At 31.4% G+C, this 121,896-nt stretch overlaps 15 protein-coding genes and 1 pseudogene across 22 annotated transcripts; 12 read left to right on the forward strand and 4 right to left on the reverse strand.

The window, feature by feature from the left end:
* Positions 1-9,121: 9,121 nt before the first annotated feature.
* On the forward strand, positions 9,122-12,756 carry LOC114166739 (seed linoleate 9S-lipoxygenase-like). The gene is made up of 9 exons (XM_028051528.2): positions 9,122-9,375; positions 9,519-9,820; positions 9,908-10,154; positions 10,239-10,517; positions 10,624-10,709; positions 10,798-10,905; positions 11,013-11,323; positions 11,419-11,682; positions 11,769-12,756. Exons 1-9 carry the CDS (start codon positions 9,183-9,185, stop codon positions 12,514-12,516), a joined length of 2,538 nt encoding a protein of 845 aa, XP_027907329.2. The 5' UTR covers positions 9,122-9,182; the 3' UTR covers positions 12,517-12,756.
* Positions 12,757-21,202: 8,446 nt separating this feature from the next.
* On the forward strand, positions 21,203-22,274 carry LOC114165729 (seed linoleate 9S-lipoxygenase-3-like). The gene is made up of 3 exons (XM_085667613.1): positions 21,203-21,430; positions 21,649-21,956; positions 22,044-22,274. Exons 1-3 carry the CDS (start codon positions 21,238-21,240, stop codon positions 22,131-22,133), a joined length of 591 nt encoding a protein of 196 aa, XP_085523739.1. The 5' UTR covers positions 21,203-21,237; the 3' UTR covers positions 22,134-22,274.
* Positions 22,275-23,177: 903 nt separating this feature from the next.
* Positions 23,178-24,816, forward strand: LOC146883414 (seed linoleate 9S-lipoxygenase-like). Of its 2 annotated transcripts, XM_085667612.1 has the most exons (3): positions 23,178-23,423; positions 23,513-23,776; positions 23,850-24,816. In XM_085667612.1, exons 1-3 carry the CDS (start codon positions 23,287-23,289, stop codon positions 24,595-24,597), a joined length of 1,149 nt encoding a protein of 382 aa, XP_085523738.1. In that variant the 5' UTR covers positions 23,178-23,286; the 3' UTR covers positions 24,598-24,816. The 2 variants fall into 2 exon arrangements, with proteins under 2 accessions (XP_085523738.1, XP_085523737.1); XM_085667611.1 differs by lacking the exon at positions 23,178-23,423.
* An 8,963-nt stretch (positions 24,817-33,779) lies between these two features.
* Positions 33,780-37,765, forward strand: LOC114165728 (seed linoleate 9S-lipoxygenase-like). Its single transcript, XM_028050305.2, has 9 exons — positions 33,780-34,037; positions 34,217-34,617; positions 34,706-34,952; positions 35,071-35,349; positions 35,429-35,514; positions 35,607-35,714; positions 35,901-36,211; positions 36,376-36,639; positions 36,749-37,765. The coding sequence occupies exons 1-9, from the start codon at positions 33,824-33,826 to the stop codon at positions 37,494-37,496; spliced, it is 2,658 nt and encodes an 885-aa protein (XP_027906106.2). The 5' UTR covers positions 33,780-33,823; the 3' UTR covers positions 37,497-37,765.
* Positions 37,766-44,631: 6,866 nt separating this feature from the next.
* LOC114165656 (seed linoleate 9S-lipoxygenase-like) lies at positions 44,632-48,873 on the forward strand. Its single transcript, XM_028050229.2, has 9 exons — positions 44,632-44,923; positions 45,046-45,332; positions 45,441-45,681; positions 46,159-46,479; positions 46,593-46,678; positions 46,766-46,873; positions 47,173-47,480; positions 47,584-47,847; positions 47,964-48,873. Exons 1-9 carry the CDS (start codon positions 44,692-44,694, stop codon positions 48,715-48,717), a joined length of 2,601 nt encoding a protein of 866 aa, XP_027906030.2. The 5' UTR covers positions 44,632-44,691; the 3' UTR covers positions 48,718-48,873.
* A 4,072-nt stretch (positions 48,874-52,945) lies between these two features.
* On the forward strand, positions 52,946-57,830 carry LOC146883415 (seed linoleate 9S-lipoxygenase-like). Its single transcript, XM_085668272.1, has 9 exons — positions 52,946-53,266; positions 54,307-54,590; positions 54,696-54,930; positions 55,059-55,379; positions 55,468-55,553; positions 55,636-55,743; positions 55,965-56,272; positions 56,368-56,631; positions 56,942-57,830. Exons 1-9 carry the CDS (start codon positions 53,014-53,016, stop codon positions 57,693-57,695), a joined length of 2,613 nt encoding a protein of 870 aa, XP_085524398.1. The 5' UTR covers positions 52,946-53,013; the 3' UTR covers positions 57,696-57,830.
* Positions 57,831-58,695: 865 nt separating this feature from the next.
* Positions 58,696-63,106, forward strand: LOC114166734 (seed linoleate 9S-lipoxygenase-like). The gene is made up of 9 exons (XM_028051520.2): positions 58,696-59,025; positions 59,593-59,879; positions 59,985-60,219; positions 60,562-60,882; positions 60,974-61,059; positions 61,186-61,293; positions 61,409-61,716; positions 61,801-62,064; positions 62,207-63,106. Exons 1-9 carry the CDS (start codon positions 58,782-58,784, stop codon positions 62,958-62,960), a joined length of 2,607 nt encoding a protein of 868 aa, XP_027907321.1. The 5' UTR covers positions 58,696-58,781; the 3' UTR covers positions 62,961-63,106.
* Positions 63,107-77,535: 14,429 nt separating this feature from the next.
* Positions 77,536-81,564, forward strand: LOC114166735 (linoleate 9S-lipoxygenase-like). Its single transcript, XM_028051521.2, has 9 exons — positions 77,536-77,856; positions 78,126-78,412; positions 78,505-78,742; positions 79,000-79,320; positions 79,410-79,495; positions 79,591-79,698; positions 79,887-80,191; positions 80,278-80,541; positions 80,662-81,564. The coding sequence occupies exons 1-9, from the start codon at positions 77,619-77,621 to the stop codon at positions 81,416-81,418; spliced, it is 2,604 nt and encodes an 867-aa protein (XP_027907322.1). The 5' UTR covers positions 77,536-77,618; the 3' UTR covers positions 81,419-81,564.
* Positions 81,565-82,194: 630 nt separating this feature from the next.
* Positions 82,195-85,412, forward strand: LOC114165766 (telomere repeat-binding factor 4-like). Of its 3 annotated transcripts, XR_003599776.1 has the most exons (8): positions 82,195-82,464; positions 82,586-82,806; positions 83,033-83,117; positions 83,687-83,770; positions 84,068-84,133; positions 84,614-84,641; positions 84,759-85,068; positions 85,170-85,412. XR_003599776.1 is itself a non-coding variant. In XM_028050335.1 (6 exons), the coding sequence occupies exons 1-6, from the start codon at positions 82,315-82,317 to the stop codon at positions 85,199-85,201; spliced, it is 882 nt and encodes a 293-aa protein (XP_027906136.1). In that variant the 5' UTR covers positions 82,195-82,314; the 3' UTR covers positions 85,202-85,412. The 3 variants fall into 3 exon arrangements, 1 of the variants encoding a protein (XP_027906136.1); XR_003599777.1 differs by lacking the exon at positions 84,068-84,133; XM_028050335.1 differs by lacking the exons at positions 84,068-84,133; positions 84,614-84,641.
* Positions 85,413-87,338: 1,926 nt separating this feature from the next.
* LOC114166226 (putative fucosyltransferase 7) lies at positions 87,339-89,760 on the reverse strand. Of its 2 annotated transcripts, none has more exons than XM_028050923.2 (3): positions 89,412-89,760; positions 88,978-89,112; positions 87,339-88,887 (listed from the first exon to the last, which is right to left on the reverse strand). In XM_028050923.2, exons 1-3 carry the CDS (start codon positions 89,668-89,670, stop codon positions 87,428-87,430), a joined length of 1,854 nt encoding a protein of 617 aa, XP_027906724.1. In that variant the 5' UTR covers positions 89,671-89,760; the 3' UTR covers positions 87,339-87,427. The 2 variants fall into 2 exon arrangements, with proteins under 2 accessions (XP_027906724.1, XP_027906723.1); XM_028050922.2 differs by having other exon boundaries at positions 88,978-89,115.
* Positions 89,761-91,238: 1,478 nt separating this feature from the next.
* Positions 91,239-94,747, forward strand: LOC114165909 (telomere repeat-binding factor 4-like). Its single transcript, XM_028050536.2, has 6 exons — positions 91,239-91,480; positions 91,567-91,793; positions 92,023-92,107; positions 93,109-93,192; positions 94,019-94,322; positions 94,408-94,747. The coding sequence occupies exons 1-6, from the start codon at positions 91,331-91,333 to the stop codon at positions 94,437-94,439; spliced, it is 882 nt and encodes a 293-aa protein (XP_027906337.2). The 5' UTR covers positions 91,239-91,330; the 3' UTR covers positions 94,440-94,747.
* A 741-nt stretch (positions 94,748-95,488) lies between these two features.
* LOC114167140 (glycylpeptide N-tetradecanoyltransferase 1 pseudogene) lies at positions 95,489-98,722 on the reverse strand (annotated as a pseudogene). The gene is made up of 2 exons (XR_014985466.1): positions 98,610-98,722; positions 95,489-97,021 (listed from the first exon to the last, which is right to left on the reverse strand). The product of XR_014985466.1 is annotated as a glycylpeptide N-tetradecanoyltransferase 1 pseudogene (transcript).
* A 1,028-nt stretch (positions 98,723-99,750) lies between these two features.
* Positions 99,751-102,886, forward strand: LOC114166901 (eukaryotic initiation factor 4A-10). Its single transcript, XM_028051777.2, has 5 exons — positions 99,751-99,980; positions 100,708-100,777; positions 100,888-100,994; positions 101,198-101,628; positions 102,056-102,886. The coding sequence occupies exons 2-5, from the start codon at positions 100,710-100,712 to the stop codon at positions 102,689-102,691; spliced, it is 1,242 nt and encodes a 413-aa protein (XP_027907578.1). The 5' UTR covers positions 99,751-99,980; positions 100,708-100,709; the 3' UTR covers positions 102,692-102,886.
* A 1,804-nt stretch (positions 102,887-104,690) lies between these two features.
* On the forward strand, positions 104,691-106,393 carry LOC114166902 (uncharacterized). The gene is made up of 2 exons (XM_028051778.2): positions 104,691-105,219; positions 106,108-106,393. Exon 1 carries the CDS (start codon positions 104,706-104,708, stop codon positions 105,210-105,212), a length of 507 nt encoding a protein of 168 aa, XP_027907579.2. The 5' UTR covers positions 104,691-104,705; the 3' UTR covers positions 105,213-105,219; positions 106,108-106,393.
* Positions 106,394-107,620: 1,227 nt separating this feature from the next.
* On the reverse strand, positions 107,621-111,996 carry LOC114166900 (casein kinase 1-like protein 2). Of its 2 annotated transcripts, XM_028051776.2 has the most exons (14): positions 111,676-111,991; positions 111,536-111,576; positions 111,116-111,185; positions 110,860-111,008; positions 110,678-110,773; positions 110,527-110,597; positions 109,946-110,007; positions 109,786-109,849; positions 109,623-109,707; positions 109,400-109,526; positions 109,183-109,265; positions 109,039-109,099; positions 108,680-108,822; positions 107,621-108,299 (listed from the first exon to the last, which is right to left on the reverse strand). In XM_028051776.2, the coding sequence occupies exons 1-14, from the start codon at positions 111,749-111,751 to the stop codon at positions 107,994-107,996; spliced, it is 1,434 nt and encodes a 477-aa protein (XP_027907577.1). In that variant the 5' UTR covers positions 111,752-111,991; the 3' UTR covers positions 107,621-107,993. The 2 variants fall into 2 exon arrangements, with proteins under 2 accessions (XP_027907577.1, XP_085524033.1); XM_085667907.1 differs by having other exon boundaries at positions 109,623-109,849; positions 111,676-111,996.
* Positions 111,997-112,579: 583 nt separating this feature from the next.
* On the reverse strand, positions 112,580-120,022 carry LOC114166745 (putative phospholipid-transporting ATPase 4). 2 transcript variants are annotated; one of them, XM_028051537.2, is made up of 11 exons: positions 119,796-120,022; positions 117,206-119,145; positions 116,950-117,060; positions 116,359-116,635; positions 116,189-116,277; positions 115,979-116,066; positions 115,675-115,884; positions 115,274-115,399; positions 114,159-114,257; positions 113,828-114,019; positions 112,580-113,742 (listed from the first exon to the last, which is right to left on the reverse strand). In XM_028051537.2, the coding sequence occupies exons 2-11, from the start codon at positions 119,023-119,025 to the stop codon at positions 113,074-113,076; spliced, it is 3,681 nt and encodes a 1,226-aa protein (XP_027907338.1). In that variant the 5' UTR covers positions 119,026-119,145; positions 119,796-120,022; the 3' UTR covers positions 112,580-113,073. The 2 variants fall into 2 exon arrangements, with proteins under 2 accessions (XP_027907338.1, XP_027907335.1); XM_028051534.2 differs by having other exon boundaries at positions 115,675-115,905.
* Between the last annotated feature and the right edge of the window lie 1,874 nt (positions 120,023-121,896).

Genomic DNA, 121,896 nt, shown 5'->3' on the forward strand with positions numbered 1-121,896 from the left:
TTTGAAAATTTCCTTACTTTTTTATATCTCAGAACAACAAATGTACAATTAATATATAAGGATTTTCAATTCTAGACTTATGTTTCCCTGTTAATCTAGTAGGTTGTTTATGACTAATTTATAGAAAACATATTATTGACAAATCCTTACAATAGAAGAGATTTATATGATTGACAATCAATCAATAATAATTTAACATATAGGAATTATGTTGATGTCAGAACCAACTCAAAAAAATTTCCCCAACATTTATTGATTCACCAACATAAAAGTTAAGACCTTTTTCCCATTAGATGGGATCAACTACCTATATCATAAAATGAAATTATTGTATTCATCAAAATTCAAGTCTAAATTATTTCCTTATTTCTTTAAGGAAAGAAAATTGGGGCATCTTAAAAGCTTAATATTTATTATAACATTTTTATTACTATGCAAAAATTGGAGTGAAGTAACCACAAGAAAAGAAATTAATGTTATATACAAGGTAGTTCTTTTCCATACTCTTCCGTCACACCCATAACTATTTATGATATTAATTATACAACATTTGATAAGTAGATCTTCTCGTAAATCTATACACATTCGACAAAACTATGAAGTGTCACATATTCATAATTGATTACATCAAACCTGGACACGAGGGACTTCAGTTACACATAGAATATTACAATGAAATTCTAGCAGTATCTACACATAAAATCTACACTAAGAGCATTTCCCTTGTATCTCAAAAACCCTATTTTATCCTACTACTACATTTTTTAGCCTTCACTCAATGCTTCAAAGGAGGACCTAAGGTCTTTGGTTATAGAAATTTTTTGGTAGTGCTTAGCCCAACTTTTGGCGCTCAGTCATGCACAACCTTAAGTGCTGACCACATTCTCTTATGGCTCAACCATGCACCTCCTTAAGTGTTAGTGCACTCTCTCATTGTTTAGCCATGCACCACCTTAAGTGCTAAGCACATCTCTCGTGGCTCAAACACCCCGCCTTAAGTGTTGAGCACCATTTTCTTGTGGTTCAGCTCAAAAAGTCATATCCTGGATCCTTCCTTGATTGTCTTATTGGAGCTCAGTTGTGAATTTTGGGGCTCAACTACATCATTTTTAATTCTTAGAGAAATTGCTGCAAAATCATCAAAAAATCATCAATTTCTTAATTTTCCTTTTAGTACCTCATTACATAATTATAAGCTTAAATGGGTTGTTTACTTACAAAATATGATCAATTAAAGCATGATAAGTGTCAAGTTTATATAGAAATTTTACGTATCTTATACACTTATCATGTAATCTGATCTTTCACATTAGCAAAGATTAATTCCTTGTTGTTATAGAAGAACCCTTGGTTGATGAAGTTGCAATGAGAAATTTAATAGAAGGATCATTATCAGCGTCGTGTTGGCGTGGTGAATTTACAGCCGAGTTCTTGGATGTACGAAGATGATGAGTTGTGTTGAATCTATACTGGAGTTCGTGTGTGGTGAGATGCTCCTAGATCTACGGAGGAAGTCATAGTTGGTGCTTGCGTGGCCCACTTGTAGATCTGGGCTTGTGTGGTGTACGCTTGGAGTTGTGTTACAGATTTGATGTTGGGCGGTGGATCTTGTGGTATGACGAGAACTACGTTTATGGTTTCTAGTTTTTAGTTCATGGTTGCATGTAGAAGCTTCGTCTATAGCAAGGTAGGAGGTATGGTGATGTGCATATAGTGGAGGTTGAGTTGCAACAAGGTGTAAAAATATTCAGTGTATGCGTAGGGGTGGAGATCGTGGTTGTTAGAGCTGCAAGCACAATATAGATCTAGGTTGATAGTGCATCGTCTAACGAGATGCCTAGAACTCAAACAATGATGGTGAGAGCTCTAATAAGCGGTAATCTGCAATGATGATGAGCGATATGCTCCGACGAGATTCAATGATGGTGTTTGAGTGTTTTTCTAGTTCGATCTGCTCATATGTGGAGCAATCTAAGCTCGTAGTGGCTTGTAAGCATTTTTCGGCGATTGGTTTGTTTTTCTTGCAATGATGATGAGCGATATGCTTTGACGAGAGTCGAGGATGGTGTTTGAGTGTTTTTTCTAGTTCGATCTGCTCATAGGTGGAGCGATCTAAGCTTGTGGTGGCTCGTAAGCGTTTTCCAGCAACTAGTTTGTTTTTCTTGGGAGGTGCAACGTAGAGATTCGAGGTGGCTCACGGTGGAGGTTTACTCCAGCAAAGGTGTTTTGCGTTTCACATGGTGGAAGTTCGATGTTCAGTGGTGGAGTTTCGCACGATGCTTTTTTGGTGGTAGGAAGTCGTGGTGCCATAGTGGTTCTACATGGGCAGGTGTTGCATCGATGAGTGTTACGTCTCCAGCGAGGGAGTCAAACGACACAGTGGCTACGAAGTGCGAACGTTTGATTTGTGGCTTTTCGCAAGGTTCAATGATTTTGCGTAGTGGGTTGAGGCATGGTTCCAACGAAGGGTTTATGGTGTTTATACGCGACCATTGGCTAATATTTATGCAAGGTGTATGGTGATTATACACAGACATTGATTAGCATTGATGCAGGGAGTATGGAAATTCTTGGAATGGTTTAATTCGAAGTAGAAATTCTTGGGATGGTTTGATTCCCAATCAAAATTCTTGGGATGATTTGATTCCAAGTGAAAATTCTTGGGATGATTTGGTTCCAAGTAAAAATTCTTGGGATGATTTGGTTCCAAGTGAAAATTCTTTGGATGGTTTAATTCCAAGTGGAAATCCTTGAGATGGTTTGATTCTGAGTGGAAATTCTTGGGATGGTTTGATTCTAAGAGGAAATTCTTGGGACGATTTGATTCTAAATGGAAATTTTTGGGATGGTTTGATTTCAAGTGGAAATTTTTGGGATAGATTGATTTCAAGTGTAAATTCTTGGGACAATTTGATTCCTAGTGGAGTATGATTGGGATAGTTTTATTCTCGGGATAAGTGATACTCTTTATGGTGGAGTATGATTGCTCGTATAGGCAATGAAGACGTATTTATTTTAATCAAGATGGAGAATGTTGGACCGATGAAAATAATATGTCTTGAAAAGTCTCACATCGCTTAGGATAAACTAGAGAGTGGATGTTAGTGACTATATAATGGACTCTAAGTCCATGATGTTCCTTGCCCTAGTCAAACACACTTTTAGCATATGTTTGACTTTTCTTCTACTCTTTTAGTAGAGTGTTGTAGTTTAATTTTTGCTTTGGAGAGTGTGATGGGGTCAAGGGCATAGGCGGGTAGTCTATGTGTCTTACAAATTTTCACTTCGTTTTATTCTCTAGTTGTCTTTAGACAACGATTTTTCTTCGGATTTGGAGTTTTCACGTTATATTCTTGTATTCTTTGTGTTAATCTTGTTTTTCTATTAATAGGATGATTCTTAAGAGTAAAGACAATAATATTCTTAATTGATGATGTGTTTTTTTTTTCCAACAATATATTCACATATACTCAAAATTTAACCGCAATTTTTAGGGATAAAAACCATAATTTTTTTAGAAAAGTCTGAACCTTAATAATAAAATTCTAATCTCTTAGATATTTTAACCATATATTCGCAATGCACATTAAGTTTCGAATGTCTAAAATGACTAATAATTAAATCTCCATATCTAAAATTGAATCTATTAATTTTTTTTTTATCTTAATATAAGTTCTTAGGCTGACATTTTGACTTAACAAAATTGTTTGGTAGACAAATTTTTTTCCTATTATGTTGTGATCCCTGCGCTTGCCTAAATGTATAATATTTTTAAAATTTCTCTAATTCTGTAATTTCGAGTTAATTAACGGCGCAACAACGTTGGGACTAAAGGGTCATGCCCCCCAATTTTTTTTTACATTTATATAATTTAATATATGATTTTAAATAAATTTTTTTAAATTTAATATTTTAATAAATATTTACATATATATATATATATATATAAAATTTTTCTTTTTTACATTTATTTTTCAATTTAATTTTTTAAATAAAAATAATTATTTTATTAATATTATTTTTTAAATGGATATTTGATTAATTTAATATTTTTTATTTTTTAAAATTGAACCATTATAAATGAAAATTAATTATACTAAAATTATAAAAATTATTTATATCTAATTTTATAATTTTAATAATAATAATTGTAATTTTATTATTTTTTATTATCATAAAAAAAGTAGATACAATGTTTTGACTAGTTTATATAAAATTTTTAGGATTACTCTTTTGATTCTTATTTTCGTTCAAAAATATTAAGTTGGTCATCTAGTTTTTTTTTTAATCTCAAATTGGTCCGAAGTTTAAAAAATTATGTAATTTTGTCCTTTTTCGTTAAATTTATTGAATCAAATCAAGAATTTTTCATCAAATTTGCTTTGTTGGTGTAATTGACATAATCGTAATATCAATTTTGATGAAAAATTTAACGAAAAAGATAAAATTGCATTAATTTTTATAAAATCGAGACCAAATTAAAACTAAAAAACACTAAAGGACCAACATAATATTTTTAGATAAAAAAATGGACCAAAGAATAATTTAACCAAAATTTTAACACCCCAATATATTGCATGAAATTCCGCCACTCGAATTAACCCGAGTTAACCTCATGAGAATTATGAGAAAAAAAAAAAGAGTAAGGTGACCACGTAAGGGAACCAAAAATTTAGAGACCCTTGGGTAAGTGTTAACTACCCAAAAACATATAGACAGGTGACTGAGTTAGCCTTTTTGAAAGAAAAACAATTATTTTGGGATGCACGAAACTTACCAATGATGTAAAAATAATTGGGTGTAGATTTATATGGTTAAAAACTGATGTAAAAAAATGTGTATATTTTTTTAAAAATTCTTTAAAATGTTATATACTAAATTATTGATAAAAAACACCAATTCAAACCAGCTTTTATCAATGTTATATTTTTCATAATAATAATAATAATAATAATAATAATAATAATAATAATAATAATAATAATAATAATAATAATAATAATAATAATAATAATAATAATAATAATAATAATCTCTTAGCACCTTTAAAGATTATTTTATTGTAGTGCTTTAAAATGCACCTTTTTTTTCACTTGAAAATGTATTTTTACCACGTGAGAGTGTGTATGTGAATAGAATATATATATATATATATATATATATATATATATATATATATATATATATATATAGTTAACTTTCATTTCGAGATCTGAGGCATTTAATTTACTAAATAAAAGGTTAATTTAAAATAAATTACTTTTTACTCGTTTACTTTTTTTTTTATTTCAAGAATTCATTTTTATATAATTTTTATCTTTTCTTTCTCAATTCAATAAATATCAAAATAACTTAAATTCTGAAAGTATTTTTTTTCATTATAATCAGAATTACGTATCTTTAAATCATATATTACCTTCTAAAAAACATAAAATTTCAATTTATTAAATTAAATTACTTTTAAAATATACATTTTTATTTAGTATGTATTCTTTGTCATATATAAATTTGACACAGACTTCGGTATTGTGAGAGCGTGGTTTTTGCACGTTTTTCAGGATGCAGAAAATTAATTATTTCTTATCCTAAACACAAATTTAGGAACCCACGATGAAGCCACTTAGTAATAATAAATATATTCACGTATTTATCACCTCCCCAAAAATAAAATATTTTCTTTCGGTCAATGACCCGAAAATATTTTTAATCATAATGAAATTTTTTTACTACAATTGATGTGTTTCCACCAATACGGCCTCATACCACACTCTCAGATCGCGGTTACCTATGATTTTTTTCGATAATTAATTATTCTCTTGTTTCTTTTTTTCCCTTAAAATGTGAACCGCGTCAAATTTTTTTAAGGAGTAAATATAAAAACAGTGAAACTTGAGAGCTTTATTTAATATCGGTTTAATAAAGCTATAATTTTTATTTATGTATACTATAACTTGATTACATATTTAATTAATATTGGATATTTTATACTATATCACGTTGAGGACATTTTGGAAAGAAATAAAAGAAGTCTTGTAGGTACAAATTTGATGATAATAGATTTTAAATTATTTTGATAATATTTTTAAGAAGTTAAATATAAGCCTAATCCGACATCATTATTCACTAATATATTGTAATTTAATTATATCTTTAAATTATGTGAAATGTCTAATAAGTAATTCAAGAATCATGTGCAAGCTAAGACTATGATAATACTTACTAATTTCCTTTTAGTACATATTTTTCAAACTTCCTTTATTAAGAGATTGCACGAGAGAGGATATATATAGAATAATTTCAAAGCCTCAGTTACAATATTTTTTAAAGTATTTTTAATGATTTTTTTATATTTTTAGTGAAAATAATTTTTAAAAGAATTATATCCAAATATATCTTAAATACTTTCTTGTCAAATAAGGATGACAACATTGAGTAGAGCAAAATACAGCCCAAGAGATTGTATATTAATTAGTTATTTGTTCTAAATTTGTTGCATTTAGTTGTTCAACAAAATACACTCCTTTGAAGGTTTAATTAAGTTTTAAATTTTTAATAACTTTGAGTATTTTTTTTAGTTGGATCTTTATTAAATTAACTAATTTATCAATACTAATTTTTTTTTCATAAAATTTTTTGAATTGTATATATATTTATAAGAAGAAGCACCGATATCATCTTCTTTTAAAATCTAATTTTTTAATTCAATAAATCATGGTAAACTAAAGAACAAAAGTAGAATTACCCTTCAATTAAAACTTCTTAATGTCTTCCCTCCAAGCATACTTGGAAACATAAATAATTCCACAAACTCGTGTAGATAAAAATCTGCACCTTTAAACAAACTAAAAAACTATTACCTGTATACTTTCTCAGTACAAAGTTAAGTTTCATTTCGAAATCTGAAGCACCGAACATGGTTTGTTTCGAATCATTATCAGTCATATACGTTCTCAATATAGAATAAAAGATGACATATATTGTTTGTAAAAAAAATGTAAAGTGAAAAATTATTAGTGTATGAAATCAACTAAAAAGAAAGTAAATCCCTCCTCAGAGCAAGGAAAGTGAAAAGAAATATATCACTTGGTTCCTCATGTCAGTGAAATATGAAGAGAAAAGTGAAAACTATTAAATCAAAATTTGCTCTTCTCTTTTCAAAATAATAAATGTACGAGTTACATTTTATTGATACAATTCCTTAATTTTAATTAATTTATTATTTTAAAAATGACTTAATTTCTTCTCATTAAGGAATCCGTGATGAAACTACTATAACAAGTGGTAATGATAAATGCATTTAAGAGTTTTCTATTACGTGCCCAAATAAAATATTTTGTTTTGATGCATGACAAAAATGAATACATTTAAGAGTTTTCAAAACCGACATGAACGTGGCATGGGAAATAAAATATCAACGAAAATGAAGAAAAACACTATAGTTCATATGAATTTGCTGCAAGAGAAACTTCTATTCATATTAAATCACAATAATACAACAATAATAAAGTTTACATATTTTTTTTTTATAATTTTATTATTAATATTATAATAACAGTTTTATTATTGTGATGAGATAATTTTTTCTATAATTGAAAGAAAAAAGAATAAAGTCACAGTGTTTGTCACGACAGAGTAAACTATCTAAATATGATGGTTTTTTAAGATCTGGAATTCTGTTATAGTAAAACCTTAGTTTGTTATGTTTTTTAAGATGACTTGACTTTTGTACATGAGTTAAAGTCTTAGGTTATATAATATTTTTTGTTATCTATTGAAAAAAAAAAATAGTATTTATGTTTCCACTAGATACACTTTATGTTTAAGAAAACATGTTTGGACCTTAGATCCCGGTTGCCAACCAGAGATTCCTCTTCGATAATTTTTCTTTTTAAATTGTTTTTTCAAATTTCAAACAAGTGACTTCTTTTGTTTTTTTTTTGGGGGGAAGGGAATCTAAGAATCATGTCATAAAATAAGTAAATTGAAAATGTTCTAATGTCTAAAACGTAAAGTAGAAAATTAAATAACGGAACAAAAATTATAAAAGTAAGTTAAAGGAAAAAATATTTGTTAGAATGTGAAGAATTCACCTTCAAAATAAAAGAAAAAAATATCATAGATCGTGCAAGGTTTACGTATTAAAAAAAGGATTTTATCATCTAAATATTTTTAAATAAGAGATAAATTAACTTTTTGTTTTATATTTATTGAAATTAGGGTCTATGTGTTAATACAACAGCCCTTAATTTAATTTATCACAATTACATACAATTGGCTAGATGGAAAATAAAATTGAATTTATCAGTATTGTTTGAATTTATTTTGATATTAATGAAGAATATTTGAATTGATAGATAATATTTGACTTTTTAAATCCTATTATCACTCTCATTATGGGTTTTTCATTTTAAATTACAGAATATGTAAACGCAGAGAGAAAAGAGAAAGATTATAACAATACATTCGTTTTTACTTTTTCTAGCATAAAACAACTACGCTAATAAGAACATTCATCTAATTAGAGCTTCTTCATATATTTTGATAGTAAAACATCTCACTCTTACCCAATTCATCAGTGAGGTTTAAAATAAATAATTGGTTGGTTAAACGTGCCTTAATGAGAAGTACTTTCCCTACTAAATCCTCCAACAACACCTTATTTGAGTTTTACATATCCTTTATCTACACAAACAGAAACAAACTATAAATCATCTTTCTCCTCATACATAACTTATGAAATTATCATAAGTTATTTAAATGTTATAGTTAGTATTGAACACGTGTTATTTTGACATTAGATTAGTGATCATAATTTTGGTTCTAACTCTTAATAATGATAATAAGATGCAGCTATCCTATATAAATATATCTATTATACAGACATAGCATTAATTGGCTAAAAATGAACTAATTACGATTTTTTATTTTTAATTATGATAGAAGCAACTTGTTATAAAAAATAATGCTCAATTTCCTAAAACTCGGTGTTCACACCATTTACATTTATAAATAGAAAGAGATTTATTATATCTTATTATTAGATCTATCATCTTTGTTTTATTTACGAATAGGAGCATCACATGGTTTTGTGTATAAATAGGTGAGATCAGAGTTTGGGTTCCTCACAACTAACTCACTACTCTCAAATATCAAGCATTGGTGAGAGATTGTTTGCAGTAACAATGAGTTCAATAGTGGAAAGGAAGAAGTTGATTAAGGGGAAGGTGGTGTTGGTACAGAAGAGTGTGGCTCAAACCATTAACACTCCACAGGGTCTTCTCACTGTTGGTGCCAAGATAGTTAACAACATACCCACTCTTGATATCACTAAGTCTGTGTCTTTCAAGTTGATTAGTAGTACCGAGTCGGAGAATCGTTAGTCTTCTCTCTTTCTCATTCTCATCTTTTTCTTTTCAGTTCAATCTTTCAGAAATAGTTACGTACGTTTATTTGATAACTTGAAATCAAATGATACTTTGTCGTTATTTCTTGATTTTGATTTGTTTGCATTTTTGCAGCAACGACTTTGGCTGGAAAAGTTGGAAAGGATACCTATTTGGAGAATAATGTTTCTGTGGTACGAACTGTGCAAGAGATCAAAGAGGAATTTGATATTTATTTTGAATGGGATCGTAATGAGATGGGAAGTCCAGGAGCATTTTATGTCACAAACCAAATGGATGAGGAGTTCTTCCTTGTGAGTTTGACTCTTGAATATCCAAGTCAACACGACAACCATACTAATATTTACTTTGACTGTAACTCCTGGGTTCACAACCGTAGTTGTTACAAAACGGATCGCATATTCTTCGCCAACGTTGTAAGTGAAATCATGATCATTGTTGTTTCCATTCTTACTTTAGTTGAGAATTTTATACATATGCTTAGGAAAAAATACGTATTGCAGCCATATCTTCCTGGTACGACACCAGTGCAATTACAAACGTACAGAGAAGCAGAGTTGAGTAACTTAAGGGGAGATGGAACTGGACTGCGTCAGAAATGGGATAGGATTTATGATTATGATGTCTACAATGATCTTGGCTTTCTTGGCACCGATGGACCAACAGATCACCCAGTTCTTGGAGGCCTCAATTATCCCTACCCTCGTAGGGTTAGGACTGGGAGACAACTCATCCAGAATAACAAAAATGGTGAGTTTGAATTACATGGTCTAAAGAAATAAGAGTTTGAATTCTTGTCTTGATGATGCTTATAATAAAATTATTTGCTTACAGGTGAATATTACGAGGTACCAGCTGACACTTATTATGTTCCAAGAGATGAAAATTTCAGTGATCAGAAGATTCTGGAATTCGCGCAATTATCAAAGACAGCTTTAGGTGGAAGTCTGGGACCTTTGGTCCTATCTATGTATTTAAATACAACATCAAATGAATTTAATGGCATCGAAGAAGTGCTGAAAATGTATGAAGGTGGAGTTAATCTGCCTATATCCATCACTGGAAACACTCCTCCAAGTGCCCTTAACTTCCCAACTCCTGATGTAATCAAAGGTACGTACGTAGTAACTATTCTTCACTACGATGCATATATATAACTATACTCTCCAAACCTTAAACTCTTTGTGAATTTTATTTTTTCTGTTATGATTTCGTATAGAGAGCAAGTTTGCATGGATGACTGATGAAGAATTTGCAAGAGAGATGATTGCCGGTGTAAACCCTAATGTAATCCGGCTTCTTAAAGTAAGTGCAAATATTAATTTTACTGATGTTCAATTATTCTGTTGTCATGGCTTTCTTTCTGACAGCTGGACATCTTTATTAATGGCAGAATAAGGAAGAGCTTGTATTGCCATGGACATCCACTTGCAAGTGTGAACGCATTACAGTAACAGAAGAAGACTTGGAGATTAACATGGATGGGATCAAAGTAGATGAGGTGATAATAATATACGCCAAGTAAATAGAAAACAATATATGATATAATAGAAATACAGAGTAGTTCAATATATCTTGTTTAAATTCTTCCTTAAATTTGTGGAACAGGCAATCAAGAATAGGAAATTGTTCGTATTGGATTACTACGAAACATTCATGGCATATCTGGCGAAGATAAACGACCTTCCTTCAATAAAGGCTTACGCCACCAGGACATTCTTGATCTTAAAAAAAGACGGCACATTGAAACCACTTGCTATTGAATTAAGCAAGCCATATATATGTCCATGTGGTCTTCAGTTTGTCGAGACCACAGTGGTGCTGCCTGCAGACAAAGGTGTTGAAAGTACAATTTGGCAATTGGCCAAAGCTCATGTTAATGTAAATGACACAGGCTATCATGAGCTCATAAGTCACTGGTATATAACAACTTAGAAACATACATATGCAAACATGTTTGTTTATGTTGTACGAGATTTAACGTTGTAACTCTCCTGGTGTCTGTCTGTCACAGGTTACACACTCATGCAGTGACCGAGCCATTTGCCATATCAACACACAGGAATCTCAGCGTACTTCACCCGATTTACAAACTCCTTTATCCTCACTTCCGTGACACCTTCAACATAAACTCACTTGCCAGGAAGTCCCTGATCAGTGCAGGTGGCATTATAGAACAAACATTTTTGCCTGGACCATATTCTATGGAGATGACTGCCGCTGTATACAAGAATTGGGTTTTCGCTGACCAAGGATTACCCAAGGATCTCATCAAAAGGTAAATTAACATTTTTTAATTAAATTAGAAACAACAATTAATTAATGTGTCCAAAAAATAATAATTTGTTTTGATTGATGATTCAGAGGATTGGCGGTGAAGGACGTGAGTGCAGCTCATGGGCTGAGGCTTGCGATAGAGGACTATCCTTATGCTGTTGATGGACTAGAAATATGGAATGCTATTAAGCTATGGGTACAAGACTACGTGGATCTGTATTATTCAGACGATGGGGCAGTTGAAGACGATTGGGAATTGCAAACATGGTGGACGGAAGCTGTGGAGAAGGGTCACGGTGACTTAAGAGCACCATGGCCTGAACTTCATAGTTCTCAAGATCTGGTTGAGATTTGCACTACCATCATATGGGTTGCTTCAGCTCTTCATGCCGCTGTTAATTTTGGACAGTATTCTTATGGTGGTTATATCGTTAACCGTCCCACACAAAGCCGGAGATGGATCCCAAAAGCAGGAACTGAAGAGTATGAAGAGGCGAAGAACAATCCTCAAGAGGCTTTTCTGAAAACAATCACTGCAAAGTACGAAACCATTATTGATATTTCAGTGATGGAGCTGCTATCAACCCATTCTTCAGACGAGGTTTATCTCGGACAAAGGGACAGTCTCATTTGGACTGCTGATAAAGAAGCAAACGCTTTGTTCAAAAGATTTACAGATGACTTGGCAAGAATTGAGAAAGACATCTCTGATAGGAACAACAACAAAGAACTTAAAAATCGTACTGGACCGGTCCAATTGCCCTATACTGTTCTTCTTCCTACCAGTGAACCGGGTCTGACTTTCAGAGGAATCCCTAACAGTATCTCTATCTAAACCCTCGCAGAGGAAGTCGCTTACTTTTCTGTTCTCATTTCACCTTTCAATAAAAGCCGCATGTTATATACGTGCATGCCGCCTCGTCACTCTCTGTGTGTGTTCTTGTTGAACTCACTCGCATTCTCTTTCATGTTGCTTCTGTAACCTAATAAAGTTATCCCCGGCGGGAACATTTGTCATTTCAGTCTATTATTCAAGAATTATTATCATCAATGAATATTATGTTTTTTCCTTTCTTCTTTCTCTTTTAACTGTTTCAAGATTGTTCTTAATCTCTATTACCACGAAGTTTTTAAGAGGGAAGGTGGTTCATGCTCAAACCCCATTTTCATCTTCCTTTGCATGCTTAAAACGTAGTAGGAATCCTCACATTCTTCTCACGTATCATTCATATACGATTGTCATTTCCACGTTGGAAATACACTCTACATTCGTGACTTAGGGATTGATATTTTTAAATTCATATCAAAAATCACTTAGAAAGTGATATTTAAAATTATAAAAAAAATTGTTTTCTTATTTTTTCGTGCACAAAAGCTAAGTAAGTGACAACAACAAATATAATTTCAAATAATATATCATATCAAAAAAATTATTTAATTTTAGATTAATATTATTTCAATTAATTTTTAATCTAGTAGTTGAGATAAATAAATTTTGTCATAATCAACAAAACAACACCAGAATCTTTAATAATATTAACTCATTTGAATTCTTAAGGTGTTGAACTAAAGTTTTTTCTATCAATCTATTTCATTTTATTTTATATTAAAACTATTTCAATTAATTTTATGTAAAACCCTCTTTTTCTGTCCTAATTTTTAAAGGGTTGTTCCTAATTTAATGGGCCTAAGGCTGGCCCATAGGGTGTCCAAGACCCCTAAGGCAGCCAAACCTCTCTCACTTCTGTCATTCTTGCAAAAACAGTACTCTCACACTCTCTTTCTCCACTAGCCCCAATCTTGGTCAAGTAGCTCAACCCCATTTCTTGTTCCATTTAAGTTATTCTCCGGCTCATACTTCTCCTCTCTAGGCATATTTTCGTATTTTCCAGTTAGGGTTTTGTAGTAAACTCATTTTAAAATCTGTTGCGCTATCTTTTCATAAATCTGTTTCGTGAGCTGTCGAGCTCGGCTATTGGGTATCGAAGTCCTTGCTAGCTTATTTCCAAGTAAGGGAAGCTAGGTTTATGTATTTAAAGTTATTTTGCCGATTTTTGGACTGTTTGTATGGCTGTGATTCTTGAATGAGGCTATTGGTCGAATAAAAATGTATGGTGTGCGAGTATGTTTGATTGATGTAGCGCTACTATTTTTCTGCATTGCACACTTTTCGTAAAATGAGGATTCCTACTGTGTTAACCGTTGGATCGAGCTAAAATTTTAGCAGCCGATTCTTAACACAAAATTCTTGACTTTGACCGGTCGGATCTTTAATCGGAGATCCGTAGTGAGAGCAGTTTTTATCTATCACAAGGTCACTGAAGTTTGGTTGTTGACAACACTGCACACTTTTCGTAAAATGAACGTTACTACTTCGTTAACCGTTGGATCGAGCTGATATTTTAACAGTTGATTCTTAACACATAGTTTTTGACTTTGACTGGTACGATCTTGAATAGGAGCTCTGTAGTGAGAGTAGTTTTTATCGCAAGATCACTGTAGTTTAGTTGTTGACAACATTGACCTTGTTGCTTGTTTGGTTTACAACTTTCTTTATAGATATTCAATTAAGTTTGTTCTTGTCTCATTTGGTTCTTGATTCAATCATATTTAATTTGAATAGAAATACAAAAAATTTCTAAGCTTTACACAAGTTGCAGTTTTATTTCTAGAATCCCTAAATCGTTTGCATAATGTGATGTTAAGTTGAATTGCTATGTTGAAGCATGAGATGAGTGAATTGTTCGAAAAATGATTACTCAAAATAATACTAATAATAATATAAATATGAAATAATATAATAATAATTATTAAATCAATAATAATACTAAGACAATATATAAAACAATGAATTTTAATCAAAGATCAACAATTATAATAACAATAATAAATAAAATATAAAAGGTAAGGAGTAGAAATATCCTTGGGTTGAGGCACGCATAACGCTATCCTTAGAGAGAAAACGCCCCTACTGCACAGGGCTAAACAAATACACAATCATACACAATTATATGTGTTTCAAATCATAGCGTTTCTCTCCCAAGATACAACAACCCGTCAGATCGATCGAGTGCAGCGAAGGATCTCCGAACCTTATGAACACCAATGTCTTAAAGATAATATAAAGAAGAAAAGAATAACACTTCTAAAAATACTCTAGTGTTTGTTGTCTCTGTTCTTGTGTCTTTCCCCATGCACTTATGTGGTATTTATAGGTAAAAAAAGGAGACAAAGAAGTAAATAGTAATAAGAATATAGCTGTTAGCCATTAAAAACATTAACCCATAAATTAAAGGTTTATAAAACATGAGTAACAGTAGAATTTTTATTTTAATTATTTTACTTTTTAAATTATATTAAAATATTTCTAACATGAATATGCATGAGTAAGAGGGTGTATGAGTTGTGAATGATGAGCTTGGATAAATCTTGGCATGTGATTTCAATGAAATGGTTGGTATCAAAATGGCATGGTATTAGTATGAGGTGAAATTCTATATTCATGGATTGGGAATGATGAGTTGGAATGGATTGAACATCGAATATGAATGAAGATTTGGTTATAAAGGTTGGCATGAGAGTTATGTGCATGATAAATCTTTCTTGATTGATTGAGTATGATTGGTCTGTGTCAGTGCGTAATTCCTTGGAATCTCTAGGTGAGATTTCAGGGTCGTGCTTTCGTGGTCGGGATGTAATTCCATGGCCCCTATTAGTGGATGTCCATGGTGGTGCCCCGTCTATATAACTTGGTAAGGATTCAAGGTAAGGATTGCATCCTGACACTCTAAGGAGTCAGTTCGTCTCACTTAGAGCGGACTGACTCCTGTGGTGAGAGTAGCAGGAGACCTGAAACTCATTAAGGGCTAACCTTGTGTGTGGGGGAGTTGAGTCATTGTAACACATAGCTCGGGGGTGAGCAGAGGTATCCACCACAAGTCAGCGTTGATGTATATTGGACTGTGAAAGTATACCTGATTGCATGATGAAATTTTTTTTGACTCTAGCTTAGCCTTTGCTTGTTTGATTACTTGTATGTTGTTCTTCTACTTTTGCGATGATCATCAATTTATTGATGAGCAGATACGAGAGGAAATCATGGTCAACAGGGAAGAGATGAATCCGCTGCATAGTCTTCCTGGGCTAGACTTCTTGTGCTGATTGGGCTTTTCTTTTAGGACAATGGCCTATGTATTGTCTGGCCTTTGGGCTTCTTTTTTTGAAAACTTTGTCGTTATTTCTCTATGTTTTATTTTGACATCGTGGTATGCCTTGATTACTGTACGGGGTTGTGATAGTATTCTAGGACTGCTTAACTGAGGGGTAAAATAGGAAAGGAAAAGTTTGAAAGTGCAGAGAAAAAAAAAAGTAGGATGCAAGAAAATTTTCCTTAAAAGTTATGGAAATATCAAGTTATCAACTATTTGTTCAGTACAGGGGTGGCAAAGGACCGTTAGTCTATTTTGACTCGGACTACATAACTCTTCAAATTTGTGGGTTACATGCAGATTAGTATATTCTTGACTCTTTTTATTTTATTTTTTATTTTTTTAAATTAAAAATAGATTAATTAATTAAATTTTTTATATTGTATTTTTTAAAGATATAAATATATAATACTATTATAATTTAAATCATAAATGTTTAAAAATTAAGTTTCAAATATTAATTATAATAAAATAATATAACATGTAAATATAATAATTATTTTAATTTATTTAATTAAAAATATTAATTGATCAATTAAAATTTTAAAAATATTTATATAATTAAATTTATTTTAACTATTTATTTATAAGTATATATATACAAATTAAAAAAATATTGCGAACTAGTCCCGATAAATAATGAGACTAAGTTTGACACATCTAATTTTGCATTGGTTTTCTGTCTCTCACTCTTGTTAGTCTCACGCTTGTAGTAAAACAAGAATATGAGACTATTTGTTTATACGATTTTGAGATTAACAGCACCACCTCCTCTGCCCCGGGTTCTATTCTTTTGCCTAATATTTCACTAAAGACAAAATACATATACATTACAATTCAAAATAATTTTATTTTTTAATTTAAAATTCTATTATATATTATTATATTGAAAAGAACGTCAATTAGTTCATTTAAAATTCTAATATATGTTACTATATTATTACAAACAGTGTCAATTAGTTGTATTTTTTCAAAAAAGTTTCAAGTGGTTGTATTTTCTATTTTCTCTGGCATTGAATTATGCATTGCTTGGCACTAAACTAGTTAATAACCCACGTGTTGTATTGTTTTCCTCAACTTGGTTACTAACTTGGCCTGCATTTATAAGTTGATAAACGAGCTTCTTCTTTAATTTCAAAGATTTGTTTCAACATAAATAAAATATCTCTCTACTATCGGAACTTTCAGGACCTTTAAAAATATAAGAGATATGATATATACGAGAGATATATATGTGATATGTTATACGGAAGAACATGTTTTTATATGTTATTGATATATCCTATATAGAATAAAATATAACAAAATATCAAGTATAAAATAATTACAATATCTCACTCTTAATATAAAATAATAACTAATTTTCTAAAACTGAAATATATATCTAAAACTGAAATATTTTCTAAAAAATAATTTAAATTTAAAAAAATATTAAATAATATTCATGACACTTTCCCAGTACAAAGTTAAGTTTCATTTTGAAATCCGAAGAACTGAACATGATTTGTTTGGAATCATTACCGGTCATATACGTTCACAATATAGAGCAAAAAATGAAAAATAGTTTGTAAAAAGAATGTAAAGTGAAAAATTATTAGTGTAGAAAAATAACTAAAAAGAAAGTTTCAAGGAAAGTAAAAAGAATCATATCATTTGTTTCCTCGTGTTTACTTTCCAATGAAATATGAAGAGAAAAAAGTGAAAACTATACAAAAATATCGCATTTTTCAAAATTATTCTTCTCTTGGCACAATAATAAATCGCATTTTATCGATACAATTCCTTAATTTTAATTAGTTTATTAATTTAAAAACTTGCTTAATGTTTTCTCATCCTAATAAACATATATATCTAAAGGAACCCGTGATGAAGCTACTATACTATGCCAAGTGGTAATAATAAATATATTTATGTTTCTACTACGTACGTGCCCAAATAAAATATCAACGAAACACCGATGAAAAACTATGGGTTGCTTACCAGCAGATTTGCTGAAACAAGTATTCATATTAAATCAGAATAATAAAATAATAATAAAGATTATGTATTTTTTACATACATTTTTCTGTTATTAAAAATAAATAAATAGCCATACAGTCACAATAAAAGAAAAAAAATATATACTATAGATCGTGGAAAGTTTATATCATCTAAATATTTTATTATAAGAGATAAATTAACTTTTTGTTTTATATTTATTGAAATCAGGTGTATGTGTTATACAACTACCTTTAATTAATTTATTTATTGAATTATACAATTGGTTAGATGACAAATAAAATTCGATTTATCAGTATTGTATGAATTTATTTTGATGTTAACGAAGATATTTAAATTGATAGATAATATTTGAATTTGAATTTTTAAACAAATGAGTTTACATATATTTATCCTATTATCACTTTCATTATGAGTTTTCCATTTTAAATTACTGAATTGTGCACAAAGGAGAGGGAAAAGCAAAAGATTAATAATACATTTATTTTTAATTTTCTAGCCAAAACCAACTATCCTAATAAAAACGTTCATATAATAGAGCCTCTTTCATATATTTTAATAGTAAAACATCTCACTCTTACCCAATTCATCATTCAGGTTTATTATAAATAATTGGTTGGTTAAACGTGCTTTAATGAAAAATACATTCCTTACTGATTTAATCCTTCAACAACTATAGACCAATATTGATAAATAAATTTGTTCTTGTCGATATTATCTGAACTCTTCTTTGTTTTGACAAAGATTCCCATATTAACTAAGTATGGGATAAAAGAAATATATGATTTTTTTTAATTAGGTATGAGGATGAAGATATATATATTTGTCCCATTCTTATTAAAGATGACAAATAAATTTGTCATTGTGGGTATTGTCCGAATTAATCCTCGTTTTGATAGAAAATCCTTACATTGACTGGATATAAGTATGGAAATGGAGAATCCCCGACTTTCTTAATTGGCTATGGAGATGGCAATGTACATGTCTGTCCTCGTCCCTATACCTGCCATATATCCTTGTCCCCATTTAAATTATTAAAATATTCATAGTCAATTAATAGTAACCTTTATATATGTACACACACACGCACACACACACATATATATATATATATATATATAATATTCATATATAATATTCATGTCATATCATTTGCTTTCGTTGTGTGATTTCATTCAGTAGTCTCTCAAATTATTTCTAAGACTTACATTTTTTGACAATTTTTTTATATTTTTATTTATTGTTTATTTTTATCATATAGAATACTATTTTGATATATTTTATATAATTATTTTTTATTTTCTAACTCATTATCATACTGTAATTTTGTTACTATAATTGTATAAATAAAGTTTATTTACTATAATATAAAAGTTTAATGTAATTGCCATGAATTTTTTTATCATCATCTAATATATATTGAAATTCAAAAGATACGATATCTATGTTAAAATTATAATATTATTATTTTAATATTTCTTCTTTGGATGATTTTGATCAAATGATGTATTATAATTTTTATTGGTGTATAAAAAAGAGATTCATTAGAATTTAAAAAATTGAAGTAAGTAGACATTTAAAATATATTTAATTTGAATTTTTTTTTAATATTTTTTAAAAATACTCTTAAATTTTATCAACTAGGTTTCATTAATGTTTGCTAATTTAATAAATATTTTAATTCTCATTAAATTTTATTTGATATTCTAATTTGAAATGTATATAGTTATAATTACAATTTTGTTCTAAATATTTGGTATCGAAGAAATAACTCTCATCCTAATATTGGACATTTGATAATATTATATTTCACTACAATAATTTATTATTATTTTATAAAACTTAATTAATTAATATTGAAACAGTAAGAAAACAGATAGGGTTAGGGTACGAGTATATATCCGTTACCCGGTGGGAATGGATATGAGACAAAAGTTTGATACCGTTGGGTTTGGATATAAGGATGAGGATGATTTTTTCTATGGGATGGGTATGGATGGGATAATGAAACTCGTCCTGCCCCCTCGCCTCATTGTCATTTGTAGTGACCATACCCTCCGTAATACTCATCTCTATCGTATCCCCATTTCCGTTTGAATTATCAAAATACTCAAGTCTATTAATGTTTGAAAATTTAATAAATGTTTTAGTTTTTATGAAATTTTATTTGATATTTTAATTTCAAACATATACAATTATAATTCTTTTTTAAATATTTGATATTAAAGAAACAAGAATAATATCCTTTTAATATTGAATATTTAATAATATTATGTTTCTTTTACAGTAATTTTTTATTATTTTATAAAAATGTATTAATTGATATTTAAACATTAAGAAGCATGTATGGGTACGGTGGAGGATGTGAATGCGACAAAAATGTGATACCCGATACGTCGGTTGCCATTCTACCAACAATGTTAAGAAGTAGATTTTAAGCCTTACTCAACCTCACAAAATCAGCTTGTAAGGTGAGGCGTTGCACCGCTCTGATACCGTGTTAAGAAGTGAACTTTAAGTCTATACTCAACTCTATAAAACAAACTTATAAGGTGAGGTTTGCACACCACTTATCTATCATGAAATTGCCTTATCTCTAGTCGATGTGAGGCTTCCAACAAACAACTCTTTATTTGAGTTTTACATATCCTTTATTTACACAAACACATATAATAGATAAATAACAAATTACAAATCATCTTTCTCCTCGTACATAAGCCTTGCAAATTTATGAAATTATAACTTTTTCCAATGTTAGTTATTGAATACGTGTTATTTTGACATATAAAAGAAGGTATATATCATTTTAACACTAAATTAGTGATCATAAGTTTTGTTTTAAATCTTAATTTGTTGTAAGAAAAAAATATTTAAACGAGTATACCCATGACCTAATAATGACAATATACATGTATAAAATCCAAAATATAAATTTGGATTTCTGAGCACGAATCAAGTATATTTAAGGAAGAAGGGAAACATAGTACAATCGAACTATGCATGTTTTATGCCGGTTGCCATGGTGGTATCTCTTATACAGACATAGCATTATTTAACTGCCTAAATGAATTAATTACGATTTTTCTACTTTTAATTATGATAACATAAATAAAAAACTATATAGAAGCAACTTGTTATACAAATAATGTTCAACTTGTTATTATACTTTGATTTATGCAAATAGATTTATTATATTGGATGTATCCACTTGTTTATGTTTCTTTCTTTATGAGTGTACCGATACGAGGACCACGTACTTTTTGTGTATAAATAGGTGAGATTAGAGCTTGGCTTCCTCACAACTACTCTCAAATATCAAACATTAGTAAGAAATTGTGGTTGCTATAGCAATGAGTTCAATAGTGGAAAAGAAGAAGTTGGTGAAGGGTAGGGTGGTGTTGATACGGAAGAGTGTGGTTGAAAGCATAAACAATGTTAAGGGTCTTTTTGCCACCGGCATCAAGATAGTTGAACATTCACTCGAACTTGATATCACTAAGTCTGTGACTTTCAAGTTGATTAGTCGTACCAAGTCAGAGAATCGTTAGTTTTCTCTCTTTTTCATGTTTTTTCTTTTCAGTTCACACTATGCATTATCATTATAAAACTTTTCCTGTTATCAATCTTTCTAAAATAGTTACATTGATCATCAAAACCAGTAGTTTATATCATATATGATGATTTGTAATCAAATGTAAAAACGTCTCTGCATTCCTTGAACATGTATTATTTTTGGATTCTGATTTGTTTGCATTTTGCAGCAAGTGTTGTGGCAGGGAAAGTTGGAAAAGATACCTACTTGGCGAATAAGGTTTCTGTGTTACGAACCTCGGGAGCGAGAGCGGAGGAATTCGATATTTATTTTCAATGGGATGATAAAAGTATGGGAATCCCAGGAGCATTTTACGTAAAAAGTTTTATGAATGATGAGTTCTTCCTTGTTAGTGTGACTCTTGAATATCCATCTCAAACAAGTGAACACGACCTGAACAATATTCACTTTGACTGTAACTCCTGGGTTCATAACCATAAGGGTTACAAAACGGATCGCATTTTCTTTGCCAACACTGTAAGTGAAATAATGATTTTTGTTATTTTGGTTCTTAATTTAAATGATGAAATAATTTATATATTTATGAAAAAATATGCATTGCAGCCCTATCTTCCCGGTAAGACACCAGTGCAATTACAAACGTACAGAAAAGAAGAGTTGAAGAATCTGGGGAGATGGAACTGGAAAGCGTGAGAAATGGGATAGGATTTATGATTATGATGTTTATAATGATTTAGGGTTTCTTAACAGTGATGGAGCAGAAGATCACCCAGTTCTTGGAGGCCTCAAATATCCCTATCCTCGTAGGGTTAGGACTGGGAGAAACCTCATCCGCAACAACAAAAATGGTGAGTTACATTTAATCATGATTTAATTTCTTGATGATAAAAGTGTGAATATGCTTAATTTCTGTGTTGAAAGGTGATCAATACGAGAAATCGGACGAGGTTTATGTGCCAAGGGATGAAAATTTCAGTCACGAGAAGACTTCAGAATTCATTCAAATAGGAACGAAAACTCTAGCGGGAAGAGTTGAACCTTTGCTCCTTTCTATGTATTTAAATACAACATCAAATGAATTTAATAGCTTGGAAGAAGTGTTGAAAATGTATGAAGGTGGAGTTAATCTGCCTATATCTATCACTGGAAACGCTACTCCAAGTGCCCTTAATTTCCCAACTCCTGATGTAATCAAAGGTACGTAGTAACTATTCTTCACCTATACTCTCCAAACCTTACACTCTTTGTCAATTTTATTTTCTTTGTTATGATTTTTTATAGAGAGCAAGTTTGCATGGATGACTGATGAAGAATTTGCAAGAGAGATGATTGCCGGTGTAAACCCTCTCGTAATTCGGCTTCTTAAAGTAAGTGTAAATATTAATTTTATTGTTATAATATATACTGCGATCTATATATGAGGAATTTGCAAGAGAGATTATTGGACATCTTTATTAATGGCAGAAGGAGGAGCTTGAATCGCCATCGAAGCTAGTTTGCAACTGTACTCAACCCAGTACAGTGACAAAAGAAAAGTTGGAGGCTAACATGGATGGTGTCAAAGTAGATGAGGTAATAATACACACGATATCTTAGAAATATAATCTGGCATGTCTGATTCAGAGGCATATGAAATTATCAAAGTGATCACTGAAATTAAATTTCTGGAACAGGCATTTGCTGGTAGGAGATTGTTCATATTAGATTACTATGACGTATTCATTACGTATTTGATGAAGATAAACGAACTTCCTTCTGCAAAGGCTTATGCCACTAGGACATTCTTGTTCTTGAAAGATGATGGGACATTGAAACCACTTGCTATTGAACTGAGCAAGCCACATCGATGTGGAGATGTTATTCGGGTGCAGAGACCATAGTGGTGTTGCCTGCGGACCAAGGTGTCGAAAATACAATTTGGCAATTGGCCAAAGCTCATGTTACTGTAAATGACACCAACTATCATCAGCTCATAAGCCACTGGTATGTATACATAACAACATTCATATGCAAACATGTTTATGTAATACGAAATTTAATGTTGTAACTTCTCTGGTGTCTGTCTGTCACAGGTTACATACTCATGCAGTGATTGAGCCATTTGCCATAGCAACACACAGGAATCTCAGTGTACTTCACCCCATTTACAAACTCCTTCATCCTCACTTCCGTGACACCATTAATATCAATGCACTTGCGAGGAAATCCCTAATTAGTGCAGGTAGCATTATAGAGCAGACTTTTTTGCCTGGGCCCTATTCCATGGAGATGTCTTCTGCTGTATACAAGAATTGGGTTTTCACTGACCAAGCTTTACCAAAGGATCTCATCAAAAGGTAAGTTAACCATATTAAATTGGAAAAATATCATGTCGAATGCCAAAATAACTGTTTGTTTTGATTGATTTAGAGGAATGGCGGTTGAGGATAAAAGTTCCCCTTATGGCCTTAGCCTAGCAATAAAGGACTATCCTTATGCTGTTGATGGACTAGAAATATGGAATGCTACTAAGCTATGGGTAAAAGAGTATGTGGCTCTGTATTATTCAGACGATAAGGCAGTTCAAGGAGATAGTGAATTGCAAGCATGGTGGGATGAAGTTGTGAAGAAGGGTCACGGTGACTTAAAATCAAAATGGCCTAAAATGCAGAGTTCTCAAGATCTGATTGAAACTTGCACTACCATTATATGGATTGCTTCAGCTCTTCATGCCGCTGTTAATTTTGGACAGTATCCTTATGGAGGTTATATCATGAACCGTCCTACACAAAGCCGAAGATTGATCCCAGAACCAGGAACTCAAGAGTATGAAGAGATGACCAACAATCCTCATGAAGCTTTTCTGAAAACAGTTACTCCAAAGTACCAGACTGTTATTGATCTTACAGTAATGGAGTTACTATCAACCCATGCAAAAGATGAGGTGTATCTTGGACAAAGGAACAGTCTGAATTGGACCGCTCATGAAGAAGCAAAAGATCTGTTCAAAAGATTTAGAGATGAGTTAGGAAAAATTGAGAAAGAAATCTCTGACAGGAACAACAACAAAGGACTTAAAAATCGTACTGGACCGGTCAAAATGCCCTACACTGTGCTTCTTCCTAGCAGTGAACCGGGATTGACTTTCAGAGGAATCCCTAACAGTATCTCTATCTAAACGCTTCGTCACTTCCTTTTGTGTTCTGCATTTCCCTTTGAATAACACTCGCATGTTACGTGCATGTCTCATTGTGTGTGTTCTTGTTGAACTCACATTGTCTTTCATGCAGACATTAGCAGATTTCCTTTTATCACTGGAAATCTTTGTTATTTGGACTTTGATGTGTATTATTCAAGAGTTATCATCATGAATATCATCGTTTTACCTTTTATCTAACTCATTTTTGTTCCTTTCTTCTTTCTCTTTATTTGTCTCTTTATAATAATCCATAGTTAAATATATAACACTGTAAAAGGGTTTACACCGATATAATTGAATGATAGAAACAAATATCTTGACAATCCATCGTGGCATGCGTTGATTTAGGCGACGATGGAGACCAATGTCAAGCCTCGTCGTTATCCTTCTCACTGGTAGCCATCAGTTACCATTGAATGAACTCTTAACAGAGGCTAGTTCTATATTTCGATTGAAACAGACTCTACGTTCATCACTTAGCATTAAATTGATATTTCCATGCACAAGAGGTAAAATAGGTAAGATAGAACAAATATAATTTTAAATAATATATCACATCAAAATAATTTAAAAATACACTTTTCAATCAATATATATATTTCATATTATTTTATATTAATATTATTTCAATTAATTTTTAAGTGGTTAGTAGTTGAGATAAATTAGTTTATCTTGGTCAACAAAATAACACATGAATTTTAAAGGTTAACTCATTTGAATCCTAAGGCTTTGTTCACTTTGATAGATGGATTTAGGAGAGAGTGTGAAGATGGATTTGTGTAGATTTAAGTGAATGAATATGCGTGTTTTTTTAAGTGAATTTAGAGGGTAAAGTGAGTGGATTTGAAGATGAATTGTGTGAAAGTTGGTGAATGATTTGAGTGATGTGATAGATTAAAAAAATTGTTTTAATAGATAGAATTTGAAGATTATCCAAATACCCTTAATTTTGAATTTTTTGTTCGTAAATTAAAATATTAAAGATATTTATTAATTGAGAAAAATAAATATTATAATGTATATTTGAAGTGAAAAATAAAATATTTAAGTGCGGGAATCGAATACATAAAACACGGATCTGGGTAAAGAATAAGCACTTGAAATAGGATACATAAAAAATGGATCTGGGTAAGTGGAGAAAAAGAAAGAAATTGGAATCGAATACATATGTTTGCCCTCTGCTTTATCTTCTTTATCACCCACAAATAACCTTCACATAGGGACAATATTGTAAAATACCCTTTGTCACCCACAAATCTCCTTCAAAGTGGCAAGATGGTATCATAAGCTTCTTCCGCAAATCGTCACTCTTCTTCGCTTGCAAATTATTGGATACGAACGTCAAATTCACTCGTATATCCATCGTCACCAATTCCTGATAATAGTAAATCTGTGCATACGAACATAACCTAAATGTTATGCCTTGAAATAGAGCTCTTTTCAATCAATGTATGTGTGTGATTTTAAGAGTGATAGTGTTTTATAATAATGAAATTATGTTATTTTAATATTAAAAACGTTTAATTATAAATAAAAATTCTATAAAGGAATTTTCTTACTTTAAAATACTTCATCTCTTTATAAATCTCTTTTTTAGGGTTCTTTTTCTCTCTTTAAGATATTTAATTTTGTGATCATCTCTTTAAAGATCGGAGATTGTCTATGTGATCCTTACGAAAAGATCTTTGAGTTCATCAGATCAATTTTTCTATTTGAGTAAGTTGATTTTCACCTCTCCCTTTTTGTAATTTGATTCTCTATTGATCAAGGATCATGAGAGTATGATTTGATCATTTTGTGATATTTCAATGTGTAGATAGAATATCCTATGACTTAAGAAATGTTTTGGTATTTTTAGAGTCAATCAAGCTTTTAACTAGGTAAGAGAAACTAGATTTTTCTTAGCTGTGTGAGTGAGTTTGATAGAAATTGATAAAGACATGTTTGTGATTGATTGGGTTTGGTAATTATCATTTATTTGTGGATGATTTTGATATGTGTAGGGTTAGGCAAAATAAACTTGATTGCATTGAACTATAAATTATCTACTATGTCCTTGAATTAACAAAATCTTGATTAAGTTGGCTAATTCTCATTCAAATGAGAGGAGTATACTTAAATATAAAAAACAATCTTCTCATTGAAAAATAGATTTATCTTTTCTCAAGTGAGAATGTCACTAGAGAAAAAAAAAAACTTCTTTAAACAATTCTCATTTGAACTAGAATGATAGAAACTTATTTTTACATTTTTTTTTATTCTTGGTTAGTCTTTCCTTTCTTTCTCCTCGTTCATCCTTAATCACCTCAAATTTATATAAAAAACAAAATCAAATAACTTTATTCATTTCAATACTCATAAATATATAAACGTATATTTAAATTTAATAATTTTCAAATATTAAAGAAAAGTACTTATGTCAATATTACTTAACATTCACACTTATTCATAGATATTATGTTTGAACAGTCGATCATTCAATTTAAAAATAATGATATTTTGATTACTTTTATTTTACCTATTTTTAATTTATTATTTTAATTATTCTTTATCATTATATCATGTTATCCCGAAAATAAAATAGACCATCTAAAAATAATTAGAGTAATAGATTAAAATTAAATAAAAAAATTAATCAAAATTTCATTATCCTAATTATTGAAATTAATATTTATTCTTATGACCAAGTCAACGATTTTAAGTGTCTAATCTGTTAAATTTCATTTTCAGAGTACGACAGTGACCACATTGTCACTATCAGTCATATATTTTACGTGTATAAAATTAAATATTGTAATTTTGCCGACAAGTTTCGTCATATAACGACATAGGAACTGCTTCCAAATTAATCAATTCTATATATTAAATTTACACACTAAACATAAAAAATATTGCAAATATTGTACTTAAATATTATTTCATGAATATTTTTAGTGAGTATAATTTTACCTTAATTTAAATAACATAATTTAGATCCATTACTCGATGAATAAAGAAGAATAAATTTTATTGCCATAAAACTTATCATATACATCTAAAATATATTTATTGTGGACCCTTGTTAACATAAAAAGTATCAAATAATTTTTTAAAAATAAAAATATTATCTATTATAAATATATTAATTAGAATACATTAGAGAGTGAAGTTATTTCTTCTTATTGTCTTTAACATCATCTTACATTATCCATAACTTTTCTACTTGGAGGCCAACTTTCACTCACAAAACTGAAAGAGTAACACATAGATTAAATTTAATAATGTTAATTTTATATCGTCATTTGAGATACTAATTAAATTAATATATGAATATTTGAAAATAATATATTTAGAAAAAAAGAAACAATTAACCATATTAAAATAATTTAATAAAATAAGTAATTTTCATCCTAAATCAACAAAATGAAGTGAAACAAGTTGGTGAGACGTGGTATTCATACTCCAAACAAGAAAGGGCTTTTAAATTATGAAGGACAAAGGGTTTTAAATGTGGGAAAAGAAAACAGCCTGTGATCACACTGATACATAACAAATCATCAACACTCATGATTTCAATATTATATGATTTAAGAAAATAAATAACCAATTCATTTAAGAGGCTTTGAATTTAATTTTGGTTTTTAAGTTGCAAAACACAGCATGTGGTCAGTAGTACATAAGAAATAACCAAAAACAAATAACCAAAAACTCATGTTTTCGATAAGATTTAAAATAAATAACCAATTTATTTAAGAGGCTTTGAATTTAAGTTTAGAATATATATATATATATATATATATATATATATATATATATATATATATATATATATATATATATATATACACTCTAATGTTTAGTTATGTAAAAAAAAATATTTTTCCATGTAATTATTAAATTTTATATATTTATTTTCCTACTAAAATATATTTTTAAGAATAATTTTACAGCAAATAGAAAAATATTTTTTAAAGTCAATGGTATTATAAATTAGTTTACTTTTTTTATATTGCAGAAATATATAAGATTTTTTTATTGTTAAAAATCAAATCTGTAATATTTGATAATTTATAGATATAAAATTAAGGATTAAGTATATTTTTAATTTCTAAATTCGCACATATCAAAAATTTGATATATTTTGATCTTAAATCTTAATAAAAATAGTCTTTTTAGTTCAACACTTTATTTTATCTATTTTTAGTTTGGTAAGTAGTGTTTTAGATCAACTTTTGAATTGAAATCCGTCAAATGCTATAAAAAATTTAAATATCATCCCGAAAATGTGTTTACCTATTTAATCTTAGAAGAAATATATATATATATATATATATATATATATATATATATATATATATATATATTTAAAAATTTGAGATAAAAACAAATTTGAATTTTATATTAAAGTTTAAAAATAAAAAATATATTTAATTTTAAAATTAAAAATAAAATTTTTATTGTAAATATATTTTTATTTATTTTTAGTACTATTCTTTATTTTAAAATTTTTAATTTTTAGTTCGGAATATTTTTCTTACTTAATAATATATAATAGCATATTCTTTACTAGAAAATAATTATATAAATTTTTCATTTAAAAATAATTATTACATACAATTGTATTATTTATATGAATACAAATGATTTCAACAACCAACAAGAATGGATTGATTCGGCGTTCATGTGTTCACACCACCATCCAACAAGTTTTAGAAGACTATGTGACTTTGTTAGCGTAAAACCAATTAACATTAACTGAGATTGTCCAACAAATATAAAAGTTACACTCTAAGACACTTATAACAGGGGTTGTGAGATTTTGCAACATTCCTTACACACAATCATCTTAAATTTTAACAGTAGGTTAGGTTTCAACTTACATTGAATTCACATCTAGTGAAATTTGTCTAATAAATATATAAGTCGCACTTCAATCCTTAAACAGGTAATATGAGACTTCCTAACAATTCTTCAATATGTTGAATGTTAAATTAAGTGTACAATGATCTATAATGATATATAAAATATTTTTCTTTGTGTTTACGTTTCGTTCTTCTATTTTTTATTTTTAATTATTATTTTAAAAATTAATTATTTTATAAATAATTTATCTTTAATCTCTGTTTTACAAAAAATTGTCTTTAACATTTGTTTAAAAAAAAATTTGTATACATATTTTATTTTTTTAATTTATATTTAACAACTATTTTAAAATTAATTACATATTTTTTGTTGATCTTAATTCAAATTTATATGAAAATTAAAAAATGTGAATATATAAACACGATAACATATATAATTTCGTTAATATCCGATAAGATAATTACTCAATTGTCCAGTATTACCTTGATCTAATAATTTTAATGTAATAAAATTATAAATTAATAAGTGTAACCAATTTCCCCATTTACTTATTATATAATATTTATATATCATTATGTAAAAATTAATTTTTACAAAGAGAAATGAAATTGTTCAATTTTTAAAAAAATTAAAATTAAATTGAGACAAAATAAAAATACAGTAATCAAATTGAAACTGAAACAATGATATATGGCATGATATGTGATATTGTCATTGTCACATCACATTGTTGCAACTTGACACGATATCAGTTTAATATGTGACAAACTTTAATTTTTTTAAAATTTAAAAATAACAAACTGATACATTACACCTATCTATCGTTGCTAACAATATTAATGAAAATAACTTATAATTACATCAAAATTTTCAAAATATAAATTAAATTGAGACAAATAAAAAGAAAAAAAGAGATTAAATTGATATTTTTCAGAAAAAAAGGCAAAGACATAATTCAAACTAAAATATATATATATAACCATGTTTATTATAATATATAAAAGTTGTGTTTTAGGTATTGATATGTGGCATCTTATTTAAATTTGGTATGGTACAGTTGTTTTGTTGTTTGTCCATATGTGCACATGTTACATGTTTGAATTCATAGTTTGTCATCATGCATGCGTGTGCAACCACTCTCAATGTATAATTTCTGAAACAATTTATCCTCGAACACATTAATGATGATCACTGCAAACAAAAACCAACTATTAAAAAAATGGTTGGCATCTAGATAGCAGGAAATTAATGGCACAAGAAGAGTTATATCACATAAGTTTTAAGTGGAAACACCTCATATTCACTTACGAAAATGAGATAAAAAAATAAAAATTATTATATAAAAAATTATTAAAATAATATTCTATATTATAAAATAAATAACAAATAAAAACACTAAAAAAATATATCAAATATGTATACAAACATAATTTAATAGGTGAAATCGAAAAAAATTGTAATTAAAATTATAAAAAGATGAAAAATATTTAAAAAAATCTGGAATAACTTTTTATATATCAAATTAGTAACACAAAAATTCTTTAAATGAAAAATAATATAAGAACTTTGTTACAGCTTATATAATATCGAATTAGTCAAAGGTGACTTTGTTAGACCTCAGTGTAAAACCATTTAACATTAAATGAAATTGTCCAAGAAATGTAAAAGTTACACTCTAAGACACTCCTCACAACAACCTTTATAAATATCATCCCAACTAGATAATTACCAAAATCAATTATAAATTTTATTACCATTGCAACTGAAAACAAACATTGAATAAAACTGGCTACCAAATATAACTCGCACTCCGATAATTAAGGCACAACATTTTTTTTTTCAAAATTTTAGATAATAGCAAATTAAATATAAACTTTCTAAAATTTTAGATTTTAGAACGGACTATGTAAGTAGTTCATCTTAAAATCTATAATAAAATATTACTTGATCCAACAATTTTAATACAATAAAACTACAAATTAATAAATGTAAGCGATTTCCGTAATTACTGATTATATAATTGAATTTTTTAGAATATAATTAAATAAAACAATTACAAATAATAATTGTGAACATATTATATATATATATATATATATATAAATATATATAATGTGGTGATTTCAGTACAGGAGATTAAATAAATTTGAAAGAGGATATGATAATTTTTAGTCAGTATATGATTTAAGGTGCAATCTCTTGCAATATAAGAATGTATTAAGTTATAAAAAATATATAAAACCATGTTTTATTAAAATAAAAGTTCTGTTCTAATTGATGATAGTAACATATGTCCCATCGTATTTAAATCTGCTTTGTTTATTGTCGGGTGCACACGTTGTTTGGAGGGCCGGGCAAAACAATATGAATTTTACTTTACTGTTTAAAATTGTACCGAACTAAAATATAGATTAAATGAATTGAACTGAAGTGTAGAACTGTTTTTTTTTAATAAATTGAATTGAATTGCACTGTATTGTATTATAATATGAACTAAATTGAATTGTTATAAACTGAATTGTTTTTTGAACTGTATTATTTTTAAATTGAATTGCACCATTTTAAAACTGGATTGCACTAATTTTAAACCGAACTGCTCTATTTTTTTAACCAAACTGTACTATTTTTAAACCGAATTGCATTAATTTTGAACTAAATTGTACTAATTTTGAACCAAACTTCTTTATTTTTGAATTGGATTGCACTATTTTTTAATCGCTATACTGTTTTTAAATTGAACTACACTATTTTTGAATTAAACTACACTATTTTTGAACTCAACTATATTATTTTTAACAGAACTGATTGTGAACTGTTTTTGAATTTCTTAACTAAATTATTCTATTAAATATTGCATTCAATTAAAAAACTAGAAAAGGTAGTACTTACCCACTTCATTCATAATATATATTTCTTACAAACTAAAAAAAAAGACATAAAACTAAGTAGATAAGAAAATTTTGTCTCTACTCAAGAATACATCTTCAAATATAAAAAAAAAAAAAACTAAGAAAACATACAAATTAATACATCTTCAAATATAAGTTGCATTATAAAATACAACTTATTAACATATCTTCAATCATCAAAATTGATAACACTTGAAAGTTCCATTTTATCCTGAAAGGTTAACTTAACAAAATTTCATATTTTTTAATCATTTCATTTATACGACTATTTTCCTTATTTTAGTTTTTGAATAAATCAATACAAGTTGTTAATTACAAATATGACTTTGGTTTCAACATCTCGTTGTGAAGATAATAATAGAAAACTTCATGAAATAAGAAAGTAAATAATACTAATATTTTTTTTATACAAATAATGTTACTTTTTTTGCTATTTTTTATATTTGTATTTTCTAAAATTATTCTAATAGTGAGAGAAATACTTATAAAAAAATGAAAAATATTAAAAATGAAGTACATTGATATATTTCTCTAATCATCCATTATTTTTTTAATTGATGAAATTGAAAAATATTTACCAAAAAATGAAAAAATGGAATATGGTCTATGGAATTGAAAACTTGATGCTTAAAACTTAATGCTTATCTAGGCGTGTATGGGTTGGAGAGAAAAAGAAAGACATCTTAAAACCACCCATATTTTTTTTGAATTGGAAAAAAAAAACAGTTTCAGCTATACGTAGTTAACTGCAATCCCATTAGTTCAGTTTTTTAAAATTGATATGTAATATAGTTCAGTTTAATCTTCATTTTAAAGCAGTTTAATAAATTTATTTTAATTTAGTACAGCTAATTTAATAGATAGTTTGGTACAATTTAATTAATTTTGGCCACCCTAGTTGTTTGAATTCATTGTTTGTCATCATGCACACATGCAACTTCACACTCTCAGTGTGTTATTTGTGAAGCCAATTTACCCTCAAACACATTAATGGTGATCTGTGAAAACCAAAACTAATTAATGAGAAATAGGTTAGAAGGAAATGAATGGCACAAGAACATGACACCTGTAATGGCATATAGGACTCTAGCTTCAGGACTCTATTTTTAACTTTATTTCAATTGAATAGTTATCACATTAAGTTTTAAGTGGAAACACCTCATATTCACACAAATATTTTCAACGGATACAGATTTTTGGTGCTTTTCCATCTGACTTTCATGTTCTTGTTCACAGTAGCGGTTTAATGAAGCTTGTATTTGTTGTTGACATTTTTCGAATGGGTTGGTTTATTCATCAAATATTTGTGTGTATAGTGAAAAAATAACTAATAAACCATAAAGATCATCACATAATTTCGTGTATAAATACCCGAGATTACAGTCTTGGCTTCCTCACAACTCACTACTCTCAAATATCAAGCTCATAAGAAATTATATATCCTTCCTATAGCAATGAGTCTGATAGTGGAAAAGATGGATGCAATAGTGGAAAGGAGGAAGTTGGTGAAGGGGAAGGTGGTGTTGATCCGAAAGAGTGTGGTTCAAACCATGAGCACTGTGAACGGTCTCTTTGCCACTGGCAAAAACATCATTCACTCATCACTCCAATTTGATATCACTAAATCTGTGTCTTTCAAGTTGATTAGTCGTACCAAGTCATACAATCGTTAGTGTTTCTTCTTTCTTGTGTTTTTATATAATCAATCGTTCAAAAATAGTTATGTTTATCATAAAAACCAGTAGTTCATATCATAAATCATACTGCAAAAACAATCTCTGCATTAATTCTTTGAACTTGTACCATTTTCTCGTTATTGTTGGATTTTGATTTGTTTGCATTTGCAGTACTAAATGTGGCTGGGAAAGTTGGAAAGGAAACCTATCTGGAAAACAATGTTTCTGTGTTACGAACCTTGGGAGAGAGACCGGAGGAATTTGATATCTATTTTGAATGGGATGATAAAGATATGGGTATTCCAGGAGCATTTTACGTAAAAAACCTAATGGATGACGAGTTCCTCCTTGTTAGTGTGACTCTTGAATATCCACCTCAAACAAGTGTGACTCATGAGCACAACCAGAAAAATATTCACGACCAGAACCATATTCTCGACCAGAACCTTATCCTCGACCAGAACCTTATCCTCGACCATATTCACGACCAGAAACATATTCACTTTGACTGTAACTCCTGGGTTCACAACCATAAGTGTTACAAAACGGATCGCATTTTCTTTGCGAACATTGTAAGTCAAATCACGATCTTTGTTATTTCCATTCTTAATTTAAAGGAGAAAGCTATATATTTATGAAAAAAAAATATATGTATTGCAGCCATATCTTCCTGGTAAGTCACCAGTGCAATTACGAGTGTACAGAGAAGAAGAGTTGAAGAATTTAAGAGGAGATGGAACTGGAAAGCGTGAAAAATGGGACAGGATTTATGATTATGATGTCTATAATGATCTGGGCTTTCTTGACAGCGATGCACAACAAGACCATCCAATTCTTGGAGGCCTCAAATATCCCTACCCTCGTAGGGTTAGGACTGGGAGAAACCTCATCCACAATAAAAAAAATGGTGAGTTACATTTTATCATGTTTTAATCACATTGTCCCTGTCTACGAAACATGTGACAAATAAAAGTTTGAATTATTGATGATAAAAGGGTCCCTATGCGTAATTTATGTCTTGACAGATGGTAGCTACGAGGAACCAGGCGAGAGTTATTATGTGCCAAGAGATGAAAATTTCAGTCAGGAGAAGGTTAAGGAATTCCTTCAATTAGGAACGAAAACTATAGCTGGAAGAATCGAACCCTTGCTCCTTTCTTTATATTTGAAGAACACATCAAATGAATTTAATGGCATCGAAGAACTGCAGAAAATGTATGAAGGTGGAGTTGATCTGCCTCTATCTATCACTGCCAACGGTACTCCGAGTGTCATTGCCTTCCCACCACCCCATCTAATTAAAGGTAACTTCTTCACTTGCCACTCAGAGTTTCATATAAAGTAACTTGTAAAATTTATCTTCTTTGTTATAATTTTCTATAGAAAGCAAGTTTGCATGGATGACCGATGAAGAGTTTGCAAGAGAGATGATTGCCGGTGTAAACCCTGCTGTAATTCGCCTTCTTAAAGTAAGTGCAATTTTTTTTTTTTAATATACATAGATCTTTTATATGCTGAATTATTCTATTGTCATATTATTGGACATACTAATTAATGGCAGAAGGAGGAGCTCGCATGGCCAAGGAAGATAGTTTGCAGTTGTATCCAACCCAGTACAGTGACAAAAGAAACCTTGGAGATTAACATGGATGGGGTCAAATTAGATGAGGTAATAATATACACCTACTAAACACAAAACAGTTTGATATATATAACAGTAGTTCAACACTTTCTCTAAATACTTGGATTCAGAATTATTCTTTCCGGTATGGACACACCCGAAGTGATACATTGTTTGTGATTCAAAGTTTATGAAATTAACAAAGTGATCACTGAACTTAAATTTGTGCAACAGGCATTTGCTGATAGGAGATTGTTTATATTGGATTACTCTGAGGTATTCATGCCGTATCTGTCGAAGATAAACGACCTTCCTTGTGCAAAGGCTTATGCCACCAGGACATTCTTGTTCTTGAAAGATGATGGGACATTGAAACCCCTTGCGATTCAATTAAGCAAGCCACTTCGATGTGGATGTGGTTCTTCGAATACCGAGAGCACAGTGGTGCTGCCTGCAGACAAGGGTGTTGAAAGTACAATTTGGCAATTGGCCAAAGCTCATGTTACTGTAAATGACACCAATTATCATCAGCTCATAAGCCACTGGTATATATATATATATATATATATATATATATATATATATATAACAACTCTATATACCACAAACATACATATGCAAGATCCATAATGTTTTACATCCTACACACATACATATGCAAACATGTTTAGTCTATGTAGTATGAAATTTTATCTGGTGCCTGTCGCAGGTTAAATACTCATGCAGTGATTGAGCCATTTGCAATAGCAACACACAGGAATCTCAGTGTACTTCACCCCATTTATAAACTCCTGCATCCTCACTTCCGTGACACCATAAATATCAATTCACTTGCTAGGAAATCCCTAATTAATGCGGGTAGCATTATAGAGCAAACTTTTTTGGCAGGGCCCTATTCAATGGAGATGTCTTCTGCTGTATACAAGAATTGGGTTTTCACTGACCAAGCTTTACCAAAGGATCTCATCAAAAGGTAAATTAACCCTATTAAGTTAAAAAGATCAATGTGTATCCAGCCAACTATGGGAAAAATACCCTTGCTATCAAAATAACTCTTTTGTTTTTCCTTTTGATTGATTTAGAGGATTGGCGGTTGAGGATATCACTGCACCTCATGGCCTTAGCCTGGCGATAGAGGATTATCCTTATGCTGTTGATGGACTAGAAATATGGAGTGCTACTAAGAAGTGGGTGCAAGGGTATGTTTCTCTGTACTATTCAGAAGAGGGGGCAGTTGAAGGAGATAGGGAATTGCAAGCATGGTGGAAGGAAGTTGTGGAGAAGGGTCACGGTGACTTAAAAGGACAATGGCCTAAAATGCAGAGTCCTAAAGATGTGGTTGAAACTTGCACTACCATTATATGGATTGCTTCAGCTCTTCATGCCGCTGTTAATTTTGGACAGTATCCTTATGGAGGTTATATCATGAACCGTCCTACGCAAAGCCGAAGATGGATCCCAAAACCAGGAACTCAAGAGTATGAAGAGATGACCAACAATCCTCAAGAAGCTTTTCTGAAAACAATTACTCCAAAGTACCAGACTGTTATGGATCTTACAGTGATGGAGCTACTATCAACGCATGCTTCAGACGAGGTGTATCTTGGACAAAGGAACAGTCTGAATTGGACCGCTGATCAACATGCTAAACAATTGTTTGCAGAATTTACAGAAAACCTAGGAAAAATTGAGAAAGAAATCTCGGACAGGAACAACAACCAAGAACTTAGAAACCGAACTGGACCTATCAAATTGCCTTACACTCTGCTCCTTCCTACCAGTGAACCAGGGATGACTTTCAGAGGAATCCCTAACAGTGTTTCGATCTAAACAATGGTGGTTTCCTTTTGTGTTGTGCTTTTACCTTTCAATAAGAGATGCATGCTACATGCATGCCTCTCTCTGTGTGTGTGCTTTTACCTTTCAATAACAGATGCATGTCATGCATGCCTCTTGTCTGTGTTCTTGTTTAAGTCGCATTTGTTTCCTTGCAGCTTTTGTACCCTTTTATCACTGGAAACCTTGTTATTTGGCCTTTGAGTTGTATTATTCAAGAGTTATTATCATGGATATCATATTTTTACATTTTATGTAACTCATTCCTATTCCTTTCTTCTTTCTCCTTAATTATTTTATTAAATTGTGATTTAGTAATCGGATTTTAAAGATTAAAACTTTTATAACTTCTTAATATCTACGGTGAATTTGAAGATAAATTTTATGTTTCATTAGTGAAAGATTTGAACGATACGAGAGATAAAATAAATTATAAAAATAATAGAATTAGAAAGTTACCAAAATACTCTTAATGAAAAAAAAATGATTTTGTAATTTGATGTTATAAAAATAATTATAAATAATTAGTACAAATTAAAAAAAATATTAAAATTATATGAAATTTTAAAATAAAAAAAAATTAAATTTTTATGAATGAAAAAATTTTATACAATTAAATTTTAAAAAAAATTATACAATTAAATTTTAAACAAAAGTTATAAAAATAAAGTTTAAAAAAAAGTTAAAAAAAAAGGTTAAAATACTTTTTTGGTCCCAATTTTTGTCAAGTTTTGTCGAATAAATCCTAATTTTAGTTGTGTTCAAATAGGTCCCAATTTTCGTCAATTTTGTTCAATTGGATCCTTTTTTGTTAATACCGTTTAAATCATTAACAGTCATGAACAGTGACAGCCACGTGTCATTTCGTGGTTTTTTTTTTTATCCTTTTAAAAAAATTAAATTTTGTTAATTTTTTAAATTTTTTTTAAATGTCCACGTGTCAACCTAGCAACATGCCACGTGTCAAAGTCAATGTTCTATATTCAATTTAGTCCCTATATTTGTTATTTTTGTTTAATTTAGTCTCAATTTTTGTTAACATGAACCAATTTGGTCCCTCCCCAAATTGAAACCAATTTTAATTTTTATATTAAAATTCACATTTTTTATTAAATAATTTTATATAATATATTAAAATTCACATCATTATAACTTTGATATAAAAATTAAATTTGGTCACATCTTCGATAGGGACAAAATTTGTCAATTTTAAACAAAATTGAGACTAAATTGAACAATATCAAATATAGGGACCAAATTGGATATAGAACATTGATTTTGACATGTGACATGCTACTGGGTTGGCACATGAACATTTAAAAAAAATCAAAAAAATCACGCAGTGACACGTGGCAGTCACTATTCATGGTCGTTAATGATTTAAACGGTGTTAGCAAAAAAGGACCCAATTGAATAAAAGTGACGAAAATTGAACCTATTTGAACACAAAATCAAAATTAGAACTTATTTGACAAAACTTGACGAAAATTGGGACCAAAAAGGTATTTTAACAAAAAAAAAAACAACACACACACGACACTGGTGTCGTAATCGGTGTCAAACCCCTTTATGTCAAGGCACCGGTTACGTAACTAGTGTTATACACACACACTTGCATCGCACCGGTTAGCTACCCGGTGCGCATATCCTAGCACTACGGGACTTCATTCCCACCACACACCACCACCTCCTTCACCTAAGTCTGCCACCACAGCCCATCACCTTCATCCTCTTCCTCCCCCACCACACCCAAGCACCTCATGTTCTTCTCCATCCATGGATGCACTCAACATTCACACCACTATTATGAATTCTCACGCACCCACATCCACGTTGTGTCCCAAAGTAATACCATCACTTACCTTACAAGGATTTACGACCACCACGGTGGTGAAACCAAACACCATTCACAATGACACACTTCGGTATACCAATTTTAAATCGTCTTCGAAGGAATGCAAGTGGAGTGGAGGGAATCTCGTCAGGAATCCCTCCAGCTGAGTGTTTGAACTTTTCGAATGCAGCCTCAAGAGTCTCTGCATGTAACCTTAGGAATCTAGCATGCATAGATAAGAGAATCACGACATGTCAGAAACTTTGTATGGGAGACGAGAAAAGAGAAAGATATTTTCATAATCTCACTCAAATAATACGAATATCACCACACTTTTGCAAGGATAGATTAAATCATCCATCTCCCAAATTTGATCTCTCATTTCACTTGAAATCACACAAAAAAAAAAAATGCATTAAACCAATAAAATTCACACTCCCAAATTCCTTCACAGAGTTCTAACCCATCAAAGGAACACCGTCTAAGTTCCAAGCTGAAACTCGTGATAACATGAAAAAAACTCGTCATAATTCTTCTCACGTCATTGGTATCATTGTCATTTCCCACGTTGCACATGTGTTTTTTGTTTGAACGCAACTTTCCAAAAACTAAATATTAATTATATTTTAACACACCGTACTTGCACTTCAAATCATAAAGTAAATTAATTAAAAAAATAATATTGTCTCTTTATAATAATTCATAGTTGAATAACATTGTTAAAAGGTTTACACTTTAAATTATAACAAATATATATTATATTCACAATCCATGGTGGCATTGCTTATTATAATCAACTTGAAGTCTTTTCCCTTGAAAGATGTGAATATATTTAACAAGATAAATCCACGAGGTGATAAATTATTGCTCTAGATTTATTATTTATCCTTGGTAATGGTGCATGGGGTTGGTTTAGTTCACGATAGAGACCAATTTGGCAGAAACAAAAAATTCTCATCACGTGCTCTTTTACTCTGTTTCATGCGATAGATAATATATATATATATATATATATATATATATATATATATATATATATATATTTTTTTTTTTTTCTTATTTCTTTTACGTATTATTATCCGTTTTTTCTTTCTTTGTATAAATATTAATAACATGATATTAGTATAAATATTAATAACATGATATTAGTTTGATTGGAATTGAATTAAATAAACTAAAAATTTTAAGAAATTCTTAAAATACGTGATATGATGGAACTTACTAAAAGAAAATAGTTTTTAGCATTGAAAATGGTGTTATTATCGTTGTTAGCATTAAAAATAGTTTCTTACGACTAAATTACTCAATGAATAGTCATCCTTGCCTTGCGCGTGACCTCTAATATGTGGGTCCGAGTTTTTTAATCAGTGAGCTACCTCATTTAAAAATATTCCCTGTCTAGTTTTTTTAATTAATGATAGATTGTTATATCTTGTATAATTTAACAAAGAAATACTTTATCTATTCTAAAGTAAAGGGAAAATGTTAAAAATGGTATTTAATTGGAATTTTTTTAAGCATTTCCCAGATACTAAATTATATTGGATGATTTTGTCTGAAAACTTACGTAACTTTTTTTTTTTAACAAAGGGAGAAAGAGAATAAAATATTTTTCTTTTACTAGTTCATATAAAATATTATAAATATTCTTTCTCCAATCTTTGAATTTTTCCAACCATTCATTTAATAGTACTTCCACTGTGCTTGTCAATATGCCTTTAGACTCCAATCACAATCCCAATTTTAAAAGTAGTTTTTTTTTTTTTTTCATTTGACTATGTGTAATAATGCGCAATAGACTAATGTAATAAAGATTATTAGTCCAAGATTTCTCAGAAAAGATCTAAGATGAGTTATAATTAGGGATCAAGTTGCGGGTTTCGGTGTATTTGTGTCTTTGTTTTTAAAAATAAAGATTAACATTTATTTTTCTCTTCATCTTTGTTTTTCCTGTGTCATTTTCATATATTCGTGTAGTATATTTATTTATGTATGGTATTGTAATGTCTTAATTATTAATTAAATTATTTTCTTTCAGAAAAGCTAAAATTATTATTAAACATTTTCTTTTATTTAATTTAACGTGAATTTTAAAATCTGAAATCCGAAGTACTCTTAAAATCTGACAAATTTATGAAAATCGAATAAGTCAAATAATTGAGAGAAAATAAAAAAAATCAAATAAAACTAAACAAAGAATTAAAAAAAATTATAATTTACGTAATAAACTAAAAATATTGTAATAATTTAAAAGAGAAATAATGTGAACTTTTACTGTACTGGTGTGTGCAAACAAAAATTAGACTTAAATAATGATTTAGTTCTAGTTTTTGTTCGATTTTTTTTCAATTTACTCCTACTTATTCTTGTTTTCATTTTGGTTTAAATATTCGTAAATTTTATTTAATTTGGTCATTTTCACTAACACCGTTAAAATAGTTAACGGATTGTGAATACTAATTGTCATGTGTCATTTTACGATTTTTTAATATTTTAATTTTTTTTAATTTTTTTATTTAGAAAAAAAGTCTATGTGTCAAGCTCATATCGTGCCACTTGTCATTTTGTGATTTTTTTAATTTTTTTAAGTTTATTCTAAAATTAAAAAAATATTTAAAAAAGTTATATGAGTATAGATAACTTAAGTTTCCACTTTTTATTTTTCTTGTTTTTCATTCTCACATAATATTTCTTGATAAAAAACAAAAGTGAAATATTAGCTCATTAACGGTGTGTTCGTTTGGGGGGTTGGAACTGTGCGAGATAATTTGGGAGAGTAGATTTCGTAGATTGAACACGTTCCTTTTGTAGCATTTAAAGAGATATGAGACAGTGGATTTGGGGGATGGATGGTTTAATCCATCCCCGCAAAAGTGAGCTGATACTCGTATATAATGCGGGAGATTACGAAAATAACCTTCTGTGATGGATGGTGTTACTTTGGGACACAAAGTGGTGTGTCTGTGTGTGATTGTTGAAGAACATGAGGTGCTTGGGTGTGATGGGGCAAGAAGAGGATGCGGTGGTGGGTTGTGGTGGCGCGATGAAGGAGGTGGTGGTGTGTGTGGTGGGGATGAAGTCCCAAATAGTGCTAGATATGCGCATCGGTTAGCTAACCGGTGCAGTGTGTGTGTGGATGGCACCGGTTACGTAATTGGTGCCTTGACAATGAAGGAATGACACCGACACCGACATCGGTGTCGTGTGTGTTGTGTTTTTTTTAAATTTTTTTTTTTTACTTTTATTTTTACTTTTTTTAACTTTATATAAATTGTTTAACTTTTTTTTAATTTAATTGTATAGTTTTTTTTACATTCATAAAAATTTAATTTTTTTATTTTAAAATTCTATATAATTTTAATATTTTTTTTAATTTGTATTAATTAATTATAATTATTTTTATAACATCAAATTATAAAATCATTCTCTTTTTCTATCAAGGGGTATTTTGGTAACTTTCTAATTCTATATATTTTTACAATTTATTTTATCTATCACATCAATCAAATCTTTCACTAACTTCCATAAAACTTATCTCTAACTCCACTCACTTTATCTTCTAAATCTACTCAAAAAAACACAAAATTTCATCCACCCAAATCTACACAAATTTATCTTCACGCTCTTCTCCATATCCATCCTCCAAAGGAACACACCCTAATGCTCGAAATAAACTTAAAGTTATAGATATTGTTTCCTTAAGTAAAACATTTACTAGTTATGTTTAGATGAGAAAAAAAAATGAAAGATATAAAAAAAAGGTGAATAATAAAGTCAAAAATGAATGTTGTTAATAGAGGAGAAATAAAGAAAAAAATATTTTTACTATAATAATATTTTTTATTTTTTACGTATTTAATGTAAAAAATAATATTTTAAAAAAAATTAACCATCCCATATGATTATAGAAATGTTTTAAACGGAGAATCTGTTTGTTTGTTTTGTGTAATCTACGCCTAAATGATAAGAATATATTATTGCTTTCCTTAACGCATGGTATTATTTTTTTATCTTTCCTGTCGAAAACTTTTGTGATCTTCGAGATCAGTGTTTTTTTTAGGTAAAATGATGTTTTAAGTATTAAATTTTGATAATTTTTTTATAATGTGAGATGATATTTTTTAAGTAATTTTAAAATATTGAAAATGAAAAAATAAAAAAATAGAAATTATTTAAAAATGACATCTAAAATTATAAAATAAAATTATCAAAATTCAGTGATGAAAAAATATTTTTCTTTTTTTTAATGTTTTTGTCTTTTTCATTTGTCTGTCTGGAATTTATTATTGGCTAATACTTAATTTAGTAAGACGAGGACGGGGATAAAAAATAAAGTGAAACAGTAAAAAAGATAAATAGTTTAAGAAAATAATGAGACATAGTAGACAATTTCTCTCTTATTTTTATGTAATTTTCATTGAGATGGGTTAATGTCTTTCCTCCTTCGCCATAGTAGATTTGTTTGGATAGGTGTGATAGCTGCAAACACCAAATATTAATACACGTTAATATATATTTGAATTAGAGATCTTGCTTATGAAAATGGTATAGCTAATTTATTATTTATATCCATAGAATTAATTATTCTAATTTATGGAATTACTATTTTTTTTTCAAAGTCAAATAAGTCGCTAGAAATTTTCTGGTATGATTACAGCTAATGCTTCGTTACAAGATAAAAGATGAAGTTTTGACTGATTAGATAACAATATATATTTTTTTTAAAATAGTTGCAAAGTTTAATATATAGATTCAATTACAAAGCAATTTCCGTGACAAGTAAGAAAGACACTCTATAATTTAATAATTTGTTAACGTAATTGACATTTTAAAACACCCTGTTAGAAGCATTTTATAAAATAATTAATGGGTTTATATTCAAAAAAAAAAATATTATAGCGTAGTGACTTTTTCCAGATTAAACAATTAAGCAGCGTACGTAGGTGATTAATATATATATATATATATATATATATATATATATATATATATATATATATATATATATATATATATATATATATAAGATTGATTACGATATTGATTAATTGTTTCAAGAATTTTGTGATATCAGATGAATCCTTTGAGTGCAGAAAGACACAAATGAGATTCGACTAATTAATGACATGGATAACATCAATATATGATATAATAAAAAGCACATTAACAACGAGTTGATAACTACATCGTCCATGGATTTAGCAGCCAAACATATAATAATGAATCAAAGTTGGCAACTTGACAGTAAAAGAATGTTTCAAGGTTTCATCTCTCCATCTATAAATAACTCACTTTGCTTCCTTATAATTCACAACCTACAATAAAACTCATTAATATCAACAAGAACTTGCAAAGATGTTTGGTCTCTTCGACAAGAGCCAGAAGATAAAGGGCACTGTGGTGTTGATGCCAAAGAATGTGTTGGATGCTAACGATTTAACCTCAGTGCAGAACGGAGGTCTTGGTAGTGTTGTCTCTGGTTTCTTCGACGCCGTGGGCGACGTTGCAGGACAAGTAGTTGATTCTGCAACTGCCATCTTATCCCGTAATGTCTCCTTCAAGTTGATCAGTGCTACCTCCACTGATGGTTCGTTCTTCTTCCTTTTTTTCTTCCATTTTTTGTCATGATACTTTCTTTCTTCACTTCTTTCAATGCAACTATGATTTTTTTTGAGATAAAGAAACTCATGTTTTTGGTTTTATCTGTAGCAAACGGAAACGGGAAAGTTGGCAAGGAAACGTATCTAGAGAAGTATCTTCCAACGTTACCAACGTTCGGAGATAGACGAGATGCATTCGCTGTTCGTTTTGAATGGGATGCTAATTTCGGAATTCCAGGAGCATTTTACATCAGAAACTTTATGAATGATGAGTTCTTCCTCGTCAGTGTCACTCTTGAGGACATTCCAAATCACGGAAGCATTCACTTTGTCTGCAACTCCTGGATCTACAACTTCAAAACCTACAAAAAGGATCGTATTTTCTTTGCAAACAATGTAAGTCTGAAAGCGACCCAGTTTGAATGTTTTGTTAGTGATGCTTTTGCCAGATTAAGCTCAAAATTTTGCAGTCAAATTTTAAAGGATTCATGAAAAATGTTGCAGACATATGTTACAAGTGCAACACCAGCTCCACTAGTTAAGTACAGGAAAGAAGAGTTGGAGGTTTTAAGAGGAGATGGAACGGGAGAACGCAAGGAATGGGAAAGGGTTTATGATTATGATGTGTACAATGATTTGGGCAACCCAGATAGTGATACAAATCTTGCTCGTCCGGTTCTTGGAGGCTCCACCACCTATCCCTACCCTCGTAGGGTTAGAACTGGTAGAAAACCCACCAAGAAAGGTGAGACTTTTTGTCTTTTCTTTTATCATGTTTTCATTACTTTAATTAATAACAAAACTCACATAGGACCAAGTAGTTGGTGGGAATTTTTATATAGATAAAATAACAGTGGTTCTTCAATAGAAAACAGTATTAGCAACACGCTTGGTGAGAAGAGAGAGAGAGAAGACAGTATTCTAATGAGGAAGAGATTTGTTTGTGTAGTTTAGTAAGAGAAGAGATAAGGGATATTAGAGAAAATGAGGCATAGCTTTTTTGATTTGATTTATTAGAAATAGTAAAAGCAAAATGACAAGGAAGAAAGAAAATATAGATAACATTATTATACTTTTATAAAGTATGTTATAAGGAGCAATGATAGATTACAATAGGGATTTTTTTGTTGCAGTTTAAGAATGTTTTTGCTCTTTTGAACGTGCAATCTGTCAGTGTTCTGAATATGTTTTCTGATATTTCTACTGTTGGACTCTCTTACAGATCCTAAAACTGAGAAACTTGCAGCCGAGTTTTATATACCAAGAGATGAAAAATTCGGTCATTTGAAGTCCTCAGATTTCCTCACATATGCATTAAAATCCTTGTCTCAGATGCTCTTGCCTTCACTCGAAAACGTTTTTGACTCAGATTTGACATGGAACGAGTTTGATAGCTTTCAAGAAGTGCGTGATTTGTATGAAGGTGGAATTAAGCTACCAACAGGTGTACTTAGCGACATTAGTCCCTTACCAGTCTTCAAGGAAATTTTCAGATCTGATGGTGAAAATGTCCTTCAGCTTCCACCACCTCATGTTATCAGAGGTACCTTAGTTCAACATTCTAGTCAACACAAATTTATGTTAGTTTGAACTTAGTATTTTCCAAACTTTCATCTAAACATAATTAATCAATTCTATAATCTATGATTTGAGCAGTGAATAAATCTGCATGGATGAGTGACGAGGAATTTGCAAGGGAAATGATTGCTGGTGTAAACCCAAATGTCATTCGTTGTCTTCAAGTAAGTCTAGATATTTCCATGGTTAATCAGTGTTTTATTGCTCCACTATCTTGCTAATGGACAATTTCTTCATTTTAATAATTGCAGGAGTTCCCTCCAAAAAGCAAGCTAGATCCCACTCTATATGGTGATCAAACTAGTACTGTAACAAAAGAAAAGTTGGAGATTAACATGGGTGGGGTCACAGTGGAAGAGGTAATAATATATATACATGAGTCATAGTTCCACTATGATAATACATACCTATAGCTATATATAAAATGACCACTGCATTATTTCCAACAACTACTTACTCTTTCAAGGAAAATATAATATTGGTCAAGTGGAAACCGATAGGGTGCATCAACTGACACAACAATTTGAATCTATTTAATATGTCAGAAATATAAAACAACTAATTTTTCAAGTTCTTTACTTAGTTTAATTTGGAATTATAAAACAACTATTCCTTGTGATTCAAAGTGATTGTTGAAATTAAATTCTGTGAAACACAGGCACTTGCTGCTAAGAGATTGTTCATATTAGATTACCATGATGCATTCATTCCTTATTTGACGAGGATAAACCGTTTACAAACTGCAAAAGCTTATGCCACAAGAACGATCCTATTCTTGAAAGATGATGGCACTTTGAAGCCACTTGTTATCGAATTAAGCAAGCCACATCCAAGTGGAGATAATTTGGGTCCTGTGAGCAAGGTTGTGTTGCCTGCAACTGATGGTGTTGACAGCACAATTTGGCTATTGGCCAAGGCTTATGTAATTGTAAATGACTCTGGTTATCATCAGCTCGTAAGTCATTGGTAAGAACTTCTTTACCAATATTTAGCACATATATATATATATATAGTGTATGTGTGTGTATATGAATCTATCGATATATCTTTCTTCTTTTTGGTGTTGCAGGTTAAATACTCATGCAGTGATAGAGCCATTTGCAATAGCAACAAACAGGAATCTGAGTGTGATTCACCCTATTTATAAGCTTCTTTATCCTCACTACCGTGATACCATAAATATCAATGCACTTGCTAGACGAAACCTGATTAATGCAAATGGCATTATAGAACAATCATTTTTGCCAGGAAGGTATTCTCTGGAGATCTCTTCAGTTGTTTACAAGAATTGGGTTTTCACTGAACAATCCTTGCCAGCTGATCTCATCAAGAGGTATATATTCTTATTAAATAATGAACCTTGAAGTTACTAACTTTATAAATGTAACGTGGCTTAAGACAGAAAAATGAACTGGGTCTAAAAATTTATTCTCTTTTTGCTTGTTCTAGAGGATTGGCTACTGAAGATTCTTCTGCACCTCATGGCCTTCGTCTTCTGATAAAGGACTACCCTTATGCTGTTGATGGACTTGAAATATGGGATGCTATTAAGACATGGGTTAAAGAGTATGTGTCCTTGTATTACCCTACAGATGTGGCAGTTCAACAAGATACTGAACTTCAAGCATGGTGGAAGGAAGCTGTGGAGAAGGGTCATGCAGACCTAAAAGATAAACCATGGTGGCCTAAAATGAAAACCATTGAAGATCTCATCAAATCATGCTCTATTATTATATGGACTGCTTCAGCTCTTCATGCAGCAGTTAACTTTGGACAATACCCTTATGGAGGTTTTATTCTGAACCGTCCAACTCTGAGCAGAAGATTCATCCCTGAGCCAGGAACCAAAGAGTATGATGAGATGGTGAAGAGTCCTCAAACTGCGTATTTGAGAACGATCACACCGAAGCGTGAGGCCATTATTGATCTCACAGTGATAGAGATATTGTCAAGGCATGCTTCTGATGAGATCTACCTCGGAAAAAGAGATAATCCAAATTGGACATCTGATTCAAAGGCATTGGAAGCGTTCAAAAGGTTTGGAAGCAAGTTGACAGAGATTGAAGCGAAAATCACAGCAAGGAACACCGATTCAACCATGAAAAACCGATCTGGACCAGTTGAACTTCCCTACACATTGCTCATTCCTTCAAGTGAGCAAGGGTTGACTTTCAGAGGAATCCCTAACAGCATCTCTATCTAGAGTGTGTGTTTGAATGCCTTGATTATGGATCAACCCAGTTTGTTGTAACACAAATGATGAATCTTCTTTGTGTTTTTGATTATGCTTGTAATTCTCTGTTTGGAACTGTGTGCTTTGATTAACCAAGGAAATAACAGTGTTTTAGCTATTGCTTAATTTGTTATGCCTTCGTATTTTTTTACTTTAAACATTAATCACAAGATAATGTGATAGATTTGGTGCAATCATTTTGTATATAAAACAGATAATTCGATACAACAAGTCTTCTAGTTCTAGAAAAGTATACTAATGATCAACATTATAATATAAGATTTCACAGATGTCCTTATCGTCTCTCAATATTTTTATTTTATGTTGTCTACCAACATTGTGCACAGTGTCAATAATAATATAAAATAAAATTATTATAAATATATGTATCATATATATGAAAAAATATTTAGTGATTATTATTCAAATATATATATATATATATATATATATATATATTATCTTCTTTGCACAAACTATAAAATGCTAATTTATCATTAAATAAAAGATTGAGTAAAAATGTTTAAGAAATTCATATTAAAAAAACAAAGCCCGTTTTCCTTTTGGGCTATCCATTTTTCAATTTGGTCTTTTAAAGTTGGGTTGTAGAGTACATGCTTCTCTCGAGACCTTTTACTCTGATTTCTTCATCTTCCTTATAACATGGAATAACAGAATGATATCCGAAACTTAACTTTTCAATAATGTATTTTTCTTACATATATTTTGAAAAAAAAAGTGTACTTTACAATTTAATTTTAATTAGTTTAGATAATTTATTTCGGAACAGTCGGAATAAGATTTATACGAACAAAATAAGGTTTCCCAAACAATTTAAAAATATCTTTTAAAAATAAGAAAAATAATTTTTTTCAGAAATTTTCTGAATTTGGCTCCGGAACAATATGATTGAGATTGTAATTTTGGAGAAGATCTGCTACAGCGTACTCCACAATAGCTGATTTTGCAAACCCTTGATGGTCACCTATGATCCACAATGAGACTTAACTTAACATTGATTCTTCTTCTTCCCTAATCTTCTTCCATTCAACCAAACGTTATAAAAGAAAAAATAAATGTTATGTACTTATTGTTTTGAAGTAGGTATTTGGACTCGACTCAATTTAATGGGCTCGGCCCAATAGGTTATGAAGTCCATCATTCCACATTCCCCTTAATTAAATTCCTCGTATCTGAGTTTGGAGAGAATAATTAATATTAAATGATGGAGATATTGAGAAGCTATGGATGTGATTTCATTTTTAATTTTAAATATATAAAACAAATTCTGAACCCTTCAAAAAAAATCCCAAAATCAATCATTCAGTGATTTATTGCATCTCTTCCAATGGGGAATGGACAACCATATATAGTCCAATGATATAAAAACAAGCCACGAATTGGACCATTATGTGGCTAACATACATAGATATGGAATGATTAAAAAATATATATCTTTGTGTTATTCAAATAATTATTTTTTCATAAATTTTATATTATAATTTTTTGTTACTTTTAATTACATAGGTTGAAAATTTAATCTTTCTAAGTAATAGAAAGTTGTTGAATGATGTTTAATAGTTTGGATTAGCTTTTTGTGAAATTATATAAGTTGACACTTTTAACTACTGTATTTATAATAATATTTGGTAAAATGTTCAATGTTATAAAATAATGAATTGAGTTAGTTCACTTTAATTGTACTAGAATCAATATATAAAATAATTTAAAAAAACAAAACACATTAAAGTGATTCGATTTACTAATCTATCCATTTATCTTTTTCTTATGGATCAAGCCACGTTGCAAAATTGTTGGCTCATCAAAAAGTGAGCTAAATTACACTAATTCATTTTTAGTTCAATCCATGGTGAATAGGGATGGTAATGGGACGGATATGAGTTTTACTATCTCATATACTCAAATGTAACGGGTATCAAATTTTTATCTCATCCTCATACATACTAGATAACGGGTATATACTCGTACTCATACCCACTTTCTTATTTATTCAATATCAATTAATTAATTTTTATAAAATAATAACAAATTACAATAAATGAAACATAATATTTATCAAATATTTAATACTCAAAGGATTATTGTTTCTTCAATATTTTAAAAAGAAATTATAATTGTATACATTTCAAATTAGAATACCAAATAAAATTTTATGAGAACCAAAACATTTATTAAACTTGCAAACGTTGATGAAACTTGTATACATTTCATCTCGATCTCATGCCCATGTCAGCAAGTCTTGACCTTTTGACCATTGTCGACTCGACCGAATTCAATCGAGCTTCAGTGGAGGCTGACTTAGCTAAATTAGGCCAAATTTAGTTGGGACTGACTCAATTGAATTCAATTGAATTTTGGTTGAGTACGACTCAAACAAATTTGGCAAGGACCAACTCGGTCGAATTTGGTCGACTTTTGACCAAGGTCGGCTCTGCCAAATACGATCCACTTTTGGCTTGACCCTCTTAATCGAATTCGATCAAATTTCGGTTGGGGTCGGCTATGCCCAAGAAAGTCGAATTTCGATTAGGTCGAATCGCCCAAATTCGTCCGAATTTTGGCTGGAGCCAACGCGACCGAATTTGGTTGAATTTTAACTAGGGTCGACGCAGTCGAATTTCGACCAGGGTTGACTCCTTCGAATTTCGGTTAGAGCCAACTTGGTCAAATTCGATCAAGTTTTGACCTTTTGTCTGACCTAACTTGTCTTAACTTTCGTCCTGGCCTCGCCCGTCTCGTCCTTTAACCCTAGCCAGTCGGGTTCAACGTTGTGTCCAGGTTGGCCTAGCTCGACGTTCAACACAGTCCAACTTGTCTCGACATTTGGGTCGGGTCGGTCGAGCTCGATAATCAACTAGGAACAACTTGTCTCAACCTTCTTCCTTGATCAACCAAACTGGAACATTTGTTTGGACAGTTCATTTTGACCTTTGACATGGGTCGGTCTGACTCGACTTTTTGTCTAGGTCAGTTTGTCTCGACCTTTGATAGAGTTAACTCATCTCAACTTTCGACTCAGATTGACCTATAATTTTGACCATCTCATTTCGATTTTGAACCTAACCTAACCTAACCATAAATATAAATCGAATATTTCGATTGAATTAAAACAATGAATATTCAATTCAAACAAATTATAAAATATAAATTAGTAAAATAGATTTTAAATTATTTTGGATGGGAGCAAAAGTATGTGTCTTTTGCCCATCCCTACCCGTAGTCAAATTATTGTGTCCGTACCTGCACCAGCATCCCACCATAATAGTAAAAGAATAACGTACCTTTCTCATTATACCGTGTCACTCTTGTCGTGGTTCTTGCTGCTATTACTTCTAATTACACATTTGTTCCACATCCTCGCTATACTTTTCTTTGAGAGAAAAAAAGAAAGATTATTCTGAAAGACATTATATATATTTCTGAAAATTTGTTTGGAAAAACTCGTTTCCAAATATAATTTTTGAAAAAAAAATTGAAAAGTTTATTTTTGAAAATATCATATATATTGTGAAAAGTTAATTTAAAATTTTTTATTCCTAAATACTTGTTTCAAAAATTTTATTCTGAAAAGCTCATTCTAAATACATTTCATGCACTCCGAAATATTATATCCAAAAAACATAATCCAAAAATTCCATTTTAGAAAGCTGAAAATCACTTTAGAAAAAAATGATCAATCTAAAATTTATAAGGTTCGGGAAAAAATAAAAAAATCTGAACCCTTGTAAAAAAAATCCCAAAAATCAATCATTCAAAGATTTAATGCATCTCATCCAAGTGGAATGAACAAGCATAAACATGTAGTCCAATGATATAAAAACAAGGCATGAAAAAGAGAATTGGACCATTCTATGCCTAACATAGAGACATTATGAAATGTTAAAAAAAAAAACTGTTTGTGTCATAAAAACTTCTCTGAATTCTTTCTGGGGTGCTGGTTTTATCATCACAAATTTGTAATATTTTTTACGACCACTAATATAAGAAACGAGAACAATAATAGAAGAAACATGAGTGGATAATGTTGGTCCTAAGAAATTGACGAGACAATGAATAGTTTCTTCATGTAGTGTTATCGATGATAGTATCTATATGTCACGTTTTACATGTGCAGGTAGGTGAGCCATGAAATCTCCTTCTATATAAGTACCTTGTTCGCATTGTTTTCACCACACAAGCTTCTTCTTCTTCTTCTCCTTGGTCGGTGCGAATAGTGTTGAGTGAGTGTAAACAGAAGGAGCAAAAATGTTTGGAATCGGCAACAAGAAACACAAGATCAAGGGGACTGTGGTGTTGATGCCCAAGAATGTCTTGGACTTCAACGCCATCTCCTCCGCCGTTCCAAAGAGTGTTGGCGACGTCGTCGACGGCGCTGTTGGCGCTGTCGGCGGTATCTTAGGCGGCGTCGTCCATGTCGCCGGCGGAATAATCGACGCTGCCACCGCCTTCTTAGGGCGTAACGTTTCCATGCAGTTGATCAGTGCTACTCAGACTCATGGTTCGTTCCTTAACACTATTATAAATCTCTTTTCATTTCTTCAAATAATGAGAAAACAGAACTAGCATAAATAACTTCTTCAATTTTCACAACAATATTTATTACCAAGGTGTAATTATTTGACTTATATTTATTTTTTAATGCTCGTATAAAAGTTATTACCATCTTATCAAATATGTATACTAACATTCACCTTTAATGATATCAAAGTTTGTGGAAATATATATTCTTTCGTGAGCTTATATTCTAATTTTTGGATTAATTTTGAAACAATTTTTAAGAAAAATGCTTCAGTAATAAACAAAGTAATAAGTTAGCTTTACAAGGAGGAAAAAATAAATAAGAATTAACTTCACAGTATAAATGAATAAAATATATTACATTCTTTTACTCCAAAGAGTGTAGTGTACGGGCGCAAAGAATATGAAATCAGTGGGAAAAAAAGAAAAATTATAGAAAACAACTAATGTAATAAAAATAAGGACAAAAGAAGAAAAAAAAAAATGAATTCTTTATCGAATTTTCTGTGTTATTTATTCTTCTGGTATTACATATGGACACTAATTTTGATACAATTGCTAAAAGAATTTATAAAAGATCCGGACCAAAAAGTAAAATAATAAAATTATGGAGGAAAATTTGATACAATAATTTTGATTGTCAAGTATAATTTTGAAAATAATAAAATAAGATTATTATTGATTTTAATCTTATTTAATATTTATCAAAATTAAATAATATTATTGTTCATATAAAATTATTATTATCATTTATTTATTAACAATAGAAAATATACACTTTTAAATTATTATTCAAATGACTTTCTTTAATAGTTTAAATGCAAATTTATTATAAATAGATAATAAATAATATTAATTTGTAATATATATATATATATATATATATATATATATATATATATATTTATAAAATACTTAATATAAAATTGAGCATATAACATTTGAAATATGATTATTGGGTCACGTGCCCATGTTTTTTTTACTATTTATGGAATTTAACTTGCATGGAGGATTATGCAGGTGGAAAAGGGAAAGTTGGAGAGGAAAAATATCTGAACAGTCATCTTCCAACCTTACCAACATTGGGAGCAAGACAAGAGGCATTCAGTATTTTTTTTGAATGGGATTCTGACTTTGGAATTCCAGGAGCATTTTACATAAGAAACTTTAAGACTGATGAGTTTTTTCTTGTTAGTGTAACTCTCGACGACATTCCAAACCATGGAAGCATTCACTTTGTCTGTAACTCCTGGGTTTATAACTTCAGAAGTTACAAAAAAGATCGTATTTTCTTTGTCAACAATGTAAGTTCTGCTTTTCTAATGCTTACAAAAGTTCATCCAACTAATTTTTCAAACATAGTCCACTCGTTTTTCTTTGAATAACAAAATTGGTGAAATATATGACAGACATATCTTCCAAGTGCAACACCAGCTCCACTGGTCTGGTACAGACAAGAAGAATTGGAGACTCTTAGAGGAGATGGAACTGGTAGACGCAAGGAACAAGATAGAATCTATGACTATGACGTGTATAATGATATTGGAAACCCAGATGGTGGTGAACCTCGCCCAATCCTTGGAGGTTCTAGCAACTATCCATACCCTCGCAGGGTTAGATCTGGTAGAGACAAGACCAGAAAAGGTAAGATTTTTATTTATATGGTTTCATAGGTGGTGGATAAAGATGTAAACTTTATTAGTATGTTGATCTGGGTATATAAATTTCTGCTTTTGTTGATATGTATTTTGCTCTGGGTTGATTTGTAACAGACCCCAACAGTGAGAAACCGGGTGAGATTTATGTCCCAAGAGATGAAAATTTCGGTCACTTGAAGTCATCGGATTTTCTTACATATGGACTCAAAGCCCTGTCTCAGAATGTGTTTCCTTTGTTAAAATCTGCAATTTTTGACTTGAGGGTCACATCAAGTGAGTTTGATAGCTTCGATGATGTGCGTAGTCTCTATGAGGGTGGAATTAAGCTGCCAACAGATATAATCAGCCAAATTAGTCCCTTACCAGTCATCAAGGAAATCTTCCGCACTGACGGTGAAAATGTCCTTCAATTTCCCCCACCTCATGTAATCAGAGGTAACTTACATCTTGATCAAAACAACTTAAACAGGTTAGCACTTGTTGATTTGATAATCTGACAAGTACACTGCTATGCTTTGAACAGTTAGCAAGTCAGCATGGATGACTGATGAAGAATTTGCAAGAGAGACGATTGCTGGTGTAAATCCTAATGTCATTAGTCGTCTACAAGTAAGTCGAAATGTTTTGTTATGAAGTCCACTATATGAGTATATCTGTCATCCTTCCTCACATCATTCTTTAATAATGGCAGGAATTTCCACCAAAAAGCTCACTTGATCCCACAATCTATGGTGATCAAACTAGTACCATAACAAAAGAACAGTTAGAGATTAACACGGATGGGGTCCCAGTAGAAGAGGTAATGATATGCATGTTTTACTATAAAAAACATCATTCAACTTCTATCTGGCATGAATTTTGCTAAATTCTCTTATAATTCCTTTTAATAATCCTTCTGATGCAAATTAAAAACAAATAGACTCGACAAACATGTAAAAGAGTCGATATTTAATTGTTCTACTTGGATTTGTAATTTGAAGTTAAGAAATTGAGTCACTGAAATAAAAATTTCTGGAACAGGCACTTGCTACAAACAGATTATTCATACTAGATTACCATGATGCATTCATCCCTTTTTTGACGGGGATAAACAACCTACCAACATCAAAAGCGTATGCCACAAGGACAATCCTATTCCTGAAAGATGATGGATCTTTAAAGCCTATTGTTATCGAATTAAGCAAGCCACATCCTGGTGGCGACAATTTAGGTGTTGTGAGCAAAGTCGTGCTACCTGCAGCAGAAGGTGTTGAAAGTACGATTTGGCTGTTGGCCAAAGCTCATGTAATTGTGAATGACTGTGGCTATCATCAGCTCATAAGTCATTGGTGAGAACTTCCTTGGCAATATTTAGTCCATGTACACTGTATGGTGTATGTGTGTATGAATTTAATGCTGATGTTTTTTGTTCTTGGGTTAACAGGTTAAAAACTCATGCTGTGGTAGAGCCATTTGCCATAGCAACAAACAGGCATCTCAGTGTGCTTCACCCCATTTATAAACTTCTTTATCCTCACTACCGTGACACCATAAATATCAATGGCCTTGCTAGGCAATCCCTGATCAATGCAGGTGGCTTTATTGAGCAAGCATTTTTGCCTGGAAAGTACTCTATGGAGATTTCAGCAGCTGTTTACAAGAATTGGGTTTTCACTGATCAAGCATTACCAGCTGATCTGGTCAAGAGGTAACATTCATAAAATATACTTCACTCAAACAAAGATATATGGAGTTTTATTTACTAATTAGTCATTCAAGATAGGGTTTAATTTTTATGTATTGTTAATGTAAAAGAGAAATTGTACTGTCACTGGTGATTAGATGACTTTGTGATTGCATGAACTGTTAATTCTCTAAGACATATGTGTTTGTTAATAGAAACATGAATTATTTCAGTTATGGAACTACAAAATCAAAAAATTTCCCTTAATGATAATAGCAATGGAGAGAGGCTAGTTGAATTTGTCAATAAGATTTTATATTGTTGCTTGACTCAGGGGATTAGCAGTTGAGGATCCCTCTGCTCCTCATGGCCTTCGTCTTGTGATAAAGGACTACCCTTATGCTGTTGATGGACTTGAAATATGGGAGGCTATTAAGGCATGGGTCCAAGAATATGTGTCCTTGTATTACCCTACAGATGTGGCAGTTCAACAAGATACTGAACTACAAGCATGGTGGAAGGAAGTTGTGGAAAAGGGTCATGGTGACTTAAAAGATAAGCCTTGGTGGCCTAAAATGCATACTCCTGAAGATCTCATTAAATCATGCTCTATCATCATATGGTCAGCTTCTGCTCTTCATGCTGCTGTTAATTTTGGACAGTATCCTTATGGAGGTTACATAGTGAACCGTCCAACTCTGAGCAGAAGATTTATCCCTGAACCAGGAACCAAAGAATATGATGAGATGGTGAAGAATCCTCAAAAGGCATATTTGAATACAATCACACCTAAATTTGAGAGCCTTGTTGACATTTCAGTGTTGGAGATATTGTCAAGGCATGCTTCCGATGAGGTCTATCTTGGGGAGAGGGATAGTCCATATTGGACAACTGATACAAAGGCACTAGAAGCATTCAAAAAGTTTGGAAGCAAACTGACAGAAATTGAAGCAAAGATCACAGCAAGGAACAATGATCCAAGTCTGAGTAGCCGTCGTGGGCCAGTTGAGTTGCCATACACCTTACTTCTTCGTTCAAGTGAAGAAGGGATGACTTTCAGAGGAATTCCTAACAGTATCTCTATCTAAAACGGATGTGTTTTCTTTATCCATATTTTGCTTTTGAATAAGAGACAACATGAGTCTGTGAAATTGTTGTCTCAATGTATGCACTATGCTGCTCTCCTTCAATTTGAGTATATTATAAGTGTGTTTTCACTGTCACTTCCTATCTGGTTCATCTTTATGTTTATCAGTAATAATGTTGAAAAGTTTCAAATTGTTCTTTGTACTCAAATCAAAAGAAACTTTCTTTACCACTATCGTTGTTGAGAGCCAAGTCTTTCAATTATGTGACTTTTGGTTGAGACTCATTCTCAAAGAACCATGTTCTTGCAATCACTTATCACAAACAAAAGATAAAAAAGACAAAAAAATGTATAAAGTTTTCGAACAATATACCATATAAAAAACACAAACAGACATGTCCAACAACACACCTACAATAATAAATATGCTAACAAGTGCAATAATTAAGAACAAACACCACTACACATTCTAAATGGGTTTACTTGTATAACAAATATAATTTTCTAGATTAATTTATTTCTTCAATATGGAATTCTCACCTAAAAAGTATAAAAAAGTTCAGTAATTTTCACATATACAACATGGATTTCCAATCCCAAAAGAATCAATATTGTAATTGTAAAAATATTTGATTATATTAGAGGGCAAGTTTAAACAAGTATAAATAATGATTACACGATTTTCTTTCTTGTAATAAAAAATTCTTTTCTCAACTCTCTTGATTGTAATAGATCATTTGCATGTGCAAATAAAAAGAAAAGGACAACTGGAACGTCCAAAACTCAAACAAAAGGATTGTAATAAAAGAACTAATTGAATGTCATCAAAGAATATTAAATTTGTATACATAAGAAGGAAGACAAAAAAAAATACAATCAAATGTGGATAACGTGTTGCATGTGGAGTTGTTGGCCTTAGAAAAATTAACCCGCAAAGCTCATTATTATGGAGTCATGTTTCTCCCTTCTCACGTTCTCTCTATAAATAGCTTTTCTTGGCCTCTTCACAACACACAACTAAGCTTCATTCTTCTCTCCTTCTTCCTCTGCAGAAAGAATAACAAACACTATATAGTAGCAAATTAAGATGTCACGTCTCATAGGTGGCTTCTTTGACAATGGTACGAAGATAAAGGGCACTGTGGTGTTGATGCCCAAGAATGTGTTGGATTTCAACGCCTTAACTTCCATTGGTAAAGGTGGTGTTACTGAAACTGCCAAAAATATCTTTGGCCAGGTCCTTGACGCAGCTGGTAATTTGGTTGATGCTGCAACTGCCTTCGCAGGCAGAAATATTTCCTTGCACTTGATCAGTGCTACTCAAGCTGATGGTTTGTTCTCATCTTACCAACCACACTATTTTCTATCATAAATTATTTCACAGATTAGACTTGAACTGGTTGCTAATTAACTGTGATTATACTAAACTTGCAGTGCTTAAATTAAACTCTTATTAATTAATATCCTCTGATGTATGAACATATCTCATCCAGCTCTAACCACTCTTAAAATACTATATTCTTTTGTCAAACCTCAATAATGCAAGGACTCACTTGTCTAACTTCTGTTTACATTGAATATGAAGTTTGATTAAATAATTGCCGTACACTTATACTATTATTATAAGTTTGATCATGTAAGTTATCTTTTAGTAAACTTGAATGGTGAAGTTAACTTTACAAGGATGGAAAAAGATGAAAGAAGGACAAAATTCATTGTGACCAAGTGGGACATATCTTGAGTTATTTAACTATTACACATTTGTAAGAAGTGGCTAACGTAGTTTTTTATTTGTGTGAAAATATTCAAGCAAAGTATCACCCTTTTTCTAATATCAATGTAAAATACTCATCTTTTTAGCTTGTTATAATTATTTGTATGTGTATGTTTGTTTGCAGCTAGTGGAAAAGGAAAAGTTGGAGAAAAAACATATGTGGATAAAAATCTTCCGACCTTCCCAACGTTGGGAGATAAGCAGCTAGCATACAGTATTTCCTTTGATTGGGATGCTAAATTTGGAATTCCAGGAGCATTTTACATCAAAAACTATATGACTGATGAGTTTTTCCTCGTCAGTGTCATTCTTGAGGACATTCCAAACCATGGAACCATTCAGTTTGTTTGTAACTCCTGGATTTATAACTTCAACAAGTACGAGAAAGATCGTATTTTCTTTGCGAATGATGTAAGCTTCTATTTTTATGATACCCAGATTCTGTTTTCCAAGTCTTGATCATTTTTGTTTGCATTCTATTAGTGATCAGAAAACTAATTCATGAATATATTGCAGACATATCTTCCAAGTCAAACACCAGCTCCATTGCTGAAGTACAGACAAGAAGAATTGCAGACTCTTAGAGGAAATGGAACTGGTAAACGCCAGGAACAAGATAGAATCTATGACTATGACGTGTATAATGACTTGGGAAAACCAGATGAGGGTGATCCTCGCCCAGTCCTTGGAGGATCTATCGACCACCCTTACCCTCGCAGGGTTAGAACTGGTAGAGAACGAACCAGGACAGGTTAGACTCTGTTTCTTTAATTATATTCAATTATTTTGTTTCTGACATTGATCATGATATAATAATAATAATATATATGAGCATATAGTTCCAATGGTATAACTATGGTGAAGTTGTTTAACCCATGCAAGAAGTTTTCTTTCCAGATACACTATACTAAAAGAACTTAAAATGATCCTAAAAATACTTCCAGATTTGGTAATGTTTTGCACAGCAACAAACTATGTAGAGTGGTCTACGTGAATGTATAGGTTTTGTATAAGTGAAAAAAGTTGTAAAATTTGATAATATATATGATTAAAAAACAAGGATTTAATGTTGTATTTGGTTGCTTTATGACAGATCCCGACAGTGAGAAACCGGGCGCGATTTATGTTCCAAGAGATGAAAATTTTGGTCACTTGAAGTCATCAGATTTCATCATGTATGGAATAAAATCTTTGTCTCAGGACGTGTTGCCCCTGTTAAAATCTGCAATTTTTGACTTGAGGATCACATCAAGTGAGTTTAAGAACTTCGACGATGTGCGTAGTCTCTATGAGGGTGGAATTAAGTTGCCAACAGATTTTTTGAGCCAAATTAGCCCTGTACCTGCCCTCAAGGAACTCTTCCGCAGTGATGGTGAAAATGTCCTTCAATTTCCATTGCCCCATGTTATCCAAGGTACTTAATCGAAACAACTTCAATATATTAGCATTTGTTGGATTAAATTATTAACTTGGTTACTCAACTTTTTCCTTTTTTATTTGTGCAGTTAAAAGGTCTGAATGGATGACTGATGAAGAATTTGCAAGAGAAGTGATTGCTGGTGTCAATCCAAATGTAGTTCGTCTTCTTCAGGTAAGTTTATACACTTAATTTTGAGTCTCTAAAATGGTCAACTTTGATGACAAAGTTAAAATATTAATGCATTTCTTTTGTTATTTGTGTCATCTTTTCTCATGTATCATCTTTTAACCATGGCAGGAATTCCCACCAAAAAGTTCTCTTGATCCCTCTCTCTATGGTGATCAAACCAGTACCATAACAAGAGAACAGTTGGAGATTAACTTGGATGGTGTCACAGTAGATGAGGTAATTTTTACTTAGAGGCACTTGAAACATGAATAGAGGCACTTGAAGCCATATTAGATTTGTAATTTGAAGTTATGAAACAAAGTGATCACTGAAATTAAACTCTGGAACACAGGCACTTGCTGCTAAGAGATTGTTCATATTAGACTACCAAGATGCATTCTTTCCATATTTGAGGAAGATAAACAGTCTACCTATTGCAAGAGCTTATGCCACCAGAACAATCTTATTCTTGAAAGATGATAGCACTTTGAAGCCACTTGCTATCGAATTAAGCAAGCCACATCCAGGTGGAGATAATTTGGGTCCTGTGAGCAAAGTTGTGTTGCCTGCAAAGGATGGTGTTGAAAGCACAATTTGGCTATTGGCCAAGGCTCATGTAATTGTGAATGACTCTGGTTATCATCAGCTCATGAGTCATTGGTAAGAACTTCTTCTGCACCCATATATAGTGTATGTGTATATGAATCTATTACTGATATGTTTTTCTTCTTTTCGGTGTTGCAGGTTAAATACTCATGCAGTGATGGAGCCATTTGCCATAGCTACAAACAGACAACTCAGTGTGCTTCACCCCATTTATAAACTTCTCTATCCTCACTACCGTGACACCATTAATATCAATGGACTTGCTAGACAATCTTTGATTAATGCAGGAGGCATTATAGAGCAATCATTTTTGCCCGGAAAGTACTCCATTGAGATGTCTTCAACAGTTTACAAGAACTGGGTTTTCACTGACCAAGCTTTACCAGCAGATCTTATCAAGAGGTATTTATAGTAAAATCCAACCATTCTTTTAAACTATTTTCTTTAATGGAAACACGAAGTTTTCTAGATTTGAAACTACAAAAACAAATTTATCAAGAGGCTTATTGAATGTGTAATAACATTTTATTGTTACTTGATTCAGAGGATTGGCTACTGAAGATCCTTCTGCTCCTCATGGCCTTCGTCTTGTGATAGAGGACTACCCTTATGCTGTTGATGGACTAGAAATTTGGGATGCTATCAAGTCATGGGTCAAAGAGTATGTGTCCTTGTATTACCCTACAGATGTGGCAGTTCAACAAGATACTGAACTCCAAGCATGGTGGAAGGAAGCTGTGGAGAAGGGTCATGCAGACCTAAAAGATAAACCATGGTGGCCTAAAATGAAAACCATTGAAGATCTCATCAAATCATGCTCTATTATTATATGGACAGCTTCTGCTCTTCATGCAGCAGTTAACTTTGGACAGTACCCTTATGGAGGGTATATCCTGAACCGTCCAACTCTTAGCAGAAGGTTTATCCCTGAAGAAGGAACTCCAGAATATGATGAGTTGGTGAATAGTACTCAAACAGCTTATCTGCAAACAATCACACCCAAGTATGAAACCCTCGTTGATCTTTCAGTGATAGAGATATTATCAAGGCATGCTTCTGATGAGATCTACCTTGGACAAAGAGATACTCCAAACTGGACAACAGATAACAAGGCATTAGAAGCTTTCAAAAGGTTTGGAAGCAAACTGAGTGAAATTGAGAGCAAAATCAGTGCAAGGAACAGTGATCCTAGTCTGAGAAACCGAACTGGACCAGTTGAACTTCCATACACATTGCTCCATCGTTCAAGTGAGGAAGGGTTAACTTTCAAGGGCATTCCCAACAGTATCTCTATCTGAAAAGACTCTGTGGTTTCCTTCTTTTATCATTGTACTTCTGAATAAATTAGGTATATGCTTACCTGTGTGTAACTACAGCATCTATGTCTGCACTTTTGTATTTGCATTCTCTCAGTTTGCATATAATAAATAAGGAGTGTTTTCAATATCGTTTATTTTTTCTTTATGTGTACCACAACGTTGTAGAAGTTGTTACCGTTTCTAAGTTTTATGAGAACCAGAACTTATGCATGCGTAAAATTAACATCTTATATAATTGTGTTGGCTTTCAAATTTAACAATGCTAATTTGACTGTTATGAACGAAATCATTTTATGTGAAAGTATAGGGGATTTGAAGTGTCCATAGAGATTGAAAGATTATTAAAAAGTTGTAGACAATGAAAAACCTTAATTTCTTTTTAGTAATTTAAAAAATTATAAAAATTAATTACCCTTTTTATGAAGAAAAAAGGAGAATCCTGAAAAATCTCTACAGAAGGAAAGTGAGAAGATGAAACTTTCGATCAACAACAAATTTTAGAATAAATTTTATATGATTTTATATTATATTAAAAATATAGAGTTTAGAATTGATTTTTAATCATACAAAAAAATACTTTATAAAATAATAATTATATATTATAAATTTGTCGACCTTTATATGATGAAGTTTGTATTGTTTATATATTTTTAATAAAAGGGTTAAATAATTTTTGGTCCTTTAACTTGCAGTGAATTTTGAAATTAGTTAATTTCGAAATTTTAAACTAATAATCAAATTTTGTTAAATTTATTTGACATTTCAAGCGTATTTCATAATAGTATTTGACTTAACATTAAAGCAAAAATATGTCAAACAGTATAAACAACTCAAATATATTCTTGAAATGCATACGAAACATCAAATAAACCTAACAAAATTTGATTAAAATGACTAAATCCAAATATTTTGAAAGATGAAGAACTAAATTGATCTAAAATTTTTAAATAAACTAATTCTAAAATTAAAAATTAAGGAACAAAAACATATTTAACTCTTAATAAAATACTAAAGTGTTTTAATCTTTTGTTGAAGGGACAAGTTGATTACCTTTCCCAAATGTCTCAAACATGAGTTACCCTTCTTCTTCGTACTTTTCTCTCAGCAAATGAAAATGACATTAACGTTTAATCTTATTTAATGCATTCATAATGACAAAAATGTGTTACTTTTCATGGGTAAGTAAGGTTAAACCCAATAAGGAGGAAGAAGGTTCAAGTGTTTAACAACGACATTAAAAGAAAATCACTTCTCAAACCGTAAACTCCAAAGTTGTTTCATCAACTCGTGACTCGCGTGCAAATTATAATATATTTTGTATTCTTGTTTTGAAGATTTGACAACATTAATTTATTAATGACAGGTACAACTTCTATCTTCACTTTCTGTCATGCAAAACAATCATGAATTAAAAACATAAATTATTACCATTTCTTTAATATTTAATAATATTCAAACCAAACCCAAGTGCACACGAAGACGTGGTAGGGAAATAATAGTAAATTATTATTTTAATATGTTCTATTTGTCTTCTTCATTCTAAAGATGTAGATAATATAAATGATGGGAAACATTTTCGTTTATTCTTAAAAAATATATTTAATTTGACATGTTCATGCTGTGAGAACCTGTGACCGAAAGAAAACAAAAATAAAATGTCGTTTTACAGCTTTTATGAGATGATTTTTGTTGTCTCTCTCTGATCTTAGTGAATTATTCTTTACATGTTCGTATTAAAAAAGTAAAAAACTTAGAGATAATTATAGATTCCATTAGATATATATTAATCATTCTGCATTTTAAATAATAGAAATGGAAAGAAAAAGACTACATAGTTTCTTAAGTCTTGAAAAAAAAATTCATTTACTTTTCGTTTTTCCATTGGACAAGGAAAGGATGTGGATGTGTGTTTATTTATTACTTTCAACACGTCAACATTATAATCCATATTTTAAAAAATGTGATTTGAATCACATGTTTGAGGATATGATCTAATACCAAGGTATTATATATTGAGTTTGAAGTTAATTAATAATAAACAATGTAGCTACAATAAATATAAAATGAATGCTTCGATCATAATCGATTTTGCTTAATATTTTAGTAACGGACTCAATATTTGAAACTTTGTATTCTTTTTCAAGTCAAATGTCTAAGAAAACAATATATCAATTAAAATAAAAAATCAGGTAGGTTATTAAAAAATTTAGCACATATAAAAAATGAATTTAAAACTAATTCATATCATAAAAATATTAAGTAAAAGTGAGAGATTTGTTTTCATCTATATATATAATAAAGTAATTTTATTTCTAGATGATATCAAATTTTTAATATATTTATTCACATAAAAAATATTAAGTATGAAAATCGAGAGAGGTACGAAAAGAACAAACAATAATGATAAACTCTTAAAATCTCTTAATATTTATTTATGGTATCGAGAAGTGGAAAGAAATTATTCAAAACATCGAAGGTTTATGGAGTCAAGAGCTAATAGAAATGCACTTTTCGCACAATTAATTGAAAAGTTAAGTCTTTCAAAATACCGAAGATGTATGAAGTCAAGAGCTAATAGAAATGCATTTCACACAATTAATTGAAAAGTTAAATCTTTCAAAATATTGAAGATGTATGGAGTCAAGTACTAATAGAAATGCATTTCGCACAATTGATTGAATGTCAAGTATTGTAAAAAGAGTGAGAAGAGATGATGTCACTGAAGGATACATAAAATGAACATGTAATTCGTTAGAAGTCGACTATTTACCTTCTATTAGAATGTCGATCGAGGAGAGAAAAAATAATATAATTAACATCGATCAAGAAAAGACAATTGAAGCAAAGTATCAAAGCAAATAAGAAAGAAGAACAAAGCAACAACCGCAATGAAGACATGTATAATGGATCTTAACTACTCAAGACTCGTGACATTTAACTAGTGACCACGTTCTAGAACAATTATAGGACAATTTGGCATGTAACATATTTAAATCTTAAATTTACTTTGTGTAACGGTCAAAAGTGGGTTAAAAATACAAATAGGTTGAGTTTGTATTAGGAATGAGTGACAAATTGTCGAAACAATACATATATTATGAAAAACGTCGCGAACAACGAAAAGGAAAAAAAATTTAATCTAGTATTAGTTTTTTGCAATTTTGGTCACTGCTCTCATTAACTTATTTTTACACAAGTTCATTTACTTTCCTTAATTATTTAGTTTCTGCAATATTTGTGTTCATTTCATTGCAATTCGTGTAATTTATTTCTCGTTACCACATACGTATCATTTCTTCTTTCACTATCTTCAATTTCTATTTTCTCCATTGTACTTTTGTTCCTATGTCCATTGTTACTAAAAAAACGACAACAAAAAATCAAAGAAGGATTGTCTTAGTGGGACATGCATGAAATCCTAATTCAAATTTAAGTAAAAAAGAAATCAAATTCGTTGAATGTTTAAGTGAGATTAATTCACGAAATAAGCAATTTCTACACTAAATTCATCCTCTTTGTAGAAGTTTAGAACAAAACACTTTAGCTAGATCGAAAAAGTCAGTATTTGTTGACCCGATGAAAAAGTATTCATATCTACTTAATTTAGTTTTAAATAATAAACAAAAATATGATCGAAACTAAAGCATTGATAAACAATACTATATTAAAAAATTATTTTAATCTTAATTTATTTACAAAATCAATTCATTAAAATAAAGTTTATCTTTAATTATATAAGTATATTGTAAATTTGATTTTCTTTTCTACCTAAACTCATTTACAAGAATTCAAATATTAAGGTACCCATATCTCGTTATTAATAGATTAACACGTTGAAAAAGAAAAACAAACTCACATTTTTAGTATTCGATTTGAGAGAATAATTATCAGAAAAAAAAATCTTAAGCAACCTTATGAATGAGTTGTATGAGCACAAGATAAACTGTGTTTTCTGTTAGAAATTCAAGTGTGAGTCTAAGTCCCACCATATTAACTAAAAATGAGAAGTAGAGCACTATATAAGAATAAAGACCCATAAACCTATTGCCTTAAGGTTTTGGGTCGAGAGTATGTAAAACCTGACATTTTCTTCGACATTACTGTAATTATGATAATTGTCTCGTTTCATAATTAGTAGTAGTAGTTTTTGTTGCAATAAATTACCAATCAAATGAAGATTTGATTAATTTTTTATTTCATGCCACGTATACACCAGCTAGGTTAGATTTTGAAATTCTAAATAGTACCTTTTCTGGGTATTCACCAAAGGAAATAACTTTTTGAGATACGAAATAGATTATTATAGGAAATATCATTTTTTTTTTGTGTGTTCTTTGGATTTCCACGTATATCTCTTCTTAAAAAAATGTTCATAACACATATTTTGATACCATATTGTATTATTTGACTGTTTTATATACTATTACTTTTTTTTTTTAAATATAGTATGTACTCATTTCTTATGGATAAGATATGCAAATTATCTTCCTAACATATCGACAAATACAAGATGGACACGTGTGAAAAATGTCTATTTAGACAAACAGTACACGTGCCTCAGATTTCAAAAGACATTAACTAATGATTTAAATATATCGACAAAAGTTTCTTCTAGTTGAATCTTTTCTCAGAAAATTCATATTACGATCCATAATTTATATTGGTGGTCGATTTAAATAAGCTTAACATGAGTAAAAAATATTAGATTTGTATCGAATTTTTTTAATATTTCAAACTAGAAAAGATGTCAATTTTTATATACATCGAGCTGTATCTTATTAGTATTATTTAAAAAAATATATTTTTGAAAAGATCTATGAAATTTGACTATACTAAATATGTTTAATTTTTACATTTATTTTATACGTACACGAGGAGTGGATCTAAAAGTAACAAATAATACATTATTATTATACAAATATGAACTGTATTTTTTTAGATTAGTTTGCATGTTTATTTATTAATAGTAAAATTGATATATAAATTTAAAATATATAAGAAAATAAATGTTGATATATTTGATGATAAATTGGAAATGTCCACCTCATTTCATCTTGGGTGTGTGCCGCACACAGATTTTGCTGCTGAGTTTTTTTTTTTCTCACTTTAAATATCAATATAATTTAAAATGTCCTATCGAAAAAATAGAAAAAAAAAACTAGAATGCACTTTCTATATACTAAAATACGTGTATTCCTTTTTTAATTTAAAAATTAAATATAAATTAACTTTTTGAATTTTATTATAATTTTTTTTATTCATTTTATAAATAACTTTTTATCATAAATATTATTTTAGTTTAAAAATAATTAATTGAAAAAAATTAAATGCATGAAACAATTAAACAAAACTTAATTTAATGTAAAGAAAAATATTTATCAAAAAGTTGTGACTCATTTTTTAATATATCATGATGGATCCTTAATTATTGACTCAAATGTCCAATCTAAATCAATCTATCAGTCATGTGGGTAATGGGTCCAACACTTGTAATCGATGAGGTGGCATATAACTACTTTAATAATGATAATGTATTATTATTATAAAATGAAAATAGTGTGAAGAAATATGATTTTGATTCTATAAATTGTAATTATGCTCCTCATAATACTTTAATTTTACTGGAATATTTTCATTAATAAAATTATCTTTATCTTTTTAAATTAGAAATTATATCGCATCAATGACATGATTTTCTTACCAATAAATCCTCTTTCCAGATAGTATTTATTTATTTTAATATATATATATATATATATATATATATATATATATATTAAGTAATTCAAAAATAAAATTACACAATTTTTAATAAAAAAACATATGAATTCATTGACGGGTTTCTCTAGAAAAAAAAAAATATAAGATAAGATAAGAGTATCTTCAGTCTGCATTCAAACAAACAGAAGGTGTGTGTTTCAATCATTTATGGGTCTTACTTAAAACAAAGTTATGATTAACATTTTTCCTCCCTTTCAAAAACATTTATAATTACTTCTAACAATCATCAAGATAACAAAAACTAGTATATATTATAATATTTTAAATATTTGAAAACAGTTAACTTTGTATTTTTAGCAAAAGGAAATATTTTAACATTAGCAAATATATAATAATAATAATAATAACTTGAATAAGTTTTTTTTTTAATTTATACGATAATAACAAACTGATAATGGACTTTGAATTTAGAATTCCATACAAACTGTTAAAATTATCAATAACAATGGAGTTTTTTAATACTTTTGCATTATCAAAACAACTTCAATTTGTTATTTAACAGTTTCGGTATACAATTCAGTGAATAATATAATGATCATAATATGGCAATGTGAGTTTGCATAATACAATGTAAAATGAAGTAAAGTAAATTAAAATAAAATAAAAATGTATTTTATCTTATCATGTCTATGTACGAAGTGTTAAAATTTGATAATATATCAAAATAATATAATAATCAAAATTTTATTATATATAATCATTTTGTTAACAAAAAAAGTTTTATATCTTTTATTTTTATATTTTATTAAAGTTATTTTTCCTAATAAATAGTATTTTTCATACGATGAATAAAGTTTCATAATGAAATATATATATATATATATATATATAATCTGCTAAAAAAATGCTGGTCCTGAAAAGCAAGAAAAATCTCTACCGACCAACCTCAAATGTCGTTTTCAGGTCTGGTCCCTTTATCTTTGTGTGAAAAAAAAAATGCTAACAGGACAAATTCAAGGAAAATGAATTTTAAAATTAGTAACATATATATTATCTCAAAATTTAAAAAGAAGGAAATTTTAGATTCTTTTATATACAATTTATTTTACTCATTTTATTGATACACGACTTTGAATTCCTGCTTAACCTAGTAAATAGATTTATATCTAATTTAATCTAATAAAATTGATTTATTATATGTAATTTATTAGATGAATAGTTTTTCTGTAATTTTTTATAAATATAAATGTTTCGACATCCATAGCAATTCAAATATATTTTTTCTTAATAACTTTTTGAGAAACTTTAAAAAAATAAAAGTATGACACAATTTCAAATTTTAAAATGGAGAATAGCATAGGGTAACTTGAAATGGAAACAATATAATTGATTTAGTGATTAAGTTTAGAGAACCCGTTTATTTGGTGGCATTTAGATAAGAATATAAAAATTGTGATGATATTTGGAGAAGTTTGAAGAACAGAGGCTTTAAATATAGGGTTAAATATGTTTTTGGTCCCTCAAGTTTCAGCGAAATTTGGAATTAGTCCCTCATCAAAACTTTTGACCAATTTAGTCATTCATCTTTCATGCATGAATTTAGTCCTTTTAACCAAATTTTGTTAAGTTTATCTGATGTTTTAAGTGCATTTCATGATAGTATTTAAATTATTTATACTGTTTGACACATTTTTGCTTCAGTATTAACTTAAATACTATCATGAAATGTGCTTGAAACGTTAGATAAACTTAACAAAATTTGATTAAAAGGACTAAATTCATGCATTTTGAAAGATGAAGGACTAAATTAATATAAAGTTTTGATGAAGAACTAATTTCAAATTTCGTTGAAACTTGAGGGACCAAAAACATATTTAACCCTTAAATATATTATCTTGATACAGTAAAATATTAGGTAAATAAGTGACATCCATAACCATTGACATGGACCACCAAAGACGTGGCGCATAAAAAATGGTGTTTTTGACTTCTGGATTCAGACATCATATCATAGATTATTATATTATATTATTCTATGATTCAGACCTTATTGTCTTATTATATTATATTCACCTCGTGCACCACGATCCCCCATTTTTTATTCTTTAAAATGCATCATATTATTGTGGACGAGTTTCTTTTTAGTAATCACATGCTATACAAGTTACACTATGTTATGCTTAATAAGTTTATTACTTTTATAAACTTATATTCTCTTTCTAAAATACACTTAGAGAACTATAATCTGTAAAGATTTCTCCAAATCACCATATATATACTAACTATAATTTTTTGTCGTTCTGCCATATATAATAATAGTTAATATTTTAATTCTTTCTCAAATCACATTAGAAGAATTTGTCGATATTTTATAAAAGATAAACATAATTTAATCCAATTTTTTTATTCACTTTTAACTTATTATTTCAATAATTCTTAGATCATTTATTTTAATTCTTTCAAGTGATGTGATGTAATGATTTAATGGTGATTGAAGTGGTGGATTAAAAGTAGATAAAAAAAGTGAATTAAATTTTCATTATCCTTTTATAAAACAGTCTTATTTGAGAAATAATTGAAAAACATCCCATAGTTTATAAACACTAAAAACATAATTTAAAACTAGTTAAAGAAAATTAAAACAAAAGAAACAGAAAATACTATACAAATTTTAATTTATGTATAATAGACATTACATCCATTTCTGCAATGAATTACTTAAGTTCCCCCTATGGTTTAAATGGTTTAAAGTTACTCTTTCATACAAGATAAATATCGCTTTTAATAATTTCTCTGAGTTATTTGTTTTTTTTTTTTCAATCAGCACACATTAGATAAAATATACAAATAAGGTCTACGTTGCATTTGAATGAGATAATATAGAAATGTATAATTCATTTATTTGAATAATTTAAAATTCTTCACACTAAAATGATTTATTAAGATAAAGTAATTAGAAAGAATTTAAATTTATGAAATTTTGGAAAGTATTTCAAATGAATAAAATAAAAGAATTTTAAATATTCATATTGAGGAGAAGATTGTTGAGAACTTAAGTGTGAGTCTATAAATTTTATATTGAGGAGGAAGTTTCACATTTTCACTGCACTCACGAAGGTCGAGTCGAGTCTGTTCTGATCAAAGATCGAGCAACATTGGTCCAAAGGTCGAGTGGTGTCATCTGGTCGAAGGTCAAGTTGAATTGACCTAAACTGAGGTTGAAATCAATCAACCCAAGTTAAAAGTCAAAACGAGTCTAGCTAGACTAAAAGGTCGAGCCTAGTTAGCTGAAGTTGAATCTTTAGGAGTCGATTGAGACCGAAAATCAAGACAAATCATCCCTAATCGAAGGTCGAACTAAGTAAATTCAGACTTAAAAATAAGGTTAAGTTTGTCCTGAAATATAAATTAATCTAAATAATAAAATTGAAATCTAAAATAATTCAATTATTTTATCAAAACAACCTATTTAAAAAAAAAGAAAATTTTAGTGATTCAAATACGCACAAATCCTTGCTTAAACACAAGTTAAGAAATCACATTTTTCAACTAAAGGACAGAATATAAACTGCTGCATGAAAATACTTACCACAGATTTGTGACGAAAAAAAAAATTCAACCAAATACTACACTATATTGCCTAGAACAATCTAAATAACATTTAGCAGGTATATGTCAGGTGGGTATATAACATACCAAGATAAATACAAATTAATGCAAAATAATTATGCAGAAGAGTGCACTGTGTACAAACCCTAATGCTTCCAAAATATATGGTTCAAACAGTAGTTCTTACTGTTCCTGCACTGCAAAATCTGAAGTTGAAAGTAACCCTCCATAGGTTCACATCCTTAGGCACATTAAGCCAAACAAAGCTCCAACCCCACACTAATAACACACTTCTGCACTGAATTTCAATCATAGGTTAATCTTATCACAACAAATAAATTTAAACAATATTTTTTTATTAAAATTCATAAATAACATATCATATTAGTATATAATCAACCTGCATAAAGATGAAGACAAAATGACATGCATTTCCGTCGTTATCACATATAGAGAAAAGTGTGAAGAACATAAACCGTAGATTAAGATATACATCGAAAACAAATAAAGTTACTTAAATGGAAACAGGTGAAACAAAAAATGAGTTTGAACAACTAGCTTAACTTGAGTTATTTAATAATGAGTTTAAAGTGTGAAAAATAAGCCTTTTATTTTTTCAATCTACAGTTTAAAGTGTTTGAACTCAAGCTTTTTTAGGTGCTATGTTTTAAAGGGACAGAACCTGGACTTTTTTTTTATGCAAGATATAAGTGAGTGATCTTGCAATAATAGAGAAAAAATAAAGTTGAGAAAGACAGAGAGAGATTGATCTTCAATTTCCGATCATGTATCATCATTGATGATTGATGACTTGAATAACAAAATTTAAAGTTTTCATTAATGACAAAATTTAAATTATGCATTATATAATTGGTTGATTTTTCGTTGTTAATTAACATTTTTACGTTAGAGTAATTTTAAATTGAATTCATATATTAACTTCCTTCATATTATTTGTTTCTTTCTACAAAACTGTCAGTTGTTTGTTCAGTCCACGTTTATTTTTTATTTTATGTCATTTTCTTTTTCCAATTTTAGTTATATATATATATATATATATATATATATATATATATATATATATATATATATATATATATATATATATATATATATATATATATATTGTTTAATTTTAGTTCACTACTTATCATGCTATGATATTAAAATATGGAGATAATATGACATGTCATAATAATATCATCTTAACAATTTTTTATAATACTTTGGCAGTAGAAATAAAAAATAAAACGATTGAAATACCAAAGGCTAATTAAACTTGTATTTGCAGATACGAAAATTAAAATCTAGATATATATGATCAAGAAAAAAAATAAAATAAATAAATAAATAAATATATATATATATATATAATAATAATAATAATAATAATAATAATAATAATAATAATAATAATAATAATAATAAAACCGTTTTATATTATATGTGTTTGGTTGATAGATGTTTTGAGGAGAATTCATGGAAGACATAACGACAATAGGATCTTGGCCAAATTTACATAAGAGGTGATTTTAATGATGTTTAACATCAAAGCTTAAGGATTTATTTCCTTATATGAAACTCAATTTTTTTTGTTTATGTAAAATATGTTGTAGACATCAAAGCCCAAGGATATGGCTTGAGGCATCAAAACCAAGACCACATTCGAGACTTAGAGCCCAAGGATATGGCTTGAGGCATCAAAACCAAGACCACATTCGAGACTTAGGTGGACCTATGATGAAAGGAAGACTTAGAAAGGTCCAAGAGAAATTATAACACAATATTATTAAAATTTCTTATATTATATGTGATTTTTTTTACAAATTTATTAAAAAAAATTGCAAGTAAAAACTTTTTCATGCTATTTTTTCTAAAAATCTTAATTAGCAAGTCATTTCTTCGTGGGTAATTATTTTTTACAAAATTATAAAATTCAGAAGTATTTCCTACAAAATTTGTTGTAAAAAGTATTTTATATAAAATATTTAGTAAAAAAATTGACAGCAATTTTTTGCAATTTTTTTTCATGACAAATTTTATAAGTATTTCCTACAAAAAATAATTCAAAGTAAAGTTAACATGAAATATAAGTTCTTTTAGTAATGAAAAGGTGATTCATCTTTTTGAGTCCAAGATGTTGAAGATCCCAAGACTATTTAAAAGGTATAATTATAAACTTATCTACCACAACAAATTACCTCTTCTTAGAGTATAAATATTATAATTCTCTTTTATTTACTTATAAATGAGGCAATATCTATAATTTAATTTGAATTTATAACCTTTTTGAATTCAAAAGGATAGAAAAATATTTATCAAAATAACAAAGGTTATCCTTGCTAGAGTATTTTAATACATCTTTCTTGTAATCTTATAAAAAATTCCTTAATTCTTATAACGATCATCCTTAGACTTACTAAATTTGGATTGTAATACCTTCCTTTATCTATATTTTATTTATCATGTTTTCAATTTCTAATTTCCTATTTTTAATTGATTTGAATTTCTTAATCTTTATGTCAATTCTTAAAACTTATATACTTGGAGTGCCAATAATTTCCAACCATGAGTATTTTGGTGACCTTCTTATATTGTTCTTATATCATAACGGAACAAATTTGTCTAAATTTTCATTAGAAAAACTTTTGATACAAGGATCACACAATACTCATTTGAGTTGGTCACTGAAATGATCATTCAACAAAAATATTTATGGGAAATTCACTAAGAAGATTTAACAAAAATATGAAACCTGAATAAAATCTTCATAAAAGACTTGATATTACCTTCAATTCATTGTCTTAAGATTTTATGTTGAAAGTTGTGCCAATTTCACATATGGATTGGACTCATATTTCATTGTATTTGTATATTTCTGATGAATCTCTATCGAAAGATTCAAAAAAATATAATACGCTTCTTGTATCTAATGGAGGTTTAGGCAAAGGTATCCCAGTAATGAATGAGAGAGTAAAAGTAAATATTACTTGTGGTTAAAAATATTTTCGGAAATGAAAAAGAAACTTACCTTAAAAAAGTTTTTCCATTAAAAATATTAGCGTCTTATATTTTTTTTATTACTACTAGTATTTTTTTTTGTTATTGTTCCTCACATATTATTGTACATTTAAAAGAATTATTTTTACATATTTTAATATTTTCTTTTATCGTTGCGTTGTTGATTTTTTCATCCCCTGTTACGTATCTAACAAACACACTTTGATGATGACAATAAGAATCATTAGAGTATTGCAAAATAATAGTAGAATATAATCTTTTAGGAGAAATAGTCATTGACAAAAGAATACCCGAGTAGGAAAGATACACATGCTTAACATATATTGTTCAAGTAGTATTAAAGCCAAAAGAACTTCATTCGAAAATAAAAAAAAAAAATCAATTTTGAAGAATCTCAATTTTAATTTAAACGTGCAGTGTGTATAATGCATAACAGTAAATATTATATTAAAGAAATAATTGGGCTAGAGATTGAAAGATTGCTCCAATGAGATTGTAATCCAGCCCATACTCTCTGACAGATATTCTGAACACTCCATTTGGACCATATAAATGCATATATCAATATAATCACAAGAGTATGAATGATTACTCTATCCTTTGCTTCGTAGTGATTGGCCGGTGTATACTGAATTATATTTTTGTGTACATCATATTATTTTAGAATTAAATATGTTTTTGCTATTCAATTTTTAATAAAAATTATAATTAATTCTTCTTAAAAATTTTAAACTAATTTAGTCTTAGATTTAATTTTTTAAACCAATTTTTTCTAAGTTTATTTGACGTTTCAAACGCGTTTTTCAACTAATATTGAACTGAAAATGTATCAAACGATGGAAATAAACTAAAATATTACAATAAAATATGTTTGAAACTGTCAAATAAACTTAATAAAATTTTGTTAAAAGTTAAATCCACGCATTTGCATATTTGAAAAACTAAATTAGTTCAAGATTTTAAAAAATGACTAATTCCAATTTTTACTAAAAATTGAAAGACCAAAAATATATTTAACTCTATTATTTTACTTTCTTTGTAACACATATCACATTATTTATGACTTCATATAAAAGTAATTTAAATAATTTTTTTTCCCAATTTCTTAAAACACATTTAAAGATAAAAACTCACTTGATATAAAAAAAATTTAACAAATATAATAGTCATTTATTTCAGTATAATTTAACTATAACCAGCTAAACAGACATAAGTTACTAATATTTGTATGTGTACCTATTTCATCTTATTATTTTATTTTAATAATAAATAAAGATGTAATGTTCATATTTATATTATTTTAAGTAAAATATGTGTATAGCCTCCTTAAAAAGTAGAGTGTTCAATTTCTTTGTAGTAAATATAACAGTTTTTCTTCCTACTTTGCCTTATCATTATTATGTATTCCATATTTTCTTGTTTTCAGTTTTTTTCTTCATAGGTGTTTATCTTTTATCTTAAGCTTTGTGTGATATATGCTTTACAATATTAGAATAGTAAAATATATAGTAGATGATCCTCCATTGCATATATGGTTACAAATGCTAATAAATAATAAATGAAACTAGTAAAAACAAATAAAATTATTCCATTTTCTAATATTTTGATCATTTTATAGTGAATGCAAACCATATAACTTGATAATCAATTTTCATACTCTTTTTTTTTTCATTTTACATTCTCTTCCTTTCTAGCTTATCCAAATAAATAAATACTTAAGCTAAGTACATTTGTTAATATATTTTACAGTTTTTTAATTTGAATTTGAACCCTTTTGTCCCGTTTAACATTAAAAAAGCAAAAGGCAATCCAAAAGAAGGATTAAATTATTGAAGGAGAATGTCAGCTTAGAAACATGTCGTCAATATAATGTTATAAAAACTAAGTTTATAAACTGTACTTAAACATAATCTTGTGTTTTTATTACTATGTTTACGCAAAACAGCAAGAAGAATAATGAAAGAGTATATAATAATAGAAGACAAGTAACAGAAAGTGAACTACGTAGGCTTAACAGTGAACTACGTAGGCTTAACAGTGAACTACGTAGCAAACAAATACATAATAATATTATTTTATAGAAGAAGAGTATGGAAGATCATGTTATGTTTGACACATGCTAATAAAAAATGACAAGGAGTTAAGAACTCTTTCTTTCTCACCAACTTGTTTGGCCTTATAAATTCTCGCCACCTTCTTCGTCTTTCTCCCAACCCAGTTTCTCTACTGGAGAAAAAACAAAGTGTTTAACGTTGTTGTTGTTGTTGTTGTTTAAGATTTCCAAAGATGTTTTCCGGTGTGACGGGTCTCATCAACAGGGGGCACAAGCTGAAGGGAACAGTGGTGTTGATGCGTAAGAATGTGTTGGACATCAATGCTCTCACTTCTGCTCAAAGTCCCACCGGAATCATCGGTGGCGCAATCGGTGCTGTCGGTGGTGTCATCGGCTCCACCGTTGACACTCTCACTTCCTTTCTCGGACGATCTGTGGCTCTCAGGTTGATCAGTGCCACCGCTGCTGATGGTAACTTAACCAACTTCGTTTATTGTTATTAAAATGTTGAACTGATTAAGGAACACTCACTTTCACTTGTCTTGTTACTCATGAAACATATACAAAAGAATTATTTGATGATCGAAGGATCATATCAAACAGTTTAAAACTAAACCAACCAAGAAGATGAAACGAAGAGAATCATGATAAATGGTGAAAGTGTTAGTTCTTTTGTATGTGAGAATTTGACAGAAGAAAGTTGAATACATGAGAAATTGACACTTGAAAATTTTGTTCAGCATCTGGAAAAGGAAAGGTGGGAAAGCAAACATATTTGGAAGGTATTATTACTTCCATACCAACCTTGGGAGCTGGCCAATCTGCATTCAATATTCATTTTGAATGGGACAGTGACATGGGAATTCCTGGAGCATTTTACATTGAGAATTTCATGCAAGTTGAATTCTTCCTTGTGAGTTTGACTCTTGAAGACGTTCCTAACCAAGGAACCATTCACTTTGTTTGCAACTCATGGATTTACAACGCCAAAAAGTACAAATCTGATCGCATTTTCTTTGCCAACAAGGTAAACCCCTCACCAAATACAACTTGTTAAATTGTTCACACCGAATCATCCATCAATAAGAAAATCAATCTGTTAAATATAAACAAATGTAGGCCTACCTTCCAAGTGAAACACCGGGTCCACTGGTGAAGTATAGAGAAGAAGAATTGAAGACTTTGAGAGGAGATGGAACAGGAGAGCGCAAAGAACATGAAAGGATCTATGACTATGATGTCTACAATGATTTGGGTGATCCTGACTCCAATGCCAGATTGGCTCGTCCAGTTCTTGGAGGATCCGCATTGCCTTATCCTCGCAGGGGAAGAACTGGAAGAAAACCATCGAAGAAAGGTGAGATTTTCTTCTAAGATTCAATGCAGTTTTTCAGCCCTCTTCTTTTCAAATTTATTGTATGCAATTTTAGCAAAACTGATACAACAACACCTGTAGTAGTGTTCTACTTCGATGGAGAAAGTTTTGGAAGTTTTTACAATATCAATTTGCTTTACGAGCTGAGAGTTGGGAAACACAACACAAACATACAACGCTTATTATTGTACTAGTTCTAAAATTACTGTTGTTAATTCTGGTATTACGTTTCTGAACAGATCCTAAAAGTGAGAGTCGCAGTGACTCTGTATATCTTCCAAGGGATGAATCATTTGGTCACTTGAAGTCATCAGATTTCCTTGTTTATATTCTTAAATCTGCATCTCAAAATGTGATACCTCAGTTACAATCTGCACTTAGACTACAATTCAACCAACCTGAGTTTACTAGCTTTGATGATGTGCGAGGACTCTATGATGGTGGAATTAAGTTGCCTACTGATGCACTTAGCAAGATTAGTCCTATACCATTGTTCAGTGAACTATTTCGTACTGATGGAGAACAGGTTCTTAAGTTTCCACCACCTAAAGTAATTCAAGGTATTACACTACAAACAAATACATCATACCTATTCATAAACATATCATATAAGTTGATACATCATTTACAAAGTTTTTATTTGGAGTAGTGGACCAGTCTGCATGGATGACTGATGAAGAGTTTGCAAGAGAGATGATTGCTGGTGTGAATCCTCATATCATTACAAGACTTCAGGTAAATTTACTACTTTACTGTTAAGACAGTACAAAAATTAAACATTTTATCAGAGTTGATTACCTTAACTCAATGCAAATTAATTTTTTTTGTAGGAATTTCCGCCTAAGAGCAAGCTAGATAGCCAGCTCTATGGTGATAATACCAGTACAATTACCAGAGAACACTTGGAGCCTAACTTGGGTGGGCTCACTGTAGAACAGGTAAATACACATTCTTTTTTCTTTCCTCAGAGAGTAACAATAGAGAATTTTCCCCTCCTATTCATCTCAATCTCTCTAACTTAACAAAAGAAGCATAAAAGAATTTTGCTATTACTTTTGTGTGAAATGAACTTGTGTTTACATGATTGAAATGAGTTACAAGGACTAAAATACTTTTGGTTGAACAGGCTATCCAAAACAACAGACTCTTCATTCTAGATCACCATGACACACTTATTCCATATTTGAGACGAATCAATGCAACAGAGACAAAGGCCTATGCTACCAGGACCATCATTTTCTTACAAGATAATGGAACATTAAAGCCACTGGCCATTGAGCTAAGCAAACCACATCCTCAGGGTGATAACTTTGGTCCTATTAGCAATGTTTATCTTCCGGCAAACCAAGGAGTTGAAGCTTATATTTGGCTACTTGCAAAGGCTTATGTGATCGTAAATGACTCTTGTTATCACCAACTTGTCAGCCATTGGTATAAATTTTGCAAATGACATTTATATACTCATAGTTTTTCTATTTATGAACTATTCTCTAATAGAAGCTTTACATGTACGACAGGTTAAACACTCATGCAGTTGTTGAGCCATTCGTGATAGCAACAAACAGGCATCTCAGTGTGGTTCACCCTATTCACAAACTTCTTCTTCCACATTATCGTGACACAATGAACATCAATGCACTTGCAAGGAATGTCTTGGTGAATGCAGAGGGTATTATAGAATCAACTTTCTTGTGGGGACCCTATTCATTAGAAATGTCTGCAGTTGTATACAAGGATTGGGTTTTCCCTGAGCAAGCACTACCTGCAGATCTTATTAAGAGGTAACACTTACAAGTTACAAGCTATTAGCACATCTCCTTCAGTTTCTATGTATTCATTCATTACTTAAAGATAAAATGATCTAAAAAAAGAATATATATTTTCTTGTTTTTGTTATCTAGAGGTGTGGCTGTTGAAGATTCATCTGCTCCACACGGCCTTCGTCTTCTGATAGAGGACTATCCTTATGCTGCTGATGGACTAGAGATATGGGCCACCATCAAGTCATGGGTGCAAGAATATGTGTCTTTCTACTACAAATCCGATGCTGCTATCACACAAGATACTGAACTCCAAGCCTTTTGGAAAGAACTTGTGCAAGTTGGTCATGGTGACAAGAAAAACGAGCCATGGTGGGTGAAAATGCATACTCGTGAAGAGTTGGTTGAATCATGCACCACACTGATATGGACTGCTTCAGCCCTTCATGCAGCTGTGAATTTCGGACAGTATCCATATGGGGGCTACATCCTTAACCGACCAACTCTCAGCAGACAATTCATGCCTGAGATTGGATCTGCTGAGTATGGTGAGCTTGCAAAGAACCCTGAAAAGGTGTACTTGAAAACAATCACAGGGAAGAGTGATGCCCTTAAAGACCTCACCATTATAGAGGTGTTGTCAAGGCATGCTTCTGATGAGTTGTATCTTGGAGAAAGAGATGGTGGTGAGTTTTGGACTTCTGATAAAGAGCCATTGGAGGCCTTCAAGAGGTTTGGAAAAAGGTTGGCAGAGATTGAGAAAAAGCTGATCCAAAGAAACAGTGATGAGAGTCTGAGGAACCGATATGGTCCAGTGAAGATGCCATACACATTGCTCTATCCTTCAAGTGAGGAAGGCTTGACTTGCAGAGGTATTCCTAACAGTATCTCCATCTAAAGAGGTGTTAAGTGTATCAGTGTGTTGCAGTCTAAATAAAAACACAAGGAGAAGTTTAATTCCTTCGTGTTCCTGAGTATGAGAGTGTGTATCGTGTATGTTTGATGTTCTGAATTATTAATAAAATCCTGTGTTTCTACTGTGTATACCATGCTAGATTTACATTATGATGTTTCATTATTATGCTATATAAATATATTTAAAAAATAATTTTAATGTAATTTAATGTTTAAAATAAATTTTTAAAAATTAAGTTAAGGTCAAAGTAAATTTTGAAGACTAAATAAAAAATAAAATATATTTTAAATTAAACAAATTATTTTAAAGTTTTTGTATGTGAAAAAGTTATAATTATATATTGAAATAAGTTATTTTACTTAATATCATAATTTGAATTAATTAAATATATTTATTTATTACTTCAGTATTAATTTTAAATATTTATTAAAAAAAATATTTATTAATAAAAATTAATTATATTAAATACATTTAATAAGTTAAGCATAATTGATTGTGAATATTTATGCTGACACTTAATTATGTCAATTTTTTAAAGTACTATATTTATCAGTTATGTACGTTGCATAATTATTTTATGTTTTTATTTCTTTACCAAATGTTAGAATTTTCTTTTTTTTCTCTTTTTCTTTTTAATGTGCCATATTAATAGAAAAATTACTTTTTTTTATAGAAAAATGTGACATGTATAGAAATATGAAGAATACTTTAATACTTTAATAAATACAAAGTTTATTGGAAGCGAAAATATAATTTTATTTGTTGACGTGTTACCATTTGGCAACAAGGAGACGACAAGGAAAGGAAAAAGCAGTTACCTGAAAGCGAAGAAGCTGTGGAGAAGGAAAGGCAAAGGGAGAATGTGAGTGTGAATTTGAATGGGGAATCAGAAGCAGAAGTGGACGCAGGACGAAGAAGACGCGCTCATCGCCGGAGTTGAAAAGCACGGTCCCGGAAAGTGGAAGAATATTCTCAAAGATCCCCAATTCGCCCCTTTTCTCACTTCCCGTTCCAACATCGACCTCAAGGTAAACCCATTAACCCCTAACCCATACCACCTTTTCTTTTCTTTTCTTTAATCTTATTACAATTGGGTTAGGGTTAGGGTTAGGGTTAGGGTTAGGGGTCTTACAGTTCTTCCTCTTTCAGGACAAATGGCGGAATTTGAGCGTCAGTAACGGTTCTCAAGGTTCCAAAGACAAACCTAGGGCTCCCAAGCTCAAGGCTCTTCCTGCTCCTCCTTCTGCTACCACCTCTGCCGCCACCACCGCTACACCTCAGAACGCGGCTTCTGCTCCACAAAACGCACCGTCAGATGCAGCTGTCCCGGATTCTTCTCTGAATGACCAAGATGTCAAAAACCCTCCGAGGTAGGACAGTAGAAGTGTATATGTATTTGTGCTCTTTATTAATTTGCACCAATTAACAGGTGTTTGATGCTGTATTAGCAGTCTTGCAGTCATTGTTGTCGACATTTATTGATTCAATTAGAAATTCAAATTCTTTTGTTATAAATATGAAAACGTGACAAAGTATTTGTTCTGCCAATTAAGATCATAATCTGAGGGGCTTTTGGTACTTTTGTTCTTTTATCAGGTATAATGCAATGGTTTTTGAAGCTCTATCAGCACTAAAAGATAATAATGGATCTGACCTAAATGCCATTGTTAGTTTCATCGAGGTCAGATGAAGATCTTTATTGCTGATGTTTCCATAATATTAGTCAATGATAATACTATGTGTGTAAAGTGTAAAGTGGTTAGAATATTTGTTTCTGAGATTATATGTTGAGGGTTTTACACATTTCAAAACCTAGGATGGGAATGCATATCACTTTCCATATGTAATTTTATAGATCTGGGATTTGACTCTCAGCTGTTCTTGTTGGAGAGTAATGAGCAATTTTTTGTCTGTCAAAGTATAAATAGTTCCGGTGGTAACAAGGGACTTGTTTGCAACTTTGTAACTCATCCCTTTGCTCTCTTTGCTTGCATTTACATATTTTCGATCAATTTTTCAACTCTGAGACCCTCTTAGTGTTTTATACTTTTACATGATAATGGTTCTGTTATTATCTTTTATAAGTAGTATGTCAAGACTTTGAACCTTTTTTTTCTTTATCGGAGTGAGAGGTGTTAGAAAATTAATTTAATATGGATTGTCTATTGTGCATATTCTTCTTTACTTTTAAGTATTATAATTTTTGTTTGAAAATTTTCGATGTAACCACAACTACATGTAATACTGCAGCAAAAACATCAGGTTCCTCAAAATTTTAGAAGGGCATTAAGTACAAGGTTGAGAAGGCTTGTTAGTCAAGGAAAACTTGAAAAGGTAATTTAGTTTGTACATGATGAATTGTATATTTTACTGATGTATTGCATATTATATCAAATTCTGGAAACAACCTCTCTGCTCGGTAGAGTAAAACCTCACTTCTCCTCGAACCTAACAGGGTGGGAATCTCATGCATTGGACTTTCGTTTTTGTATATTTTATTAATTTATTCATTTCTATCATTTCAACTTGTAGATATCTGTTCAGTTTTATCATTGAAGCATGTTACTTGGTTGGGATGGCTTTAATGTCTTTGTAATTTGTTACTGAATCATTGTTCTTTTTTTCCTGTAGAGCAAGCATCTGCCTCCTCCTATGCTCCTTCAATTTTGTTCTCTTATTTCGAAGTTGCTAAACTTGGTTAATATATTATTATTCTTTATTACACATTTGTATTCAATGATTTAATGGGAGTTTTCTCAAAGGGAAATTATAGATTTTGTTACATGTTCATAGTCCGAGAAAAACATTCTAATATGGGTGGGGGAAAGATACGTTATTGTGCTTATTTGTTAGGACTACAACCTATTTTTTCCGTAAATTTGGATCATCTTAGACTTTTGACATGTATATGCAGTACTGAACCATTAATATTTTTTTCTATTCACATTTACAAATTTTGTGCATTTATGTTTTTTTTTTCATACATACAAATATTGCACGCATGCATGGACACAAACATATAAGTGAACACTTTTGAAATTGTAATAATCATTTATTGAGTATTGATAATGTATTATAAAGTAATTACTAATGTGATCTAAGTATATGCACATTTTATGGAGTCTTGCAAAATCATCCCATCCGTGTTGTAAAATATATACGCGATTCCATTTTCAGGACTCTATCTGTTCCTCTTCTTCCAATAGTAGGCCCACCTTCCTACGACAACTTTCCACACAAGCAGAAATTTGTATATTTAAGTTGAATGATCTTGAAGCTTGTTTTCATTCTTGAAGATTTATTTACTCTTTACCATCTGCAGGTACAAAATTGTTACAAAATAAAAAAAGATGCCCCCTCAGGAACAAAATCACCTTCACCAAAACCAAAGGATGTCCGGCCAGCACCGTCACAACCTGCACCACAACCGCAGTGGCACTCCTCAGTTTCTGTCTTTACAGCATCTAATGAGACAATAAAAGATGCTGCTGATACTGCAGCCTACAGAATTGCTGATGCTGAAAGTAAGTCATATCTGGCTGCGGAAGCAGTAAAGGAGGCAGAGAAAATATCATTGCTGGTTGAGCATAGTGATTCAATGTTGCAGCTAGCAAAAGACATATATGAACAATGTACTGTAGATAAGCTATATTTCCTGCCTAAAATTTGTGATTATTTTGATTCTTATTGATTATTTATGACTATCATTGATCTTGTCCGTCTATTCATGCAGGTTCTCGTGGTGAAATTATCCTTTTGGCTTAAGATGGTCAACGGAAGGTCTATAAATAGATTTATCCTGATGTTGGTTTCTAAATGTAAAATTGTCTATCCGATGAGATACTATTTTATAACATTTTTGGGCGTATTTTATCAGCACTCCGAAAGCATGTTACATATATTAAACAGCACTGTCTTCTGCGGATGTGGGGGTTGATTTAGAGAATCCGAAGAGAGTGAGGTTTTCAACTTTGAAGACGCATATGGTCATAATTCAGACAATATATAATAATCCTCATAGCGAAATGTAAAAATTTAGAGAGAAGTGGTGATGGGAGATGCATAATCATCCATTAGCCCTAAACATTTTCTTGACAAACAGAATTTGAATACTTCCAAAGGTTATAGTGACCACTAGATGCTTAAAAAAATTATATGTACGTGTTATAAAATTGATTTCAGAAAATGATGTGGGTGCTACAACTCTTAATTATTTGCGATATTTAATGATTTCAGAAAATGATATTTTATCATAGTAAAATGTTTTTTCGCTCAGTAAAATTATATTTTCACTATCTTTACAAAAACAATTTCGTAAAACATAGTTGTTTCGGGTGTTGGGGCCTAACATCTTATGAAACTACTTGGCAATCTTCTCGTATCAACTATAGTCGTTTGTTTGGCACTTTCTTCCTTCGTTTGGTGCTCCTACTGATTAGTTGTATTTACTAAAGAAGTTTTGATGCTTAAGTCAACAAAAGGTTTGATTGATGTGTGAAAAAAATTTCAAAAACGTTATATTTGGTCTTTATTTATAGCTTTATATTTGGGCCTAGGGTTGATCTAATCAAGGTCCAAATATTTTAAAAAATTGATTAATGACTTGTTTATGTTTAATTACTTAATTAGCTATTCTCATTTATTTAATTATTGTTTGGCCTATCGGTTGGATGAGGCTATTTGACTCACATAAATATGTTGACACATTTATAGGAAACTTGTTTACCTCTTTGGTTGGATGCGACAAACCACTTGTTGACACATATCTTCATATGATTAACAATTGGAGCTTCACGAATGAGTCTATTGTGATTATTTTCAAACTAAAGATTTTGGAAAACTCATATATTTTTTGGGTATTGAGGTGACACAGTATGACAAAGATGGTATTGTTATTTCTCAACGAAAGTATGCATTAGATATTTTGGAAGAAATTAGGTTGATGAATTCAAAATTTGTTAACACACCATGGATCCCAATACTAAACTTCTACCAAATCAGGGGAAGCCTATGTCAAATCCCGAACAGTATAGAAGATTAGTTGAGAAATTAAATTATCTTACAGTTATTGGTCCTGACATTTCCTTTGCAGTTAGTGTGGTAATCCAATTTCTTAATTCTTCGTGCGAAGATCATTAGAATGCAGTCATTCGTATACTGAAGTATATTAAAGGACCTCCTGGTAAAGGGTTGTTATATGGTTCTAATAACCATACAAGAATTGTGTTATTCAGATGTTGATTGGGCAGGATCTCCTTCTGATAAAAAATCTACATCCGGATATGGTGTCTTCATTGGAGGTAACTTGATCTCTTGGAAAAGCTAGAAACAAAGTGTTGTGGCAAGGTCTAATGCAGAAGCAGAATATAGAGTTATGGCTTCAACCACTTGTGAGCTTGTTTGGCTTAAGCAGTTGCTCAAAGAGTTAAAGTTTGAAGACGTTAATCAAATGACACTTATATGTGACAATCAAGTTGCTCTTCATATCAGTTCTAATCCCGTCTTTCATGAGAGGACTAAACATATTGAGATTGACTGTCATTTCATCCGAGAAAAGATTATGTTTGGAGTCATCAAGACATAGTTTGTTAACTCAAGTAATTAGTTAACAAATATTTTCACTAAGTCTTTACAGGAATCGATAATTAGTTATATTTGTAACAAGCTTAGTACATACGATTTGTATGCACAAGCTTGAGTGAAAGTGTTAAGATATCTTTAATATCTTATTTTCTGTTTTTATTGTTATTATTCTTTATATGTATTTTGGGCTTAGCCCATATGTTCTTTATTATAAATACAACCCCTATGTATATTCTCTACACACGGGAGATTAATCTCATACCTTATTTTCTCCATATAATTTAAGACTTTTGCACTATGAAAAGGCAAAATAAATGTATACAGAAAACTTGCTACACAAGAAAAATAAAATAGTACTAAAGAGTGCCATAATTTGTTCTTTGCACCATGAAGTGTTAAATGTTTTCATTATTTGTGAAAGAATGTTGTAGTGTCGTTAACCAGCTTTACACCAAAACTAAAATCTTTGCACTTTTTCAAACTGGAAAAGGAAGAGACAAAATCTTTCAATGGCTTTCCATCACAGTAATGCTTGGGAGGATCGTGATAACAAGGCTCCAATGAGAAATCTTGTTCACAGGGTGGGAAATGGGTCTCATTTTTCACCAGCCTGTAAAGAAACCATGGCTTTAAATTTCCCAATCCTTGAGCAACATACCCAAAAGTAGAGAGAGAGGTAGTCACCAACACGTCACATAAACTCAGCAGATACATCTCCATCCAAGCTTTTACATTATGCTTCTTATCATTAAACATTTGCTTCCCTTCATGACTTGGCTGATAAACTTCTATGAATTCCCCACTAGCCGTTGCTTTCTTTTCATACATCCTCCTTAAATTATCTCCAAACTCCTTATATAAAGATGCCACAAGAACTGCCTTTACAGTTTCATTTTTTCCAACAGAAGACATCGAAGTTTGCAAATCCACTTTTGGTAGTATCTTATGATTCAATGTGCAGCTTAAAACTAGATCCATTATTGCCTGTTTTGGAGTGGAAATAGCATTAAATACTCTTATTTGTATGCCTATGCGCTCATCTGCCTTGGCCAGGTGTGCCTGATAGTACCTACTGATTAGTTCCCATGCCTCATTTGAAGGGTGAAAAAGGTAGCGACCCAAATGGTGGAAAATTGTATCTTTCTCTGGGAACATTTTACTAATCTCCATGTTGAAAAGTTGGTTCATGAATAGAGAAGGGACAAAGTACTGATCAGACATCAAGATCAGCAAAGGAATATTGCGGATAAGATCTTGAGTTTGATCACAGTGAAAAATTTTCTCATGGCTGCTATGGGTGTATTGTAGATTGATAAACAAAACTGATGTTGAATTGTTGACCTTATCCTTCTGGAGCTGTGTTTGAATATGATTTTCTTTCCAGAAAGGAGACTTCTGAGGTAATATCCAAGTTGAATTGAGAAACGGCTCGCAAAACAGGTCGTGCTTGTCTTCCCCAAATTTTACAAGTAGCACTCGATCAGTGAGGATGGCATAAAGAAATGTTGCAACAATGCTAATCATTTGGTTTCCCAAACCATTAACTGGTGTCCAAATAAGGTACTTACACATTGTAGCAGTACCATTGTCCTTGGAGCGTGCAATCTTTCTCATGCTTCCGTCATAAGCTCTTGTGTTAGGTCCACACCTTCTATGAATTTCTTCGTAGTTACGTAGTTTAGATATCAAAAACGGAGAAGCTTTGTGAGGAGAAACCTTGCGGAACAAGTGGGATTGCACCCTGCTTATGCATGATGCTTCATCAAATCCCCCAGTTAAAAGTCCACCAAGTAGCTCCTCTTTGTTATCGAGACTAACCCGTGGAAATGATTCATTTGTTGAACCTGTCAATGAAGCATTCTTCAAACCTGCGAATATACGACACATATCACAGATTAGATTGCAAGTATTGTGCAAATATTACAAAACTTGAAGTTGTTAACACCATAGTTACTTACCGCTAACACTGTTATTATTGTTCCCTTCTAAGATGTGATGTGTTACGTTTTGGACTGTACCATTAGTTGTAACGTTTGGCTCACTAGTCAACAACTCTGAAGTAACGTTCGGAGCTGTTCCTCTTTTTACCTTGCCTTCTGAGTAAAAATAGTTAGAAAACTCATGCATACAAGAATAGCAAGCTATTATGCGCATAGTACATATATCATCAAAAAACATATCATGTTGCAGCTCTGTCTTATGCAGCTGTACCATTTTCAAAAACAGAACAAAAGAATAACAATGTCAAGAAGTGAACCATAAACTTAACTCAATTTCATAAAACCAGTAAGATGAAGTTTGCATTCAGATATATCCATCAATACGAACTTCTAACAGATAAAAATAAACAGTCTTAGAAACGAAAACGTTGTATGCTAACATTGTTGCCTACCTCCGACAGGTCTTAAGTTGTCATCTGATATATTGTGAACTCTTTCTCCCAACTGAGAACCAGTGGTTGTAATGTTCTGAAAGGATTTTCCTGCTTCCCTGGCTTGGAAAAACCCCTCAAAAACAAAGAAAGATGAGTTTCGGTACATTGAAGAAACTATAACAGCAACAGGAAATGATATGAAAAGTACAACAAAGAATGTTGTATATCTGTTGGAACTGATCCTCGTGTTGTCGACTTTGGCTTGAAAGATTTCCATGATTTTTAACAGCAGTAGCAGGATTTGTTGAGGTGCTAGAGTTGCCAACAAAATGAAGGGAAAAAGAAAGAGTGTTTACGATATAAGAAACGAGAGTGAAGTGAAAATACATAGATTCTTAATAAAAAAATAATGATATTTTGATAAATTTTTGTGATTTTAATTTATGTGATTTTTTATTTTTAATATTTTAAAATTATTTAAAAGATTACACCTTATATTGTTGTAAGAGAAAATTATCAAATATCACAGTTAAAATATCATTGTAATGAAAAAACTACCTTCAAACCCATGTGGAAAGAGTTTGTTAATGAATAACAAAAGATGTAAAATATTATTTTCTTAATACCAATAGGGGATTGGGGCGTGGATGCGTGACGGATTGGTCACGCTGAATTATTAAATTACCTTACTAAATATATAAATATTTAATCCCACACGTTATCTTATTATAGTAAAATAATTAAGTGATTCGTAAATGTATTCAGCACATGTAACTAATAAATTCAACTTTGAAATTGACTTTTTGTTTTAAAGAATGAAAATAGCTACATGGAATGAGAAAACCCTATTGGAGACGAAAGGTAAAAAAAAGGTAGAATCTTTCTATTGCTATTTCTAATAACTCTTATCAAAAATTGGGAAACTAATTCGATGACTTTTTCCCGAAAAAATTACGTCATTTTAGTTCATTTTGCTTAATTTTTAATTGTTTTTTATATTCTTTTTAGAAAATAGAAATTAGTCATTCAACATCTAAAACTAAATTAAATTTACGTAACTTTTCTAAAGAAAAAAAATCATGAATCTGTCCCTCAAAAATTAACCTTACACATATTTTCTGTGCCGCATTCCACCATCCAAATAACTACCAATTAAAATTAGCAATAATCTTTTTTTCCAAAATTCCATTAATGATTTGATATTTTTATGTGAATATTACATTATTACTTTTCCTGTTAAAAAAATATTAAAGCAAAACAAAATATTATTAAAAAAATAATATAAAAACTAATTTTAATATCTGTGTTTTGAATTTCCAACAATATTATACAAGTGTATTTATAAGAGTTTCGTTAGTTTATAAAAGGTAAATCTTTGAGATTGTATTTATGTCACAACCTACCTTTGCTCCTTCTTTTTAATTTTTTATAAAAATATAGACACCCTTCTATCTTTATATTTTATTTTAGTTTCTTTTTTGACAGAAAACAAAAAAGAAATTTTTTGTTTGTAAAGAAGAAAATGAAATTATTTACCATCATATAAAAAATAAGTTCGGAACCATACAATGTCAAAACCTCTTTTATTTTTCATTATTATTTTCTTTTACTAAAATAAAGTTTGAAAATAAAAAAAAAACTTATTTTACTCTTTTTTATTTGCTATTAGAAACATTTTTTGAAATAAATTTATTCATCGGGTGGTCGTTGACTATTCTTTAACTTCAAAAAAACACATTTTTATACTGTAAATATTAGTACATAAGCTCGATGTTATTTTTTTGTCATCAGCTAATTTGAAATCATTTCAAACTTATGATATCTAAAAGAATATTACAAAAAATTATATTTAGAATAGAAAAAATAGAAGTGAAACATGAAATTGAGGATGAGCTGAAGCAGTGAAGAAGGAAAGAGAATTGTGAATGTGAATGTGAATGGGGAATCAGAAGCAGAAGTGGACGCAAGACGAAGAAGACGCGCTCATCGCCGGAGTTGAAAAGCACGGTCCCGGAAAGTGGAAGAACATTCTCAAAGATCCCCAATTCGCCCCTTTTCTCACTTCTCGTTCCAACATCGACCTCAAGGTAAATCCTTTAACAACCAACACTTTTTTCTTTTCTTCAATCCTATTACAATTGGGTTAGGGTTCTTAAAACTCCCCCTCTTTCAGGACAAATGGCGGAATTTGAGCGTCAGTAACGGTTCTCAAGGCTCCAAAGACAAACCTAGGGTTCCCAAGCTCAAGGCTCTTCCTCCTCCTCCACCTCCTACTTCTGCCACCTCCTCCACCACCACCACCGCTCCTCAAAACGCCCCTCCTGCTCCTCTAAACGTACAGGCTGAGGTCGCTGCCCTTGATTCTTCTCTGAATGACCAAGATGTCAAAAACCCCCCGAGGTATGAAAGTAACACTATGTATGTATTGTGTTCTTTATTAATTTGCGCCGGTTAGCAGATGTTTGATGCTGTATTAGCAGTCTTGCAATCATTGTTGTTCACATTCATTGACCCCCCAATTACAAATTCGAATTCTTTGTTATGAATATGAAAAATGAGTGGCTATTTATTCTGCCAATTAAGATCATAATCTGAGGAGCTGTCTGTCATACTTTTGTTCTTTTATCAGGTATAATGCAATGGTTTTTGAAGCTCTATCAGCACTAAAAGATAATAATGGATCTGATCTAAATGCCATTGTTAGTTTCATCGAGGTCAGATGAAGATCTTTGTTACAAATGTTTCGATAATATTTGTCAATGATATTACTCTATATATATTTCGTAAAGTGGTCAGAAGAATACTTGTTTTTGAGATTATATATGATAAGGGTTTTACATTTCAAAACCTAGAATGGCAATGCATGTCACTTTCCATATGCAATTCTGTTATCGTTATCATGCTTTGTAGATCTTGAGATTTTAGTTCCAGCTGCTTTCTATGTTTTCTGACTTACCAGAGCAGTCTTATTGGGGAGAGTAATCAACAATTTTTTGTCTGTCAAAGTATAAATATTTTGGGTGGTAACAACCGACTTGTTTGCATTGTTTTAAATTATCCTTTTGTGATCTTCACTATTTAAGATCAATTCTTGAACTCCAAGACCCTGATAATGGTTTTGTTATGATCTTTTCGAAGTAGTATGTTTAGGCCCTGCTCCTTTTTTGTGGCGGAGAGGGGAATTGGAAAATTACTTTAGGCTTAAATACCTTTTTGATCCTCATTTTCGTAGTGTTTGTTGCGGATCGTCCTCATTTTGACAGAATGTTTAAAATGGTCCTCATTTTTACCGAATGTTTAAAATGGTCCTCATTTTCGCAATTCGTGTTTTATTTGGTCTTTTTATGTAACGCCGTTTAAATCATTAACAGAGCATTGTACAGGTGGCACGATTTGTATTAGGATGTGTTACGTGTACTGTATAGGTGTGGTACAATGTTTCGTTAATGATTTAAACGGCATTACAGAAAAGGACCAAATAAAACACGAATTGCGAAAATGAGAACCATTTTAAACATTCTGTAAAAAATGAGGACCATTTTAAACATTCTGTCAAAATGAGGACCATCCGCAACAAACATTACGAAAATGAGGACCAAAAAGGTATTTAAACCATTACTTTAATATGGTTTCTTTATTGCCTATATTATTTTTAAGCATTATCATTTTTATTTGAGAATTTTAGTTGTAACAATCACTACACATAATACTGCAGCAAAAACATCAGGTTCCTCAAAATTTTAGAAGGGCACTAAGTACAAGGTTGAGGAGGCTTGTTAGTCAAGGGAAACTTGAAAAGGTAATTTAGTTTCAATATGGTGAATTGGTGATTTTACTGTATTGCATATTATAGTTGAGTGTGAGCCTTGGTACAATGGGTGGGGCTTTTTTCTTACTGTTTCAACTTCTGGAAACAACCGCTATGCTTGGTAGAGTAAAACTATGTATATCTATTCTCACCACTCCTCAATCCTAACAAGGTGGGAATCTCATACATTGGACTTTCTTTTTCATATATTTTATTGGTTCTTCTAATACATTCAAGGATCTAATCAGAGTTCCTTAAAGAAAAGTTATAGATTTGTTACATGTTTGTAGTAGGAGAAATACATTCTTATATGGGTGGGTGAAAAATATGAAATTTTGCTTATCTGTTATGACTACAACGTTTTTTTTTCATAAATTGTGATAATCATTTATGGACTTTTGATATGTATATGCAGTGTTGAACCATTAATTTTTTTTTTACACATTTACCAGTATTTTGTATTTATGTTTTTCTTCATGCACCAAAATTGCACACACTCATGGACACACACATATGTGAACACTTTTGAAAATGTAATAAATCATATATTGACTATTGATATATTTATGTAATTATAAAGCAATTAGTAATGTGATCTAAATCTTTGCACCTTTATTTATTTTTACACAATCGTCATACCTGTGTTGTACTATGTATCTTGGTTTCCATTTTAGGGATCTTTCTGTTCTTCTTCCAATAGGCTATAGCCCCCCATTCCCACGGGGACTTTCACGCATGCAGAAATGTCATATTGAAGTTTATGTCTTGAAGCTTGTTTTCAGTCTTGTAGGAGTAATCTACTCTTTACCATCTACAGGTACAAAATTGTTACAAAATAAAAAAGGATGTCTCCTCCGGGGCAAAATCACCTCCACCGAAACCAAAGGATGTCCGGCCACTGCAGCTACAACCACAACCAGAACGACAATCCCCAGCTTCTGTCATTACGGCATCTAATGAGACAATAAAGGAAGCTGCGGATACTGCAGCCTACAGAGTTGCTGATGCTGAAAGTAAATCATATCTGGCTGCGGAAGCCGTAAAGGAGGCAGAAAAAATATCATTGTTGGTTGAACATAGTGATTCAATGTTGCAGCTAGCAAAGGACATATATGAACAATGTACTATAGATGCACTAATTTGTGATTTTTTTAATCCTTTTGATTGTTTTTTGCTACCATTGATCTTGTGGGTCTTCTCTTGCAGGTTCCCGTGGTGAAATCATCCTCTTGGCTTAAAATGGTAAACGAAATAGGTCTATGAATAGATTCATCTTGATGTTGATTTCTAAATGTAAAATTTTGTTTATTCACTGAGATAGAATATTAACATTTTTTTGGGTGTATTGTATCAGATTCATTTAACAATTTTTATTCTTAAAATTTGTATGGAAAGTGATATTTATAGGCAGGCCGTGCATATTTTCTATTCTCTAGAAGTATTATAGGTCCACCAAATCTGCCCGGATTTGAAGCCGAAGTGTATACAATACAACACTCATTTATGTTCTTTTGGCGTTGTAATATAAATCATTCTTGTGTCTTGACTCTAGTTGTCCCGAATTTGACTATGTGGTGTAATTATTTAATTGAAAGTGAAATTGAAACATGAGATAGCTAAGGGTGATGCTAAAGATTATTCAATCATAACATTTTTCTATGGTTTATTTTAGACCATTGAAGTAATTGAATTATACTCCCTATAAAGTATTAGTTTGATTAAGATTTTATATTAAAATTAAATACAACAGAATTGCATCTGACTTGATGTTTGTTTGAAGTGATTTCTTAATGAAAAATTAAACAAAATCAAATTGCTAATATTTTTAATATTGACTAATATTTCAATTGGATGTGACAATAGGTATTTATAATTATAAATTATCTTTGTTATTTATCTTAAATTTAGAAATTTGGCAAAGGTTTTCGTAATCGAATATCAAATAAGTTTGCCAGTGCTAACTTTTAATAAAGATTATTACTTTTATCAATTCAATGAAATTGCAATAATTTCATTCGCCTTTATCTTATAAATGATAATTGATGTGCTAAACATTACATGGTGATGCTTCTTTAAGAAGTCCTTCGAAATATCATTAAAGTGACGTGTTCTATCATTAAAATTTCAAGATATTGACAAATATGAGGAAATTGACACTGTTCAAATGCACGTTGAGATGGCTAACATGCAGTAGAATAAGCTATTACTCTGCTTTCAGTCCAGGAAAAAAATCCCATGCTCTGCAGAAAAAAAATGTTACAAGACAAACATACAAGTCATCACAAAAGACAAAAAAAAAGGAACTAGATACCAGTCTGTGGCATCATCACAGGGTTGCCTCCAAGGAATTTGTAAAACTTGTTTGTTCAAAAGTAAAAACAAAATTTAAGGTCTAACTTGATCATCACATAATTCGCAACCATACAATGTCTAAACAAAACCATCATGAATCCCAATTCATCCATAACATGACAAATTTAAAAAATTTAGACTACAGAAGCACAAGCCCAAGCTCTGACGGCTTCAATGCATGCCTTATTCGGTAGTTGTAAAGATAATAATGAAGTTTTCCATCACCTGGTCCAAACTTGAGTTCCCTCAAGAAGGTCTCATTCTGCATGACATCCAATGCATTGAAAACATCATAATCCTTCTGTTTTGCGACAATGAGAGCATCATTCATCAGCTGAAGCAAAGGAGTGACAGTGGAAATATTATAGAATGAATAGGCTGCTTTCAGAAGTGAATAACTAGGGTGGCCAAGGATAGTAGAAGGAAGTGTGTAAAAACTACAGAAGTCAGTGACCTCATGAGTTTCAGGACTTTCAACCAGAAAACTATCAATAACATCGTCCTTTGGCAGAAGCCAATGCTCCACATCATTTTCATCAAAATCGGGTGCAACAACAAAACGGCTTAAATAAGTCCTAATTAGCCTTGTAACTGCAGGAACATCATGAATTTCCATTTTTCTAAACCCTGGGGTGACTGTTGATTCTGGCAGCTTGTAAAGCTTGATGGTTCGACTCATTGTCATTCGTGCACCAAGCCGAGAGAAACCAACATCAATTAGCTTCTTGGGATTCAAAGATCTGTGCCAGTATTGACAAGTTGCTATTGGTGTAGGAAGAATCACTCCAGCAGTGTAAGCTGCCTGCCACATATTTTCCAGGTGCACCCTCCTAGTCACCTCTTTGATCATGACAGGAGCAAGCCTCTTTGTTCTAAGTTTCTTATGGACACACAGGAAATTGATCTCTGCCATATGAACAACCTCATCACGAACTCGGATTCTAGCAGGAACACCTGTTATGAAAGCAACCATCTTCTTGGTACTTTTAACTCGAACACCAATATGCCAACTCCTAAAATATCCAGGAGGTTGCAGAGCCCAGCGCAGAAATTCCTTTGAGTACTTAAATCGAAACATGTTCTCATCATCCTCAACATAATTATGAGCAAGAAGGTTGTATACTTCCTCACACACGTCCTCGGAGTTGATGTCACAAGTAATCCATTCATATTGGTCAGGAAGGTTGTAAGGTTCTTGTTTGACCTCAGATAAAGGGGTCGGAAGTTCAATAGGGCCTTCTGGCAAACTGGAGTCTCCTATATCCTTGAACTGCCCAACGGGTTGGGTTTCCCAAAATTTATGTTTTTTTTCCAGGGAGAGAGATTCTTGAACCTTTTGTACTAAATTATCCAATGCAAGATCACTTTCAGCAGGTGCATTCCCATCCGGGTTTGGATTTTGTGTTTCTTCTGGTGACCCAGAGGAAGGATTGCTGTCAACCATTTAAAATGCTTCAAAAAATGCAGTCTGAAAGACAAAATAAAGATTTTTCAGTAAACAAATTTAGTAGAACAAAGCCTAATTTCTCTTAATTCCCGCAACTTCAGTATTCCTTGATCAATGCCTTGTGCCAGCTATTTTCTACTTATATTCCAATCAGTGAGCAGACACCAATATTATATATATCATGTAAAAAATCCAAACTAATATTTAGATTTAAATACTGGCCACTTGATCTTTATGATACAATTACAAGCCAAGATCCAGTGTGGGCCAAATAAAAGAAATACAAATGTCTACAGGCTATCTCCCATTCTCATTTCAAAGGGACAAAACATACAACTTAACTCTTAAAGAAACTCTAGTTATTGCTGAAAGTATTCTTTGAAATGCAAGATACCATGTTTAAGTGTAACAAGTCGTCATACTATGAAATGCATATTTGATGGGATCAGAGTTGCACTAATAGATAATGATAGGTATTTATTTTAACATTACAAGTTAACAACTTCTGCACAAGTTAATCAGCATTGGCCATTATGAGTTTACTTTGCATAGCCACTATATAAGATCCTAGAAGCAATGCTTGAAAGTTTAAAAAGTGACTTGTTCCAGTTGGAAACTGCTACTTCAGTGAAACAAGTAAACTTAGCTTTGGCTTTGGTATGCAGAGGATAAAATAGCCAAATTGAAATTCACTACACTTCACAAATAGAATTATGTATGATAACAGAATAGTAAAAAGGAAAATTTCCAATAATCAACATTCAATACAATTATATTTCCAACATTCATCTTCAAAAAAGGATTGCTTTGCAACATTCAACACCAAACAACAAGATCCATTGTTTTATTTTTGGTTTGCACCAAGAATATCCCCCCAACCAATAGTCGGAGATCCATTATAGTCCAAGGCAAACTTAACACTAAACCCATTACTATAGGAAACATATACCAGAAGATGCATTCCCATCTCGGTTTCTTCAGTTGATCCAGAGACAACCGTCTGAAATTTTCTTAGAACAACAATCTGAATGACAAATGACTATGTTTCAAACAACTTGATAAAAGAAGAAATTTTTTTCCATAGCACTGATTGGCTGCAAAAGTTCAAGAAGAGATATCCCTCAATATTTCATCGGTAGGCAGAACACCTGACCGAAACTTTACCTGACTCAACTAATTTAATCGTTCCAAACAAGTTCAGTCCAATTTTAACAAACAATTTTATATTTTTATTTCTTAGAATTTGAATTTGGGCTTAATTCAACTCCAAAAACTAGTTTATACGACAAGGGTTATCCCCTTCCTATATTCACTATTTTAGTCATACAATAACAACATTAGTCAATATGAGTCTCCAACACACAACAGTTCAATAACCCAACAATCTATTTTCACTTCTTTGGCACAAAAACAAGAAAGCATGTTCAGAACACATGACCAAACAGCAAAGCTTGAATATACATATATGTTCATCTGATTATATCTAAAGCAATTTTGAGAAAGGAAAATGAAGTGAAAACGAAGAAGGCTCAGAGCATCTGAATGGTAGCAAGTTCAGATGAGCTTCATCAGGGTTTTGAGTAAAGTAATTAGTAATGAGTGAATTTACCTGAGAGTGTGAATGAATGAAGATGAAGAAGAACAGAAGAATGGAATCAACCAAAACTGTGGGCGATTTCTTGAGATCCGATGCTCACATAGACAAAGGGGTTGGGTTCCTTACTTCAGGCCTTTGTTAAAACTATCCAATGGGCCAGGCCCAAAACAGTTTTCCCGAACGTGCCTCTTCTTCGTGAAAAATTACTTCCTTCACCTCCATACCTGCTTCTTGCACCTAGAATATATAAAAAAATCTGATTCAAATATATTTTTTATCTTTAAACTATTATAAAAAATTGTTTCATTCCTAAATTAAATTATAAAGTATCTAATAAAATATTTTTTTGATAAATCTATAACAATATATAAAGAGAATTTTCTCTTTTGTGTCTACATTTTAAAATATCAAATTTATCCTTTAAATTAAATTTTGAAAATTGATTGTTATTTTTACAAGTTTTTTATAGAATTGCCTATCTTTGTTTCTTTTCTTATTTTTCTTATTTATCAACCATTATTCTCTAATCTTTTCTGATATGTTTCATTTTATTTTTAATAAATATAATTTTATTTTATATATTAATTTAATAACATTATAATATTATAATCTATTAATATAATATCATGTAAATAATTTTACAAACAAATGCGATAGTCACTGTATTTATATTAGTGATATATAAAGTGGTTTTTATATGACAAATAAATTCTATAATAAATTAAATATAATCTCTACGTATTATTTGCGGAAAAAAATGTTTTACATTGAATTTTATAAATACAGAATTTGGTTTAACAATTAAACACAATTTTTTGATAATAATTTGAAAGTATAAAACATATTTAACCGAATATTAAAAGTTACTACAATCTAAACGAATAAAATTATATATATATATATATATATATGAATCTTGTACAATTTATTTTAGAGATATTACAATATTTTGTTTATTTTTAATGTTGTATTATAAGTGACATTGTTTATTTTCATAGAAATTAAAATATGTTTTTGAAGTATTTTTATTGGTCGTTTTTAGAATAAATAAATAAAATCTTCCTTATAATATCTTATCACATCATGTTATTATTTCATTATCTATATCTATATCAATATCAAATGAAAAATCAAAATAAAAGAAGAAAATAAGAATAAGAAAGGATGTTATATATGATTATTGATTGATCCCAGAAGGCATCTGAAAGGGTAAACGTGGAAAGCTATATTTACTGTTTTGCCCCTTCTTTCCTCGTTCCTATAACACTCCCTTCTCCCTCTCCTTCGCCTCCCTTTAACTCCACGGTGCAGATCCGAGGAGTTACCCCTTTGCTCTTTTTTCTCTTTCCTTATTCCAATATCAACCCTTCAAGCTTCCACCAGGTATCTATTTTTCTTTTCTTTTTTTCTTTTCTATTTGATTAATTATTCATTGTTCATTCTATTTCTCTGCTATGAATCTGGGCGTGATCTATGTGTTTTTTCTCATTTTAATTCTACCCAGAAGTTTGAGATTCGTTATCTATTTGTGCGTTAAGCTCCTGGACAAAAAGATCGTGTTTTTAGATTTAAGGGATTGCGGGGGTAGTGCATGTCTGATAGGTTTTTCTTTTTATCAGCAGAATTAAATGTTGATTCGTTTTCTGATGCTATGAAATGTTATACTCTAAGCGAGCTTAAGTTTCCAATGATCACTTCGTTTTTGTTGTTTAGTTTAAGTTTGATTTTGGCACTGTTAAACTGAATCATGGAGGAGTGAGCAAAGTGGGTATTCGACACTGAAAGATCTGTTTTTGGGTATGATATGTATCCTTTTTGCCCTGTGAATCTCGTGAGATCAGAGACAAACAGAAGTTTAATGCTTGCAGTTCTTCCTGTATGTATTTCAAGTTTGTTTCTTCTGTTAAATATGCCCAGTGGAGGATGTCTTTTTTTTTTTTTTTATACATATCCAGTAGAAACTCCTAGTGGAGGTATTGGTGGTTTAGTTATTTGTATGATATCTGGTTCTTGTGTTGTTTTGCAACTATTCCTTTGTTATCTGTTTCAGTTTCGCCTTATTATTTGAGTGTATGGTCTTCCTTTTTGACAGAGGTTTCGCTTTTTCCAGTTATGGCAGGTTTGGCTCCAGAAGGAACACAATTTGATGGTCGCCAATATGATGCTAAGATGACTGAATTGTAAGTTCCTTTACTGTACTCTTCACATGTAGTATTGTAATATTTTTGTTATTTATTAATTAATTATTAATGTACTATTTCTGTTATTGTCTTGCAAATTAAATACACAGGCTGTCCACTGATGGGCAAGAATTCTTTACCTCTTATGATGAAGTCTACGACAGCTTTGATGCAATGGGATTACAAGAAAATCTTCTGCGAGGCATATATGCTTATGGTACCTACTGGCAGACTGACCCTCTTAGTTTAAGTGCTTATTCATATTTGTTATTTTGCCAATTGCTCTTTGAGAATCTTTAGCATTCAATTAAATGCATAAATAAATTAATTTGTGGCAGATTGATTGAAGTTATATGCAGTTTCGTTAAAATTCTTTTAAGTTTATTGTTGTGTTTATGGTGTTTTATTGCTGTTCTTAAGGTTTTGAGAGGCCTTCTGCAATCCAGCAAAGAGGAATTGTTCCTTTCTGCAAGGGTCTGGATGTGATTCAACAGGCTCAATCTGGAACAGGAAAGACAGCAACATTCTGTTCTGGAATTTTGCAGCAGCTTGATTATGGATTGGTTCAGTGCCAGGCTTTGGTTTTGGCACCAACAAGGGAGCTAGCACAGCAGATTGAGAAAGTTATGCGAGCTCTTGGTGATTACCTTGGTGTTAAGGTTCATGCATGTGTTGGTGGAACTAGTGTCCGTGAGGATCAGCGCATTCTCCAAGCTGGTGTCCACACTGTTGTTGGCACTCCTGGCCGTGTGTTTGACATGCTGCGGAGGCAGTCTCTCCGCCCAGATTACATAAAGATGTTTGTTTTGGATGAGGCTGATGAAATGCTTTCACGAGGTTTCAAGGATCAGGTTTTTGTTCTGATTAGTTTCCCCTTTCCACAATTTAATTAGTGCACCAATCTTGATTCTCATGTACTTGTTGATTATCTTATTTCTTTTGTTGGTAAATATCCTGGAAGTTTGAGGTGTGAATTCCCTTATGTTTATAAAGCACAAATAGATTAATTACTGTCCAAAACCTTTATGCAGTGAAGGCCTATGCTCATTATCTTCTATAGGAGTCTATAATATGGTATATTGCACTTATTACCTCCAATCTAGCTTAATTTGAATGCATGACATAGATGGGGAGGGTTATGAGACAAAATACAATATTTGTTCATCTGGACTGGATACAGGAATTTTCTGTTCTTCAATCAATATGCTTATCCGTGAGAAAGGTAAAAGTTTTGTATTTTCATTCATGACATTGAGAATATGTTGGTTGGTGTTGCAGATCTATGACATCTTCCAGCTGCTGCCATCCAAAATTCAGGTTGGGGTTTTCTCTGCTACAATGCCACCAGAAGCCCTTGAGATTACAAGGAAGTTCATGAATAAGCCAGTGAGAATCTTGGTAAAGCGCGATGAACTGACCCTGGAGGGTATCAAACAGTTTTATGTCAATGTTGACAAGGAAGAGTGGAAGCTAGAGACACTATGCGACCTTTATGAGACTCTGGCTATCACCCAGAGTGTCATTTTTGTGAATACCAGGCGCAAGGTCGACTGGCTCACTGATAAGATGCGAAGCAATGACCACACAGTCTCTGCCACCCATGGTGACATGGACCAAAACACACGTGACATCATCATGCGTGAATTCCGGTCCGGCTCGTCTCGAGTTCTCATTACCACCGACCTTCTGGCCCGTGGCATTGATGTGCAACAAGTGTCCCTGGTCATAAACTATGATCTGCCAACCCAGCCTGAAAACTATCTCCACCGCATAGGCCGTAGTGGCCGGTTTGGAAGAAAAGGAGTTGCTATAAACTTTGTCACAGCTGATGATTCCAGAATGCTGTCTGATATTCAGAAGTTCTACAATGTGACTGTAGAGGAGCTGCCATCAAATGTTGCTGATTTGCTCTGATGAGTTAATTTTTGTTCTCTGTTAAGTCATCAGGCCCTTTTCTATTGTTATCTTGTGCTCATTCTCTCTCTCTTTATATATTTTATCCACATTAGAGATCAAAGACATATGATCTGATGCTATTTGTATTGGATTCTATAAATTTTGTTTAATCAATCAATTAATTAGCAGGTTGTTGTTTGAAGCCTGCATTTACTTTATTGTCTTATCTGTATTTCTTTTTTTGCAGCACAGTCTGTTTCCATTGCAATTTACAATGATATGAACACACCCCACAGGCTGCAGTTGCGAATCTTTTGAGCATGCTAGTTTTAAACCAGATTTCAGTTAACTATTTTTAATAGAACCGTCTTGAAAATTAAACAAATTTCTAATAGTATGGCAGAGTTCGATTTGCTGGCTTTTAAATCTATTGATGTGCAACGTATTAATATTAATTTGATCCATGGGAAAAACGATTTCAGATGTTCTTGACTCAGATAAGAGTCAAATTTGAAAGGGATGCATAAAATCTTTTAGATTTCTGTGAACCATATAATCTGATTGGAAAGTTTAATCACAGATTTATTTGCTACAAGTGCTTTACAACTTTAGTGGCTAACCATATCAGTTTAATTTAGTCTTAATTCAATATAAAATTTGAATTACATCAAATCGATAGTTGAAAGTTTTTATCATAAATAGATTTGTAAATCAACTTCTATAAATAGTTAAAATACTTTATAGGGAAAAATCGTAAAATAAAGAAATGTATTGTGAATTTATTTTTCTTAAAGAGTTGGTTTTTCCTTTTTTATTATTTTACACTCAGTATTTCAGACTAATGATAAAAAGATATATTTACTCAGAATCTATACAATGCAAACATTACTTTCAGTGCTGAATTATTGAAGTAAGGTTAAGAATATGACAGCATGCGAATAATATCGTTCAGTTAGTATGAAGAGGATTGCTTCAATTGTAGGTACTGACACTGATAATACTAATAACGAATATTACTATGCACTTTCAACCAAAACTTTGAGATAAAGTTTGGTACAGAACTCTAAAATCAACTCAAGAAAAAGAAGAAACTTCTGGTATTGAAATTAGTCACTTGGTGCTACGAAAATAACAGAAGTCTATGAAACCTGTTAGTTTCTTCTACGAATTTCCTTTGGTTGATACAATAATTTCATTTTGGCAGGTAGCTACATTGATGAACCATATTAAAGTCATTTTTCTTATTAGATGTAAATAATTACCCTTGAAAACATTTTGCATGCCTTTTGCCTCTTTTGTCAATAATTTCAAGCTCTGTTTTCGTATATATATACAAGTACTTGAAATTTTCACCTAGATTGGTGATGCCAAAGACACAAACATGTGGGATGATTCATTAGATTTTAAGATACTATTTCAGATGTGGAGTGTGGACCACAATTGACTAAAAAAATCAGAGTGTTTTGCTTTTTCATGAACAGAGATTTTGTAAAAATATATAACAGGAATGGGGGAGCCTCCTCTGTCACACCTTCACTTTATATACACATGAATGTCTTATCTCTTTATTACTTATGTTTTTTATCCACTTATGTGCATAACACCAGATTCAAAAGCCATTAATGTAAATGTAGAATCTTGATCTCAAGGAACATAATCAGTGAAAGAAACTTAAAAGTGGAGGAAGAAGGTTGAACTAGTAAAGTTCAGCTCTTCATCTAACTTCTCAATTAATACTTCTGAAGAAATCAATAGTAACCTCAAGAACTATACGAAGTTAATGTGCTTTTGCAAGTTCAGAACTTTAGCTAAGAGGGCGGTGCATTAACTTGTATTTTGGGAAAAGGGCATAACCAGTTTTATCACTTACACGTGTAAGAGTTGGTCAAACCAGAATACCTTAAACAGTTATACCATGTTGAATGCCCCCACAGACTCCATTAATAAAAACGACAAAACAAAGAATAACATTATCTTTTTCATCTGTCTCCTATTCAAAGATTTGATTATATGAAGTTATGAAAGAGAAGCAATGAACAATACTAATATAATACAACAAGAAAAAAGCAAAACCAACCAACCGACCAACCTACCATCTCTTTTAGCTTCATTCTTTCTCTCCTTAAAGCTACACATCCTTAGTTCTTCACTCTTGTGTTTGTGCAGTGTGGTTTTCACCATGGAATTCAGATCCAAATCATGCAGAAGTGAGAGTCTGCAGATTGAAAACTACAATGGAGGAAGGGTGGCTCCAACAGGTATGCAGGATCTGAGGTCTTACAGTTACAGTGCAAGTTATGGGGGTTCTGCATATCCATGCAAGATAGGTAAGGAGAAGGAAGTGAAGGTGGATAAAGGGAAAAACACAGCTAACAAAGTATCAAAAAGTTGGAGCTTCAATGACCCTGAGTTGCAGAGGAAGAAGAGAGTGGCTGGCTATAAAATATATTCTGTGGAAGGAAAAATGAAAGGCTCACTGAGGAAGAGTCTAAGGTGGATCAAGAACACATATACACAAGCTGTTCATGGATGGTGGTGATCAATCGGTATATAGTTATGCAGAATATATAGTAACATACTACTTTTTTGTGTTTTGTATTCCCTTGTTGTGATTTACTTGTTTTAAGGTGGATTCTGAATCTGTTTAAACCAAATTTTCTTCCTTATAAAGGCTAAAACATCTCTAATGTATTGAACTCCATGAAGTTCCTCTAAGCTTTAAGGGAGGCCTGATCTGGTTTAGCAGATTGATGCTGAATTTCCAAATAGTAATGCATGCTCATGGTTTCTAACTAGAGTTTGGCCGATCGCTGTACAATTTTATTTTGATAGTCATAAAGAGAAAAAAAAGAACAATACTAAATGGCCTTCTTGTGAGTGAAAGTATGGGACACAGTTTAACTTTTTATTTATAAGAAAAATTAATAAATCCTGGCTGCATAGATTAATCAGGATTTATGATAACTTCAGACTTGAAGTTTTTCTTTTCTAGGAAGACTTCATTAGGGAGATATTACCCCAAGCCAGATAAGGGATTAAGATCACTTTCAATTTAAAACATTAAGATAAAGTGTTTGTGTTTCTTTTTTGTATGTGTTGTTGTGGTGAAAGGATTCAATAGAGAGAGATTACATAAAGGTGATGTATAAGAGATTGACACCACTTTCAATCCAAAATTTTAAGACAACATTTTTATAGGTGTTCAAGCTTTTGATTTTTATCCACATGAAACTTAGACTCTAACTTGAATTTCAGCAACACTATTCCTTGTCCATTCCCATTAGCAAATTGCCAGATGAAAAAAAGGGTGCAACTATTAGTTTAAGTTTTGAAACTTTTATATGGGGTGCCAAGCTATGTCCTAGCGGCTATTATTAGATATTCCATGATTTTCTCCAGTCATATTTCAATGCTTTTTTTGTATTATGGTACAGGGGACTATACAATTTCAACTAAGAAAGGAGTATCAAATGAAAGGCAGAGAAAAAAATGCAGAGAGATCAATAAAGCCAATTAGTTGAAGAAAGAATTGGTTGTGTTATTCACTCTGTTTCACTCTTGCATGTGATATCAACACTCAAGAAGAATTAGGACAAGACTTACGCATCTATAGTGAAGAAGTGTGCTAAAGTTTACACAGTTTTGATGAGAGAATGAAAATGGAATTTTCATTGAAGTGTACAACATAATATAATAGGTGCGTTCACTATTACAATATATCTTAACTTGATTAAGGAAAAATGTTATTTTACACTAATGATAACAAAAGTGAACTTTTGTATTTTTAAAGAAAAAAAAAATAACGAAGGGTAGTAAAAAATAGTGTTAATGAGTATAAAAGAATTTTGGGTGGCAAAATACGATTACCCATTGATTAATTAGTTCAAACTATATGATCCTAACAGCCCCACAAGTGGGAGTCCATGGAAAGCGCTTCTTGGATGGTGACAAGCCTAAGGAATAATGAATGATCTATAAGCCTAAACACATGCTAATGCCTCTCTCTATCATTAATTGGATACATAATATTGAAAAAGAGAATTTGACTAAAATATATACAGTTTGAATAATTCTTATGCAATAAAAATGTATCATTAAAAATCGTCAATTTTTATGATAATTACTTCACAGAACGTATTTAAAGCATTATACAATTAGTTGATTATGTACAATACTTACACTGGGGTATCAAAATGAAACGCGCAAAGTTCAAGTCACTGATATATTGTTTATTTTATTTGAATTGGAAAACAAAGGACTTGTGTTGCAATTCAATCTTAATTGCTTATGACTTTCAAATATTTAACAATTATAATTGGACGGCATTCAAGCTTTGATTTCAAAGTTGTTATGAAACGGCATTCAAGAAAATATTTTTGCGTAGAAAATAATGAAAAGTGTTATTTGCTACTACTGTTTAGTTTATCTACATTCGTTGACATAAATTATGAAGACTTGTATCTCTTAACCAACACATCAGGATTTGAACCTTGGCGATGTCATGTCAGAAGAAAAATATCTACTTCATTAGCATGCAAGATCAATATTAACTTTTATATAATTAAAATTCATAGTAAATAAATAAATAAATATCCATGTGTCAATTATATTTTCTATTTACAAAATATTAAAATACAAGCTGTAATTTGACATAGTCAACACAAATTTCGACTGGTACGTGAAATTGACGTTAAAAAGAGAATATTTAATAGAGTTTGAAAGAGTCAAGACTCATCAAATTATATATTCAAATTTATTATATAAATTATCACCGAACTTAATAATTTTATCATAAATTGGAGTTCAAAATCAAATAACAATATGAAAAGGTTGCACTTTAAATACATTGTAACTACATAAATAGCTTATATTTGAGGATGTTTCTGTAACATGTAATCAGAACTGAACAACTGAGGCCGAGGATTCAGTAGTTGTGGCAGAGAAACATTAAAAAGAGACAACTCTCTTGTTCAAGAAATCTTATAATTTCCCAACTAATAGTTTATCAATGAAAGAGAACCAGACATGAACAAATATCAAACCAATCATGGAAAACGATGAAAAGGTGAAACAAAACATTTGTCAGTATGACAGCGTATGCACAGACGAAGCCTTTTACAAGGTCAGTTTAGTTAGGAAGCTGCCTACGCATATCTTATTATTGTATACTTAAGGGGGATAATTCATAATTCTTCCTTACTTGTTCGCAGCTTTTCTTCAACACATGCATAGACAACATTTCACTCCTTAGTTCGTCAAAAAGAGTATAAGCCTTTTAGAATTTACAAAGAAGAAAGGTGATCATGGAGAGTGGTAGCTACTAATAATGTACCCTCTCTTCATTGAAATGTAGGCTCTCAATACCCCTAAGAGTTGTCTCCAAATTCTTTATATTCGATGTGTTTCTGCCAGAGGATGTACGGTTGTGCTCAGAAGACGTGATTGCTGAACTTCTCTGAGCACCAGGAACAGACATTTTACGAAGTACTCCCTGACTTGAATCCAGAGGCAGAGGACGAGAAGCCTCAGTCTCACTGCCAACAACTACATCACGGGATTCTCGGCTGCCTGAGACAGCACCTCGCCTTGCTGATCCACTTGGCCGGAAAAAATTAGAGCTTGACAACTGATAAACCATGCACAGATATTCGTGAGTAACACGAAAACTAATTGCCATATAAACAGATAAACAAGTATAACCTCAACCTGTAAGATAGATCACATATGATTAGAACTTTGAAATGACAAGGCAATCACAAGTCTGAAGAATTTACAAGTCCAGGGAATGATATATAAAATGTCTAACATAAAGCTAAGTTTTGAATATTATATTACGTATTTATTTAGTGCTTCATCTGTAAATAAACGCAATACAGACAAGAAAATAAGGTATTTAAGAATTCGGAAAATTAATGCATAAAGAAACCATCATCTTTAAACTTTCTGCAAGAAATATCATGACATCACAGCACAAGTAACAACAATGTCACAAATAAATACACGCACCATAACATCTTTAGGTTGAGTTGAGTCATATATAGCTGGACCCTTTTGTCTCGATAACACGCCATCATTAGCAAAAGGTACAGGGTTTCTCCTACGAGTAGGATCTGATGAAGACCAATTATTGTGCCTACCATCCTCTCCACCTACAAAGAAGACGCCCATAAAAATAAGCTAGAGTTGCATATCAAAAAAGAAAAACAAGGATGAGTCAAATGACAAAGTAAAAGGGACAAAAAACATCACATTATAACTGACAGATTATTGAATGGTTACCACACTGTAACAGTCTGTCTGTAAACATCTCAATCAAGGTAAATAATCGATAGATCAGAAAGATGGAGCCAAAAGAAAAATAATACCCTGTCCATCAGTATTTGCAGCTAGTGGTGGCACGCCTGAACTTGGTCCAGCAGCAGGACCCTGCAAGGGTCACTTCCACTAAATTAACCTAATCTCAAAAATCAATCAGCTAATACAGTGAGATAGCATGTTATCGCGCTTACAATGGCACGGGCAGGGGCAGTGGCACTTTGAGATTGCTGATATTTCAAAATGGTCCAATCAAAGACATAATCAAACTGGAAACCTGGTGTAAGATGTAAACAACAGCCCAAAGAAAGGCATATAAAAATTCATTTGGTCCCTATAATATTTTTATCAAGGAGCACAGAACATGGTACATCCCAAAATAAAACATATATAGAAGAACGAGGCTCAAACCTTCACGAATGAAAAGGTCACGCAGAAGTCTTTTCAAATAAGCATAGTCTGGTTTGTCATCAAACCTCAGTGACCGGCAGTAATGGAAGTATGAAGCAAATTCTGAGGGATAGCCACGACAGAGAGACTAACAAAAAAACCAATAGACAATCAGATATGATTTGGAACCAAAATATGAACATGTGATATTAACCAAAAAACCTTCTTAACTACACAATCAAACCTCAATAGAAGTAGAAACTTTCTTCTCACTAATCTTCTCGTACTTCTGCTTCTTAGTACCAGCTTTCAATCCCTGCCAAGGCAGACTGCAGAACATCCAAATGAAAAAACAGTACGTGATAAAAATATAAAAAATTAAATAACAAAGGAGAGAGGCTAATGACCTTCCTCTTAAAAAGTACATAAGAACATATCCAAGTGACTCTAAATCATCCCTGCGGCTTTGCTCTAAAAAACATGAAAATGACATTTTCAGGTCCAAATAAATTGTCTTCCACAAAGAAATAAGATAGGTTACTGATCAAGAAAGACATAAGAGCATACCAATTCCCAGATGAGTATTCATACTAGCATACCTAGCAGTTCCTGTCAAATTTTTGTTCTCTCTGCAAACAATTAGAAGGAAGTCAAACTATCAGAAAATCATGAAAGTACAGAATGCAACAGAGTGAGAGACACAAAAATCAAGTTCTATCTAGATATTAATTTAAAAAATTTAGAGACTATGTAAATTGATAATATAGAAATAAAAAACAAAGACTAATAACAAATCATTGAAGAGAAGAAATACTCATACAACTCGTGTAAGTAACAGAAACAAGTCATGATTGATTAAAGAAACACATTCACAAATTGCAAGGACACACATTGCTATTGATAGTTGGAACACAAGCATAGAAGGTTCCAGTGCAAGCTGAATTAGCTTCACAACTTCAATTGACATCAATTCAAAGCTTCTATTCTTTAACAAGAAATCTCACATAAACAGTTACAAATTTTATAATATCCCGATAAAGGATTTTGCCATAACAGCAGATGTGCATTCCCCTATTCCTAAAAGTTGGAACCTGTTTGAAGTTGAACTGTGCAGCCACGGTGAATGAAGTCAGATAAATGTAAAGTACCTGTATGGGATATGCTGATGTGTAGAGGTGTCTCTATATTTCTTAGCAAGGCCAAAGTCAATGATATACACCTAAAATGAGGCAGATGCGAAGATGATACATCAAATATACAACATGACAAAAATTTAAAAAGCAACAATTAACCACATACTTGATTTGCACGCCTCCCTAAACCCATAAGGAAGTTGTCTGGCTTGATGTCACGATGTAAAAATGATTTGGAATGAACAAATTCAACTCGATTTATCTGTAAGCAGTTTAAGATGTATAAACAACATCAATTAAAGTGGGTCAGAATTAAGAAAGATGTCTCCGCAGTAGGGGAAAACCTACCATCTGATCAGCAAGCATAAGAACAGTTTTGAGAGACAATTTCCGACTACAGAAGTTGAACAAATCCTCAAGACTCGGGCCAAGTAAATCCATCACGAGCACATTGTACTCTCCTTCAACACCGTACCATTTCACATTTGGAATCCCATCTGCCAAATAAAAATGGCCAACCAAAAACATTTAAGCTGAGTGAGCATCACAAACCAACAACAAATAAAAATTTCACAAAGACAAATTCACCAAGAAGAGAGCCTACTTCCTCCTTGCAGAATTTTATACAGCTTCGATTCATACAACAGTTGAGGGTGCTTGGTTTTCACACTTTCCTGAATAAAAAGCCAAAGTAAAACAGCAAAACATTCAGTTAAACACATCCGACCCCTCACCCAATAATTTCAATCTTGCAGCAGAAAGAAACAAAAAACCTTAACTTCCAAGCACTTATTAGTGAAAATTAACCAACGAGTCCCGTGTTAGAAATAGAAAACAAACGAATAGATATTCGACATCCTATAGCTCCAATTTCAACTCTACAATACAGCGTCACTGAAATTTTCCAATTCCTAATTCTGCAACTTCTTAAATTTCTCAGCAACCAAACAGGAGTACCAAAAAACAAAGATGTTAAACTTTTTTTTTCTTCAAATTAGGGTACATCGTAAGTCCAAAAACTCACAAGCTTAATCGCAACTTCTTCATTCGTCTGAAAATTAGTTCCTGCGGCAACACAAGCAAAATAAGCAAAACAAATTAACGTAAATAGGAAAATCCGCAGTAAATAAGCAAAAAAGAGAAGCAAGTGGAAGCAGAGCGCACCGAGATAGATCTCCCCGAAGGATCCGCTGCCAATTTTCCGACCGAGACGGAACTTGTTCCCAACTCGAGTTTCCATTCGGCCGAAACCCTAAGAGGTTTGGGAAACTGAAATTTGGAATTGGGAAAGCGAACGCGGAGTGTAGCTAGCTACGAGTTGAAGTAGGTCATGGGAGAAGAAGAGGGCAAAATGGGGAAACGAGGAAAAAACAAGGGCAAAATCGGGAAAGAGAAACGGATAAAAGAGAGCGGAGACGGAGAGAGTGAGAATGATGGTTGTGTGTCACACGCTTACTTACCCTCCTCAACCTACCAGCTTTTTTGTTTTCTTTGCAAGGAAGAAACGACGTTGTTTTGGACGTTTAATTCCTCTTCTCATTTCGGGAATATATTTCCACATCTTATATTTGTCCCTATCTTAAAAAAGGCTTAAATAATTGTCTTTTATAAAATTAAAAATAAGTTATTAAATAAAAACTATTAATATATTGAAATTAAATAAGTAACAAGTTAATCCTCTTCAAATAAATTTCTTCAAAATACTTTTCAAACATTTAGTGTAGTTGAATAAAGTAGTGGTTAATTTATTGGCTAATTAAATATAATTCATTTTACGTTTTCGTAAACAAAATTTCAAATCTTATCATGCGAATAAAAGAAGTGGTTTGTGAAAAGGTGATCTATTAAACCTGACCAAGTCAAATTATTCATCGTTTAAGTCAATGTACATCTGGTATTAATGTGTTGTCTAATTCACTATCTGTTCTGGAAAAGTAAATGCAAGTAAAGAAGATTGTTTTCTTCTATTGTTATGCTTGCATAATTATCTTGGACTAATGTTTCAATGAAATTTGAATGGGTGCCAGCACAAAAGCTTTCAATTCAACCACTGACTTGGTCAATAAACGAATAGAAACCTCCCATGACGTTTTTAATTAATGCAGCACAAATATTGGTATCCTGCAACTTTTATTTCTGTCACGACTTCTTCAATGATAGAAATTTAAACCTCCCCTCACCCACCAATGAAATAAATACAGTCAATGCGAAGAATTTGAATAGTATAAAGAATACACAGTGGACTTCATCCATTTTGGAAGAAAATTTTGGGGATTTGATGTTCTAACCAAATAAAACTATTAAAAAAAAAAAAAAAACTTAGCTCAAGAAGAGGGGGAAAAATACTAACAGTACAACTTAGCTGTTTCACTTCTTCAAGGTCAATTGAATCATAACCATGTGGTAAGAGAATTGCACACTGACACTTCTACGTAAATATGTTACATACAGCAGCAACTTCTATGCTTTTCCGTAGTGAATGGGTCTTTAATTCACCACCCATTGAATCAAACAATATGAGCAACCCTAAAAATACCCAAAACTGTTAAATTATGTATAGTGTCACGATGGGGATGGGGCTGAAATAGCTATGGAAGCTTGCTTCTTTTGCAGCCTTCCCTTCAGTTGCCTGATCTTTGCTTCCACTCTTGCGGTGAAACCAATCTTGGTTTCCTGTCTGGCTTTAGAACGCTCCCTTGTCCACATGTGTTGGTCTTCAATATCCTTCTTGTAGTACTTAATTTCTTGGATAATGTGATGATCCATGGGATAAAAACATCTTTGGTAGGAAATGTGGACAAAATAAGGAAGATTACAAGCAACTGTAGCTAAAATGGTTGTTATCCAATAATTAGGCGCAGGACCAAGAGCTTCGGCCAGTATTTGGTAGGCACTCTTGGATAATTCTGGAGTAAGCATTCCATACAATATGAGAAAGATGTACCAAGTGGATATGCTTCCCCATACAAACAGGTGCTGAATCCATGTAAAGTGGCTCATTGTCAACGCAATCTGACAGTTGACAGCACAGACTATGCAAGTGAACATAGTGGTCCCAACAACAGCCATGTCAGCTATCTGGCCATCACTACGAAATGCTTGGTCGTAGAAGATGGTGACCACGAGAAAGAAGATGATGAGTGAGGAATAGAGACCATTGCCCATCCATCCCAATATTCTATACCAGTCAAAGAATAAATTCCTGGGTCCTTGTTGATACAGTGCAGGAAACTGGAAAGCACAACCAACAGGCTCATTGGTAAGTTCTATTATTCTACTATCTAAGAAACACACAAGACATTTCAAGAGAACAAACCTGTAAACAAACTTCTGATGGAACATCTTGTTCAAAAACACCGAGTGAAATAACAGGTAATGATGTCAGAACAACATTGAACAATATCATATACCAGTCATCATAAACTGATTGACCAGAGAAGCCTGTGAAAGCCTCAAAATAGAAGATGGTGAGGCCAAATGCAATATTCTTGTAGAAGAAATAACATATCTGCATGAATTAACATAACACTTCAGAAAAGAAATACAGGAACCAATTCGAAATAGTAACATACAAACTAAAATTATTCCATGATTCTCTATCCTATGCAATGTATCGTTAATGATTAAGATGATCATTAATGAATTACCATTTGTGCGATTCTCTTGTAACACCAATGTCCATGGACTACCAGAAGCCTCTCTAGAAATCGAAATTGGGCAATCGCAAAGTCACTAGCCATCACTGCCTGGAAGAAAGTTGCAGGCTTGAGTCTACAACTTGCAGAAATTTTACAAGATTCCAAACATAAACATAAACATAATGTGCATTTTGTTGTCTTGCAAGAATGAAAAAGACGATTAACGGATGTACACGTACCAATTATAGTTTCTGACCAAACTATATTCTACATGAGATTAATTATGCAAACATCATTTTGGAATCAAACAAAGTTACTAATTCAAAATATCTTCTAAGAACTACAACAATAAATGTGTACATTTAAATAGTTGATAATCCCTATTTCAGCCCATATTCAGCAGTCAGAACAAAAACTTGTCACAATGAACCAAGCTAGTATTTGCGTATACTTACAATTAGCATATAATAATTAATTGATAAGAAACGTTGGTTAGTAAGGATTTCCAGTGCTTGTGTTTTCTGACTGAACAGCAAAAGCAAATAGCTTGCAACTCATTTGCCCACGTGACATTAAATATTTTAACTTTTAAATACGATTAGAATTCAAACATAACTATATTAATATTAAAATGAATGAAAGACTAAAATGTAGTAGCATAGTGCTAGATGAGTTTCACATTAAGTGTCACCTTTTTCTTCGTTTTATAGAAGAAATTAGTCTGCAAATAACTACTAGCAAAGCGAGTCCAACCTTTTTCTCACTTTATAGAAGAAATTACTCTGTAAGTAATCACTAAAATGCAAAGAGAAGTCCACTTCTCCACTGCATTAGATAAGCACTAATCACAATATAGCTAATAGGAAGAATTGACTAGAAGCCTGGTCCATAGTCTAGCTCGAAAATAGAGCCAAAACATGCAAAAAATACACAAGAGCTTCTCTCTCTCTAAACCGTGTAATTTTTAAAATATTAAAATAACATAAATCTATAATTTGGTTTTGTTTCTGGAACACAACATACAGCACTACAACTTGCAATAAATGTTAAAATCAAGCCATCATTCACGGTGATAGTTTAATGACATCATTGTGCTTAAAGAACCAGTCCTGTATGCCACTGACCTGCATACCTTCCACCCCACTGATTCCAACGCCAATATCTGCTTCTTGAATCATCCCAACATCATTTGCACCATCACCTATTGCTAGAGTAGTCTTTCCAGAACCTTGTTTCACTAATCTTGTAACCTGACGCCAAAAGACGAAGGTGGACATCATAAAACAATTAACAAGATTATTTTTCACAGTTGATACATCAACAAAGGTTAGAAAACGCTATCAACTGATGCCATGACTATTGTGCACAACCGTACTCATGGATCCATCTGAATTTAACTTGGATCTAAGTTTTCCTATCAAGCTCAGGTGGATCCATGTGTGTAGTCATGCACAAATTTAACCCCAATAAGCAACTGCACAAATGTGGCAGAAAAAATCACAACTGAAAAGGCAAAAAGTCCTACCAGTGCCTTTTGCTTGGGAGACACACGACAACAGATGACAGATGCACAATCAACCGCCAATGCCAAAAATTGGAGCTTCATATCATCTTCTAAAGTATATGTCAGAGTTTTCCCATCAATAATTAATGCAAATGCAGCATGAGGATCCTTCTCCAGTTTTATCATTTGGGAAGCATTGGTGAGTTGGTTCGCAATGTTATCCTTGATGGCCTGGGGTGTTAAACAAAAGAACTAGGCCTAACATCAGATGAAACTCAAGTCCATAAAGTAAACTCCTTTACCCTTTCTCAATGACAAAAGGTACCTGTTTGACATCACTGGTTACAGAATCTGTGACCGGAGTAGTTATACAGATCTGCTTCATGCCCTGTCGAAGCAAACTGCAAGCAAATCTGTACCACAAAAACAAAACAGTTTCATAATCATTTTGCAAAGGCATTATTGAACAAGTTAAACCTTAATTATTAGAACAGGAATTAATTTCACAAGGTCAAATGATTTGTGGTAGACAGACCCAATGTTGATTGCAGTTTCCATCTTATCACCTGTCAACACCCAGATCTTAAGACCAGCTTGAGCAAGATTATCAATACATTGGGGAACCTGCAGAGAACCAAAAAATTAACTTGGTTGAATATTTGTAGAAGAAAAGAAATATCGACTATACAGAAAGACAATGCCCACCCCTTTCTGCAGTTTGTCTTCCACAGCAGTAGCCCCAACAAGAATCAACTCTTTTTCCATCATATCTGATACTCGCTCAAGCATTGAATCTCTTTCAGCCCCAACAGATGCTTTGGCTTTCTGAAATTCATTGTTCCAAGCCGAGAATTCTTGCTCCTCAAGCTTTCTATAAGCCAGGGCGAGTGTTCTCAAACCAGCTTCTCCGTACTCATTTAGATGCTTGGTAGTAGCCTCTAAATACTTTTTTCCATTCTTTGACATTCGATCAAATATGATACTGCATAAGCAAGCAATAAAAGAATGGATGTCAAAGTTTAAAGAGAGATGCTGAAGATATCTAAAAGCACTCATGTGGATGTGAGGTGCACTTTAGTGGCTTCTTTCTTTTGGAAGCAGGAAATTGCGGTGATTATTCTAATGCATGGTGCATTTTAGTGGTGGTAAACAAGATTAAAATCCTCAGGCTTGAATGTGATTTCCATTTCCTTAATTCTAGTGTAAATTTTAAGATACAGATCCTATTGGTCATTAACAACGATAAATAATGAAACTATAGGCACAAGGCAAGAATAACAGATTCTGCAAGCTAACCTGTCAGCCCCTTTGCACATAAGAAAGACAGTGCCCTCCTCATCACGCACGATCACTGACATACGTTTTCTTTTACTAGTAAAATCCAGCAGATTCAAAAGTTTGTACTCTCTGTAGAATTCACCCAAAAGTACATAAGTAGGGGGCAAATCGTTTGAAAAAATTTAAAAGCAAAAGCAAGTTTTGGAACTTCTCTGATTCAGGCTGACCTGGAGGGGGAAGTAGAAGAACATAAGATTTTTTTGTGAGTACTGACCTTTCAACCACTTGTCTAGAAGCAGAAAACTTTTCACGTACAAAAATACTTGATTGAGTCCTTCTGCAAAACTCAAAGCCAAATTCTCTTGCTGCTACAAGAAAAGCCCCTTCATCGGGTGACTCGGCTTCATACGTATAAACACCGGTCTCCTCATTCAGTTCAGGAATGGCAGTGTGGCAAACTGCTAGGATTCGGAAGAACATCAAAAGGTCGTCAGCATTGGGCTCTTTCAACCAATTACAATTCATGAGACGGTCGTCTTCAAAACCAAATCCCTTTATGGCATGCTTTTGATCCTCGTCTCCTTTGGAAGTAACAACAGCCTCCAGTCCAATTTCTTCATCTTTTTTAACATCATCCCATGAAACTCGCACTTTCGCCTTAGGCAGGGGAAAATTGGAAAGATCTGAATCAGGTTCCTCAGTATCAGAAGCCATCTGCTTTGCAGCAGCAAGTTCAACATCACTGGGACGCACACCATATGCAATACCAGCAATGGAGCACTTCAAAAAGTCCATCTGATTGCAGGTCAAAGTTCCAGTTTTATCTGACAAGATAGTATCTACCTGACCCAACTCTTCATTCAAATTTGAAGTCCGTGCATCAGCCGGAGTTCCAGTATCGTCATCATACATTTGAATGTCTTGGTTGATGAAGGTAGCCTGTAAAACCTTTACTACCTCGATGGAAACATAAAGTGAAATGGGTATCAAATATCCATAAAGAATGAGCGCAGTAATCAGATGACTCATTCCAGCTACTCCAATTTTGTTGGGATCATACTGGTATTCTATATTGTCCGGCCTTAAATACCACCAACTTGGGGTTTGGTACTTAGTCTTGATGACAAATCCTATGGAACTAATAACAGATATCAAAATAAGGACAGTGAAGAGGGTGTATATAATATAATCCATCTTCTTTTCTATTGTGCTTCGTTTGGAAGGAGATTTTGTAGAATTTTGCATGACTTTGCTGTCATGACCAGTGAAAATGGCCACCCCATAGATGTACTCAGTGTTCCTGAGCTTAGAATCTCGGAGAAGAATTTGACTAGGATCAAGAGGATAAATCTGGCGCTCATACTCTAAGTTTCCAACAAATGTATAAAGATTCGGGTTTGGGTCTTCACAACGTATTGTTCCAGTGAAATCTTTAAAAACTTCGTCATTGTCTAGATTCAAGGTAGACTCCAAAGATCGTTTCACCTTCAAGTTTGTCTCACCATCTAAATTCATAGTCTCCACATAGCATATACCATCCTCATAACTCGATGACAGCAGAAGCAAATCAGCTGGAAAAAATTGATCCTTTTGCACTTTTACCACATCCCCAACCATAATGGTCTGCCACGACCTGGGACTAAAACTACCCTCGCTTTTATGACGATTAACCTTTCGGCGATTAACTTTGACATCCTGAACGAACCTACGAGAATCTTCCAATGCTTCCTTTGCCATACTGAGCCCCACAACAAATGCCAAAGGAGCAATCATGCTCAGTGGGCTGAAAGGTGAAATTGGAGAGGCCGAGAGACACGCAGCCAAAAGGAAGTATATATTAGCAACCCTACGGAATTGTTCAAAGAGTGCCTTGGGGACAAACGTAAGAACATTGTACTTAGTCGTGGATATATCATTCCTGCAGTAATATAGAGGCTTCCTTTCATGAAGAAGAGGCTGATTGCAATACACAGTACGCGAAAACCCGGGACCTTGAAGTGGATGAGGTGCATCCTCAAGAGTAGAAGGCTTAAGGCAACCAAATGTGTAAAGATTGCTCCTCCGGAGCCTCGCCCTTATCCTCCCCCGTGTCATTTAACCAGAATTCAGCTCAATGTAGAGTTATATTTAACTTAACACATTCCCAGCAACAAGGAAACCCAAATCTCTTGAACCATCAACCTGCCCCTTGTCCTCAATTTGTTCTCTTAAAACCTACCAAAACATAAAAAACCCAGAATTATTCACCAAGATCACATAAACACTGATCATTGCAAGCATCATACTACTAAATCCACAATAAATTATAAATCAAAAGTGCAAGTACTCAATCCCAAGAACAAGAAACGGAATACACGCAAACAATAAAATGTGAAACCAGAAAATGCACAAACATTCCAACATAAATTCAAATTTAAACCCACGACATTCTCCGATGTCATATTTTTTTTTTTAAACAAAAATATCTAAAAATTAAAACAAGAATAATATCAATAAAAAGAACAAAGAAACACGAGATCCTGTAACACACTCGTTCCTTTGCCCAGGTCTGCGAAATCCAAGAATTCAAATCGATGAGCTAAACAACGTCATGTCAGCGTCTCAGACAGAACAAAATGCGTTCAAAAAAAGCTGAAAGAAAAACCAACGTGGTTCACGTTGTACTTTATTTTATCTTCTGTTTCCAAATTTTCCTAACGACAATAATGATCCAGCTAGAAGCGTAACCGATTATCAACAACAATGCCAGCTAATTGAAGATTCAGTGCAACCAAATCCACCAAATTGAATACAAAAAGAATTTTCAGTTTCTCACAGCTAAAACAAAAAGAAATTAAAAATGACAGAGAGGAAAGCACACGCACCGAACGGGAGGGCCCCGTTCATGGTGTGCAACGAACGTAACAATGCAGTAAAATGCGAAAGAGAAGGGAAGAGGAAGCAGAGTCACGCCACGCGTGTTGTTCGTTGCAGATCGTGGAAGGAGACAAAATGAAGAAAGAGAAAGAATAGTGAATGAAATCGAAAGAGAGAAGAAAAACAAAGTTTAGAGAGAGAAAGAGAAAGTCTCACATCGCATACACTCTTTTTCTTTCCCTCCTCTGATGCCAGCAATTTTCGGTCCCTCGACACATTTTTATTTTTTTCCCCTTTTTTTACCTTTTAACTTTTTTTGGGTTTGGGTAACAAATAGAATGGGAAAATATGGTTTTTTATTTTTTGGGTGTTCCAATATTTATACAATTTATTATTCTTGATTTCTAATTTAAATTTCGAATTATGAAGAACCATGTTTTGTTTTGTCCTACGTGGCAACCCCTGAATGCAACTTTTTCTCATATGCTCTGCCACTAACTGCAATATAGGTCAGAAACTGTAGTATAGGCAGAAATTTAGGTGCAATCTAAATGCAACAATAATAAAATAATAATGAATTAGAAGCTAATAAATAAAAAATAATTACATAGTTTGACCAAACATGAGAAAGTGTAGTTATTCTTACAACACGAAGTCTAAAAATGTATAAAAATAAGCAGAAAATCAACAAATATGAAAACAAATAAATAAATAAATAAATGACACTTGCTATTTATTATAAATAATTAGAATGAGAGTTGTCATTTTAAAAAATTATCTTCAAGTACCTTTTGTCTTTTGAAATTTTAAAATAATAGAAGTTGGAGCCATTACCGTATTTTCTTGTCGTATGTTCATTCCTTCGTCAACGAAGGAAAGAATCGTGCCAACAGCCAATACTACATTAAGATTATTATTCAAAGTATGAGATAGAGATAAAAATGAGTAATTTAAATTGTAGAGGATATTGTTTAATATTTTTTGAATATATGAATAAAATTATATTTTTTTTTATTTAGTCATAAATCTAATTGTATGGAAAGTGAGGGAGATAATTAATTATATTTTTTTTAAATGTGTTTTGTATTTAAAAATATTAAGCCTACTAAAATTATTGTAATCTGTAATTTATTCAAGCAATTATATATTGATATAATATTGATATAAAAAATGTATGATTCAACAATAAAAGAGATATATATATATATATATATATATATATATATATATATATATATATATGTTATTGTAAATATTATATTAAGGCATTTCTTGCGTGTTTATACTTAATAATTTTTAAACTTAAGTATTGTAAAAGTTTTAGATTCGTTGAATTAGTGTGGTTCTTATTAAATGGGTATGCTTATTGATTATTTTAAAATTTCGATTTAAATCATTTTAAAGATATTAGATATACCGATTTATATTGAACTTTAAATTAGTTTATATACCCGTAGAATAATTTGAACACTTTTTATTAGTACAATAAATTTTTTTCTATCATTATTATTTTTATTGATTTTTCATTTATTTTTAAATTTATTATTATCATATTTAAATTATTAATTTATAATGCCTTCAAGAAGTGTACTCTTTTGCATGGATTTCCTATATAGTAGTTGGTTTAATTAGTGGAACAGTACTCACTTTTATTTAGATGTATCATTTTGATACCTATTTTTAAACATATGTCAATTGAGTAACAACTTTTGAAAAGATGTTTAAACTAGGTTATTTTTAGCAAAAAAAATAAAAAATATTAATACCGTTAACGGTATTGATATTTAAAATGACTTAGAAAATTAAGTATTGATATTTATATTAAAATTTAGTAGTAAATGTCATGAATTAAGTTAACGACTTTAGTATTTTTTTGTCTGAAAAGGACCTGATTAAAATACTTTCAAAAATTAGGACTAAATTGACACATTCTTAAAAGTAGATACATGAAATAGTAGTTCAAATGTAATATCTTGTTGCTTAAATACTAAATAATTATATATCTATTATAGCTATTATATTACGTGATATCAATTTTTTTGTATTATCTATTATTGTTTTATCTCATTCGTATTGAATTCGAAAACACGGCGTTGTGGTATTTAGAAG

The sequence above is a fragment of the Vigna unguiculata genome, chromosome 10 (genome assembly GCF_037176805.1).
Source record: "Vigna unguiculata cultivar grain cowpea cultivar isolate G323 ecotype 2 chromosome 10, ASM3717680v1, whole genome shotgun sequence".
Classification (NCBI taxonomy): domain Eukaryota; kingdom Viridiplantae; phylum Streptophyta; class Magnoliopsida; order Fabales; family Fabaceae; genus Vigna; species Vigna unguiculata.

Excerpts from the sequence above, each read along its gene's own strand:
- LOC114165766 (XM_028050335.1), top strand. The coding sequence starts at position 82,315 with ATGGGGAATCAGAAGCAGAAGTGGACGCAGGACGAAGAAGACGCGCTC. Across the intron at positions 82,807-83,032 it reads GATGTCAAAAACCCTCCGAG|GTATAATGCAATGGTTTTTG; the intron begins GTAGGACAGTAG and ends TTCTTTTATCAG. Across the intron at positions 85,069-85,169 it reads AAAAGACATATATGAACAAT|GTTCTCGTGGTGAAATTATC; the intron begins GTACTGTAGATA and ends CTATTCATGCAG.
- LOC114166900 (XM_085667907.1), bottom strand. The coding sequence starts at position 111,751 with ATGGAAACTCGAGTTGGGAACAAGTTCCGTCTCGGTCGGAAAATTGGC. Across the intron at positions 110,008-110,526 it reads CATCAGCATATCCCATACAG|AGAGAACAAAAATTTGACAG; the intron begins GTACTTTACATT and ends AATTGTTTGCAG. Across the intron at positions 109,850-109,945 it reads GAATACTCATCTGGGAATTG|AGCAAAGCCGCAGGGATGAT; the intron begins GTATGCTCTTAT and ends CATGTTTTTTAG.
- LOC114166734 (XM_028051520.2), top strand. The coding sequence starts at position 58,782 with ATGTCACGTCTCATAGGTGGCTTCTTTGACAATGGTACGAAGATAAAG. Across the intron at positions 61,060-61,185 it reads ATGTAGTTCGTCTTCTTCAG|GAATTCCCACCAAAAAGTTC; the intron begins GTAAGTTTATAC and ends TAACCATGGCAG. Across the intron at positions 61,294-61,408 it reads ATGGTGTCACAGTAGATGAG|GCACTTGCTGCTAAGAGATT; the intron begins GTAATTTTTACT and ends TCTGGAACACAG.
- LOC114166226 (XM_028050922.2), bottom strand. The coding sequence starts at position 89,670 with ATGGAAATCTTTCAAGCCAAAGTCGACAACACGAGGATCAGTTCCAAC. Across the intron at positions 89,116-89,411 it reads CAACTTAAGACCTGTCGGAG|AAGGCAAGGTAAAAAGAGGA; the intron begins GTAGGCAACAAT and ends ATTTTTACTCAG. Across the intron at positions 88,888-88,977 it reads CAATAATAACAGTGTTAGCG|GTTTGAAGAATGCTTCATTG; the intron begins GTAAGTAACTAT and ends GTATATTCGCAG.
- LOC146883414 (XM_085667612.1), top strand. The coding sequence starts at position 23,287 with ATGTGGAGATGTTATTCGGGTGCAGAGACCATAGTGGTGTTGCCTGCG. Across the intron at positions 23,424-23,512 it reads CATCAGCTCATAAGCCACTG|GTTACATACTCATGCAGTGA; the intron begins GTATGTATACAT and ends TGTCTGTCACAG. Across the intron at positions 23,777-23,849 it reads CCAAAGGATCTCATCAAAAG|AGGAATGGCGGTTGAGGATA; the intron begins GTAAGTTAACCA and ends TGATTGATTTAG.
- LOC114165728 (XM_028050305.2), top strand. The coding sequence starts at position 33,824 with ATGAGTCTGATAGTGGAAAAGATGGATGCAATAGTGGAAAGGAGGAAG. Across the intron at positions 34,038-34,216 it reads TCGTACCAAGTCATACAATC|TACTAAATGTGGCTGGGAAA; the intron begins GTTAGTGTTTCT and ends TTGCATTTGCAG. Across the intron at positions 34,953-35,070 it reads CATCCACAATAAAAAAAATG|ATGGTAGCTACGAGGAACCA; the intron begins GTGAGTTACATT and ends ATGTCTTGACAG.
- LOC114166901 (XM_028051777.2), top strand. The coding sequence starts at position 100,710 with ATGGCAGGTTTGGCTCCAGAAGGAACACAATTTGATGGTCGCCAATAT. Across the intron at positions 100,995-101,197 it reads GCGAGGCATATATGCTTATG|GTTTTGAGAGGCCTTCTGCA; the intron begins GTACCTACTGGC and ends GCTGTTCTTAAG. Across the intron at positions 101,629-102,055 it reads CACGAGGTTTCAAGGATCAG|ATCTATGACATCTTCCAGCT; the intron begins GTTTTTGTTCTG and ends TTGGTGTTGCAG.
- LOC114165909 (XM_028050536.2), top strand. The coding sequence starts at position 91,331 with ATGGGGAATCAGAAGCAGAAGTGGACGCAAGACGAAGAAGACGCGCTC. Across the intron at positions 91,481-91,566 it reads GTTCCAACATCGACCTCAAG|GACAAATGGCGGAATTTGAG; the intron begins GTAAATCCTTTA and ends CCCCTCTTTCAG. Across the intron at positions 93,193-94,018 it reads GTCAAGGGAAACTTGAAAAG|GTACAAAATTGTTACAAAAT; the intron begins GTAATTTAGTTT and ends TACCATCTACAG.
- LOC114166735 (XM_028051521.2), top strand. The coding sequence starts at position 77,619 with ATGTTTTCCGGTGTGACGGGTCTCATCAACAGGGGGCACAAGCTGAAG. Across the intron at positions 79,321-79,409 it reads ACCACCTAAAGTAATTCAAG|TGGACCAGTCTGCATGGATG; the intron begins GTATTACACTAC and ends TATTTGGAGTAG. Across the intron at positions 79,699-79,886 it reads GTGGGCTCACTGTAGAACAG|GCTATCCAAAACAACAGACT; the intron begins GTAAATACACAT and ends TTGGTTGAACAG.
- LOC114165656 (XM_028050229.2), top strand. The coding sequence starts at position 44,692 with ATGTTTGGTCTCTTCGACAAGAGCCAGAAGATAAAGGGCACTGTGGTG. Across the intron at positions 46,480-46,592 it reads ACCACCTCATGTTATCAGAG|TGAATAAATCTGCATGGATG; the intron begins GTACCTTAGTTC and ends TGATTTGAGCAG. Across the intron at positions 46,679-46,765 it reads ATGTCATTCGTTGTCTTCAA|GAGTTCCCTCCAAAAAGCAA; the intron begins GTAAGTCTAGAT and ends TAATAATTGCAG.
- LOC114165729 (XM_085667613.1), top strand. The coding sequence starts at position 21,238 with ATGAGTTCAATAGTGGAAAAGAAGAAGTTGGTGAAGGGTAGGGTGGTG. Across the intron at positions 21,431-21,648 it reads TCGTACCAAGTCAGAGAATC|CAAGTGTTGTGGCAGGGAAA; the intron begins GTTAGTTTTCTC and ends TGCATTTTGCAG. Across the intron at positions 21,957-22,043 it reads GCATTTTCTTTGCCAACACT|CCCTATCTTCCCGGTAAGAC; the intron begins GTAAGTGAAATA and ends TATGCATTGCAG.
- LOC114166745 (XM_028051534.2), bottom strand. The coding sequence starts at position 119,025 with ATGACACGGGGGAGGATAAGGGCGAGGCTCCGGAGGAGCAATCTTTAC. Across the intron at positions 116,278-116,358 it reads AAGACAAACTGCAGAAAGGG|GTTCCCCAATGTATTGATAA; the intron begins GTGGGCATTGTC and ends GGTTCTCTGCAG. Across the intron at positions 114,258-115,273 it reads GTGGGGTGGAAGGTATGCAG|GCAGTGATGGCTAGTGACTT; the intron begins GTCAGTGGCATA and ends ACTTTCTTCCAG.
- LOC146883415 (XM_085668272.1), top strand. The coding sequence starts at position 53,014 with ATGTTTGGAATCGGCAACAAGAAACACAAGATCAAGGGGACTGTGGTG. Across the intron at positions 55,744-55,964 it reads ATGGGGTCCCAGTAGAAGAG|GCACTTGCTACAAACAGATT; the intron begins GTAATGATATGC and ends TTTCTGGAACAG. Across the intron at positions 56,632-56,941 it reads CCAGCTGATCTGGTCAAGAG|GGGATTAGCAGTTGAGGATC; the intron begins GTAACATTCATA and ends TGCTTGACTCAG.
- LOC114166902 (XM_028051778.2), top strand. The coding sequence starts at position 104,706 with ATGAACAATACTAATATAATACAACAAGAAAAAAGCAAAACCAACCAA.
- LOC114166739 (XM_028051528.2), top strand. The coding sequence starts at position 9,183 with ATGAGTTCAATAGTGGAAAGGAAGAAGTTGATTAAGGGGAAGGTGGTG. Across the intron at positions 9,376-9,518 it reads TAGTACCGAGTCGGAGAATC|CAACGACTTTGGCTGGAAAA; the intron begins GTTAGTCTTCTC and ends GCATTTTTGCAG. Across the intron at positions 10,906-11,012 it reads ATGGGATCAAAGTAGATGAG|GCAATCAAGAATAGGAAATT; the intron begins GTGATAATAATA and ends TTTGTGGAACAG.